The sequence below is a fragment of the Phaseolus vulgaris genome, chromosome 1 (genome assembly GCF_051622355.1).
Source record: "Phaseolus vulgaris cultivar YP4 chromosome 1, ASM5162235v1, whole genome shotgun sequence".
Classification (NCBI taxonomy): Eukaryota; Viridiplantae; Streptophyta; class Magnoliopsida; order Fabales; family Fabaceae; genus Phaseolus; species Phaseolus vulgaris.
In genome coordinates, this window is record NC_143498.1 from 48217688 (window position 1) to 48357996 (window position 140309).

The 140309-nt window shown below is 33.1% G+C and overlaps 7 protein-coding genes, 1 long non-coding RNA gene and 1 pseudogene across 37 annotated transcripts; 6 read left to right on the forward strand and 3 right to left on the reverse strand.

Moving 5' to 3' along the window:
- The first annotated feature begins 7143 nt into the window (after positions 1-7143).
- Positions 7144-18612, forward strand: LOC137814535 (DNA glycosylase/AP lyase ROS1). The gene is given in 20 exon segments (XM_090304529.1): positions 7144-8194; positions 9280-10560; positions 10617-10976; positions 11644-11734; positions 11814-12754; positions 12824-13215; positions 13307-13386; positions 13548-13632; positions 13703-13794; positions 13880-13948; positions 14194-14230; positions 14323-14405; positions 14703-15143; positions 15440-15476; positions 15556-15613; positions 15760-15899; positions 16041-16106; positions 16189-16303; positions 16386-16424; positions 17991-18612. Coding segments are annotated over 20 exon segments (5136 nt in total). The 5' UTR covers positions 7144-7707; the 3' UTR covers positions 18233-18612.
- LOC137814536 (uncharacterized) lies at positions 9057-18958 on the reverse strand. 13 transcript variants are annotated; one of them, XR_016523099.1, is made up of 9 exons: positions 18811-18958; positions 17428-17583; positions 17177-17318; positions 16913-17067; positions 14678-15105; positions 13858-13924; positions 10606-10966; positions 10125-10483; positions 9057-9954 (listed from the first exon to the last, which is right to left on the reverse strand). It is a non-coding gene; the product is annotated as an uncharacterized LOC137814536 (long non-coding RNA). The 13 variants fall into 13 exon arrangements; XR_016523094.1 differs by having other exon boundaries at positions 9057-9456; positions 13858-13931; XR_016523093.1 differs by having other exon boundaries at positions 13858-13931.
- Positions 18959-28907: 9949 nt separating this feature from the next.
- LOC137814537 (serine/threonine-protein kinase CTR1) lies at positions 28908-43314 on the forward strand. Of its 15 annotated transcripts, none has more exons than XM_090304578.1 (18): positions 28912-29736; positions 31285-31586; positions 31663-31807; positions 31984-32087; positions 32273-32313; positions 32414-32481; positions 34670-35005; positions 36610-36650; positions 37613-37641; positions 37734-37834; positions 37949-38033; positions 38141-38239; positions 38773-38841; positions 38944-39075; positions 39477-39571; positions 39653-39852; positions 40255-40313; positions 40421-40510. In XM_090304578.1, exons 1-7 carry the CDS (start codon positions 29179-29181, stop codon positions 34829-34831), a joined length of 1380 nt encoding a protein of 459 aa, XP_090160704.1. In that variant the 5' UTR covers positions 28912-29178; the 3' UTR covers positions 34832-35005; positions 36610-36650; positions 37613-37641; positions 37734-37834; positions 37949-38033; positions 38141-38239; positions 38773-38841; positions 38944-39075; positions 39477-39571; positions 39653-39852; positions 40255-40313; positions 40421-40510. The 15 variants fall into 15 exon arrangements, with proteins under 15 accessions (XP_068473431.1, XP_068473432.1, XP_090160691.1 ...); XM_090304593.1 differs by having other exon boundaries at positions 29070-29736; positions 37573-37641; positions 40421-40727; XM_068617331.2 differs by having other exon boundaries at positions 28911-29736; positions 32273-32481; positions 37573-37641; positions 40421-40508.
- Positions 43315-47156: 3842 nt separating this feature from the next.
- Positions 47157-53354, forward strand: LOC137814539 (polyadenylation and cleavage factor homolog 4). Of its 3 annotated transcripts, none has more exons than XM_068617333.2 (7): positions 47157-47851; positions 48662-48763; positions 49062-49319; positions 49826-49945; positions 50031-50489; positions 51266-53023; positions 53110-53354. In XM_068617333.2, exons 1-7 carry the CDS (start codon positions 47480-47482, stop codon positions 53119-53121), a joined length of 3081 nt encoding a protein of 1026 aa, XP_068473434.2. In that variant the 5' UTR covers positions 47157-47479; the 3' UTR covers positions 53122-53354. The 3 variants fall into 3 exon arrangements, 2 of the variants coding, with proteins under 2 accessions (XP_068473434.2, XP_068473435.1); XR_016523125.1 differs by having other exon boundaries at positions 47168-47851; positions 50031-50506; XM_068617334.1 differs by lacking the exon at positions 47157-47851 and having other exon boundaries at positions 49040-49319.
- Positions 53346-65398, reverse strand: LOC137826223 (uncharacterized). The gene is made up of 6 exons (XM_090296870.1): positions 65250-65398; positions 64505-64623; positions 58947-59221; positions 58627-58862; positions 58475-58550; positions 53346-53411 (listed from the first exon to the last, which is right to left on the reverse strand). The coding sequence occupies exons 1-6, from the start codon at positions 65396-65398 to the stop codon at positions 53346-53348; spliced, it is 921 nt and encodes a 306-aa protein (XP_090152996.1).
- A 5384-nt stretch (positions 65399-70782) lies between these two features.
- On the forward strand, positions 70783-73339 carry LOC137814540 (D-mannose binding lectin protein with Apple-like carbohydrate-binding domain-containing protein). Its single transcript, XM_068617335.2, has one exon. The coding sequence runs from the start codon at positions 71401-71403 to the stop codon at positions 72868-72870; it is 1470 nt and encodes a 489-aa protein (XP_068473436.2). The 5' UTR covers positions 70783-71400; the 3' UTR covers positions 72871-73339.
- An 18279-nt stretch (positions 73340-91618) lies between these two features.
- LOC137814541 (uncharacterized) lies at positions 91619-92875 on the forward strand. The gene has a single exon (XM_068617337.2). The coding sequence runs from the start codon at positions 91765-91767 to the stop codon at positions 92650-92652; it is 888 nt and encodes a 295-aa protein (XP_068473438.1). The 5' UTR covers positions 91619-91764; the 3' UTR covers positions 92653-92875.
- A 2992-nt stretch (positions 92876-95867) lies between these two features.
- Positions 95868-109962, forward strand: LOC137816081 (fructose-bisphosphate aldolase 6, cytosolic-like; annotated as a pseudogene). Its single transcript, XR_016517061.1, has 4 exons — positions 95868-96005; positions 102966-103029; positions 104103-104278; positions 108932-109962. The product of XR_016517061.1 is annotated as a fructose-bisphosphate aldolase 6, cytosolic-like (transcript).
- Positions 109963-115605: 5643 nt separating this feature from the next.
- LOC137814542 (trihelix transcription factor PTL) lies at positions 115606-119104 on the reverse strand. Its single transcript, XM_068617338.2, has 2 exons — positions 118180-119104; positions 115606-117358 (listed from the first exon to the last, which is right to left on the reverse strand). Exons 1-2 carry the CDS (start codon positions 118695-118697, stop codon positions 116098-116100), a joined length of 1779 nt encoding a protein of 592 aa, XP_068473439.1. The 5' UTR covers positions 118698-119104; the 3' UTR covers positions 115606-116097.
- Positions 119105-140309: the final 21205 nt, after the last annotated feature.

Consider the following 140309-nt stretch of genomic DNA (forward strand, 5'->3'; position numbering starts at 1 on the left):
TTTCATGAAATTTGGATTTATCTCTAAAGAGATTAACATTAAGTGTAGAATATCTTTACCACACACTTGGACCAGGGACTTGCCTGTAAAAAAAATTATCAACAACAAAAAAAAAATTAATTAAAATGGAACATATTTATATTCCGTTTTAATAAAATGTTTTATGTTTAAACAAAAGTAACAAAGATTTAAAATTAACTAAAAAACTAGTCTTAAAATAAATTTTAATTATGCAAACAATAAAATTATATAAACATACTTTTTTTTATATTTATAAACTAGTTAAATAACTATTCATTATCTGTCAAGTAACATGCAAATCTTATCAAACATAACCTTCAAGAAATATTTTGGTTAATGAATCTGACTAATAAATACGGTAACACACTTGTCATGAAACATCAAATACATAAATAAAGTGTTTAAAGCTAATTAATAGAGTGAATGACTAAACTGATTATTAGTCAACTCCAGCAGCACCTAGGGAGGAGAAAGAGAAATAACAACCTTTAAGAAATGTATAAATTAGAGGTGAGAAAGAAAATATTAATATAATTAGTGATATAAAAGGCAGGAAGAACAATAAAAAAAATAAAATAAACATACAAATTATAAAGTGATGAGAAAATGAAAAAGAAGATTCCTTTTTATACTGCCAACTGCATCACCTATGTGATATTTAAACGTGTAAAACATATAGTAATTGATAACCTAATTGACAGTTCATATAATATTTAAAAAGAATTACTGCATTATGAAATTAAATTAATAACTGATTCAAATGTTCATCCAATGCATGCTTTCACAGTATTTAGTATACCAAGGGATATAGATTGGAGAAGCTAGCGGTGGTGGTGGTGTTAGGGTTATTCACGTGGCGGCTTCTTTCTGGGTAGCTTGATCGTTCTTGTGACACGACCATGGCTGTCATTTACACCACTGTCTTCATCGTTTGGGAAAGATAACCAAAATAATTGTAACCACAACATTGACATGCCAATTTTCAGTGTCAGGTAGCATGGTGCATTCACTTCAACTTTACAACGGTAAAATTTTATGATGAGATTAAGAAAAGTGTTGTCATATAAAATTTATTCTTCGACCAATGGATGAGTCTCTTTCCAGTAAGATATGTGCTGGTTTGAATGGTAGAAAATGGAAACTATATTTATAATGATAAACATGTAGTGATGATTTTGAAGGAAATGGAAAAATTCATTGAGACACTTTGATTCTAAAATTATGAGTTCAAGATTTTATTTATTTTTTATTTATGATTTTGAAATAATGTTATCAATAGCAATAGCAGATAAAAAAATAGTTTTTTAAAAAAAAAACTAATTTCAATCTTAATTTAGATTGATTTTTTTTTTGCAACTAAGATATGATTTTTTTTATGTAATAATAATTAAAAAATTTAATGTAATTTCAAGTTTGATTTGTGTTTTATTATTGTATGCATAATGAATAAAATTATAGTTTTTAATTATTACAAAGACATTTAAAATTATAGATATCATTTTGCAAGAAATGTTAACAATTTGATTTCTAGTTCAATTACATTAAAAAAAAGGATGTTTTTTTGTTCAAAGGATGTTTAATTTCTATAATATTTAAATTTTATTAGATGTGTAAATATTGTTAATGGATATTTTTAACTATCATTAGATTAAAATATCGAAAAATGTAAATCAAATTTCAAGCAAATGTTATTTTTTAGATATAATTCAATTTTAAAATATCAACTGTGTTAAACACACTTTACAAATATATATAATATTAAAAAAATAACTGATATAATACGACAAACTCTACTTTACTAATAGCACACTTTCTCTTTTGACATATTTATTAAAAATTTCACTTATATAAATGGATGTTATCGTTAGTCTTAAAATCATCAACAACATCAGATGTATCCGTTATCACTCTTCTTAATAAAAATATATATTTTATTAGCACAAATTTTAATACATATAAAACCTGCAAAGTCAAACAAAAAAAAATATAAATGAAAGTAACACGAGAATAAAATTAATCATTGTATTTTTTTCATTTATAAAAAAAGAAAAATGAATATAATTGAAGCATCCTTACCCTTGTAAAAAATTGAAAACTATATCTCATAACTCAAGCAATAGGACATTGTGATTATACACCATACCCAACCAACAAAATATTGCAATCTCAAAAATTAAACATTGTATGAACTAGCTTCAAAGGTGTTGATTCTCATATTTTGTAACCAGACTAGATTATTTGGTTTAAGTGTATAAAGAACTGAAGTCTCAATTCTAAACCCTAAATCTACAAACATGCCATAAAAAATTAAGTTTATAATTCTGTTAACAGTTTAACTTGACCTATAAGCTAAGATCATTTTAAAGATTTTAATATCTATTTAACCAGCTGTAAATAGGTAAAAAAAGAAAAGCTTAGACTTTGATTACTAATTTGTTTTGCATTCTAGTTATTAATTTTTATTTGTTTTACTTTGTCGCCATTAAATAATTATAATAATGTTTCGGTTTACAACACTAATTAAGTTCAAACTATTTACTATCACTCTAGGAGTAACGAAATAGATTAATCTGCCCTATTTCTAAGATGTAAAAAATAGGTTGAGATTAACTAACCCATAGTTAAAACAGGTCTTGGATCTAGATGCATTTTTTTCATAAAATACAAATTGATACAGTTCATTAACTTGTTCTTTTATAATAATAAATTATAACATTTGTCACATATACTACTTTACATAAAAGTTCGGATGAAAAATATATATTGAAAACAAATACTGTAAGTGATTTGTTTCTATATATGTATACATAAATGTAGACTTTATAACAAATGTGCTGTCCTAATCAAAAAATTTAATAATTATTTACGCAAATACAAATTCTAAGGAAAATTAATTCAACTTAAATGTAACCAAGTTCTTTTAAATGAGAATTTTCATTTACCATTTATAAAGATATACATCCTTTAAAAATATTGGAACTGTGGATGGTATAACAAAGCATATCATACTTTCCAAAAAGCTTATTAGGTGCTTTGATTACCAGCTAATGATGATAGAAAATCAATTAAAAAAACATATCAACTTTTTTAAGTATTTAATTTAATGTAAATACATAGTCAATACAACTTTCATAAATAAAAAGGATAGTAGGATTATATTTTCAAGAAGATATGTTATGAGAAATAATTATTCTTTCAATTCATTTTTTATTTTTTAAAGACTGATATTTAATATGTACTTGAGTTTTAAGGTTTAAAGTTTAGTCAGAATTAGTGAATATTATTGTTTTCTATTATTTCTTACACAACACTGTTAACTCAAAAAGGTTTATGATAGTTTGAAGTCAATTTCCACCATACATCTCATGAGATTGAACTCAAATTGATTTTTATTTATAAGTGAACACCATTTTAGATAATGTTATTTTAAAAAAAAAATTAGTATCACTGCTATCTCGAATAGTTATTTTTCATTATTTGCTATATTTTCTCAACATGTTGTGTCAAAAATGATCAATGGTGAAGAGAAGGGTGAGTCAGTGAAGTTCTTTTCTCAATGTACTTTATATGCTTGCTTTAGCCTTTAACCTAATAATAGGTATTAGTCTAGCAAACGGTTATTTGTTTGGAAATTCACATGCAACTGTCACTCAAACAAAAAAACAACACTTCTTTTAGAAAACCTAGTATAAATTACAGAAAGAACACTAAATCAAATCAAATAAATGTAAAAATGATAAACTGATAAAAGAAAAAGAAGTTTACTTTTTATTGCCAACTGCATGAAGACCTACGTGTAAAGCATATAGCAATTGATAACTTAATTGACAGTTCATGTAATATATATCATTTGACCCTTTGTGTTGTATAATATTAGAAAAAAAAAACACTGCATGTATGAAATTCAATTGTTATATAACCAGTAACTCAGATTTGTTCATCCAATGCATGTTTCACAGTGTTTTTTAGTATACCTAGGGGATATGGATTGGAGAAGCAAGCGGTGGTGGTCGGTTTGATTGACGTGGCAGCTTCTTTCTGAATGAATTGGAAGCTGCATTTCTCTCGTGACACGCCATGGCTGCCATCTACAACACTGTCTTCATCTTCTTGTCTTCATTGTCTCATAAAGAGAACCGAAATAATTATAACTATGCATGCACTCCAAAAACTTCAAACGGTAAAATTTTACTGATATAAAGATTACTGTTGTGTCATACAAAGTTTCTTCTTCAACCAATGGATGAATATTTGTGCAGTAAAGTATCTGTTGGATGAATTGTAGGGTTTTCAACGGTAAAATGTAGTGATTTTGAATGATACTGAGTAGAGTAATATTGAAAGAAATGGAAAAACTAATTGAGAGAGACTTTGATTTTAAAAGCATCTTTTTTACATAAACTAATTTCAATCTTAAATTTCAATACAGATGTTATTTTTTTAAGATATAATTCTGTTCTAAAACATCAACTATTTTAAACACATTTTTTTAAATAAAATAAAAATATATATTAAAAAGAAATAACTCTTGTGTAATACTAGAAATTCTACTATTCATCTGCATATTTGTTACATGTTACAGTGAAACCTAACCTACTTTGACATATTTATGGAAGTGTTTCACAAGATTTTGCATTTTCATAATCAGAATTTTATCTGGATCAATCTAGTAGCATTTTCATGAAATATGATGTATCTCTAAAGAGATTAATACAAGTATTAAGTGTAGAATATTTTACCACACACTTGGAATAGTTGTCTTTCAAAATATAATTTCTTATAGTTTTAAAAGTTTTAATTTCACTGAAATTCATTTTTAGTTTTAAATTAAAGCCAATTTTTACTGGAATGTGGTACTTTAATATTTTTGTATGATAACTAATTAATAACCAATTTAGAGATAGAAATAAAAGAGTATGGATAAAGAGTCAAGAAAATATGAAAAAATACCTAAAAATATAAAACCTTTTAATTCCTATTTGATGACTAGTATAAGCTAAAAGGATTAGTTTGAAAAAATTAGTTAGTACCGTCTGTGACATGTTTCGGTGAACAAAATTAAATTTATGAAATTTCTTAGATCATCTTAAGGGTGTGATATTTTGTGGGACACTTTCTAAATTATTAAAATTTACTTTTATTTCCTTTTTTCAATATAACTTAAATAAAAATAAATAAAAAATTTAATGTCTCAAATAGGTAAACCTTTTAATAAGTATTAGTTTTATTAGGTTTTTTTAGTATTTTAAGATATTTTTAAATAATCATTTGAAGTTGAAGAACTAATTTTACATTTATTTATATGTAATGTTTATTTCAATACTATAGTTAATATTTCAATGGTATTAATTAAGGAGCATTTAAAAATATCATAAATGTTTTTAATGATTTAATATGTAAGGGGAAAATGTATGTATTTAAGGAATTAATACATGTATAATAAATATTTTAAAGATTTAATCAAAAGTTTAAGACATTTTTGCAAATTTGAATGTATTTCTTTTGTTTTGTTAATGCATTAGTTTAAATGTAATTTCATTAATAAACAAATTTAAGTCATTGATTAGACTTTTAAAATAATTATGGAATAATGATAATGTGATTAAATAATAATGTAAAACTATTTTGTACCATCCTTCCCTAAGTTTCCTCTTGATAAATTTATTTTAATAAATAATTTTCATTAACAATTGTTAATGCCTTCCAGTAAAATTCAAGTATTGTATTCAACATTATTAAATTAATCATGTCAAATATTTAATGTAACATATTAAATATTTTAAAGCATAATAAGTTATTGTATCATTTAATACTGTTTATATTAAGACGGATAAACGAATTGATAAGGATGTCGATATTTTTTGTTACATAAGGATATTCATTTAAAACTGATAATAACTTTATGAATATTAATTATATAAAATAAAAACGATAACTTTGTTTACAATTTTAACATATGAAAAACGATAACTTTGTTTACAATTTTAACATATGAAAACAATTTTTAATTAATTATTTAAAATAATCAATGTCTTTTCAAGAAATATCTATTGCTATTTTTATTTGGAAAATGTTATCATAGAAAGTTATCATAGAAAAGTAGATTGGTAAGTATTATGATTTATTTAATTTTTACAGAAAAATAAAAATTGAATTATAACATAAAATAATAAAGTAACAAAAAATTATAATGAAAGTGGAAGAAGAAAAAACAGAAAGTTGTTTAATAAATCACAGATTTTCAAGGAGAAAAAAAAACTAATATATATTTATTTCTATAATTTTGTTTTGAAAAAGTAGTTTTTAAAACTAAACTAAACTATAATCTCATTCTTAAAATTTACTTAAAAAAAAGAATTATTTTTACATATAGATATAATACATTCATATTTATTAAAATAAATTATAATCCCCACTCTTAATATAAATATATAAATAACAATATTTATTTAAGTTTAAATATTAATTTACCTATTAAATTATTAACTGGTCCTAAATATTATATAAGAACATTTCCACGTTAACAAACTACTATACATTTGATAATTATTTTTCCTACAGTATATTGGTTTAGAAAAAAGTTGATATAAATGTTTTACACAATATACCAAAAGCTTGCTTATAAACTGAATAAAAGTTAAAAAGTAAATAAATTATTTCATTTAATCATATCATATTATACTATAAAGATAATTCATTTTAAATATAATTTTATTGTTTTATATAAAAAAAAGTTGGGAAGAGTACGACAACAATGTTTTCACGTAAGGTTGTTTTATCGACAACTTTACGTGAGATAAAGATGTATACATGCACATGCAAAACTTTTACGTTTAAAATGTGCATGTACCATAGTTTTGTCAGATATACGTGAGTCTGAGTTGGTACTGCGAAGTAAATATTAAATGCAAGGAACATAAGACAAAGTAGAAAAGTAAGGGTTTAATAGAATTAAATAGAATTCTGGAAGGAGAATAGAAGTTATAAAGTAAATTAAATTATCTCAGGGTGGGTGCATAAGCAAGGTCATAGAATTTTGTGTAAGCACTTTTTTTTTTCCACTGCTCTCACATTCGGTGGAAATGATTTATATAAATCCCATAATTTGCCGCATAAGATATATGAAATGAGATCTCCGGCATTGACTCGATAAATCGATAAATCTACCTTAACAACATTCGCACGAGTTTCTCCGATTTTGTACTTCAACTTCGGTTTTGGTCGCATGAGAGTTCCTATTCACCGCGAGAAAAAACCGGAGGTTGCAACTAGAATCAGCGAATATTGTTTACGGTGCAGTCTTCTTTCTAACACTCCATAGACACAAGTTTTGGGATTTTAATTATAATTAAATTCTTTAAATTTCAGTAATTAATATCTTGACTAGAACCAGCTTTGTCAGTCACCGGTTACTTTCAGAAGGTAAATCAGAAACCTCGATTAATGTTTCAAAACTGCGTATGTGTTCTGTGCTTTATTTTTCTTATTTATTGATGTTTGTTTTCCAAAAACCCACTATCATTTTTCGCTGGCAGCTTTGTCCCCGAAAATAGACCTTAAATACGGAACATCTCTCCAGAGCAGCTTCACATATCCTTTTGTTGAGTCCTTAGCAGAAATCCTTTTGCTCAGCCCTTTTGCACAAGGACTTTTCCCAGTTCTAAGTGAGAGAAAAAAACCAAGTAAATGGAGATTCCGGAATCAGACAGAAGGAAGCTTCAACAGCAGCCTCCTGGGTTCCCAATCCCCACCACCCCTTTCAACCCCATCGCTCCGATGCCAGTTCCGATCTGGACTCCTGAGATGGGAAACCACTTGTATTCTCATTTCAATGGGATACCTGCAGGTTTTCACGTCTCACCATATCCAGACATAAACAACTGGCCTTTCCACCGCTCAGAGCCTGCCGTTTTTCCCCATCACAATGCCCAAACCGCCCCACAGATATCTTTTGAGGCCTTTCCCAGTTCAAGTAACGGCATTGCTGAACTTTTCGCTCAGACAGACATCCCATTCGCATATTCTAATGTTACGAATGAAGAGCTTCTGAGCCAGTTTATTCCTCCGTATAATCTACAGTGCAACCCGAGCTATGCATCTTTTGATCATCATCAACTCTCTCTGGAGCAACCGCTTGCCAATACTATCCATAACCAGTATCAAGGTCTTCTGGGTAAGAGCAATAATATTTTTTTAGCGTTTCTATGTGTCATTGCATTAAAGTTTTCATTTGAGCGTGCACTAGCACTTGGCCGGTGTCCATTGCCGGCGGCAATGGAGAATTCATCTTCTGCAGTCATATTTTAACCATGAATTAAATTTGTGTTAATCTAATCGCTTTTATCATCAAATGAAAATTTTAAAAATTCAATAGTTAAATTAGATACTGTAGAGAGTCATGTCTTTTCTCCATACATACAAAATTGAAATGTAACATTATGTACGACGTTTAGGATGGTGTGCCATAAAAATAGATGTTTGACTAAACAGCTGTAGGAAACGAACTTAAGGATCCTCTGCTGCATTTAGCGCCAAAATTCTCCATCTTGCATCACAATTGCCTTAAGTCTCCAGTCGTTGTGCAACGACTGATAACCTTGTCACATTAGATGGAGAAAAATACATCTGAAGAGGATTAAGTTCGCAAGAAAAACTGTAGTGGGAAAAACAGGATAAATTTTTCTAGTCACTGAATGGCATGCATGCAGTTACTACTAGCATCCTAATTTTATCTCTGAGTTGTTACTTGTCCAATTTCTGTAAACATTGCTGTGTTTTTATGCATGATTACACTTCTATTTTTCTATCCATAGCATCCCATGAAGTTGTTCAAACATTTCCCTATCTTGTGATTCATTTTGAACGTGTTTGGACAAGCATAAAAAGTACCTTTTTTCAATAATCGATCATATATATAACCAATTATTATCCGTGGTAAAAATTAGATTTTGTTAGAATATATGATAAAAAAAATAGTTTCTGCGTAAGGAAATGAGTGCGCATGCAACTAGAAAGAAAAAATAGCAGTTAGGAAATAATCATAAAACACAACCTTACAGGAAAAAAAGGACTTACAAATTTAAACTACTGAATCAAAAGCATAGTGTTTTACAAACTTCTAAAATAACAATTAAAATCTTGGAATTCAAGTCCCAAACATGCTTAATCACTTGCAAAGATGGGGCTTGCGAATCATTTGTTCACAGTTCCTTCTAATAATCAGACTCTAATTCACATCTAAACAATGTCATTTGGCAGGTTCATCATACTTTGATTACTGTGGCAAGACGTTTCCTCAAATTGCACCACACAAAGATGATGCCGTTGCAGCAGAACCTAGAATAGATGCAGCGACACCAACAGAGAGGAACCACCAGAGAGAAGATAAAAATGCACGAGCCATATATGACCTGAATAGAGAAACTGCTGCTTCATCTGCACCACGCAAGGAGAATTACAACCATAAAATGGAAGTAAGCCTTGATTTTGATCTGAATAAAACACCTCAACCAAAAGCCAGAAGAAGAAAGCACAGGCCCAAGGTCATAAAAGAAGACAAACCAAAACGTGCTACCAAAAAAGTTCAATCGAAAGAGAACCAAACTGACAAGAAAGCAAAAAGGAAAGGATTGAACACAACTTCTACTCCACAAACAGAAGTGACAGGAAAATGGACAACACCATTGACGCCTGAATCAGTCACAAAGACATGTAGAAGGTCCTTGAATTTCGATACCAGGGAACAAGCAAGAGATGGCAATTCCAGACATAAAGAAACCATGCTCTTCGCCAAAGCAAGCAGCTCAAGGAATTGGATGGCTGATTGTAATGGACTTCAAGAGTGTGCACAAATACTATCAAATAACTCCAATAGCAGAGACTGTTTGAGCACAGGATGTGGATTACAAGCTGTTGGTTCAAAGAGAAAACAACCTGGTATTGAACAGGCAGATAACGGCAACATCAATCTGATAGGAGCACAATATAATGCTATGCAAGCATACTGCCTAGACTACGGTGTTCAATTTCCAAATGTTCAGAAGAAAAGGAGAACTGAAAATGGGAGAATTTCGAAGACACCACGTAAATCTTCTGTGACTGACCTAAAAGATGTACGACTGGCAACTTTCGTATCACATCCTTATGTGTCAAGTCACAACAGCTGGTATTCTGGTTCAGAATATAATGCAGCAGGACTCCCAGAAAGAGCTATTCATGATAAACTTCAACCCCTTGAGTGCACCTTGTCTTTAGGGCAGAAGAGGCCGACCAAAAGAAGATCAAAAACTCATGCCGGTCCAGCACATACTAGAAAGCAAACATGTAGCTCTGACAGACGAACATTTGGAGATCCAGAAGGACCACAGACATGCACCGATGCTTTAATTGCAGATTTGCGAGGATCGGTCACAAAAAAGAAACGAACAAAAACTAGAAGAATTCGTGTCCGTTCATCATCTTCCTGCAAAAATGAAAGACAGCACAACACATTAGGTATTTCAACTTTAATTTCCTATTCTTTTTCTGAATAACATTATGATTGTTATAGAGAAAGCAATTCTACCATGCAATCTGACTTATTACCTGAATTGATTGATTTGATGTTGCATGTGTAGACAAATGGAAAAACATACGGACTGAGGACGATTTAATAGAGCTATTTAGATTCCTGAACATCGATGGAGAGATGCAGAATATGCTTGTTCCTTATAACCAAAATGGCACCATTGTTCCACACGAAGAAGAAGAAGAAGAAGAAGAAGAAGAAAAGAAAAAACGACCTAAAGTTGATCTTGATGGGGAGACTGAGAGAATCTGGAACCTTTTACTTGTCGATATCAACAGTAGTGGGATTGATGGAAGTGATCCCGATACGGTCAAATGGTGGAAAGAAGAACGAGAAGTGTTCCGTGGACGAGCAGACTCATTCATTGCAAGGATGCATCTGGTACAAGGTATGAATTATACATTTTCATGAAAATCTAAGCACTATTCACACAACAGACAAATATCCCCTTTATTTGTGCTTGAGGTGGAAAAAGTGAGAACACCATAGACTAGGAAGATAGCAACACACACACACATATATATGAACACACCAAGCACTATACAGAAAACCAAGTAGGATTCAAAGGAACTCTAAGAAATTCAAATGAGAACAGTAATAATATTAATAAATAATTTGGATTTGTCAAGATTAGCACTACTCACACAACTGACAAATTTCTACAATGAAGAAAAAAAGAGATTAGCTTATGTAGTTAAAAAACCAGATTTTGAAAAGATTAGCCATGAAAAAGCTTCTATAAATTAGTGTGCGTAAAAAGCTTATTTATAATTTCTTCTAAAAATGTTTTAAACTAAGTTTAACCACAAAGAACATTTATAAAAAAAAGGCAAGTCAAAGTAGGACACTCAATGAAGTACTATTTCCTACAACACAGCGGACAATTTTAATCAAGTGCTAAAGCAAAAATACATCACACTAAATAAAGAAATTCTTTCCTCTGAAGTTGCAGTTAATCGGCAAGTTATCAAAAACAAAATATTCACAAGTAAACTCATTCATTCTGCATATTCAGTAACACAGTTCCAGGACTAATATTATAACACAAACAACAGGAGACAGGCGCTTTTCGATGTGGAAGGGATCTGTTGTGGATTCTGTTGTCGGAGTTTTCCTCACTCAAAATGTTTCAGACCATCTTTCCAGGTATAAATCATGCAAGCTTAATTACTGAGAAATATACAATTAAAACAAACAACACGTTTATTTTTCCCCTTGTTGGCAGTTCTGCATTCATGTCCCTCGCTGCTCGATATCCTCTGAAGTCAACCAGTACATTCCAGAAGGAAAGCACATGTTCGATGGTCAATGAACCACAAGTGTGCATTGTGGAGGAGCCAGTAGAAAATGGAAATCGGGATAGGAAAATATTGGATCAATCCATTTGTGAAATGAATTCTAAGACAATGGACATCATCGAAAATTATGAAGAAAGAGAAGGTGTAGACAGCAATGTTTCCTGCAGAACTAATGGCAGCGTAATTTGTGTAGCAGATGAATCAAACAGCAACATGTTGGAATCGGAATCGGCTCAAAGACGTGGCAGTGAACATAGCCCAGTGGAAAGTGGAACAATTAGTGGTATGACTGAGGAAGGGCAAGAAAGTTTATGTCATGTGAGTGTTAGGAAAGAGTTAAATAATGTATTTCCATCCCAATTATCTGGTGCTACATTTCAAACATCAGGAGATTTTTCAATTGATCAAAATACTGAAAAGATAGGATCATTCTCAGATAGCAACTCAGAAATAGAAGACCTGCCAAGCACAGCCCAGTTCAATATTTATCATAGCGGGACTTCATTCAGAGAACTTTTAGAAATGGCAAGTTCAACCATGTTGCATGAAGTTAATAGTCAAAGAGACAAATCAACTGAGAACTTTAGAGACGCATGTGATCAGTCCATAGACTTGAACCATGACAACCAAGTAGGAAACTTGGAAAAATCAGATGTTACTCTTACTCGAGACACTTTTGAAACACCCATCACCAAGGAATATGCTTTGGAAGCAACCCCAAACTCGGGAGTGCTTGAAGTTAACTGCTATGATCCTCTAAAAATAGAAGTCCCATCAAGTGATTCCTCAAAGAATAAAGGTGAGAATGATAAGAGGCATAGTTTTCGAACAGATTCCAACTCCAAAGCTGCATTTGTCAATTCTCATGGTATGATATCTCAACTTCATTCCTTGCAAGAAATTAACCATGAACAGCATAATGTTTTTATCATTTCAGGACAAACTCAGGATCCCATGCAGAAAGCAAGAGATCAAAAATTTGGTGATCACAAGAATGAAAAGAAGAAAAAAAACAGCAAAAAAAATAGTAAGAAGGAACCTGCCCCAAAGAAAGCTGCCCCAAAAAAAGCTGCCCCAAAGAAAGCTGCCCCAAAAAAGGCTGCCCCAAAAAAAGCTGCCCCAAAAAAACTAAAAAGCGAGAAAGAGGAAAATAACTTTGATTGGGATAGTTTAAGAATACAAGCACAGGCTCGGGCAGGGAAGAGAGAAAAGACCGAAAACACCATGGACTCTGCGGACTGGGATGCTGTAAGACGTGCAGATCTCAGTGAAATTTCCAAAATAATCAGAGAAAGGGGCATGAACAACCTGCTGGCTGATCGTATTAAGGTAGAATCCAAGATTGTGAAGTGCATTTGTCAGCATTTATCAGAAAGAGAAAAACTTAAAAACAGATTATGTCAAATGAATTACTATGCAGGGTTTCCTCAATAGAATGTTTGACAAGCACGGGAGCCTTGATCTGGAGTGGCTGAGAGATGTTCCACCTGACCAAGCAAAGTAAGTCTAGATATTATCAAACTACTTTGAAATCATATTTCCGTGTTGGTAGGGTTGGCAAAACCAACATACGAGCCCCTCTATTCACTAGCAACACATGTCATGCACACTCACATGCAAGCACAAAAAATGCATAATGTTAATTCAATTTATACGTCCAGAGAATTCTTGCTCAGCATAAAGGGATTGGGATTGAAAAGTGTGGAGTGCGTTCGACTCTTAACACTACACCATCTTGCTTTCCCGGTAAGTTGAGAACATTAATCCAAAATTAGAGGATTAAGAAATATATTTTGACAGTTTGTTGCCTAAATAGGTGGACACAAATGTTGGACGCATAGCAGTACGTTTGGGATGGGTACCTCTCCGGCCACTGCCAGAGTCACTACAGTTGCATCTTCTAGAACTGTGAGTTCCACAATAATAAATAGCAAGATGCAGTTATTCAGTCAGTAAAAAAAAAGAGCTAACCTGACATCATTGTCCTGTATAGGTACCCAGTGTTGGAGTCTGTACAAAAATATCTCTGGCCTCGACTCTGCAAGCTAGACCAAAGAACATTGTAATGATTATTTTCAATTGGAAGTTATACATTAAATTATATAAGTAGCTTCTAGTTGCTGATTTAATTTTTGAACAATGGCCAACATAAACATGTATTTAGTATCATGAGATCATGCTTAGACGCATCATGTCATACTCACCTAATTATCTTGCATTTCATAATTAGATGATAGCGTTAAAATGTTCTCCATCATAATTAAACTCTCATTGATTTCTTTAATGTTTTGTTGCTCTTTACTGAAGGTATGAGCTGCATTACCAGCTGATTACATTTGGAAAGGTAAACTACATTTTCTCATACATTAGAGAGATGATCCTACTTAAGTGAAACCCTGTTATGACTGGAAAGGAAACTAAAATCAATTCATGCAGGTTTTCTGTACTAAAAAACAACCAAATTGCAATGCATGCCCGATGAGAGGGGAATGCAAACACTTTGCAAGTGCCTTTGCAAGGTATGATAAATTAAGATTTCTTGCAGTTATTCATACAAAAGGGTGGACTATTGTTATGCACCACACCGTCACTCAGACACAGAAAAATTGTGAAGCTAAAAGACAACATTACGTAGTTCATAAATCCAGTATTATCATGCTCAATGCCTCACTGTATAGACCACACTTAGTATATTTTATCTATAAAATGAAGAAAAAAAAATTGTTGTCAGTACCACTTTCAAGATTAAATGCATGCATCGCATGATATGAATTATGATAAACTAACTTACAAGTAAACAATGTTAAATATTGCAGTGCAAGACTTGCCCTGCCAGGACCAGAGGAGAAGAGAATAGTAATCCCGTCCGGAAACAATGCAAACGAGCAGAACCCACCACTAGTTATCAATCAACCGCTCTTGTTTCTCCCTGGGAACACTATTCAAGACGAACTTCAACAAACAAAAGTGATCACACAACCTATTGTAGAAATGCCAGCATCTCCAGAGCCCGAATGCTCCCAACCGTCAGAAATTATGGATATAGAGGACGCCTTCAATGAGGAATCATGTGAAATTCCAACCATAAAACTAGACATAGAAGAGTTCACTTTGAACTTGCAAAACTATATGGAACAAAGCATGGAACTTCAAGAAGGAGAAATGTCAAAGGCCTTGGTTGCTTTACATCCAGATGCTGCACGCATTCCTACACCCAAGCTGAAGTATAAGAGCAACTTGAGAACAGAGCATTACGTGTAAGTGGGAAAACTAATTCATCGCACACTATTTAATTGGAATTCACAATTTTAATACAGGAAAACAGGCTAACTAATGAGATGAGGAGCAAGTAATTTAACAAGCAAAACATGTTGTACAATTTCAATTTATCAAGAAATATGCAGAGATTAATAGTTAACCACAAAGTAACAAGAATCTCCTATTCAATACACTCCAGTGTTTGGCAGAGTTCTGATGAAGCATCGTATCAATCATACTATATTAGTGAAAAATTCTTGTAAATTATTCTGATATTGTGTTCGCTTTCTTGCAGTTATGAACTCCCTGATTCACATCCTCTTCTGAATGGGGTTAGTTATTTCTACATCCACTAAACATAATTGTGTTTCATTATACGTGCCCATTTTGTTAATTAGTTATTAACTACAGTGGGAACAGCGAGAACCAGATGATCCAGGGAAATATCTTCTAGCTATATGGACCCCAGGTGAACAAAAATAACTTGACACCATGTTTTTTTTCTAAATTAGTTTGGACTAGCTGTAGTTTTTGTTACCATTTACAGCAGTACAAATATATGATTATTTTGGTTTGTGGTCCTTTTCATGTTGCCAAACACATTGTGTACAACAGGGGAGACAGCAGATTCCATACAACCACCAGAAAGAAAATGCAGCTCTCAGGACTGTGGACAGCTTTGTAAAGAAAATGAATGTTTTGCATGCAACAGTGTCCGTGAAGCAAATTCACAAATAGTTCGAGGAACACTCCTGGTCTGAATGCTTAACCATTCATTGTTTATTATTCTTAGCACTAATAACATCATGCTGGAGAAACAAATAACTGGGTAGAGAAGCAATTTGCATATGAATGCAAATATTATAATAGGCTAACTATAAATAATTTCTGAATAGATACCATGCCGAACAGCTATGGGAGGGACCTTTCCGCTAAATGGGACCTATTTTCAAGTCAATGAGGTAAAAAAAGTGTTGTGGCTTATTAGAAATTTATTTCGCTAATGTGTTGCTAAATTAAGTACTAAAATATAATTTGATGCAGGTTTTCGCTGATAATGACTCAAGTATAAACCCAATTAGTGTTCCCCGAAGTTGGATCTGGAACCTTCGTAGGAGAACAGTGTATTTTGGAACCTCCGTAACACACATATTTAGAGGTATCTACTTAAAAAATATGTTACTAAAATAGATAGATATCAAACTATTATACTACTGAATGCGTATTCTTTTGTCAACCAGACCTATCAACACAAGAAATTCAACAATGCTTCTGGAGAGGTAAGATTTATCTCACAGAATGTAATCCTACTTATTGGTATTCGATATCCCAGTTCAACTGGTTCTTTCTTTTATAATAAGCTCCATTAGATCACAGTCTTTGTAGAAACACTAAGTGAGCAATATTACGCACTTGTATGACTTTATAAGAAAATATTACTCATTTGTATGACTTTATCTACTCATCATATGATGGATGTCACAATCATGACTCATCCATAGAAGGACAATGGAATATGTAGGAATTTCAGTGTATGTGACATCCAATTTTACAAATCCTACTGAAGTTTGAATTGAAAGCACATTAATTTATTTTTTTTACAAACAAGGCCGGAGACATCATCATTCCAACAAATTAGAAGCATGACTTACTTCACGAGTGATTAGAAATATAGTTTATTTATTATATATAGTATAATAGACGTTTAATGATAAGTCATTTGACAACCTATAACCCAGACAAATGTATGTTGTACACATGTACTTACTAGTAAAGCCACCCATGTAGCTTACTTCCGGCGGCACACCCCTTATCCAGGAGTCATAACAAACTGAAAGTCCGAAGTCATGATTGATAGCAACTCCCTTTGGTAGCAATTCCCTTTTGCCTAAGAACTCTGACCGATGTCTTTTTTTCAATAATCTAGCAAGCAACCATATTTATCACCATCATATATTATAATACACGTTTAATGATAAGTCATTTGACAACCTATGACCCAGACAAATGTATGTGGTACACATGTACTTACTAGTAAATACTTCCGGCGGCACACCCCTTATCCAGGAGTCATAACAAACTGAAAGTATGAAGTCATGGTTGACAGCAACGCCCCTTGGTAACAATTCCCTTTTGCCTAAGAACTCTGACCGATGTCTTCTTTTTTCAATAATCTAGCAAGCAACCATATTTATCACCATCGTATATTATAATAGACGTTTAATGATAAGTCATTTGACAACCTATGACCCAGACAAATGTATGTGGTACGCATGTACTTACTAGTAAAAGCACCCATATAGCTTACTTCCGGCGGCACACCCCTTATCCAGGAGTCATAACAAACTGAAAGTTTGAAGTCATGGTTGACAGCAACTCCCCTTGGTAGCAATTCCCTTTAGCCTGAGAACTCTGACCGATGTCTTTTTTCTCAATAATCTAGCAAGCAAACATGTTTATCACAATCAGTATAGACATTTCTTACAAGTGACACTATATGCTCTTCGCATATTGGAAAATTTAAACACACATTTCAATTCTCGCAATATTATATATATCCAGTGTTTTTTACATACCAAATTATGTATCTGACTGCCTGTGTTTCCTTTCTTCCTTTTTGTATGGAGCAATGTATGATACACACCAAAAAACCTCTAAACTCACTACTCAAATTTGCTAAACGAATTATTATTTCTAGCTTTTATTTTAGCTATAAGTTATTTCTAGAAGACTGATTTAAAAGGCAGATTTTTTCCTAATACGAGGACTGCAAACGTTAACCTACAAGATAGGCAAGTGAGTATATAACCTGACATATTTAAAAGGGCAATTTAAATGTTTTGCAGGATATGTTTGCGTGCGAGGATTTGACAGGGAAAGAAGAGCGCCTCGGCCTCTGTTGGCTAGATTGCACATCCCAATTAGCAAGAAGCCTAAGGATCCTAATGCTCCTAGGAAGCCTAGGAAGCCTAAGGATCCTAATGCTCCTAGGAAGCCTAGGAAGCCTAAGAATTCAAAGAATAAGGACAACACCCAAAAGAAGTCCAAGCCGGCAACACAATCTAAAAAGAAACAAAAACAGCCATAATTGTTTTCCGGCATTCAGGAGGGCGGTGAAGCCTGGAGACCGACAAATGTTATTCAATATTCATCATGTATCCTGTGTATTATAGCAGAGCCATGGTCATGCTAAAATACTTGACAATTCTCAGATTAGGACTAGGACCAAGACAGTATAATGGTTTCAAATTTGCTTTTCAGCTCCGTGAAGATCGAAGATGTGTGTGAGGCAGGTGAAATGAGGCTACTTACGCGAGAACAAAGCACAGTTGCACTCATCAACATTCTTCTACATTTGAATTTGTATGACTTTAAATTAACTAGTTCGTGTTGTAGTATTTATCAGATTTAAAACTTCGAATTTCATTTCTTAGTTGCATAAATGTGTCATGTTTTACAATTCTTCAATTTTCTAGATCTGTTAACAACAAACTAATATCTTCAAGTTCAAAATCAAAAAAAGAATCGTACGATCCCATGAATTGCGACGAAGGCATCATCATGAAACCAAACCGACCCTGCCGTAACATTTATAAAATCGAAGCTTTGGAACGACAATAGAAAAAAGCGAAAGTATATAAAGAGCTTTCAGATGAAGAAGAATACCTCTTAGGTCTTCGTCCTCAGAAGCAGAAACTGGAAGAGTGACATGCTTAGAGAGTGAGAGGAGCAAGGTAAATAGATACTTGCAGGGTGAGAAGATGAAGGGAGGTGAAGAGGTATTTATAGAACCCTTTTTTTGCCGCCTTACCCATTCTTATTTTTATTCCCTCCCTTTTTTACTTCTAACTTTGTTTGCCGCCTAGCAAAGGGTAATCTTGTCTTTTTGGAAATATTAATATTAATGATTCTATTTTACTTAAATTCATAGAAATTAAACTTATCGTTTTAAAATTACATAATATTTTAAGTGAAAAAATGTAACTTTAAAAAAGCAACATCTAAAATTTTAAAATAATATAAGAGTTTAATAGTTATATGTTGCAAATAAATTTGTGAAAATTAGTCGAATGTGCCATGACTCAAACTAATCAAGTTTATAATTTTAAAAAATTAAGTTAATTTGATTCAGTTCAACAAGTTAAATGGACTCAGCTCAATTTTGAATAGGAACTTTTTACCGGGTTAAGTCAAGTCATTTTTTACCTTTAACTTGTAAAATTGTTTTGTATTATCAGTGCATAATTTATTTTTCTTGACAATAACTGACAAACTAGTTTATAATTACGCAAAATATTCAACAATTTATTTATTTATCTTTACAATTTAACATTTAATTCAATAGTTAAAATGTTTTTCATATGATTAATAAACCTAGTACCTGTTCTAGTGAGTTTTGATTTAATCATATGATTAATTTAGTTTGGGTTTAGAAAAAATCATCATCTGATATAAATCAAATGAATCTCACTAAAACAAGTTAGTTTTATTTTAATAGTCAGATTATGATAAACAGTAAGTTATTATAATTTTGAATCTTTTTATTTTTATTTATTGTTTATCTTGTAACATTTTTAATTGTATATTAATATGAGATTGATAATATTCTTAATGGGTAATTTTTTATTTTATTCATTCCTTTTGTACTAATATAATAAATATACATACAATGAACATGACAAAACTAAGATGCTTAATAACGATGTATGGTCGTAAGAATGGTCCAATAATCAAAAGGAGAAAAATAAAAGTAGAAGCAAAATTTAACTAGTAAAAAATCTGAAACCTATCAATTCAAAAAAAAAGTTAGTTGAATAATTGTTGATTGGAGTTTAAAAAATTAAGGAATTGAACTTATGAGAATCAGTTTAATTTATAATGGAAGAAAAAAATAAAAAAATGATTGAATTAATTTTAGTCACTTCGATTATGAGATTTTTTTTATTCTCGCCTTTTTTTCGTTAAATTCACATCCTAACTAATTCTTTTTATGGTTGCTATATTAATTGCTTTGTTATTGTTTACCTATTTAACATTACAATTTTTATTACATCGATTTTATCGTCAATTTTTAAATTGTTAAAATTATTTTAATAAAAATTATTCTTATTGGCGGAATGATTTGTGTGTGACAAGACTTTGCACTTTCCTCTTTCCAACGTTCTTTTATGATTCTTTCCCAACAAACAAAGCTACCAATAAAATTCTTCAGACTGTGGTTTTTATCTTTACGATAGCAAATTTATTGCAATGGCACACTTTATAATGCAAAACTAATATTTCAGCTTTTCGAGAAATTGAGCTTTCATTTTCTATTCTGACAGAACACAGTTATTATCACTAGTGAATAAGAATAGGTTAAAATTTAACCTCCCAAGAATCAACTCTGACATTTGCATGGTAAACAATTGGAAGAATGTGTTTTCTGGTAAATTTTTATTTGCATATTTAATTATTGGAAAAAAATATTTTTTTTGTCTATAATATATATTTTAATCTATGTTATTTTACACATTTATTTTTTAGAAAAAATAAAATGGTATGACACAAAATATTGTTGGTGATAAAAGATTTTGAATAATAAAAGTCATATCTAGATAGACTCACAGGGGTTCAAATGTCGATACGCATTAAATAAAATACAGTGAGGTTGAGTGCATGCAAGCCACGTAAATTGATTTGGCTGAATTTATTAGGGTTTTGACATTTTCTACACATGCAAGGACCACCACCGACCATGCTATCCAACCACCTCGCTCTCCTTCACTATCATCATCACAGGTTTTAAGAAAACTAGGGATTGAAACCTGTGATAGTTAATTGCAGGAACAAGGAACGAGACATTTGAATTCCACTCTATTGTCAGATTTTCTTTTAAGACAGTAATAATTATATCAACCAAAACTTACTTCTGGACATCACATGAATGGGATAAGGATAAACCTTATTTTATAATTTATTTTATAAAATTAAATAAAATTTAAATTCGTATAATAAATAGTATCCTAGGAATATTAATTAAATATTTCAATCAGTTGGTAAATGGTGTCAAATATGATCGTGGTTCTGAGTATAAACTTGTTTAGACAAATTTCTCAAAAAAGCTTATAAAATAAAATTGAATTTTAAATTATATTCAATCTAATAAAAGAATAAATTAAATACGTTTGTTTATTTAAAAATACAAAGGAACACTTATTTTGAAAATATACAAAAGTTACTTTAATTATATAATTATATATGAGATGAAATGATGATATGAGATAAGATGAGACATGATGATAGGTGAGATATGAAATATGATATGATAATAATGAAAAAATGAAAAATAATATATGAGATGACATATGAGATATAAGATATAATATATGAGATGAGATATTGGATGAGATGTAAAATGATGAGATGAGACTGAGATATGAGATACGAGATACGAAACATGATATATGAGATGGTGAGATATGAGATATAAAATATATGAGATATGCGGTGTCATCATATGTGCGATGTGAGATATGAAATATCATATATCAAATATGACATGAGTTATGATATATGAGATGGTGAGATGTGAGATATGAGATGGTGAGACATGATATTAGATGAGAAATTAAATGAGATACGAGAGTTTCTCAAAGTGACATGACAACATTCATCAATCCTTAAGTTTCTTTCTTCATTTATGTTCCTTAATTTAGTTTATATGTTGATTTGTATATTTCTCATGTTCTACATTTTTTTTCTTGTTGTATGTTCTTGTATATCTTTTACTTCTAAAAACAAATTTCACACTTTAAAAATCTTATGCACTAAACTTGTGTTTGACAAACTTCTTAATTATTTTTCTATATTTTTCTTATTATTATATTGTGTTCATGTTTTTATTTTTATCATAAATGTACGTTTTCACATATGTTATGAATTAAATTTGTGTCTAAACAACTGTGAGATTCATGTGTGTTTTAAAAATCGCAAATAAAAACAAATTCAAGTTTCTTATAAATTAAGCTATAGTCTCTTAGTGTTGTGACTCGAGATATTATGAAGAAATGATTTATAATCATTGACATGTATCCTTTTGAAGACTTGAAAATGATTATGTTTTAGATCTTGAAGTTTATAAGTTATCTAATTATGAATTTTGCCCCTCTTAAAATGTAGTCACACCCAACCTCCTAATTTTAAGGTGACTTCTTCCTTTAATTTATTTAGTGACTTTGCATAGTGTGATATATTTGTCTTTATTTGCTTGTGAACTTAATATATATATCACTAATTTGTCTTTCCAACTTCATCATTGTACATCACAACTTCATTAATAAGAAGAAGTACTAAATAAAAATGTTAGAAGATTAAAAGCCATAAACAAATTGACTGAAAGGGTCATTCTATTCATTTTCACAATGCAAACGCTTGGATGGTGTAAAGTTTAGATAAAGAACATAAATCAACTTCGTGATATAGTATATGGATGAAAAACATATCTATTTTAAATTGATATTTAAGTTTGACAAAAAAGAAAACTCATTAATTAAGATTCTCATGTACATTTCTATTAATGGAGCATAATCTATAGAGATGTGAAAAATAATCTTAATTTTACCAAAACGTGTCATGTACACTAACTGAAATACAGTATAATAAAATAATAGAGATTTCTTAAACAAAATATAATCTATTTATTTATTTATTTTATAATTTAGAGTTTATAAATATATTAAATATATTCTTTCAAAACTACCACTTACTTTTTAAAGAAAAATAACATTGAGATTGAAATGTAAATTATTAATTACATATGAAATCTAAGAGATATGATATATGAGAAACGAGATATGAGATATGGGATATAAGATATGAGATATGAGATGAGATAAGAGTTGAAATGAAATATAATATGAGATAAGAGATACGAGATAACATATGAGATGAGTTATGATATATGAGAAAGTGAGATGGTGAGTTGTGAGATAAGAGATATGAGATACGAGATATGAAATGGTGAGATATAAGACATGAGATATGAGATAGTGAAACGGTGAGTTATGAGATAAGAGATATGAGATGATATATGAAATGGTGACATATATGATATGAGATACGAGAGATGAGAGACGAGATATGAGAGATAAAAGATGAGATGGTGAGATATGAGATATGCGATGAGATATGAGATGATATGTGCGATGAGATATGAGATTATATCTTAGATGAGATATGAGATGATATGATATATGAGATGGGATATGATATGAGATATGAGATGAGATATAAGATGAGATGAGATTATATGTGAAATGAGATATGAGATGAGACATGAGATGAAATGATATATGAGATGAGATATGATATGAGATATGAGATGAGATAATATATGAGATGGGATATGAGATGAGATGTGAGATGCGATATGAGATGAGATATGAGATAAGATATGAGATGAGTTATGAGATGAGAAATGAGGTGAGATACGAGATATGGTATGAGTTGATATGTGAGATGGGAAGTGAAATGAGATATGAGATGATATATGAGATGAGATATTAGATGAGATATGAGACGATATATGAGATGATATATGAGATGAGATTATATATGAGATGAAATGATATATGAGATGAGATATGAGGTGAGAAATGAAATGAGATATGAGATGAGATATGAGATGATATGTGCGATGAGATATGAGATGATATGTGCGATGAGATATGAGATTATATCTTAGATGAGATATGAGATGATATGATATATGAGATGGGATATGATATGAGATATGAGATGAGATATAAGATGAGATGAGATTATATGTGAAATGAGATATGAGACGAGACATGAGATGAAATGATATATGAGATGAGATATGATATGAGATATGAGATGAGATAATATATGAGATGGGATATGAGATGAGATGTGAGATGCGATATGAGATGAGATATGAGATAAGATATGAGATGAGTTATGAGATGAGAAATGAGGTGAGATATGAGATATGGTATGAGTTGATATGTGAGATGGGAAGTGAAATGAGATATGAGATGATATATGAGATGAGATATTAGATGAGATATGAGACGATATATGAGATGATATATGAGATGAAATGATATATGAGATGAGATATGAGATGAGATATGAGGTGAGAAATGAAATGAGATATGAGATGAGATATGATATGAGATGAGATATGAGATGAGAAATGAGGTGAGATATGAGATGATATGTGAGATGATATACAAGATTATATGTGAAATGAAATGTGAGATGAAATATGATATGATATGTGAGATGAGAAGTGAGACAGGATATGAGATGATATATGAGATGAGATATGAGATGAGATATGAGATTAGATATGAGATGAGAAATGAGGTGAGATATGAGATGATATAATAGATGAGACACAAGATGATATGTGAGATGAGAAGTGAAATGAGACATGAGATGATACATGAGATAAGATATGATATGAGATGATATATGGGATGAGATATGAGATGATATATGAGATGAGATATTAGATGAGATGTGAGACGATATATGAGATGATATATGAGAGGATATTATATATGAGAGGAGATTATATGTGACATGATATGTGTGATGAGATATGAGATGAGGCATGAGATGATGTGTGTGATGAGAAATGAGGTGAGACATGAGAGGATATGTGAGATGAGATATGAGATGGGAAATGAGGTGAGATATGAGATGATATGTGAGATGAGATATGAGATGAGAAATGAGGTGAGATATGAGATGATATTTGAGATGAGATATGAAATGATATGTGAGATGAGATATGAGATGATATGTGAGATGAGAAGTGAAATGAGACATGACATTAGATATGAGATGAGAAATAAGGTGAGATATGAGATGATATGTGAGATGAGATATGAGATGATATATGAGATGATATGTGAAATAAAAAGTGAGATCAGGCATGAGATGATATATGAGATGCGATGTTAGATGATATTATATATGAGATGAGATGATAGATGAGATGATATATGAGATGATAGATGAGATATGAGATATGAGATTAGATATGAGATGAGAAATGAGGTGAGATATGAGATGATATAATAGACGAGACACAAGATGATATGTGAGATGAGAAGTGAGACGAGACATGAGATAAAATATGAGATGAGATGATATATGAGATGAGATATTAGATGAGATATGAGACGATATATGAGATGAGATTATATATGAGAGGAGATGATATGTGAGATGAGATATGAGATGAGGTATGAGATGAGACATGTGATGAGAAATGAGGTGAGATATGAGGTGAGATATGAGATGATATGTGAGATGAGAAGTAAGATTTGATATGAGATGAGATATGAGATTATATATGAGAGGAGATGATATGTGAGATGAGATATGAGATGAGGTATGAGATGAGACATGTGATGAGAAATGAGGTGAGAAATGAGGTGAGATATGAGATGATATGTGAGATGAGAAGTAAGATTTGATATGAGATGAGATATGAGATTATATATGAGATTATATATGAAATGAGAAAAGAGGTGAGATATGAGATGACATGTGAGATGAGATATGAGATGATATGTGAGATGAGATATGAGACGAGATATGAGATGAGATATAAGATGAGAAATTAGGTGAGATATGAGATGAGATACGAGATGATATATGAGATGATATATGAGATGAGATATGAGAAAAGATTATATATGAGATGAGATATGAGATGAAAGAGTCATGAAGTGCATGACTTTGTTATAATTTAAACCTACACGATAAATAAAATCTCCTCACTTCATCATATTTATAGAAACCACACGTTGCATCTTTATAAAATACCATACTTACGAGAAGTCCATACAATTTTACATTTTTCATTAAATAAATTAATAATAAAACAAATATCAACTAATTCACGGCATAGTATAAAATGAGTCAATTTAGAAAAATTGTCATCTGTCACAGGGATAGAATAATGATCACTTGTTTACTTTTACAAACTAAACACATAATGAATACAAATATTAAACCAATGAACATGTCATATACTAGGAAGACATACAAGTTGCCATACAAAGCTCTAAATTTGGTCTTCTTATATATAGTGATTTTTTTTTTTATAAAACCTTTAAACATCTCTTCATATGTGACAAAATAATGTTTCCTTACAACAATTTTTTTTTTAAGTTTCAAAATGTCCTATTAAATATCCCTCATTAATTTTTTTTATGACAAATAATTATCTTAAAGAATTTTATGAGAACACAAATATTTTATCTCTAAAAAGGAAGTCATATTAAGCTAAAAAGGAAGTCATATTGTAAGAAAAAACCTTTGTATGACTCACATCCTAATCAAACTAACTAGAGTAATAATTGATATCGGTTAAATATGTTTTTGGTCCCTGTATTATAACACGAAATTTGTTTTTATCCCTGATCCAAATTTTAAACCATTTAGGTCCTTGTAGTATGAAAATGATTGGAACGAATTATCCTGTATGTGAAATGATTGTTAGTTCTTTTAAAAGATTTTTAATTTTTTTCAAATGTTGTGTTTGTTTTGATTGTAGATTGATGCCCATTATAACTACTTCTAATGTGTTGATGAAGTATAACCTCAGATTGAATCAATTTCACATACATAATGACACATTCTATTTATTTTTCATACTACATACACCTGAATGATTTAAAGTTTAGATCAAACACATAAACCAACTTCGTATTATAGTATATGAATGATGAGCATATATTTATTCACACACAATAGCCTTAATCATAGATTATTGGACTATAATAATAAATAAATCCATTGTTTTAATTAATATCCATATAATTGGGTTTATTTTGGCCTTAACTATTATTATTGTTAATTTTGTGTTTTTAGAGTAAATTATCTGAAGCATCTACCTTTGTGAATGGGCCAAACATGCAAAAGTCCAAGTTGCTTCTTTGAATCAAAACAAAAAACAAATTCTGAGGAAAAGAAAGAGAAAATAAAAGCTACAAGATTCCAGAAACAGAATTGGAAGCAAATCTTCTGCAAAATAAAAAGAATTATGGAAAGTGAAAACTGTTTACAAAATCTAAACTGCAATATTTTCCCAAGATCCTTGGAGCAGAAAAGCCTATAAAAGGACACAAGCATCAAGGAGAGAAGAGAGGAGCCTCCGCATGGAAGGCTAAACCTTTTTGGTTGATTCTTTTGTAATTCCCCATTGAGTTCTGAGGTTTTGTTCCAATAAAAGTTTCGATTTTTAATTCTCTATAGCAGTTGTTTTTATTGTCTAATCTCCTGGAAAACTTGTTTTTGTGAGAGGTTGTACTTGAACGCATGATTGAGAGTCTTCCTTATCTTAAACTTTGGTTTCTTAGTTAGTTCGCATTGTTCTAATTAATTTCTTGGGCGCATGATTCAAGGGAGAGGAGGTAAGCATTCCCATGGAGTATACGCATGGAACAAAGTGGGTATTGATTAAACTAGTAGACGCATGCTTTACTGGTGAGTTTTAGTTGAATTAGATCGACGCATGTTCAATCTGGTTTAGCTCTATTGGAGGATTGAGAAAAGATTAATCTTTAGAGAACCTATGAAGAATTCAATGGTGGAAGAACTTGGGATCAACCGCTTTTTATTTGCTATTTTAATTTCTTTTATATTTTTTGCACAACTATCTCAAACTCCCTTTTCATCTTTATTGTTATTGCTAACTTTTATTGCTTGCAGATAGATTTTAAACCCTAATCAACTGATTTTACTATTGGATTCGTTGGGAGACGACTTGGGGACATTTGTCCACAATTATACTATCATCTCTCTAGTGTTAGACAAATCTACGCTAGAATCATATTAATTTGACAGCAAAACGACAGCTATCAATGAACTAAAAACATATTTATTATAAATTAATATTTAAAATTGACAAAAAAAAATTCATTAATTACGATTTACACATTTTGGTCAAATTAAGATTATTTTTCATATCTATAAGGATTGTTCTCCTTTAAAAAGAAAAGAAATGTATATTTATACGAGAATCTTATTAAACAAACAAATTTTCATATATATATGTACATTAATAATTACATATAAATTCTAAGAAATAAATTTTATATTTAATTTAAAGTATGAAATATATCATTTAAGTACTAATTATATTTATTATTAAGACAATATTATTTATTCATTCACACGTTGAACAAACATTAGTTCTAACTCAACTATAACTAACAAATTAATTTCACACGAATCAATAATAAAATACTTAGTATTATTAACTAATTATTTTTTTATTAAAATACTCTTTATTACAACTTTCCATAATATACATTATCTTTTGTACGAATATGTACATTGTTTAATATTTTTCACTTATATTAAGAATAATAAAAAATATGATATTTATTTATTTTTTCAATAATTTCTTTAATCACTAGAAAATAACTATCATGCAAGTAAATTAATATTAAAATTTAATATTACTTTATTAAGAATTAAAAAAACAGTAATAAATTAGAAATATTTATAAATCTAATAGTAAGTAACAACTCTTGTAAGTTGTATCTAAGTTCATAGTACCAAGTGTCATACAAATAAGTTTCATAATAATTGAAAAGTATAAAAATAATATATGTAGAATCGGACATACAAATGAAATTATATTAGTTTATCTATTAGACAGAATCGGCTACGGTAATTACTAGTGAAGTGTTCGGTTCATCCGTGTGTGTATATATATATATAATGACTCCTGAGAAAGATTGGAAAGCTCTGTCTACTACTAAAATTTTAAAGTCAAACCTAAAATAAAACGGTCCATACCGGCGAGGAGTGGTGCGGGACCTTCTGATCCAACGTGTGAACCAAAAATCATTGCGCCACACCATACTTCCAAAAGGTTACCAAACCGCTAAAATAAACAAAAAGATCGTTAGGACTATTACGAAGGAGAGAAGGAACCAATTGAAAGGGAACGAATGTACAATGGCGGGTTTTAGGGTTCTGTGAGCCCGCCACACAGTCTCCATGGAAATGTCTGCCAGAAGATCCAGCAACTACTCTCTCCTCAACCAAACGCCAGAGGACAATCCGTTGTTCGAATCTCCTTCCGGAGACGGTAAAAACAACAGAAGCAAGTTGGAGAGAGTATCCGATTGGGACTCCGTCGTCGATCACAGACAGGGGAACAGGATCGGGAATTTGTACTCCTCTTTCGGGATGCAGCGACAGTCGAGTGGGAGCAGTTTCGGTGAAAGCTCACTCTCCGGCGAGTTTTACGCTCCCACTATGTCCACTATGGCCCCCGAGGAGACTGACGAATTCAAATTTGGTGAGGTCAGAGGCAGGATTCCAGACGCTGGGGCGGCGATGAGCGGCGGATCCTATGGCAAGAGCGGCGGGTCCTACAGCAAGAGCTGGGCTCAGCAGACTGAGGAGAGTTATCAGTTACAGCTGGCATTGGCTCTTCGACTTTCCTCTGAGGCTACTTGTGCTGATGATCCCAATTTTCTGGATACAGTGCCCCATGAATCATCCTCTTCAAGGGCAACGTGTTCGGCAGAGACAGTGTCCCATAGGTTTTGGGTATGTTGATTGTTTGTTATGCTAACTGCTATTCCTATTGTGATTGGTTGTCAAGTTTGGATGATAATTGTGAATTTGGAACTTGTGAGCAGGAGAGCTTTAGGTTAATGTCTTATCTGAGCTATATTTAGTCAACGAGTAACCACCAATGAAAAAACACAACAATCCGTCAATGATGGACTTTGTCACAACATGGTTCTGGTTCTCGTGAAGCATGAATTTTTATTCCGAAATTAAGTTATTCCGAAAGCATTCTTATTGGTATAAATTAGAGAGGTATAATAAATTGAATTTCTTAAGTAAATTAAAATAAACTTTTGCTCCTCAATTTTTTTTTGGTGAAGTGGAATAAAAATCAAGTTGATTTTAGCTTATGATAGATTCTTAAACTTGTTTTGTCTTCTCATTTTTTTATTCTTGAAGTGAAGCTGCTGCTGTTCTATGGTTTACATCACAGTATGCATGTGTATAATTGAGTCTGTATGGGATTGTTTGGTTTTCTAGGCTGTATTCATAGGATTATGTTTTTTTTTTAAATGGAAAATTTTGTGGAGAATTTTAAGCTCATGAACTAGTGTTTCTTGGTATTTGACTTGACTGGATAAGATTGGGGAGTGCTTAAGTAAAAAACCCTATTTGAGCTGTGTTCATTAGTTGCAATGGGTGGAGTTGGATCATGAATTGCAATGTGCAAGTCCTGCCAGGATAAACAAGGATATCAGGCCTTTTACTTTGAATGTTTGTTAGAAAAAATATCAACTACTCTCATCTGACAGTAGAAAAACTGCCTCCTTGAATTGTGGCATTTTGCCTTAATTTGCACCAATCCTGTTTTAAATCATGACGCTGGGTCTGGGAACGTGTCCTGAAGGTCCTGTTATTATTTTCATGTATGGTGCTTTTTGAAACTTGTATTACAGAAAGAAACACTTTTCCCATTTTCTGTATTTTTTAACACCCATTTATTGGAATTTTGACTGTTTTAAAAGTTGTAGCAAATCATGAAAATATCTGATGAATGTTTCCCCATTATTGGGGATGACATAGTATGTTTGTTACCGACTATTCCCGTTTTTCCCATTGGCAACAGAAAACTAGCTACTTTAATGGTGACATTTCACCATCAACTTGTATTAATTTTCTGTGGTTTTGCCCGATGGGCGTATTATCCTTTTTGTTTTTCCTGTTCTGAATTCTTATACTTAAATTTACTGTTTTAAGGAGTTGGTTAAATCTTGAATCTTATACTTAAATTTACTGTTTTAAGGAGTTGGTTAAATCTTGAAATGAAGTGTGTAATATTTTGGCGTTATTGTGTGGGTGGGTGACAGAATGTTCTTTGTCCTAATGGAGGGATATAATTATAATTTTTTTAGGGAATAAGTGAAATGTGGTTGTTAAGTTGATGTGTGACTTTAAGTTAACAAGGGAAAAACCTTCATCTCTTTTATTATATTCTTTGCCTTTCCTTTTAAAATTAACTTGCTCTAACTTTACTCAAAATTCACGGAGGAATTGATATGTTGTTTTGTTAATAACATGCACCAGGTGAATGGCTGCCTATTATACTTTGACAAAATTCCTGATGGATTTTATCTAATTCATGGAATGGATCCGTATGTATGGACTTTGTGCACTGATCTGCAGGAAAGTGGCCGAATTCCTTCAATAGAGACACTAAAATCTATAGATCCTTCTTCCAAATCTTCACTTGAAGTAATTTTGGTGGACAGACTTTCTGATCCTATCTTAAAAGAATTGCAGAACAAGGTACATGACATTTTTTGTCGTAGCATATCAACAACATATGTTGTAGAACAGCTTGCAAAGCTTGTATTCGATTGTATGGGGTGAGTCTCCTTGACATTGTTAGCTATGAACTATTTAGCTTACACCAGTCTAACCGTGTTTTATTGTTGTAATAAGGGGTTCAGCTTCTGTATGGGAAGACAATCTTTTTCCCATATGGAGGGAGTGCATTAATAATCTAAGAGATCGCTTAGGATCTGTCGTTGTTCCTATTGGCAGCCTATCTACTGGACTTTGCAGGCATCGTGCTGTATTATTCAAAGTAATACCTTTAATTCTATGTGATGGCCAAGGCTGTGATTATGTATTTTGACTACATTATTATTTTTTATTTTTTTCTTGGTGGGGATGGGGTGGGGGGGTTTCAATGGTTTAATAAACGTGATGGTTTTTGTGTTGCTTTTGCACTAACATGCCTTATGCATGCTAAATCTTCAGGTGCTAGCTGACACCATTGATTTACCGTGTCGAATTGCAAAGGGCTGTAAATATTGTTCAAGAGAAGATGCCTCATCATGTCTTGTTCGATTTGGCCCTGACAGGTATATGTTTTGGTGCTTAGCACATCAGCTATTCTGTTAACAAGTACAACTACAATTTAAATTGATGTTTTCCATGAGCAATGCCATGTGATCGTAGAATGATGAAGTGAAAAATTACTAATGTGTTATAACCTTTCAGTTAACATTTTGGGAACTGACTCCTGTTTAAAACCATATAATTACAGGGAATACATGGTTGATCTAATTGGAAAGCCGGGTTGCTTATGTGAGCCTGATTCCTTACTGAATGGTCCATCCTCCATCTCATTTTGTTCACCCTTGCACTTTCCAAGACTCAAACCAGCTGAACCTACCATTGATTTCAGGTCACTGGCCAAACAATATTTCTCGGATTGTGTGTCTACTGAGCTTGTCTTCGATAGTGGTGTTGCAGGTGATATTCATGTTTCCTATTCAATGTATGATGCTCTAAATATAGTGCTGTATTGCACTACTTTAAATTTAGGGGAAATTACACTTACTTCAGATTATGTTAAATGACATTCATTTCCTCTAGTTTTAAAATAGACTCTCACCTTGCACTACTTTAAATTTAGGGGAAATTACACTTACTTCAGATTATGTTAAATGACATTCACTCCCTCAGTTTTAAAATAGACTCTCACCTTGCACTACTTTAAATTTAGGGGAAATTACACTTACTTCAGATTATGTTAAATGACATTCACTCCCTCTAGTTTTAAAATAGACTCTCACCTTTCTTATGTTTTTAATCAAATGACACTCACATTCCCTCTAGTTTTTAAATAAATATCCACTCCCTTTTATTTTTAATAAGTGACATTCATCTTCCTTATTTTATTTAAAAACATCATATTGGTTAAAATTTAAATATAAAAACTATGAAAATTAAAAATTAAAGTTTTAAAATATGAAAATTAAATAATTTTTAATAAACAATTTTTTTGAATGGTTTAATCGTTATATATTAAAAATATCATAAATTATATTTCCACTAAATTATAAATCATCTTATAAAAGTTTACAAATATAAAAAATTATATTATATTTTTGAGAAAACATTATTTTAATATAAAAATAAATAAATAGATATAAAATATGTGGTTAAATTTATTAACTTATTCTTATGTTTACAAATTATTTTAATACAAACATAAATATAACTAAAATAAGGACTACTACTAGTGCTACTATGTTAATAATATAAGGAAGATGAATATATATTTTTAAATTACAATGTGATGTCGTTTTTTGGTCCTACAATGGGTTTCCTCTAGTCTATTTGGCCAGATACTAATATCGCTTGAGATACTGGGACTATTGCTGACTTGACGAATTCTTCACATAATGTGGATCGAACATGAGTTCCCTACTACATGAATAGTTCCCATAACATGTTAACATCGTTTTAGAAGATTTTAAGAAAGATGAGTGTAATTTTCCTATAATCAAGTCATTCAATTCTTTGTTAATAAAACGTTCTTTAACTTTAATATTTTAGAATTTTAGTTTTTAATTTTTATTTAAAATGTTATTTTTAAATAGATAAGAGAGTTGAGTTTCTCTTTATTAAAAACATAGGAGAGAAGCATACCATTTATTGAAAACACAAGGGAGGTGAGTACCTATTAAGAAACTAAAATAGGTGTGAATGTTATTTTATTAAAAACACGAGGGATATGTGTTTCTATTTTAAAAATTAAAAGGGTTGTGTGTGTCATTTAGCATTATCTCAAGGGAGGTGCCCAATTTCTCCTAAACTTTATGATTGTTAAAGTTTGGGACATAATGACATTGGACTGAATATTGTGTGTCTAAATACACAAGAGAATATGAGTTTATATAGACTCGTTACATTTATTATGCATGGATAAAGGATATTTTATTTCCTCTAAAATTAAGGTTATATGTCTACAATAATAAACAAAATATATTATTCCGATTCTCAACACTCCCTTGAAGCTCGAGCATATAAATTATATGCACCATGCTTGTTACATTTGTAGCCTTTTGGCACACTCACAGATTGGGTCACTAAAGTTGACAAAACATATGGCTTTTCATGAGATGTAAGAGTATGCAGAGGAATTTGGAAGACTCTATCTTGCACCCATCTCCTTTTATACTTTTTTTTTTCTGTTTTCTCCTGATCTATTTCTTCTTTCAATTTTAACTCATCCTCTCTTACCTGCTGAGGTGTAAGAGGACACAAAACGAATTTATTTTCCTTAAGAAATAAAGTTATTTTGTTTGTAAACCCTACCCTGTTACCCAAGGAATATTCTACTAACCCTACCCTGCATGACAAGTTAGGGTTTCATAGAAGAGGCCTCTCTCTCTCTCTCTCTCTCTCTCTCTCTCTCTCTTAAGATTTGGGGTTTATGATCTATCTCCTCTCTTGAAGTTCAAATGAAATCTATTCTACTCAGCTCATGATACAAAGTTGAAAAGAAAACCTACACTATTCTGTACATGTATTTACTACAAGGCTTAAGAGGAAGAAAGTAAAATATTTATAGCTCTGCTTCATCATCTTCATTCCCCTTAGCCTGAGTTGCTGGTGGCTGTTATTGATTTAGATTTTGGATTCTCCTTTCCAGAACAGTATGAAAGGCAGTACAGGGACAGGAACCCTGGGCCAATTCCAAATGATAACAACAGAAGTTCTCTTGTTCCTCCACAACCACAAGCTTATCGTCCAAGTGCACATAATCGAGGCTCCGAAACATTTAAATCAGGTAACCCTCCACAGAATGTTGTAGAGCCGTCATTGCCAAGCAAGGATTCATTGCCTTTAAAGCATAACCGTCCTGGTCATAGAGATGCACAGACCAGATTACTGATTTCTAGCAAACCATCTAGAGACTTTTCCCTAGATATGGAGGATCTGGACATTCCATGGACTGATCTTGTTTTGAAAGGGAGAATAGGATCAGGTATGTATGCTCTTCTATAACTTGCATATTATTTAAAGTCTTGCTCTTTTTTGGTTGATTCATATGGGATGGGGTTGGTGTTTAGAAGAGAAATGTTGAGAGAGGGAGCATAATCAAGGTAAAAAAAAGTAATATAAGGTAGTGGTAAAGTCAATGAAAATAGAAAAGAAGAAAAAACAAAAAGTATGCTTAACAATGCAATAAAGCTCTTCAATCCCTCTGCATATCTGACTGGGAGAGCATCTGTCAAAAGAAGTCACGGTTCAGTGTGTCAACTAAAAGTCATTTGAGTCCTTTCAAGTATCTCAACGCATAACAGCAGTAGGATAATAACGATTGTTCTTTGACTTGTGTATTAGAGGGGGAGGGGACGAGGGAGTGTCCTCACCTTAGCAGTGAAAAGAGGAAAATAAGAAACAGTAAACTAATTAATGCAATAAAACACTCCAATCCCTCTTATCTAAGGCAGGTTCTGTAACAAAGGTCATGGTTCAGAGAACCAAAGAAGTCATTTCAACTATACTTTCACATAATTGCAGGAGGATAACTATGGACCTCTAACATATGTATAAGGGAAGAAAAAGGGAAAATGGACTTAGAGGTGTTGACCATGGAAAATTATAATTGTTCATGAGAGAAGTAGGAATGCTGCTATGAGTAAGGAGGAGACATTGGTAGAACAGTGTAATAAAATGTACATATGACAACAAGGTATTGGAGAGAAGCAAGGATTTTGGATCCTGTTCTGTTCATAAATACCAGGATGTATAGTCCTGCTTGAGAGAATGAGAGAAAAGAAGAAAAACATAATTAATGGGTTATAATCAAGTCATGGTGAACCTTCTCCCGAGTCTTTCTATCAGAACCTTATCTTCTTTCTTGCCCCCTTTTGGTGCATATACTGGGGAAACCACGAAAATTGGATTACCCTCTCCAGCAATAATGGAAATTGTGAAAATTAGAGCACACTGGAATTCTTTAGGCGGCCTACCCTCTTTTCTTAGGTCAGGATGCCCTTCGACCATTTAATGGGATCTGAAAATTGGATAGCACTATTGAGTCACAGAAATAAAATCCATCTCCATGAATTCTCCTCAGATAGACAAGATGATTCAAATCCATTGGGGGAGGGGGATATTAGTGAAGAATGGAAAAATTATAACAGAATTGAGGGAGTGACTGGTGGCATCGTCCAGGGAAAGCTATATTGGCTCAGTTTGTTATCTTTTATTTGCATTTTCTACATATCTGTCCAGTATGTGTTGCTGTTAATTGAGTAGTATTTTTCTCTTATAAAAGATATCTCCTCCTTGAGCACTATCCTATTTTCAGTATTAATACCAGTTACTATCAGATAACAATATATCTAAGAAAATATGAGCATTGTTTCCCAAATCAAAATACACCATAGTGCAGCAGAAATTATCACATCACCTCAAAATTTTCCAGTGATCCTACAAAATGCTCTAAAGTTAACCAATAAAAATTGAGCCTGTGTTAAGTACACAGTATTTAATGAATTACTAGCTTTACATGCTTACTATGGCTTGAATTGCAATTGGTATAAATAGTCACTAACTAAATTTGGTCTGTTATATTTTCAGGTTCTTTTGGAACTGTACATCAAGCTGAGTGGAATGGCTCGGTAAGCCTCTCTCTCTATTTCTTTCATAAATGCTGTATAAAATAAGATTAACTCGGGATTACTGATATTTTCATGGGTTGCTTATATTAGTTGTTTTTCAGCATCTGTCATTGTATCTTGCAATTTCAACTAAATCATGTGTAATTAGTATATTAATATGTAAATATGACCTCTCTCTATATGTGTACTATAGTCAAATTCTAAAAGTGGTCTCTGTTCAATATCTGGGAAAGTTTTTTTTCGTATGATAAAATATTTAGTACAGTTTTTGAAAATATCATGCTTTCTTCTTGCTGGATCAAATGATTGCATCTTGATCTTGTCATAACCAATACTTGTAGTGTTAAAATAAGTCTTCTTATTGTTCAAAGGTTGCTGTGCCTGATCAACTGAACTCATACCTGTTGGTTTTTTGTACTTTGTTGCTGATTGGCCTCGCAATTGCCAATCTCCTTTTGACTAGAACCCAACATTTTTTGCATAGATTTTCATATTGAGCTGTACCTTAAAAATCACCAGGCACAGGCTTATTTTAAACATTGTTTTATTTATGGGTGCAGTTAACTTATCAACACTAAAGGTTTCGTTCATTTACTATTTCATTTTCAGTAAATAGATGAAGCATTACGGAAGATGGCATATTTTATTAATGCTCTTTTCTGCTTTTCAACTGGAAGGCTTCTGTCCTTCACCTTTGAACTCTTTTCAAAAAATAAAATAAAAGTTCTACTTTATTAGTTTTATGATTTACAATGCATTTTTTTTTCAATTTGGGAGGTGTATACATGCTTCATTAAAGTTTGAAGCCAAAGTGAGCTTAATATTTAAATTTGTTTGATATTATTTTCCATCTCTCTACTTGGTTGTTGCATATTATTTTAGTTTGTTGCATGTACATATGTCAAAATGATAAGCACTGCAGGAGGTTGCTGTGAAAATTCTGATGGAACAAGACTTTGCAGGTGAACGCTTCCAGGAATTCTTGAGGGAGGTAGGCCCAGTATTCTTGTCTTGTTTTGTGCTGAAAAACATTAATTGTAAGCTTGCTACTGATTTGAGCTATATTTTCACTCGTTTTGCTAGGTTGCAATAATGAAAAACTTACGGCATCCAAACATTGTTTTGCTTATGGGTGCAGTCACTAAGCCTCCCAATTTATCAATTGTCACAGAATACTTGTCCAGGTTTTGCAATATCTCATCTAACAGTTCCTTTACTCTTCCCAAGAGAGATCTCTTTTCGTGTTTACAACCTATGTTACACTTGAGACCTGAAAGATTTGATTGACCTCAATGCAGGGGTAGCTTGTATAGGCTGTTGCATAAACCTGGTGCCACAGAAATGTTGGATGAGAGACGCAGGATTAGTATGGCTTATGATGTGGTAAACTTTCTGAAGATAAACACTATTGTTTTTGGTTCTATTTATTTTTTGAACTAATATGTAACCCTTGTATCCATTGGTTAAGTATTTTTCGTTTTCCTGTGCAGGCTAAGGGGATGAATTATCTTCATAAACGAAATCCTCCCATTGTTCATAGAGATCTGAAATCTCCAAACCTTCTTGTTGACAAGAAATATACAGTGAAGGCAAGAAGAAAATTTTCTTGTGTCTGAAATTTTTTGGAGAGTTTCGTTTAATTCATTAGTCACCTTTATTAGTATGGTTCCACTTCTCCGGCACTCACAAATTCCCTTCTACAATTTGAAGGCTATATTGAATAACCAAATTTCAAATCACTTTGTGTGTGCAGCATTAAAGCACTAATATAGTCCGTACTTTGTGTATGCTAGCGTTAAAGCACTAATATAGTCCGTGCTTAATGACACTGTTTAGCCACCATCTCTTTTGAACTTTTCGTGAACCAATGAAAGAAGTATTACAGCAAAACTTGGTCTACACATTGTTGATATAAGTTTTCATTCTGCCAATTAGCTGGGCTTCATTTGATTCAAATTTCACATATTGACAAAAATCAATTTAATACATATACTATATATTCAGTGCAAAATTTATTTTCTGGGGGGTGAATGTTGTTGGTCTGTTTGCTTTGGCATTATGTGCATTATTGGAGTAATTTTGAATTTTCACAGTTCCTTATTTACTTGTATCGTCCCTTTAGGTTAGTGATTTTGGGCTTTCCCGACTAAAGGCAAACACATTTCTCTCATCCAAGTCAGCTGCTGGGACAGTAAGTTTTCTTTCAAAACATGTGTATCTGCTTTTTTTATCATATTTTTCTGAGGTCTTTTCTATTATTGCACATTAAGTTGAACACCCTTTTCTCCATTAGCCTGAGTGGATGGCTCCAGAAGTTCTTCGTGACGAGCCATCCAATGAGAAGTCAGATGTTTACAGCTTTGGTGTCATCTTGTGGGAGCTCGCAACATTGCAACAGCCTTGGAGTAATTTGAATCCACCACAGGTTTGTCATTTAACTGATATATTTCACTGTGCTTATGGTTAGATTTTATATTATGATTATGTTGCTTTGATTTTTATGGACGTGTCTTTAAGATCTGTTGACTGTAAGTGTAGAACATAAAAATAATATAATGGTATTGGTAACATAAATCTGAAAATAATTGCAAGAAATATATATTGGTTGAAGCATGTATCACACTGGTCAAACGATAAGTGTGGTTTATGGAGTGTTATTCTGTTTCATGGTTGCCTGTTATCAACATATTATTCTACTGAGACTGAAATTTGCATCAATATTTCTTTCTATCTTTTTTTTTACTTTTGGACTGAGGCTTTTAGTAATGTGTTTGATGGAGAGCCTTTAGTATTACGTAGTCTTCACAAATCTGTGATGTTTTGTAGGTTGTGGCAGCTGTTGGCTTTAAGGCAAAAAGACTTGAAATACCACGAGATTTAAATCCTCAATTAGCATCAATAATTGAGGCTTGCTGGGCCAAGTGAGTTGCAGATACATCTTTCATTTGTAGTCTGCTTCATTATTCTGCTTGAATTTTATTGATATGCTTGGTTTACTGCAGTGAACCCTGGAAACGCCCTTCTTTTTCAAGTATTATGGATTCTTTGAAAGGATTGATCAAACCCCCTATACCTCAACCTGGTCGTCCAAACATGTCATTACCCATTTGAATGGTTGGAACGATAGTTGTTATTCATGCACATACTACAGGATTTTGTTAGTTTGATGTCTATCAGGAATACACTGTTTCAATAGTCCCAGGTGCGTACCAAATTCCTTAAAATTTTGCTTGGACGTAGTATTTTTTCTATATTTTGTGTTTTTGCGGTGAAGCATATATTATTAATTTTCAAGTGTGGAGTGGGGACATTATCTTCCAGATATATTTGTCATGAATCAACTATCTTAAAAGCTAAAATTATTAGGTGGTGTGATACATGAATTATTTGCTACTTCTATAGCGTCGCTGACCCACCTCATGCGAGGTAGTTGGACTATAAGTGTAAAAAATGCGAAGACCCTTTGTTGGAAATTTATGGGGGAGAAAATACTGGGGAGACCATCAGCAATGGGTCACGAGCTAACACAAGAGAAATTGATCCAACTTTAACCCAAATCCTCTTTCATACTTATATGATGTTCAATTTTCTCATTTCTATATAGTGGGACTCCAACTCAGTCGAACACCAACAATCTCTCTCCCCCCAAGTGAGCCTTTTCTTGTAAGTTTCTCCCTTGAACGAAAACCTTATTTATCATAAGTACTTAGTGGTGACTCTATTTGCACTACCATTCATCTTAACGTGACACACTTTTGAACCCTTATCAGGAAGACATACGCTGGATCCATTTGCCTATTGTCAAGTTCATGGTACTTATGTGAGTTCGTCACTAGGACTAACTATATTTGATACAACTTGTTGGGGATCCAAGGGGGAGAAACACCTAAGAGATCTTCGCCAATGGGTCTCAAGCCAACCACACAAGAGAAAATGAAGTCACATTCCAACTAAGAACCTTAACTTTCTCATTTCTACACAATGTGAGACTTTAACTCACTTGAACACGGACAATTTCTTCTTAAAGTGTGAGTCTCTTCTGCATTGGAAGCTTTCTTATGCAATCCATCATCTTCCATAATGCTTTCACAATATGGCCCTTTTTGTCCAATCCTATAGTAACTCATTTATGGCGTGCATGTTGCTATGGACCTCTCTTGACGATAGCACCCGACCATAGTCAGACTCTAAAACTTACCTTGCCCAAAAGAGACCTAGCACTCATTCTGCTTGGATGAGTTCTTTGATACAAGTCTTCTTGAGTTGTATGACTACGTTCAAGAACAACTTCCAATACATAGGGCTACTCTTTGTCTACTTCGACACAGCATGTAAAAAGTTCAGGTGTAGGTTCAAAGGAGGGACATCTCAAATGCCTCCAAGAGTTCGCAACTACATCTAGAGGTCTTTAGGGACACTTCCTTAGATGGGATGTCTAGGGACGTAGCCTAAAATTGATCTAATGGCACACAGGCTGTGGGTAGTTAGGATGATACTCACTCGTAGAACGAGAACGGAGAAAGTGAGGGTCAGGTCTTTTCAATCCAAAATTTTAATGCAATAGTTTTGTGAGTTTTTCTAATATATATGTTCACGTTGTCTATTTGTACACAATATGTGAAACTGCAACAATCAAGTGAGTTCCTTCCACACTGTAAACTTCCCTTGGAGAAAAGTGTTCTTTTCCATGAGTACTCAATAGTGACCCCTCTCACGTAGACTTTCAATATAAAGGTGATCCATGGTGAATTCTATTGTACACATCTGAGCTAGTCATCAACACTAAACATCGACCCTAATACTACTTGTTGGGCAATCCGAGGGGGATAAACATCAGGAAAATCTCTACCAATAATAAGTCAAGAGACAACAACACAAGAGTACTTGACCTCATATAACTCAAAACTTTAAGTGAATTGGTTTGTGTCTTTCTCACTTATTTGTTGCTCCACTTGCACGTTTGTGCACTATGAGGGACTTCAAGTTACACTTGAATTTCAATACCAATTTTAACCTAGTGTTTGAATTTGGCCTTTTTATTAGAAGAATTGAGGTGAGAAGGATTTAACTTTATAGGACATGATCATAGAAGTTTAGTAACATATCATGACTTTTTCTATAACATCATATATTCATAGAATGCAAATTACCGACTCCATTCGAGGATTTTGCGAAAAAAAACATGTCCTTTATAAATTCACTAGAATGACTCCTCATGATCACCCAAACGTGCATGTCTAGCCTTTCATTACTGCTTCTACCTCACCAATGGAAAGCTTGACAAATTAACCTTAAGTGCCCATTCATTGTCTTAATTGTCCAAATATTTTCCATGTCAAACGTGAACAACTTAGCTCATACTTCTTGAATGGAACGTGTTGAAGGCCTTCATATGTTTAGGTTGTTGAAACATTCGAGGAAGGGAAAATAACTCAATGTCTAGGTAAAAGAATGACAAGTGACCCTAACCTTGTGTTTGGATATGGAATTTCGCAATTTTTAAGACTTTTAAACACATTAAACTTATCTCATTTCAAATTGTTTTGTTTAGATAAGATCATTCAAATTTAAATGTCTAGGTAAAAGAATGACAAGTGACCCTAACCTTGTGTTTGGATATGGAATTTCGCAATTTTTAAGACCTTTTAAACACATTAAACTTATCTCATTTCAAATTGTTTTGTTTAGATAAGATCATTCAAATTTATTGAATTTTATTTTTCTTGTTTGGATAAAGTATCAATATCGATAATATTTTTAGTTGATCTCGATTTATATTATATTTTTATCAAAGTTTATCAAGATTTTTTTATTAACATCAATCGAGATTTTTTTAGTTTATCAAAAGTTTATCAAGATAGGCTTGTGAGGAGGGTTGTGGTTAGACGACAGTTTGACGCCAATTTCTCTTCCAACAATTCCTTCTTCAAAGCCAAACCTGGCAATTCCTTTTTCAAAGAGTTAGACGTCACTTAGGTTTCATCCAATTCAAAAAATAATTTACTACGATTCATAGTTAAATAAACCTCTTCATTTGAGAGGGTTTGTTAATGATTTTTTTACTAAGGTTCATATAAAATAATAGATGCAGTTGTTGGATAAAGATATAACTAAACTAAACTTCAACTGTATAAAACCATCACTCCATTGGTGCTGGTGCTTTGGTTTAGTAAGGTGGATGGAGCACACGCTTTAAGTGATTATGAGGATTTTAATGAGTTTAAAAGCACTTGAATTTCTGTTGTTTACTTCTATTTGGACGGTACCCATGACTAGAGCATTTTTCCCAGTCATTTGTTGAAGTGTAGTTGTAATACAATCTAATTTAACTTTTGTCCTTGAATGCCTTCATGGTTGTTGATTGTTTAAGTTATAGCGCATGTTGTAGCTCTGTGATTGATCTAATACTAGTCCGTTTTTGGGTTGCAGAGGCACATTTGTACATTTGTGTTCAAATTCGGATTCAGAATACCTATTTTCGACACAAAGCCATACCCCATCTTTGATGCAGCAAGTATTGTTGGGTTAGGTAATCTTGTAATTTTATGAAGAAAGTGCATACTTTTTTTCATCCATAATTTTTTTTAAAAAAATATTCTCATTGTAACTATAATCACTTAATGATAAGCGACTTTATCGTACCGGTCTTGGGAGTTTGTTTTAACACCCCCTCCCAGTTTCTTGTCTTTTGGGACTAAATCAGTCATATAAAAATATAGGTATGTGTAGATAAAATTATTTCGGAGAACTTCTAGAAAAGATAGTTTTTTTTTTCTAAGTTAATATTAGTTTGTGTAAAAGTTACTTTAATTTTTTCATAGTTTTTATTTTTAAATTTAAAATAATCTAATTTTAATTTATGAGAGTACTTTTTTTTTTCTTTTAGAAGTTCTTATTAAAAAAATCATCCATACTTACTTTTAAATCAACTTTATGGAAGTTACTGAAATTGTTTTGTCTTGAGCAAAAATTCTTTAGATAACCGCTTTTAGGGCATAAATATTTTGAAGTTTTTACTTTCTCTACTTCCCATTCTTGAACCTGTATTCCAACAATTTAAAAAATAACTATTTTTATTTCTTTAAAGTGACTTCTGCATTATTCGAATTGGAAATTATTTTGGAACATATTTTTTTGGAATTCATGAAGTCTTGAAATACATTCTGCAACATTTCAAGACAAGATTTCTAGAACTAAGATTTTCAAAATAAAGATTTCTAGAATGAGATTTTTTCCTCTTCTTTTTAAGTGCAGCGTTTCTCTTCTTTTTGAGTGGTAATGGCGCAAACAACTATGGTTGTGGTGGGGGTATAGGTTAAAAAATGGGGGATGGAAGAAGTAAAAACCATATTTTGAATACAAACAAACCACAAAACAAAGGCTAAATTACCCACTTAGTCTATATTTTAATTTGTTCAATTTGATGTACTTATTGTTACAAGTGTAATTTAAAAAGAAGTTGGGAGTAATCTTTCTAAAAAAATACACCGCAATACTAGAGGGCGAGAGTCTTATTATCACTACCACTTTATTTATTTTTTTCATTTATTTTTGTTATTTGTATTTTAGATTTAACTTTTCTTGAATAAATATTTATTATTTTTTGTAATGAGATCTATAATAAATAAGTATTTGTAAGCATAAATTATTAATTATATTTTACATTTATAATTAATGATTAAAATTGTTACACTATTTTCAATTATAGATAACCTTTTAAAGTTATTGAAAAATTAATTGAGATAGAGGCAAAAGAGAGTAATTTAAAAGAGATAGATGTTTAAAACGGTTAAATATATAAAAAAAAAACGTACTTCAAGGTAATTGAAAAAATAAATATTTAGTTGTATAAAATAGTTAAATGTAAAAGATTTATGCTAGTAAGTTAAAATAGAAAAGAACAAGTAATTGTGGGGTATATAATAAATCTTTTGCCTTGTACCACTAGGAGTAATTTAAATGTGGGGTAGCACTTTTTTCTATTTCTTTATTCTATTTAATGTGGTCCTCTATTATTAAAATTCATTGTAATTGTTTTTTAATTTTTAATTTGATACAATATTTATCTTTCCTATTCATTTGAAGTTAACATTATTGATTTTGTAAATTTCTATCGGTTTAATCTATCATTAAAATCGTGGTTAATTATTGTCATTATAATTAAAATTATAAATATTAATAAATTATTTTGATGATCTGACAAAAAATATAAGTAATAAAAGTTTGTAACTGTTTCTAAGAAAAAATATTGTGAAATACTAATTAAAAATTATACTATATTATAAATATTAAACTTATATTATTAAATATATAATAATTTTGTAAAAAAAGTATATATATATATATATATATATCTTATAATTGCTATTCAAAATAAAATATATTTGCTTTATTTTTCAATTTTACATATAATGAATATAGAATAATTTAATATGAATATCTAGATTAACTATAATAAAAACAATTAATATAAAATTTTATTATTCTTTACATTATAAAAAAATTATTATAAAAGAAATCTCAAATTTAATATAAATCATATTATATATTACATTATAATATTTTATGTTGTTATAAAATATTGTATTACTCAATATATTGAGAAAGTTATTTTAAAAATATTTAATATTTAACTTTATTATGCTATTATTATAGTATATTTAGTAGATAAATAGAAATATGTTTTCATTGTTTAACCACCAAATCTTGTTGAAATATATAATATAACCCAAGTTTAAGTAATTTTGTTATCGTTTAATTTTCTGGAATTTGTTTATGATTCTTAATAAAAAAAGTTATTGTTTTATCCTTATTTTTTTTATTCTTATAATTTATTAACGTTTATTAAGTGATAAATTTTATGTTAAACTAGTGAGAAACACCGACGAGAGAACAAAGATACGTATAATATCTAAAATATATGATAGAATGACACAAATTTATATATTATATAATTGTGAATTATATAAATTGACAATAAAAATTTATGTGTACAAGTATGTTTTAGATATTTTTTTTTGAGAAAAAAAAAAGTTTTTAATTACTGGTTCAAAATGATTTGTTTCTTATTTTTATAATCATAATATAATTTTATACAATAAATTTGAGTTTTAGAAAATTAATGTCTTTTTTTATTTTTAAAATTGTGTTAGAACTATGTTAGAATTGTCAGAAATCCAACAAATGTTTTTTTTAATTGGACACTTCACAAATATGTATTCTACGAGTATCATACAAGTGTCGGTGTCCGATACGACATACCATTTAAAAGGAGTATCCGAACTTCATAGGTCTTCTTATATCTTATATGTACCACTATTGGTTATAATAATAATAAAAACAAATAAAAAAACATCGTAAATTTCAAGGGTTAAACCTGTAAATATTTTTGTTTTTATCTTGATTTCTATATATTTTTTGTCATTAAATATAATCTGACATCAGATCTCTTACATAATCATGATTTAATAAAAAATACAAAGCTAAATCTTAACTCAGAGAAACGGAAATAAAGAAAACTAAATATATTATAGAAATTAAAAATACATCTAATATTTTTTAGAACATTTGTCTTTATATTTCTTACTGTACAATAATTTTTTTTCCTTAAACAACATGCGTATGGAATACAATATTAATTTTATTACATTGATTTGTTTCAGAGTGGCTGAAAATACTTAAAACAATTAATTTAAATATAATTTAAATTATTTTATTCTAAATACTAACCAAACACTCTTAATCAAATGAATAAAATTATAAAAAGATAAAAGTATTAACACTAATTTTATAGGTTAATTTTATTTCCACACTTTTGAAAGAGTTAAATAAGTTTTTTACTTATATTTGGTTAATTTATAATTTATTCATAAAAAATCTTTTCATTGGTATAATAAGTTTCTCTTTAGTATGTTTCTTCCATTTTTTTTAATAATAATATTTTTTAATGATGACAAATGATTGTTGTTACTTGAAGTGTCAATCTATCTCAGATGTCAAGTTGCACAGTGTGATACCTAATATGAAAACTTTTATAAAAAAAAATAAGTTTCATTCATATAGTATAATATGAAATTGATTTTTGTTTTTGATGTAAACTTGATATCAGGTAATTGTAAGAATGAAAATAAAATAATTATTAGTTTTCTGTAAATATTGATAATTTTTTTCAAATATCGATAATTTTTTTTTAAATTTGTTATTGTTTTGATTGGAGACCGATGTCAAGTATAAATATTTGTATTGAGTTGATGGAGTAATTCTGAAATTGAATCAATTCCACTTATAACGAAACTCATTTCAATCATTTCCGTACTACAAATACTTATATAATTTAAAATTTGAAATAGAAATGAAAATTAATTTTGTATTATAATAAAATGATAAAAAATATTTAATTAAAATGTAATAATATTTGAAGTAGGATGCAGTTGAAGTTGGAAGAGTGACGAATGAGTCCCTGGTGGCCTTCTTTCTTTTATTTATATATATATATATATATAACTCATACAATCCCAATCCCAATCCCAGCCTGCTTACATAAAAACACTCACTGCCTCTCATTCTACCCTCTTTCATATCTCTCTCTTTCTCTCTCCTTACTTCTTATTAATTCATGTAAATTAGGATTAGGGTTTATATCAATTTGTGCACTGTACAATTTTATATCAGAACTTCCGTTCTCATGCATTCCTCTCCTCCCCAAATAAAGCCCGCCCCAGAACCAATGAAGGGGATGCTATTTCGTGCGCCAAATCCAGTTCTTTTCGCAAGTGAGAGCTCATTAGGGTTAGGATTAGGGTTTTAGATGCGTTTTGTGTCTGATTCGAATGAATATGGAGAGCACGCGCAGATCGTTGGATAGATCGAGAGAGCCGGGTCCCAAGAAGCCTCGATTGATCGAGGAACTCAGTGCCCGACAGTTACCTCAACGACAGCAAGGGTCTGGGGCAGTTGCTTCGGGGGTGTCTGCGAGGGTTAGGGTAAATGACAGGGACTCCGAAAGCAGCGATTCGGGTCGCGGCGGTGGGTACCACCCGCAGTCTCCCCCTCACGATGAGCTTGTGGCTCAGTATAGGACCGCGCTTGCTGAGCTTACTTTCAATTCGAAGCCGATAATTACGAACTTGACTATTATTGCCGGGGAGAACCAGTCTGCTGCCAAGGCAATTGCCGCCACTGTTTGTGCTAACATTATAGAGGTGAACAAAATGTGCTGCTGTGTGTATTGAATTGAACTGTAATGGATTTTTGGAATAAAGGAAGAGCAATTCGACTTGATTTCTATGATTTGTGATATTTGGTGTTTGTTATTGTTTTTAATGTATGGAATGATGAATTGGATTGTTGTTGTACATAGGGATGCTAGAGGAAAAACGGCATTCATGGTTCATTGAATATCAACTCATTTCATTGGCCCTGTAAGAGTAGATTGGTTCTTAAGTGGTGCTCTATGCAATGCACTTAAAAAAAAAAATAATAGGAAGCATATATAGTTTTCCAATTAGCATTATGAAGAAAAGTTGTCCTTTTTGCAAATGCCAGTAGGTTGGTTAATTTTAATTAGGTGTTTAACTGGTAATCAACACCACTGGGGAGTGGTTCTCCACGATTTGATTGATTGGTGTTTTCTGCATTTTGTATGCAAAGGGGATTAACAATCTTGGCAAACATTGATTTTTCCAGTGACAACTAGGGAAAGAAGTGATCATTAAACAGTTTTCATTCTTAAATACTCGAAGAACTTTATCACCTATATTAGTCCTACTCGATTTGAGTAGAATTGCTTCTCATAGGTGATACCGCTGGACTTAAACCAAAACCAGTTACCAATCTCAATCAGCACTAAAGTCCACTTATGAAATTTTATGCAAACTTCTGATTGGATTATATATTGTTGTTTTTAGCTGTTTTCCCTGTTTGCATCTGTCATGGCAATCTTATTCTTGTTATTGTGTTTTTTATTCTAGGAAAAGGTATAGTGTAATTTAAACAAGTTAATGACTTTCCAGGTTCCAAGTGATCAAAAACTGCCATCCCTTTATCTCTTAGACAGTATTGTTAAGAACATCGGGCGGGATTATATAAAATATTTTGCTGTCAGACTACCTGAGGTCAGATATTTACTATCTTTAACCATTACCTTAATGCCTTCATTTTGATACAGTTTTAATTATATATGTTTAATCCTTTAAACAGTGAAGTTTTGAAATTTTATTCTGAACTGATCTGATAGAAGTTAGTTACATGACTCATGAGATTGTTAAGTTAGTTACATGACTTATGAGATTGTAAAAGTAATCTAATTTTAATGAAATGGAAACAATTTTTCCCTTTGCACTTTTACTGTGATATATGTTTTCTAATTCTATACACCTATTTTTAACTAGGTACTACTACTTTACATTTTAGGTATTCTGTAAGGCTTACAGACAGGTTGATCCTATTGTCCATTCAAGTATGAAACATCTTTTTGGAACTTGGAAAGGAGTCTTTCCTCCTCAGTGCCTTCAGATGATTGAGAAGGAACTTGGCTTTACACCTGCAGTCAATGGTTCAGCTTCGGTATCTGCTACAGTCAGGAGTGATTTGCAGTCACAACGCCCACCTCATAGTATCCATGTGAATCCCAAGTATTTAGAAAGGCAGCGTCTCCAACAGTCCAGTACGGTATGTGAACCACATTGCACCAAAAACTTGTTCTTTAAAGGTTTGGAAAGTTGCATTTTGATAGGAATCAGTCAACCTTGGATACTGTTACAAATTTTTATGTGATGAACTGAAATTTGCAGTGATGTGTTCCTTGGATGTTGAAATGAATGGAAGACATGTAATTTGCATCAAATTTTGATACACTATACACCATTCTTGCAATAAGCATATTTAAATTGGAATTTTTCCATTAAACTAATTTTGAATTTCTCTTAATCATAAATTGCCATGATTTTGTGGTTCTGATTATGGTTTTCAGCTGATATATATGTGCTATTAACTTTTCTAGGCTTTAGTTAAAAGTAATATTTTGAATGCCATCTCCCTATTGTTTTCATATACATATTTTAGATTTCTGTTTTCACTGTTACTGTATCTTAAAGTCTGATTCACAATACAAGTATTTTCATCCACTATCTCTTGTACTTATTTCTTTTGCCATGTCCTTTTTTGATATCATGAAGAGTAAAGGAGTTGTTGATGACATGACTGGAGCTTTGTTAAACTCAAACGAGGAGTCAGAGAGGCCAGAGAGAGTTTTGGGTGCTTCTCGACCATGGCTGGATCCTAGGATTAACATGCTTGTATGTGAATCAGCTTTTATATTATCCTCTTTATGCTATTATTTCTCTCTGTTGTTATATCTTAATGTAGTGGTGTGTGTTGCAGAATAATCAGCACGCACACAGAGATGCATTTAATGATTCTGTTCCTGAGAAGAGCATTGATGGATCATTTGGAGGCAGTCAATATGGTTCTGGCATTTCTAGTAATTTGGTCTCAGGGGCTGGAAGAACTGGAACTAAGCTCATTGATTTAGGGCACGAAAAAACATGGTTCAAAACAGATGGCAGTGAAGCAGAGACCATACCTGGGCAAAAAAATGGTTTCAGTCTCAAGCGTAGTTTTTCAAATCGTGAAGCACCAAAGTCCATTAATTTGGAAGCACATCGTCAGCCAAGACAAAGTATAACTAACATACGGAACAATGTGATGTCAGGTAACTGGAAAAATTCTGAAGAGGAGGAGTTCACGTGGGATGAGATGAACACTGGTTTGACTGATCATGGACCCAATGTGTCCAGCAATTTGAGCACGGATTCATGGATGACAGATGACGAAAATTTGGTAAGCTTGCTAAAAGGGTCAGTTACACTGCCATTTGTTCATTCAATTGCTATTTTTCTCCTAATTTATAAAAAGAAGTACATTCCTCTTTTATGTAACATGATTCTATTTGGTGATCCTCCAACTTTACAAAAACTCGCGCTAATTTTAAAAACACTTGCTCTACTAGTATATTTTTCACAAGCAATCAAGACTGGTTAATGTGGCTAATTTCGATCAGGAAACTCCACTTACTATGTGAGTTTTTCATTTTCAGCAGAAACTAGAACATCATTTGGTCTTACTTTTCCCCTTAAGAAGGCCCTCTTTTGTAAGCTTCTAATTATGAGAGACAATCCCTATCTTGAAATATAAGAGACATTACAGAAAATCATATTATAGGAGGAGACCGATTGCTTGATAGTCAGTGCAATTGAACTAATAGTGTGGTAACATGCAATTACCCCAAATATTTAAACTTTTGTATAACAAGAAAGGTTCTTTTGTAATCAGTCTGGGGCCGAATGCCCATATTCTCTTAAGATAACTTGCCTAAAAAACACTGATATATCAAGGTCGATCAATCCAAAGTCTTAAAGTGCCTAATACAAACTAAGAAATAAAACTATAATTTAATTTGGTATTAAGATATCCTGGTTCCCTACTTTCAACCCTAGTAGTTAAGCCACTTAATTCCTAAATAAATACAAAGCCAAAACTTACAGTTGCATCATAATCATAAATTAATACAATGGTCTGTAACTCATACATGACTGATTTATTTTTTCCATGTGTAGGAAGGTGAAGATCACCTGCATATTCTACGCCCTTATGGGGCAAAGGTTGACAGGGAAATATCCACTGTTAAGAAACAACTGCCTGGGTTTGGTGGCCATCCACCTTCATCATGGCAATTGCAGAAGCACCACACAATTGATAAGTTGAATCTGAAGCCAGGTTACTCAGATGGATTTGTGTCCACTATTAGTGGCTTACCAGCCAACGCAAATTCTTTACCTGTCAAGAAGGGGAACCAATCTTTTACGTCAAAGGCAGTAGTAGGAATGGCAAAAATTGTAGGGCAGCAATTTGATGGGGAGATTGAATCCCCGTCTGGGCAATCACCTTTGCAACGACAGTCTCCATCACTGCCAGGAACAGCATACCACCCTCATTCAATGCAAAATTTGCCCGAGCAAGAAATGCCCCAGAATATTAGAACATCTCAATTTTCGGGAGGTCCAACAAGTCAGCACATTAGAGATCGCTCACCTACCCTTCATCCCATTGTTCAGGTTGGTAACATGCGAAGAACACAGGAAAAGGACATGCAGGGCCCATTATCTTCTGCAACTAAGCTTCAGCAACAGCAGCTCGACTTTTCTCAGACTGAAGTTTCTGCTAAAACTAAGCTGCCCCAGTCTAAAACTTCTTTAACCAAAGAAGTTTCAGAACAGTCAACCAAAAATAATTTGTCATCTGCAGCTGTGAAGAGTGGAATCATCCCCAAGAAATCAATTACCAGTAATCTGGATCCAAGGAAGCATCTATCCAAGTCCGGGGTTCAGCTTCCTCGGTCTGGTAGGTCTTCTCCTACCACAATAATTTCTTCAGGGTCTGCAGTGGCATCACCATCTTTATTAGATCCTCTGCATAAAGATTCGTCTTCAGTGCCAAAAAAACCCCAAGGAAAGGCTGGACAACCACCACAAAAGCTTTCTACTCAACCACCCGCTTCTTCTAATTTGAATGCTGCCAAAAATAATGTAAATCCTATCGCAAACCTTTTAAGCTCATTAGTTGCAAAGGGTTTGATATCTGCAGAAACAGAATCACCGACTATGGTACCAAGCGAACCAAGCGAAGTGCTGAAGGGATCCAAAGATAAAGCTGCAAACATTAGCACCAGTAGCTCAATCCCAGTTACATCAGTTTCTGATTCTGCAGCTGTCCCAGTATCATCTGCCAGAGATGAGGTTGACGCTGCAACAAAATCCTCTCTTCCCTCGGCTCAATCTACTAGCACAAAAATCAGAAATCTCATTGGCTTTGATTTTAAACCTAATGTAATTAGAGAATACCATGAACCGGTTATTAGGGAATTATTGGATGATTTCCCTCATCATTGCAAAATTTGCGGTATTAGGTTTAAACAAGAAGAACAGTATCAGAGACACTTGGAGTGGCATGCCACAAGAGAACATGGTCCAATTAAAGTATCCAGAAGTTGGTATCCTAAGTCAGGTGATTGGATTGCTGGCAAGGTAGAAGAATATTCATCTGAGTTTGAGTTTGCTGACTCGGCTGTTGTAGACAACCAAGAAACAGACAGCAGTCAATTGGATATGATGATTCGAGCAGATGAAAATCAGTGTTTGTGTGTATTGTGTGGCGAGCTATTTGAAGATGTGTACTGTGAAGAAAGGAACGAGTGGATGTTCAAAGGGGCCGTTAATATGAACTACTCGGATATCAATAGTGAGATGGAAAGTAGAAATGCGGGTCCCATCATTCATGCCAAATGCTTATCCGAGAACTCAATTGTCACCAATTTGGTAAGAGACCTATTATCTAATATTCGTAGATGTCTTTCATTTTGTTATATTTTTGGTAGTAATTTGATTGGACCATTGTTTTGCAGGATAATGATTAATGGTTCGATTCTATAGCCTTGCGCTATGGTGTAGTCAGAAGCTTACCAAGGGTACCCACCAAGTTTCACATTGCATACTAAATTTTGATGATCCTTTATACTCATTTTATAGCCTCTAACTGGTACTTAGAGCGGTTAAACAAATTTTGTGCTCTTTTTTTGTTTATTGTACTTGTACCCGGGAAAAAAATTGCGTAGTGTTCAACTATATAAATGAGCTAAACTTAATCGTCGATATGTGCATAACCTTCTTTCGCTATGGAGAGGCGGATTTTGTGCATTGAACATATCTAGCGATAATCACCAGGCAAATAACTACGCTCATGGTAATCCTGTCTACGTCACACAAAAAAAAACCACGATCTTAATTTTCCGTCGTTAAATTTTCCCCCTTTGGTAAGGAAGGATGGGAAGTAACTAATATTCTCTGTTGGATGCTTGCCGTTGGGCAAGGTAAATATGGGCTTTGTCACCCACCCTAAAAATACTCATAATGTCGCCTTCAACTAATTCACAGGTTTCTAGTCAACACCCTTTCTCAACATTTTAATAATTTATCCCTTCGCCTTTGGATAAATATCAAATACTTAAATAGTTTAATGGGTACTTATTGATAAGCAGATTCTTTCGCTGTTCTTTATTAGTTTTTTTCTTAAAAAAACATTATCTCTTCAAGCTGTTGCACAACATCGAACCATTGAATATGTTTCCATTGTGCAAAACTAATTTTAGCTGTTGGATAAATATTTTGGTTTTAAAATATGTAGTTGAGATGTTTTCCTTATTCTTATTTTTTTGTAATTTTCCCTTCAACAATCTTCTCTTATCTTTTTTTTTTTGCAAAGTTTCTCTCTCCACCTTCTTTTCTTTTATCTTTGACAAACTTTCATTTCCAACTCCAACGAATGCTTTTCGATTTCGACTAGTGAGATAGAATATATGATTAACCTTAAATGATGTCTTCACCGCCATTGTCACTGGTGAGGGCATAGCAAGAAGAACAAAAATCCTCTTTGGTGCAATTATTAGTTTTTTCTATCATATCGCCTATAGTTTTTCACATTTCTCCTCTTTTTTCCTCATCTGTAACTCAATCTTCTGTACGAATTCATGGTATAGATACAATTATATTTTTGGTATTTAATATAAGATCATGACATTTTCTCATTAGAATTAATGTGACCATAGTAAAAAATTGAGTGGAGTTACTACTCAGATTGCACTCTCCTGTTCTTATTTCTTCATACTTCAATAGAAATGTGATGGAGTAAAGGGAAAGTACAAATACGCATGTATTGTGCTTGTAGTGGATGCTTCGGGATAAGCACCAAAATTATATTGTAGTGCTATTTATATATTTATTCCATTCAACCTTTTTTCTGCTCCATTTACCAACCCAGCAATACTGGGTGACAAAAAATGTCAATTATAAAAAAATAGACACTATTTACAATAGAATTACTTTTCCTTTTAGATAAGTAGCGGATTATGAGATTATAAAAAAAATAGTTTTTCTTTGTAATTTTAAAAAACTAAAAAAAAGCATACAAAATTTTCTTTAAGTAATTATTTTATAAAAAAAAATACACTTTTACAAGAAAAGCTATGCATAGCTCCTAAATTACTAAAAATAATTGCAAAAGTAAAATATTAAAAATTGGAAACGTATAATTATTAAAAAATATCTCTTATTTACAATATATTTCAAGTAAAGTTAATATAATAGAAATACTATAAAAAATATTAATATAATAATTATTGATCATTATATTTAGATAATTTATTATTGTAATTTAAACCGTTAGTTTAAGTGTCTTGGTTTGTGTTGCGATTACTGTTAGGACTAATGTTTTGTAATCGATGAAATACTTGTCTTAATTACTGTGGAAAAATCAGGTTTTTGGGTTATATTTTTCGTGAAGAGAATACGTGTGCTAATAAGTTGGGTAATTTAAGATTTATTCATAGATAATCATTTCATTGGTATATGTACTGGTAGGCTAAAACCGAGAGGTTAAGCCGAGAGCTAAATACTAAACATAACCGAGAGGTTATACACAAGTGTTGTGCTGATAAGCTTTAGCCGAAAGCTAGATACTACACATAACTGAGAGGTTATACAATAAAAGAATAAAACAAAATATAAATATTATTATAATAAGACCCAAATAAGATAGAAACCTGCATTAGGGGGTGCGTAAATAATAAAATGGTGTGGAAAGAAAGTCCAAAGGTAAAGTGGAAAACCCATTAAAGAAATCCTATAAATAGGAGGTTAACGTAAGAAAAATGGTAAGAGTGATTTTTATCTGAAAAACGTTAAACTATTTCTGACTTTGGCATCGGAGCGACTTGCAGGCACACCCCCCCATCTGTGTGAAGGAGAAGCCGAGAGTACCCGCCGAGAGGAGAAGCCGAGAGTACCCGCCGAGAGCAGTCAACGTGAGGAGAAGCCGAGAGCAGCCAACGTGAGGTGAAGCCGAGAGCATCTACCTTAAGGAAAAGCCCAAAGTATCCGGCCCAAGAGGAAACCGAGAGAGTCCAGCCCAAGATCGGAAGATTTATATAAGAGATAATCTTGTCAACCTGATTCTAGTGTTCTTGGTCCCTGTTGTAAGAACAGTATAATAGACTTCCATCTAGTTTGTTCTTAGAATTCTTTATGAATAAGTATAGTTTACCTTTATATAGTTTTTGTTAGTATATGGATTTTGGTCTAGTCCTCCATATATTGTTTTTTTCAATAATAATAATTTTTTGATGTAATGAAAGATGATTATTGTTACTTGAGGTGTCAACCTAGCTGGGATGTCAAGTTGCATAGTGATGCTTAACATGAAAGTTTTTATAAAAAATAAAAAAAACAGTTAGTTTAAGTAATTAATTAATTTATTATTGTAATTTAAATAAATATTTAATAATATAATAAAATTGAAAACCCAAAAAGTATTGAAAACCGAAAAAAAAGAACAAAAAAAAAAATAGAAACAAAGTAATAGTTGGAAGCACAACTTCTCTTAAAAAGATAAACAAAAATAAGACTTCAGTTAAAAAAAATAGAAGTCGTTATTTTGAGCACTACTTCTAATTTAAATTTTATTTTATCGAAATAGAAGTAGTTCATCTGAGCATTAAAAATTAAAATCGCCCTCACCACCTAAATTTTTGTAATTTTAAATTTTATATTTTTTAAATACAACAAGATTACATCAAATATATAAATTTTCAGGATTTTATTTATAAAAGATAAAAATAAATAAAAACGTGTTAAGCATATATTAACTTTTAATCAAAATCTACTTTTACATAAATATATTTTTCAATGAAAGTTGTTCATGTTAGATACTACAGATGAAGTCGGTCATTTTGAAATTGTTCGTTAGCTTAAAACTGGTACAAAGTTATACTATTTATGTAAATTTCCTTTTTCAGACTCTTATCCTTCCTTCCTTGAATTTGGGAAGTGAATGTACAGATAAAGTTGAAGTGAATCAAAATGTACAGATAAAAACGTGTCTGAAGAAATGAAAATTTAATTTTTCATAACAAACTATTCGTCGTTTATCCTTCCTTGAGCCTGGGACTGTTCTATGGATATGCCATTGTTGTAAGTTGGCGCTGATTATGGAATTTCAACTTTCGTTTGGTCAACCATGAAATATAACGAACATGTAGGAGGTTTGCAATACTAGCATTGCATTGGACCAGCTATACTTATATATAGTCACTAGAGTGGGATTGGAGTTGTTGTCAAGTTTGGAGAGGAGGATCTTGTGAAGAAATTTATCTGAGTTGAGCTACTTTGCCTTGCCAAAATGCTCTCAACTAGGAAAGTGTTATTAGCGGGATGAGAACTTTGTTTTAGCTAATGTGTATGGTTGTCGTATGAGCTTTGAGATCTAGAGAATTATTGAGAGGTTTTTTCTATCTCTTTTTGTTGGTTGGTTGTCTGTCATTTAACTTCCTTCCTTCTTATCTTTGGTTTTTAGTCTTTTCGTAATCCAAACTCGGAGGTATGTGTAGAAGACACTTCAATGCTCAAATCAGCAAAAATGTTCAGTCACTAGTGCAGATAAGTTAAACAAATGCGGCTATTTTAAATTTACAAATGCGGTCATAGAACCGCATTTGATCAACACGCATTTGTAAATCTGGAATTTACAAATGCGGTCCTATGACCGCATTCATAAATCACATTTACAAATGCGGTCATTTTAGATAACCGCATTTGTATATTATTCTGAATTAGGGAGTGGGTTTGGGGTTTAGGATTTATGAATGCGGTCTTGGTAAAAACCGCATTCATAAATCACTATTTACAAATGCGGTCATTTACTAAGACCGCATTTGTAAATGCGAATTCACTATTTACAAATGCGGTCTTGGTAAATGACCGCATTTGTAAATAGTGTTTTTTTTTTTTTTTGGTACATCCTGTTTTGTGCAGAAACCATATATTTAAATAACCTGCATAATGATTAAACCCAGCCAGACAAATACAAAAATGTAGTAACCAATTGAAATCATCAAAATGTACATTTACAAGTGATCAAATTACATATAATAAAACCACTAATGTTGTTTACTTATGCTAGAGTTATAAAAATTAATGAAGTATGTGGACCAAGAATCTCTAACATATGAAATGCCTTCCTCACTCATTGGTGTTTCTTCTGTGAATAACTGCATTGCAAAGTTGACATAAATTAGTTTCTAGATATATATATGTTCAAGAATTATAAAAATGATTTAACATATACCTCCTTCCAACCAGTTTTAACACCTAGTCTTATAATGGTAATCATCCATTGCATAATGTAATAGCCACACTCATAGCTTCCTGGTTGTTTATTACACTATATAATTCAATAAAAAGTAATATGTTAGTATATTGATAAACAATGATAATAGAGAAAGAAAAAAATTACAAACCTTTACTCTTATGTAGTTCAAATTATTTGAACTGGATCGACCTTTTAGGATGTTATATCCACGCCATGAACTGGTTAATACAAAAAACCTCGTTAGTAGATGGTTAATTAGTAACATATACAAAGTTAAGTTTATACTATACTTACGTATCAATGATATCCTTAAATTTTGTGGGCATCTTCTTGTGTAGGGAACAGAACCACACAGCAGTCTTATCAACCATTGATAAGACAAGTAACTGCCAATGATGCCTATATGATCATTGAAAAGAGTTAGTAAATATTTAAAACATGAAATAATAATAATTGATGACATATAATTAAACTTACTCATTAATGTAAGGGCATAAATAAATTTGTTTTCCCTCTTTTTCCAGGATGTTAGTGATGTATGCTTGAGTCTCAGTTGAGTTTGATCCAACGGGATTAGTATATGCAGGATCTACGAATCCATACATATTTTCCTTCCCCTCAGTGATACAGACTCTATGCAAAAACCTACAAGTTTTTAGTTAAAGCATAATCAATAATAATTTAACATAAAGTAAATTGAATAATAGGTAAAGATACTTACATCATAAAAAATTGAATTATACTTATATTGAGCTCCTGGTTCCCAGATATAAATTCTGATAAATCTGTGTTGTAAATCATCAGTGGCAGTTCAGTGTTGATTTGAAAAAATGTATTATCCCACGGAACTGGAAAAGGATCATTGCCAATCTGACTAGCAATGAGACGTAGGGAAGCCATAGGATCGTCAACTGGAACCTCACGCTTCTTTTTCGGAGTTGGTGGCTGAAAAGGTTCCTACAAGATAAACAACATTTGTATTAAATTATATGTAATATATAAATATAAATAAAAAATAATATAATGAAACGAAATTATTACATGAGGTTCGGGCATAGATCGAATGAGCTCTCTGGGCCAGGCAACGAATGTCTGAAATGCATCGGCCACAGTGGTTACCTCATCTGAAGGTAGTGGAACACGAGCATCAGGAAATCGTACTTTTTCAACAGTTACCTTCGCCACATCAGGGGAGAGAGGAACGCTATGTAAGGTGGTGGCGTTTTTATAGACTTTTCCAAGTGCCACCACTCGAGGAAGTTTGCCGCCCACTACCAGTAGCTCACAATCCTCTGTCTGCCCATTGATATCATCCCCTGATGTTGGAGGAGCCGCACAACTCCCCTTTGTGCTCTTGGGAGTGGGACTAACAAGGGGTTCAATCGGCTCAGCACAAACTTGTTGCGATAGAAACTCTTGTCGCATTCGATCATTCTCCTTTTTCATCTCCAGCCACATCAAATCAGTCTCCTTTCTCATCTCCTCCATTATTTCTTCACGTAACTTAGTCTTCATTTGAGTTTCCTTCTTGGAGGAGGAGGATGGCTGTCGTTCTGAAACTCCAAAAAAAAGTTTAATTCCGACCCCTTGTCCAGCGGCACGAACACGACCAGAGTGTTCAGGTCGTCCAATTGCTTCAACCAGGATATCGTGACGACCTTCAGCAACAAATGTACCGTCGGATTCCAAGGAATCCTGCAAGAGTACACAAAAATCATATTTTCAATCATTAATATAATTAATGCTTTAAAAAAATTGAAAATAACAAAAATAACTTACAATTTTTTCGATTATAACCCCGGATTGCTCGGAACTTGGTGCACCGAACTTTTTAATTCGGGCCCTCTTCCATTTTTCATGGCGAAAAGGTGGTGGAGGAGAAGTGACCCCTGTTTCCACATTCTCAGAATACGTCCCCTGTTGAGATTTCTCCTTTTCCACCATCAGTGTTTGCTCAAGTTTTCTATACCCCGAACGAGACATAACGTGCGGGGTAAGATTCTTCAAAGCTATCTCTTGAGCTTTCTTCCGACGATCCTGTCATAATTGAAATAAACAAACTGAAGTAAATAAGATAAACTTATTAATGTTATATAAACAAAAAAGTTACTTCACTTACCATCCAAGCCTCATTTTCACGGCTTTCTCTAAAAAGACGCCATGTCTCTTCATCAATATGTTGGTACTTTAAACATGGATTTTCGTCTTTAAGGTCGCCAAAAATGTATCTCGATGTCAGTCTTGACTTAAAGGTACGAAATTTAAGTGCGATATTGGATAATATCTTTGATCGAAGCGGTTCCACATCAGGAATGTCAAAGTTTGCCTGCAAAATAACATCATGAAATTAAAATTAATTAATCAATATTAAAAAGCATTATATGATAACAATAATAATGTAAAGCTTACCAGAACATCCTCCCATAGCGTGTTCCGATCAACCTCTGAAACCTCATCCCATGAATTAATCAAAATGGAGAGCCTCTCACGAGAAACAACTCCAAGATAGCTCATAAACTCATCTGCCTTAGGACCAAAAGCCACTCTAGTGTTGACGTCAATGTCAACATGTGTCTTCTCACCAGCAGCACGTCTCACTGCAAGACGCTTCAATCTAGTAGGTCCTCTACTACCTCGCCCAGATCGAGGTCTGACTGGAGTCTGGTCGTCATCCATGTCTCTGTTAAAAAAATTAGGTAACAAACATTAGTTAATGTGCATCGAATTAAAATCATATAAAAATAATACATAAAATTATAAATGTTTATTTACATGTTGCATGTGGGTTGAATGTTTATATGTAAATTCCTTCACTGTGGTCTTTACGGGTTGCATGTACATCATCAAGTACATCGTCATCTTTATTAGTTATCATTGGTGTGAATGAACGAGTTTCGCCATATTCAATATCATCTATGGCTTCCCCTTGTTTTTTCCCGTGTAAAACGACATACCAATGTTCTGACGTAGGATCTTTCACATAGAAAACCTGAGATGCTTGTTGAACCATTATAAATGGCTCATCTCGATACCCTATCTTTCGAAAGTCCACTAGTGTGAATCCTGATTCATCAATTTTAACCCCACTTTTATTATCAACCCATTTACACTTGAAAACTGGAACGGAAAACTTAGTGTAGTCAATCTCCCATATCTCTTCTATAAACCCATAGTATGCCATTGATCCAAGTACTGGATTTGTATCTTTCGAAGTCGAAAACTGCATTGACTCGGCTTCAAGAGTAACACCAGAATTTTGAACTGTACTCTTTTCATCCAGGGACTTCGTGTAAAATATACAATTATTCACTTCGTACGCTGTACATGAAATGACATCAAACTTCAATCCAGCAGCCAACCAAGTCAAGGTCTCTGATGCCGTTGAATCCTTGAACACCTCATCTTTAAACCAAGGCATGAAAGTTCTATTATGTTCCATCAAGACCCATTTCTCTGCTTGTCTTGGGTTATTTGCCTTCACAATGGCTTTATGAGCTTCTATGTAAGGTACAACTTCATCTGTGTTATTCAATATGTACAAATGTGCTTGCAAGACTTCTGATCGAGATTTGCTTACAATATTCACACCACGTAAACATTTACTTGTAGAACGCCTGTGGTGCCATGAATTAGCTGGAACACCTATTGGATTTGCTTTTGTCATGTACTCTGAACAAAATTCAATACTTTCTTCAGCTATGTACCTTTCAATCATTGAAGCCTCTGGACGATAATGATTTTTCACATAACCTTTCAAAATTTTCATATACCGCTCAACAGGATACATCCATCTTAAGTACACTGGTCCACACAATCTAACCTCTCTTACCAGATGCACCACTAGATGAACCATGATGTCAAAAAAAGACGGAGGAAAAAACATTTCCAATTCACACAAGATAACAACAATTTCATTTTGAAGTTCATCTAGTTTTGAGGGATCAATGACTTTACAACAGATGGAAGAGAAGAATGAGCACAAACGGGTTATGGTGTGTCTAACATTTTTTGGTAAGATCCCACGGATAGCTACCGGCAACAATTGTTGTATCAAGATGTGACAATCATGAGACTTCAACCCAATTAACTTCAAATCTTGCATTGACACTAGACTCTTCACATTTGAGGAATGTCCTTGTGGCACTTTCACACCCTTTAGACATTGACAAAAACTAATTTTTTCATCTTTTGACATTGTGTAACAGGCTGGGGGCAAATATGTACGCTTACCCATTTGTATGGGTGCCAACTCGCCGCGTATGTTCATCTCAATCAAATCTAAACGAGCATTTAGACCATCCTTCGTCTTCCCGTTAATGTTAAGAAGTGTACCAATTAAGCTATCACACACATTCTTCTCAACATGCATTACATCTATACAATGTCTGACTTCTAACCTCGACCAGTACGGAAGATCAAAGAAGATTGATTTCTTCTTCCAAATATTTGTCACAGATGACTTTTTTTTGGACTTGCCGAAGGTGTGGTCTATGTTATTTACCTTTTCGTAAACCTCAACACCGGTTAATGGAGTTGGTGGACCACTACCCTCTTGGTGTCCATTAAAGGCTTTTTTCAACCTCCGGTAAGGATGATGACTTCTAAGAAACCTCCGATGCCGAAGATATACTGTTTTCCTTCCATGTTTCAATTGTTGAGAAGCAGTGTCTTCTTCGCATATTGGACACGCTTTGTGACCCTTAACACTATAACCTGATAAGTTACCATATGCCGGAAAGTCATTGATGGTGCAAAATAACATGGCATGAAGCTTGAAAGTTTCATTAGCAAATCCGTCAAATACTTCGACACCCTGGTCCCACATTAACTTCAAATCTTCAATTAGGGGACTTAGATAAACATCAATATCATTCCCTGGTTGTTTCGGACCGGATATCATCATAGACAACATCATGTATTTTCGCTTCATGCACAATCCAGGAGGTAAGTTGTAAATAACTAGTAATACAGGCCATGAACTGTGATTTGTACTCATATTACCAAACGGATTCATTCCGTCTGTAGCTAAACCAAGTCGGATATTTCTTGATTCTTTACCAAATTCTGGAAAGTCATCATCAAATTTCTTCCATTGAATAGAATCAGCTGGATGTCGGTACATGCCATCGCATTTCCTCTCATCTGCATGCCATCTAAGATTCTTAGCATCGTCTGGGTTTACAAACAAACGCTTCATCCTTGGAATGATGGGAAGATACCACATAACCTTCATTGGGGGTCCATGCTTTTCCATGTCATCAATAGAATCATCATCTTTTTGTTTCAACTTATAACGTGATAACCCACACCTCGGACAACTTTTCAACAATTCAAAATCTTTCCGGTATAATATACAATCATTAGGACATGCATGTATCTTTTTGTACTCCATACCCATTGGACAAAGAATCTTTTTGGCCTCGTAATTACGATTAGGTAGACTATTTCCCTCTGGAAGCATATCCTTCAACAGCTGGAGCAATTCCGTGAAGCTTTTATCAGTCCATCCGTTTATTGCCTTCAAATTCATCAATCTTAACACCGCCGACAACCGTGTGAAGTTAGTTGATCCAGGATACAAAGGAGTCTCTGCATCTTTTGACATACTTTCATATCCATGCGCTTTTGCAAAACACTCAGCTCCCACATCACGAATCATGTCCTCCAATCGATCATCATCTCCATCATCGTGTACTGCTTCATCCATGGTAGAACCCACATATTCTTCAGTTACGGAAACACGTGGTAAATTTAATAATTCACCATGCCATGTCCAAGTTGTATAAGATCGAAGAAACCCATCACATAGCAGGTGTTCCCTCATGATATTCACATCCAGTATCCTTCCATTCAAACAGTTAACGCACGGACACCTGATCTTTGCTCCATCATGACCACTAATAATCGCGTTACGCTGTGCAAATTGTATAAATTCCTCTACTCCCCTTTCGTACTCATCACTTATACGAACATCATTAATCCAACTTCGATCCATTATATATTCTGGAATATAGTTAGGATTTTCTAATAATTAGTATTCTCTTCAATCTCACACATTTGCCGAGGGTCGAACACCCCCGGACTCAATCCAAACACGATATTTCTATTCTAAAAGTAACAATAACTAACATAACATAAAACTTTTATTAAAATGTAATTAACAACTAACTAAATATTTCACTTCTAAAATTAAAATTCTAGAACAAAGTTTAATACACTATAGAATTATAATTCCATAAAGATTAATATCATATTCATTTTTATTTAAGTAAAAGTAGTTTAAAGTGACAATTATAAAAAATAAATGATGCCAGGGAAAAAAAGAAAGATATGCAAAGAAAAAGTGCAAAAAATAAAAATAATTACAAAAATAGAATTTATATATAATATAAATTTAAGAAAATAGAAATTATATAATACAAAAATTCAAAATACACACAAATATATAAATTATTAGTTATTAGTTATATACATTCCAAGTTATATTAGTTATTAATTAAATATATATTATAATACAGAAAAATAAAAATTCAAAATATTAAATATGAATTCAAAATTTTAAATATAAATTCAAAATATTAAATAAATACAACACCAACCTTTAGGTTGATGGTGATCGGAGACGTAGGTGAAGGCGGTGGCGGAAGCAGTGGCGGTGACGGAAGCAGTGGCGATGGCGGAGCAGAAAAAACCAGAGAACCAATAGAACAGTAACCACCTATATGCAGAAAACGAGTAAGGAAACGAAATGACAATGCCAAGGAAGTGAATAATGACAATGACAAAAACGAAAACGAAAACAAACGTTGAAGCAGAGAGAGCTGAAACTTACAATGCAAAGCGGAGACAGCTGAGAACGTTGAAACGAAGAGCGGAGAAGACGAAAGTGAAAGTGAAAACCAGTGGCGCGCTTCTATTTTTAGGGTAAAATTGATTTACAAATGCGGTTCTAGGGTAAGACCGCATTTGTAAATCAATTTAATTACAAAAATGCCACCGCGTTTTTTACAAATGCGTTTAAACGCAAAGCCGCACTAAATAAATAGTCGTTGTTTTCAAATTTTGTACTAGTGAGTACTCGATTATCAGAGTAGTGTATATGATGATGTACCTGATTCTTGAAATATTTGTTATTTATATTACCTTTGATAATATTTCTTTATTAGACCAGGTTAAGGAGTTGGACCGCGTTTAAAACTATATTACTTAGCTTTTAATCACGAATTAGTTTCACTTACTTTGATTGAGTGTAATTAGATTTATGTTGTGGGTCAGCCTATAAACATGAACTTTTACTCGGTTAATCCGGTGATGAGGATCAAAGACGTGACATACTTCTCTCACCCGTACATGTATAATGTATAATAAGGATCAACAACTTTGACAGCATAGGAAGACCAAGCACTGTTATTGGAACATATAACAACACGTACTTGGGCGAGAGAAAGAGAAGTAGAAGACTCGGATAAACAGCCAAGGGTTCTATAGGTCATTCTAACCTTGTAAGAAGGTGTTGTTTTAGGAGTTTTTCTATATATTACAAATCTGATGGTAACAAACTTACTGCACCACGTGCTTTATTTTCTTGTCTTCTAGTTGAGAGATAACGAAACTTCTTGTACCTTATTTATTTATTATTTATTGTGTGTTGATTTAAAAAAACCTGAAGAAAGCAGACAGATTCTGACTTCTGAATTGAAACTTTCTAGAAATTTAAGCTTGGACTTTATCATGAGTTAGAACGGATGATTTTGACCGGAACTCTTACCCCAGTTAGTCACGGGTGCGTTTGTAAAATTCTCATTACTATCCACTACTACCAATTGCTGGAATTACAAATAGTCAACAAATTTACTAAATTTTGTAAGATCTAGAAGGAATTTTGATAGATCTAAATTTTGAATTGAGAGTATTGGAGATGTTTTAATACTACTTATTGTGGATCTGACACTGAATACACACTAATGATGTTCCCTCAGCCTATATGCAGTACCCTAGTCTAGTCATTGAGATTAAATAAAAGAGATATTTCAAGGTGCGTTTGAAGTTTTGTTTAAGTTTGTGATGCAACTCATCCACCTAGAATATCCATTTGTGAAATAAGAATATTGAATACTTAGAATCTTGTTTAAAAATTTATTTTTCGAATGTATTTGATTAGACTTTTATCTATCTGAAATCTAAAAAGGAGAATAACTCTATAAATATATCTAAGAAAAGCTTCATTTAAGAGAAGAACAACTATAACATTCATTAGATAACATAGTATACGAAAAATGGAATTCATCTGAGTTCAATAGGGTTAAATTTTTTATCATTTTAGGATAAAATTTATTTTGTATAATGTAGATAGTAGAATAAGATTTATTTGAGTTTGTATATGTATTTGAGTGAAGTTGAATATGTTTGTTGGTCTTGTATATATTTTGACCTACGATAGATTAGGATTAGGTTTAGGATTCTAAACCTACATAAGGTATCAATTGGACTTCCTTTTCTCCCAAAGGAAATCCTAGGCCAGTCTTGGAGGCAAGCACAACGCACCATGAAGTTGAACAACAAAGAAGACACATGGAAGAGGCAAGGAAGGTGTGACTAGACAAATAACACACTCTCATTTGCTCTTCTAAATCTATGATTTATTTTTTAATTTGAATTTTTTAATCTTGACTAACTTTTGGGTTGATTAAAGGACTATAAATAAATGTGCTCAATTCATGTAAAATTCAGCTTGAATGAGAGGAGTTATGAGATACCCAAGTTTTGTCATAAAAAATTATTCTTGCATTACCTCTAAGGTAGTCTTTTGGTTAGCCTAACCCTGAACTCCTCCCTAGTGAGTTAACCTCACCTCTCACTCAAATTCATTTCTCCATTTCAAACACAAAATTTCTACCTCCAATTCCATTAAACTTGCACAACTCCATTAAAAAACAAAAATAATGCTAGAAGAAGAGGATGTTATGAGTTTGATCTTTACATAACACATTTTTTTTAAGTAAAAGATTGAGATATTATCCTACAAGTTTTTCAAAGATAACATTATTATTGTTAATCACCATATTCAAGATATTATTTACTTTAAAACTTAAAATTTTATTTAAAAATTATTTTAAAGAATTAAGAGAAAAATATATATTTATATTGTTTTCAAGCAAAACCTAGTTTGCTTCCGAACTCACATTGAACGCAAACTTATGGTTGGATGTATCTTGGTCATCCAATAATAAGGATTTTTTTTTTCAAATGAAAGATTTGAGCTGCTCGAAGCAAAAACCTTATCCTAAAGTAAAGTGACAATAGTCTTTATCCCCACGTATCAAAAATAATAATATTTCTTATTAAAATAAATTTATATAGAAGTTAAAGGATATGCATAGTTTTATGAGAATTTATTTAAGAAAACGAAAGGCTTATTTGATATATTCTTATTACATGAAAAAATTGATTATAAAGGGAATTAAAAAATATTTTGATTTTTTTACTAAAATAAACTAAAATTTTTAGGAATCATAAACTAATTTTCTGAATCTAAAATAAACGTAAAAATTACTAGGAAAACTTAATGGTAATCTTTGTGTGAAGTGGTATATATTGTACTAAAAAGAAAAATTCTAATTTAAATTGTGATATAGGAGTTATGATGTAAATAGTCAACCGTTCACTTTAATATGCACACATTTGGTCAGCGCCAACACTTCACTTTAATATGTACACATTTGGTCAACGCCAACCCTTGACTTTAATTGACAACTAAATTTAAGTGTCTTCACATTCTACTCAAAACCTAAACTTAAGCTTTACAGGTCATTTTGTCAATATAAAGGTAACAAAGGCGTGGTGATAGTCAACCATTCCTCTTATAGTAGTTTGGGAAATTTTGTTTTTTAAATTTAATTAAAACTTTATAAATTATATTATTTTCTCGAATATGAAAATTTGTAATTTACAGTTGTTTTTAATAATATTTAATAATAGTTATTTTATTATTGAAATCATCTAATTTGTAGATATGTTTTAAGACATTTGAAAGGGTATGATCTAAAGATAAAATTATATTTGTATTGTAAGATCGAAACATATTTACACACATAAATTTAGGATATCATATGATCGGATACATCTTTATTTTTTAAAATTATCTTTTATGTAATCATTCAGCTTAATATGACATTAAACAACATCTCAAACTAATATAAAAAATTAATCACAATATTTTCAACTCAATTTTATATAAATAAGTTTACTATATCAAGGGAAGGTACAACTTGATCGCTAATATAAACTCAAAATGACCCTGATACCATATTATGAAGTGAACTTTAAGCCTAATTTCATAAAACCGGCTCAATGAGATGAAGTTTGTACCCACTTATATATAATGAAAAGTTTTAATATCTAATCAATGTGAGATCTTCAACAACAAATATTCTCTTACACTTCAATCGAAATCTCGATAAATTTATCAACATCGAACATTAATAATGAGGACGAAATCTTCTCGACTAAAAAAAAAGCAATGGTGTGATGTAGGATGAAATGAATGGGTTGGAATTTAAAAGGCAATAATGAGAAAATGCAAGTGAGGATCCAAGTACCCCAATTTTGCCGGTGTTGAAACAGTTGATGGGTAAGGGATTGATCACATTAAAGACGTTCACCAATTCTTCTGACTTTATACACACATCAAGAGTACATTTGTACTCACTTAGACACTTCAATTGGTTCTCTTTTCAACTAAAATAAATTAATCCAATGCAATCTATTATTTTTTCCAAAACTAAAATCAACTAATGATTATCTTCACCATATGGCAACTAAAAGTTGAAAACAAAAAATATAACCAAACATCAACTAATATACATTAGATCCAGAAGTTCTACTGTAGGTCAATAATAGCTGAGCTAACTAAGAAATTTGTAAAAATTCACAACTGGTCTATATTTATGTAGATGACTCTTAGGGGTTTATTGCATCCACACTCCTCCACCCAACAGAGAACTAAATTTATTTTAAATTAATCCGTAATTTTGATTTTAAATTTCAAATATGTACTTTTATAAATATACAAAAAATATGTTATATATATAATAAGCTTTATTGCAACCTGTACAGTCTACTACAAGTTGACACTGCACCTAATTTGCTCAACCAACAACAACCATAGTTGCAGCGTGATATAAAACTCACGCCGTTTGATGTGAACATTTGCAGAAGTGCTCTTAAAGGATACAATGTTATATCCATTAAGTTTATTTAACAAGAAATAATAAATAATAAATTATTTTAAGAGTGACTCAATTTTTACAGTCGAAGAAGTCATGTTTAGGAAAACGAACTTCAAAATTTGAAATGACAAAAAAAATAGTAAATGACATTTTTTTCTCTCTTTAAAGTGAAGTCTTCCATGAGAAACATGACTTCATTAGTTATATAACTTATATTTTTCAAACGAAATCACGCATGGCAATGATGACTTTAGTGTAGTTTTAAAAAAAAAATTGAAGTCATGCATGCAAGGATGATTTTTAATTTTATTTATTTAATAAATTGTTTCATTATTAATAAAAAAATACAATACATTGAAATTTAATTAAAAAAATTATTGATTTATTTAAAAATATCAAATAAAATTGTTTACATAACTTCGTTTATTCACTTTATGCATGGAAAAACTGATTGTCAAAATAGTGAGAATTGTCCATATGAATAATAATTGATGTCATATTTTTGTAATGTTTATTTACTCATCTTATTGAAATTTTTACAGTTAATCATGAGTCGTTTTTACAATTATAAGTATTATTAACATAACAAAACAAATAATATATTAAAAATATCACATAATTAAATAAAAAAAATAACAAAATATATTGCATAACTAACAAAATAACAAAATGGTTTATTAAATAAATCATTAAACAATTTATCAAATAAATAAGTAAATAATTTTTTATGTAATATCATTTAATATTTTTAAATAAATTGATTTTTTTATTAAATTTCAGTGTATTTTGGTATTAATAATTTGTTTTTGTTTTGTTTTTTTTCTTTATTAAATTTCAATGTACTATTTATTTTCTTATCAATAATATAGTAATTTATTATATAAATCAAACAAAATAATGAAATCAGAAATTTTTAAAAAAATACACTTTATTTTTATTGTGCATCATTTTAGTTCAAAATTGAAACAACTCAAGTCATGCTTCATAGGTAGGACTTCACTTTAAACAAAACAAATATTAAAAATCTTCTTTATTATACACTAACTTTAATGTATTAGAAAAAAATTAAAATTATTTTTAATATATGTGGCTTTTTTAGGAGAAAGAAATCAAACAAAAATCATCTTAATTATAGACAATTTTGATATTCCATAAACCATAAACATTAAATCGTAAATCTTTAACCTCAAGATACACCTTGTTTTACAAGACTAAATATCTTTTACACAAGGTCTTATAGATTGTGGACTTCTGATCTTTATGTCTTCTGTACCTATGATTACACTCCCCTCTTTATGTCTTTTGTACCTATGATTACACTCCCCTCTACACTTAGGTTTGATTCTAAAAAAAAGTACTAGAAAAGAATATATCTTTACAATAAAGTGTTTATTACTTTTTATCTTAAGAATATTCATCCATTTTTATAGTGTTAAATTTAGTTTCTACCTAAATATTTATTAAACTAGGTCATATAGATTTATGAGTCTCTAATCATAATATAAAAAAATGTACTGAGACGACCAAATGACTCAATGAATCGATCAGGAACTCGACCACTTGACTACGATAAAAAGATCATGTGACGATACGTGACCGATCGACCCATGACGACGAGCCATGTGTTGACCAAGTTAGCAGGATTAATCCATAATTAAAAATTGTTTAGCGCAACCTTAAACATGAACTAACCTCCTAATTCGACGCACCAATAAAGACCCATTAGTATAATATAAATAATTCATATTCCAAGAATCAGGTACGTCATTATCTCCAGTACTCTGACAATCGAGTGCTGACACCCTGACTAACTTGAGCGTTGGAGTGTCTTTTGCAGATACCATCCTAGCCTATGAGACCGAATGACCGAAAGGAGAAAGACGAAACAAAAAGCTAAAAATGACAATGACCGACCGAAGAAAAGAGCAAGACAATCGTTTACTAGATCCCAACACCCGTTCAAGAAAAAAAAATACTAAAATACTTTAAGACATTGATTTACTTGATTGGAACTTCGAGAGAATCCGGAGACACTAAGCGTTTTCCGCTTATCCGGCTATCCGCAATGCACACCTCATTCCCATAATTTCATTATGGAATTTAGTTATAAAAAACCTTATGACTCTGTATTAAAGTAAGGTTCATTGCCGTATACTATTTTTGTGCCCCCGAAATCTTTAATTAATTAATATATGATCTTTATTTTTATTATATAAAGAGCGTTAACCTTATAAATGTGACACTCTACTCACGACCTCGTTTTCTATATGATACTGCCAACTGTGATGTTCAACATGTTGGGAACTCATCAGCCTCGGTTTATGGTGCTTCTATTTCTGTCCATCCAGATTCTCACGTTGAGATGCACTTCCATCACGCAAGAGCTTCACACGGGCTTCTCCGCGACACCAGAGCCTTCAACGCCGTCGTTTCAGCCACTTCTGAGTGACCCCACCGGAAACTTCTCTCTGGGCTTCCTCCGCGTGAACGGAAACCAGCTGGCACTAGCCATCCTCCACGTCGCATCCTCGGAGCCTTTCTGGGTGGCCAACCCAACTCGCGCAGCGTCCTGGTCCGATACCACACGCCTCTTCTTCAACGGTAGTCTCGTGTTGTCGGACCCCGAAACGCGCGTTTCGTGGTCAACCGCTACAAACGGAGACCGCGCGGTGCTCCTCAACACCTCCAACTTGCAAGTCCAAACCAAAGGCAGTCCCCTCTGGGAAAGTTTTGAGTTTCCCACAAATACCATCGTCCAGGGCCAGAACTTCACCTCCAAAATGTCTTTGTTATCTTCCAACGGATTATATTCATTGCGGTTAGGCAACGATTACATGGGACTATACGAAGGAAACAAGTATTTATATTGGAAACGCACGGTACTGGAGACGAAAGCGGAAGTGCAGGAAGGGAAGGGACCGATTTACGCCCGAGTCAACCCGGAGGGTTACCTCGGGATGTATCAGACAAACGACGAGAAGCCCGCGGATGTTCAAAAGTTCAACAGCTTCCAACAGGCTGTCACAGCGGCGTCGTTTTTGTTCATGCGGATGGAAGCGGACGGGAATTTGAAAGCTTATTACTGGGACGGTTCCAACTGGCTAACTAACTACCAAGCTATTTCTGAGACCTGCGAACTCCCCCGCTCCTGCGGTTCCTACGGCTTGTGCAGGCCCGGCGGGTCTGGATGCTCCTGTTTAGATAACCGAACCCGGTTCGAAGCGGGTGGGTGCTTCAACGATGTTGGTGGAGAGTTGTGTGGGGAAGAAGGAATTGGTAGGAGTAAAAGCGATTACTGGGTGCTGAGAAGGAGCGGCGTGGAGCCACCGCATAAGGAGCTCCTTAGGCACGTGACTACGCCGTCTTTGGCGGAATGCGAGCAGTTGTGTGAGAAGAACTGTAGCTGTTGGGGAGCGGTGTATAACAATGGGACCGGGTTCTGCTACATGTTGGAGAATCCGATCGAAAGCATGTTGGGTAGCGGAGATGAGTCAAAAGTGGGGTATTTCAAAGTTAAAAAAGGGGATCGAGAAAAGAATCGGGTTTGGGTACGGGTTGGAATTGTGATAACGGTTTTGGGAATGGTTGGGGTTATTATTGTTGGGATGTGGTTTTGTGTGAGGAGATGGAAAAGGAGAAGAGTAGTGAAGGAAGAGGATTGGGCCTCGCCCGGCCCGTATAAGAATCTTGGATCTGCAAGTTTTAGATCCATCGAAATGAGCAACAGTGTGGAGTGAGAAGGAGTAGAGAATGACGGAAGGGATGACGCATTCTTCTTAGTTGACATTTAGGAGTGTGGTGGGGTCCATCTAATCTAATATTTGTTTATTACGTGGCACTGTCATGATGACCTTCCCACTTGCAAAGTGGCTCCGCATGTGATGTGACTCTTTTGACCTTTCCTTATTTATGCAAAACAATTGCTGACTCAAAGTGGGTAGAGTTCGGTGAAAAGGTGGAGTTGCTGTTTCCTCTCTCACTCACCTACCACCAGCTCGGTGCTCAGTGAACCCAAACAAGTATGACTTTAATATACACTCTTTAAATTTTTTATTATCATAATTATGTTCTTTAGAAGATTTAGTAACATATCATAAGATATGGTTCCGGTATGAGTCCTAGAAATTTCAGAATTTAGTTATGCCCATGCTTAAAATATATTAAGATTAAGAGATTATTAATAAGATTTAGTGATTTAAAAAATTAGATCATACATCTTTATCTTTAATTATGAATCATCTAAATAATTTTAAAAAATATATATTATTATTAAATATTTATTACTCTAAACATTAAATATTGAATACTTACTTGAGTGTCAGAGTATTTTTTTTGATATATTTCCAATAAAAAAACTTACAAAGAAAAGAGATCTTGACTGAAAAAAAAACAAGAGGAAGAGTTAGCCGAAGAAATCTAAAAAATAAAAAAAGTAATTAATAAATTGTTTAACTACTAGAAATTTTCTCATTCTCTTTTATACAAAAATAAATAAATAAATATATAATAAATTAAATAAGTATTTTATAAATATGTAAGATTACTCCCCTTAAGTTATCAATATCATTATCAATCTTCATAAATTTTAATTTTAATTTTGATTATATATGTATATTAGTTATAAAATTTTATAGAAAAATTATATTTACCGTATTGTAAATGTTTCTAAATTTAATATTCAGAGTTATCTTTTGACTTTAGTTGTTAACAACAAAATAACTTTCAAATTAAAAAAAAAATAGAAGGGAAATATTACACTAATTGCCTACACAGGGAACCAAATAAATATAAGAATAATAATAATAATAATAATATATTTATCAGTATGTCTTGGATTTAATGTTGGGAAAAACGGGTAATTTTTCCACTAAAACAAAACCCTAACAGAGCTACCCGACAAATAATATTGAATAAATAAAGCGAAATAATAAAAAAGATAAAGAGGAAAAACACACCCGAAAATTGTTAACGGAGTTCGGCCAATTTAGCCTAATCTCCTAGCATAGCAAAAACAACTCACTTTTATTATTATGAGAGAAGATATTACAAATTGGGATATATAACAGTGAAGGAGGAGAGTTTAATTTATAACCTTCAAACCTCCTTACAACTCACTTTTATTATTATGAGAGAAGATATTACAAATTGGGATATATAACAGTGAAGGAGGAGAGTTTAATTTATAACCCTCAAACCTCCTTCCCAAACAATGAATCCACCGATGTGGGACTTGGGATTAAGCCAAAATCAACAAATCTCCACCTTGGCTTAATTTCAAGTCCCACCTAAAACAAATCTTCTCAAAACATAACAAAGACAAACTTTGCAGTGCTTCAAATTTGCGCCTCCGGGCGCCAACTTCAAATGTGCAAGATATTAACCAAGTCTAAACAATGTTCAAACTTGGTCCTTGTAACCACCTTGGTGAGCATATCTGCAGGATTCTCCGTAATGTGAATCTTCTGGAGAACAATCTCCTCTTCTTCGAGAATCTCACGCACAAAGTGATAACGAACATCAATGTGCTTCGTCCATGCATGAAAGACTTGATTCTTTGCTAAATGAATAGCACTCTGACTGTCAGAATATAACTCAAGTTGTTTCTGACCAACTCCCAAGTCTTTAAGCAACCCATGAAGCCAAATTTCTTCCTTCACAGCCTCTGTAATCGCCATATACTCTGCCTCTGTCGTAGACAAAGCCACCGTAGACTGCAAGGTAGACTTCCAACTAACTGGCGCTTTTGCTAAAGTGAACAAATAGCCAGTTGTAGACCGTCGCTTATCCAAATCACCTGCATAATCAGAATCACAATATCCAACTATGCATTGACCAAGTGATTCATCTTGCTCAAATGTCAATCCAACATCTAAGGTATTTTGTTGGTACCGTAGAATCCATCTCACAGCTTGCCAATGTCCCTTGCCTGAATTATGCATGTACCTGCTAACAACACTCATAGCCTGTGAAATATCTGGTCTTGTACACACCATTGCATACATCAAGCTTCCAACTGCATTTGCATATGGGACTTTCGCCATGTATTCTCGTTCTTCATCAGTCGTCAGAGATAAATGGCTACTCAATTTCAAATGAGGAGCAAGTGGGGTACTTACAGGTTTTGTATCTTCGTGTATACCAAAACGTTGTAGTACCTTCTGCAAATACTGCTTCTGTGACAACCAAAATTTTCCCCTTTCTCTGTCCCTGTTTATCTCCATGCCGAGAATCTTCTTGGCTTCCCCCAAATCCTTCATCTCGAACTCTTTACTCAACTGAGCCTTTAACCTGTCAATCTCAACTTGGCTCTTTGCTGCAATCAGCATATCATCAACATATAAGAGTAAGTAAATGTAGGAACCATCTTCAAGTCTGCACAAATACACACAGTGATCATATTTGCTTCTCTTGTACTTCTGATCCTTCATGAACTTATCAAATCGTTTGTACCACTGTCTCGGAGATTGTTTCAGTCCGTACAATGATTTGCTAAGTTTACAAACCCAATCTTCTTTACCATCAACCTTGTATCCTTCTGGTTGAGTCATATAGATTTCCTCCTTCAAGTCACCGTGTAGGAACGCAGTCTTTACATCAAGTTGAGCAAGCTCCAAATTCAACTGTGCTACCAAGGCCAACAAAATTCGAATGGAGGAATGTTTAACAACTGGAGAAAATACCTCATTATAATCAATTCCCTCCCTCTGAGCAAAGCCTTTAGCAACCAACCTTGCCTTGTAGCGAACATCTTCTTTATTAGGAAATCCTTCTTTCTTTGCAAATACTCATTTGCACCCAATTGCCTTCTTACCTTTTGGTAATTGTGCCAACTTCCACGTCTTGTTCTTCTTCAAAGACTGCATCTCCTCTTCCATCGCACCTACCCAATTACCACTCTCTGAACTCAGAATGGCTTCTGGGTAAGTGGATGGAATGTCATCAACAACTGGAAGTGCATAGGCAACCATATCCATGAAACGAGCAGGCTTCTGAATATCTCGTCTCTGTCTTCTAACTGCAATTGACACTGATTGCTGTTGACATTCTTGGGTAGGAACTTGTTCCTCATCTGACTCTTCTTCTTCCATAGGAGAGTCACTTGTGGTATTTCGTGTTGGGATCACCACTGTCGGCTCAAACTCCACCTGCTTCCGGGCACACTCCACTTGTTGCGGAGTACTATCAGCTCCTTCTGGATTTACCTTCTTTAACATGGCAGATTCATCAAAGGTAACATCCCTGCTGATAATCGTCTTCTTTGCCTCTAGACACCACAAACGGTATCCCTTCACTCCAGGACTAAAGCCCATGAAAAGAGCCTTCTTTGCCCGTGGATCCAACTTTGATTCAATCACATGATAATATGCAATAGAACCAAAAACATGCAAAGAATCATAATCAGTTGCAGGTTTTCCAGACCATACCTCTAACGGGGTTTTGCCATCTATAGCAGATGATGGCAAACGATTGACGAGATGTTAAGCGTATGTCACAACCTCAGCCCAAAACTCTCTGCCTAACTCAGCATTAGACAACATACAACGAACTTTCTCCACAAGTGTCTTGCTCATACGCTCTGACACCCCATTCTGCTGTGGTGTTTTTCTAACAGTGAAGTGCCGAACTATGCCACAATCTTGGCATACCTTCAGGAACGGATCACTCTTGTATTCTCCTCCATTGTCTGTTCGGAGAACCTTAATCTTCCTTCCTGTCTGGTTTTCAACTTGAGCTTTCCACTTAAGGAAAATTTCAAGCACATCATTTTTGTTCTTCATAGTAAACACCCAAACTCTCCTGGAAAAATCATCCACAAAAGTGACAAAATAATGCCTACCTCCGATTGACGGAGTCTTGGCAGGTCCCCACACATCTGAATGCACATAATCCAGAATACCCTTGGTATTGCGAATTGCAGTGCCAAACTTCACTCTTCGTTGTTTTCCCAGAATACAATGCTCACAAAATTCAAGTTTGCAAGCCTTCGTACCTTTCAACAATCCCTGCTTGGTAAGAATTTGCAAGGATTTCTCTCCAGCATGTCCCAACCTCATATGCCACAACTTCGTTGCCTCAGCATCCTTCTTAGAGCTAGAAGTTGCTGCCGCTACTGTCCCCACCACTGTACTACCTTGGTAGTAATACAAATTGTTCTTCCTCACGCCTTTCAACATCACCAGTGCTCTTGAAGTTGCTTTAAGAATTCCATCTCGCATCGTCACAACTAGGCCTTTAGATTCTAAAGCCCCCAATGAGATGAGATTCTTCTTCAACTTTGGCATGTACCGTACATCCCGCAAAATTCTGGTGGATCCATCATGATTCCGCAGCTTGATTGAACCTATCCCGACTGTCTTACATGGATTATCATTACCCATGTAAACAACCCCGCCATCGAGTTCTTGAAAATCAAAGAACCATTCCCGAATGGGACACATATGATAGGTACAACCTGAATCCAATATCCATTCATCTGGATGCAATGATGCTGAAAGCGAGACAATCAACACATCACTTTTGCTTTCTGCAACATTTGCATCTTGCAGAGCCTTCCCTTCTTGATCTTTATTTGCCATTACAGACTCACAATATAATATTCAATATTACATATAATTTCAAACAACCCAAGGGCGAACCTTCGGCTCTTGATACCACTTGTTGGGAAAAACGGGTAATTTTCCCACTAAAACAAAACCCTAACAGAGCTACCCGACAAATAATATTGAATAAATAAAGCGAAATAATAAAAGAGATAAAGAGGAAAAACACACCCGAAAATTGTTAACGGAGTTCGGCCAATTTAGCCTAATCTCCGAGCACAGCAAAAACAACTCACTTTTATTATTATGAGAGAAGATGTTACAAATTGGGATATATAACAGTGAAGGAGGAGAGTTTAATTTATAACCCTCAAACCTCCTTCCCAAACAATGAATCCACCGATGTGGGACTTGGGATTAAGCCAAAATCAACATTTAATATATCAATTTCATCGCATCAGAAAATATTTAAACGCAAGATGAAATTATGTCGTTGTTTATTTAATAAAAAATACAATTTATATTTCAATGATAGTTTTTAAATTACATACGTTAGTTTGACTGAAATAAACTTATTTATTTCATGAACTTATTTTAATAAAATATAAACATGCTTCTAAAAAGGCTTCCAATTATAATTAGAGAAGAAATTAACGAAATAAATATGATTTATCTCAAGCATCGCGTCGCAATGAGTTGGGCTTAGTATCCAACTAACAAATAGTAGAAAGGACCATGTAGAAGTTTTGGTGCTAATATCTTTAAGCACCATAATAATTTCTGGGAAAGTATAAATTATCTATTGATCAGAAACATTTTATAAATTATCTATTGATCAGAAACATTTCCTGGGATCTAAGGCATGTTCCCGAAAATCCAGGGAGTGCTCACGTGTGTTTGTTGCTCAGCGGGAATTGTAACCGTTTATTCCACGTGTAACCACGTAAATTAGATAATTTAATTCGAACCACGCGGTCGTCCGGTGCCGACCGGTACACTTGCCCCCCAGGCTCGAGGTCATGGAAGGACGAAGAGTCGTATAAGACGCCAGGGGATTTTGAGACAATGCTTGACAGCTGGCATCATTAATGCGTGGCAGAGATGTGACGCATGGCAGAGTTGCCGTTTGGGGATGCTGTCACATCTAGATCGATTGAATGGTGAGGATTACGTGTCGTTTCATATGCCGAGCGTGTTTGACCGTTAGATTAGATTTGATCTAATGGTGCTAGACGAACGCATGAGTTTTGCTTTTCACCTCTTTGCCTATAAGTAGTGCTTCATTTGTGGAGTTGAGGGTTTTCCGTTTCTCTTGCTCTAAGTTTCGCGTCGCTTGCTTCATTCCCCATTTCACAAACGGCCAGGGGGATAGGATGTAGTGCAGGTGTTCTGGTTTTTGGTGTGATAAGGCGCCGAACTCCTGACATTTCACACATTTTTGAACGTATTCAGTGCAGTCTCCCTGCACGGTCGGCCAGTAGTATCCAGCTCTCAGGATTTTGGCGGACATGGTCCGTGCTCCTGAATGGGTTCCGCATATCCCTTCGTGTAACTCGGTCATCACATAGGTGACTCGATCTGGACTAAGGCATTTTAGGAGGGGACGGGAGTACCCTCTCCTGTAAAGATCTTGGCCAATGAGTATGTATCGGGCGACTTGTAGTTTCATTGTTTTCTCTAAGTGTGAATCGCATGCACCATCGGTCAGATATTGTTTTATGGGAGTCATCCAATTGGGTTGAGTGTCGGTCGCCATGCATTCTTCGGTACCAACACTTGGTTTAGCGAGGGTCACGTGTATGGCCGACCGGTGGACACCTTTCTTTTTTAGGGTAGCCAATCTTGATAGAGCGTCCGCCCTAGTGTTGTTTTCCCTTCGTACATGTTGGAATGAGATTTCTTTGAACCTGTTTAGAAGATTTTTCACAAAATGAAAATACTGTTGGAGTAATGTTTCTCTTACCTCATATTCCCCTGTGAGTTGTCCAACGACTAGACGGGAGTCGCTCTTACAAATTATATTTGTTATCTCTAACTCAATCGCCAGATGTAGACCTGCGATTATAGCTTCATATTCGGCCTGATTATTGGAAGTTTTAAATTCAAATTTCATGGCTTGTTCGACAACAATCTCCCCTGGTCCTTCAAGTACAACTCCCGCTCCGGACGAACGACTGTTTGATGATCCATCTACGTATAATGTCCATTGGGGAGTTTCTTCGGTCGGATAGGGAGTGAATTCTGCTGTGAAGTCGGCAAGGGCTTGGGACTTGATGGCTCCCCTGGGTTGGTATTTGATATGGAATTCTGACAGTTCGACTGTCCAACCTATCATTCGTCCGGCCAGGTCAGGCTTGGTGAGAATCTTCATAATGGGATAGTTAGTCTTAACAATAATCTTGTGATTTTGGAAGTACATCCGCATCCGTCGTGCGGTAATGACTAAAGCTAAGGCAACTTTTTCGACCATTTGGTACCGGGTCTCCGCATCGTGTAAGACTCGGCTGACGAAATATACCGATCGTTCTTCCGCTTCAATTTTTTGTACTAGAACGGAACTCACTGCTTCATTGGAGACAGCGAGGTAGACCACAATGGGTTCTCGTGCGTTCGGTTTCTGGATGACCGGTGGGGATGCTAGAAATGTTTTTAGCTGTTGGAAATTTTGTTCGCATTCATCTGTCCATTCAAATTTATTCGTTTTCTTCTAAAGTTTTATAATGGGTCTTGTTCGTTCGGCAAGCTTTGGTACGAACCGAGATAACGATGTAAGACGACCGACTAGTCTCTGAATCTCTTTGAGTTCGCTGGGACTTCGCATTTCAGTGATTGCCTTGCATTTTTCTGGATTAGCCTCTATGCCCCGATGGGTGAGCATGAAGCTTAAGAACTTCCCACCTTCTACGCCGAACGCGCACTTTTCCGGGTTCAAACGCATGCGGTATTGACGCAAGGCTTGAAAAACTTCTTTTAAGTCAGAAATATGTTGTTCGCAAGAATCTAATTTGACGACGATGTCGTCAACATATACTTCCACATTCCGACCGATCATGTCGTGGAACACGTGATCCATAAGTCGCTGGTACGTGGCTCCGGCGTTCTTGAGGCCGAATGACATGACTTCATAGAAGAAGTTATCATAATCTGTTCTAAACGCGGTCTTTTCTCGATCACGGTGGTACATTTGTATTTGGTTGTAACCCGAATAAGCATCAAGGAAACTTAGGATTTGATGACCGGCTGCACCGTCGACCAGTCGGTCGATTGTAGGTAAGGGATACGAGTCCTTTGGGCATGCTTTGTTAAGGTCTGTGTAATCTACACACATTCTCCATTTTCCATTCGCCTTTTTTACCATGACTACATTGGCTAGCCACGTTGTATAGTGGGCCTTCCAAATAAAACCAGCTTGAATTAGCTTGTCTGTTTCTTCCCGTGCGGCTTTGCGCCGTTCTTCACCTAGTTTCCTTTTCTTTTGGGCGATCGGTCTGGCCTCTGTATAGACAGACAACCGATGGGTAATCACATCTGATTTTACCCCTGGCATGTCTACAGCCGTCCAAGCGAAAAGATCAGCATTCTTTGTTAATGTTTTACCGATCGCCTCTCGGTCGTCCGGTTTAAGAGATGTTCCCATGTGCGTCTTTCGGTCTTTGTCACGGAGGAATATGGGTTGAAGATCTTCCCCTGCTTCCATCCGGGGATCATCCAGCCGAGGATCTAGATCAACTAAAGCGACCAAGTGTCTTCTAGATTCTCTTCCTCTAGAACGTCTTTCTAGCGACCGGCCTCTTCGCTCTGGGGTTCGTTCGGTTGACGTGGTATAAAGCCTTCGGGTTGGCTCCACTTTCAGGCTAGCTACATAACACTCTCGTGCTATCTTCTGATCTACATGCACGGTTGTTATATCTCCATTGATTGAGGGGAACTTCATAGCCAAGTGAGGAGTTGAGACAATGGCTTTCAACCTGTTGATAGATGGACGACCGAGCAAAATATTGTACGATGTGTTGGCGTTGACGAGTAGGTATCGTATGTTGATGGTCTTACTAAGGTAATCATCGCTGAATGTGGTGTATAGATCGATAAATCCTTTCGTATCCACTCTTTCCCCTGAGAAACCAACTATCTGCTCGTTGTAGGGTTGTATCTCTGCCTCTGAAATCTTCATCTTTTTAAATGTATCCCAGTAAAGGATGTCGACCGAGCTACCCTGATCTACTAAAACTTTTGCGATTGCAAACTTATCTATCTCCACAGTTATTACCATGGGGTCGTCTTGAGATGGATCAATTGCTGTGAAATCTTCGTCAGTGAAAGTGATTGGTGGTATGTGCGGTCGGCGTTGTGTGGAGGTCGAATGAATGGACTGAACTGCTCTTAAATGTTTTTTCCTTGCTGAATTAGAACAACCTCCACCCGCAAAACCACCTGCAATGTAATTAATCTCTTGAGGGGGTTGGCCGAGTGACACCGGTCCAGCGATTGTATTGATGACTGCGCGAACTTTTTGTTTAGTTCAACTCCTACGTTCGGGGCTTTCGCTTTTAGGCCTCGTTCGTCTGATCGGACTTTCGCTTCTTTTTCTTCTGTTTGACCGATAATGATTGTCGCGGGTTCGGTCGTCTCTTCGTCTTGAACGTTCTCGGGGATCATGATCACGCTGGGGTGACCTGGATGCAGTAACGGTGGTTTTCACGAACTTGCGGAGATGGCCGGCCTAGACGAGCTCTTCGATTTTGTCTTTCAGTGCTTGGCATCCTTCGGTCGTGTGGCCATAGTTACGATGGTACTGGCAACGTTTACTGGTATCGGCATTGGGAGGGGTTTGCGACTGCTTCAGTGCCGGAATCAATTCGATCTGTAGTGCTTCGTCGAGAATCTTACCCCTTGGTACAGTCAAGGGGGTGTAGTTGTGGAAACGGGGACCCCTATTTGGGCGATGCCGATCCCGGTCGATCGGCACTGTGGGAGGACGAATCCCTTTGCTCCTGTCCGCGTTTTCAACATGAGTCTTTCAATGATAATCAATGTGTTCCTCTATCTGCATGAACTTTGTCGCTCTTGTTCTTAATTCATCCATATTACACGGGGGCCGTTTGATAAGACTTTCAGTGAACCTTCCAGGTAGTATGGCCGAGACCAAATGATGCATGGCTATTTCTGGATTAAGGTTACGAATGCTCATACACACTTTGCTAAATCTGTTCATGAATGTTCTTAATGATTCTCCCCTTTCTTGTTTGACATTCAGAAGGGACATGGAGGATGTCCGATGAGGTCTACTTGTGGCGTATTGCGTGGTGAATTTTAATTCCAAAGTGTCGAAGCTTGTAATGGAATTGGGTGGAAGATCAAAGAACCATCCAAGGGGGCCTTCCCTGAGAGAGGTGGGGAAGACTTTACACCACACCGTTCGGTCAGTTGTGTAAAGGGTCATTTGAGTTCTAAATATATTCAGATGTTTGTCTGGATATGTGGATCCATCGTAAAGATTTATCGTTAGGCCTCTCCACTTGTCAGGGAGAGGAGTGGCTATGATATCGTCAGTGAACGGATGGCCTTTCGGGTTTGTTACCCTGTTTGGGGTTACTGGCTTTACACTTTGATGGGTGTGTTGAACGAGTGATGTGGGAGGTATAGTTTGGACTATTGTCTTCGTTCCTGACTGGAGTGGTGGTGGAGAAGGCGCACGTGAATGTCCCTCACGCTCAGATTGCTCGAGTCTATCCAACAATCTTTTGTTCTGCTCTTTCAGTTGAGCTATCTCTTCTGCACGCCGCTGGCGCTCTTCTTCTTGTCTTTTCTTTTCTTCATCTTGATGTAGTTGATCAATGACTCCCTTCTGGAGTAACTCCTGCATCTGAATCTGGAGGGTTTGGAGTATCGTCCTATGCTCTTCCGTGGCAGTATTATTGTTGTTGTTTGTCGTTGAGCCCATCTTTGAGCGTTGGTGTCTTTGGGTCTGGGAATAATGATTACTCGGCCCCACGGTGGGCGCCAATTGTACCTGTATGGATATTGGGGACTGAGTAATGTTGGTCCACGTCGATACAAGGTGTCTGCTTCACTCTTAATTGTCCTATTCTTCAAGTCTCCTTCTTCTTTGCGTGCCTCGGTCGGCCGGTGGGGGTACTGCGATTGTGCTCCGACGCTCAAGTCAGCAATCTTTTCCAGTGAGAATCTCTGATAATCTGAAAAACGTACCTTTTTTCCTCTTTTTCTTCCCTTTTGTATGTTCACTTGGGCTTGGGCCATTGGGGTCAAGCGGTTGGTGGTTCGCGACGTGTTTCGTGGTCCTTGGGTCGTGTTAGATGGTTTCCTGGGATCTAGGGGATGTTCCCGAAAATCCAGGGAGTGCTCACGTGTGTTTGTTGCTCAGCGGAAATTGTAACCGTTTATTCCACGTGTAACCACGTAAATTAGATAATTTAATTCGAACCACGCGGTCGTCCGGTGCCGACCGGTACATAAACTATATAAACAAATTATTTTAAATTATGTAATTTGAAAACGTGGTTTAGACTTTAAAATCTAAAATATATTTATATACAGTATACATAAAAAAATGTATTCTAAATCTTACAATTAAAATACGTTTTTCCGAAATTATATTCTCATTGTATGTGTTTTAAGTTCCACTGTCAAAAGAAATAACCAACTTTGGACTATTTCTTCCTACACTTCCAAATGTTCTTATGTCCTTTCATATAAAACGTGAAAAATACTTTTTTATTTTTCTTGTGTCATTCCCATACAGTAGCTTTTAGATTATGTAATCCGGACAAACATTTAAAAAAAGTCTTCTGGATTACATAATTCAGAAGCTAAAAAAGACTTCCAGATTATGTAATCCGAAAACAAATCATGCATAAAAAAAGACTTATGAATTATGTAATTTGGAAGCTAATTACGAATTTGAAAAAAAACTTTCAGATTATATAATCTGGAATATTACAGAGAGATTTTTTGAAATACGAAAATTTTTGGAGGTGAAAGAAGAACATATGGAGGTGCAGGAAGAAACAGTCCCAACTTTGATGTGCTGTAAAGCCCATAGAAGGCCATCAATGGGCCCATAGGAAGATCCAAGCCAAATCTTGATGGCACGTTGTGCGCATGCCCCTATCCTCCCCTATAATTTAAAAACCCCGAAATCTGACATCATCATCATAATAATAATAATAATATTATTATTATAATAAAATAAATAAAAATTCATGACAATAAAAATTATTTTTAACTGTGTATTTTTACCATTTAAATGCCTTCCCTATTAGTAGGGATAATGTCTCAAATATTATTTCTGCGTGAAATTTTGTGGCTCGTTTAGTTTACTTTTTTTCTATTAAAAAATTATTTTAAATTAAACATTAAAATGAAATATAAATTTATTTTAATTTATTTTAAAATATAAACAAAATAAAATCAACCCTTTTTAGTTTTATTAGTTTTTGTTATTATAAAATGACTAGACATTCTTTAAAAAAATGTTAACTATTTTATAATAATAATTATAAATTAAAAAATGATGTTATTATTTTTATATAATTGATGTCATATTTATATTTTTCATATTCATAAGTCAATTATATAATCTTATAGTTAAAAATTCCAACACAATTTTGTTATCATGTCGTGATAAATATAAATACATTGTAATAACTAAAGCTCAAAATATATTTTAAAATTAGTGATAATATATATATATATATATATATATATTTAATTTTTATATAAACTTTCATATTAGGCATGGAATATATTTTACTTGAGAAAGGCTTGTCTTGTTTAAATAACCCAAGACCATAGATTCACATATATATTGTTTATCATAGGTTTGATTTTAGATTTAGTTCGACTTTTCTAAAATTTGTTTGACGAATAAATTTGTCTAAAAACTTATTTTATATTTCAGTTTTAATAAGTTGAAAAGTTAATGAGAAAAAAATTGTTACATTTTATAAACTATTTTTAAAATAACTTTTACTCATATGAAACAAATTTTAAAGCATGTAGGCTGAAATTTGAGATCTATCCTAATTATGATAACTTATTTAAAACTCCGGTAAAACCCTAAAAAACTATTTCAAATTATTTTAATATGGAGAAAGTATTTTGTATTGGTTATTTTTTACTTACTGTAACTTTTACAATCCACACAAAGTTAAATTGTATTTATATATGTTAGTTGTCAAAATAACTGATATGGTATAACTTTAATTGACAATGCTGGTTCACAAATTGATATGATAAGTAGAACTATTAAAATAGGCTTTAATATATTAAATAAAATATGTGCATAGGCATTGTGAACACTGATATATTTAATTATACTTGTATATTTTATTTTTACATATAATAACATATTTGTAATTATATTTCTTTGACGTGTAATTAAATACTTATATTTAAAATCTAAGCAATGTTTTGTAAATAGAGATTTGTTTGTGAGATTGATAGAATGTTGGGGGCATATATTGCTTGAGTTGAAGACGTAGCTGAGCATGTAATCTCTTGCAGCAATAAAAGGTACACGTAATGTAAAGAATAAATGCTCCTTCCACTAAGAGGAAGCAACAGAAACGGATATTCTTTTCCGTTTTATGCACCGCAACATGCTTGTTATACTTTACATCTTCCTCCATATGTATATATCCATTATTGGTCTATACTTTAGATTCTACTTTATACACGTATATATGCATTATATTCCATGGCTAATGGCTAACACGTAACAAACATAAATGATTAAGAAAGAGTGTGACCAAGAAGGTCGTAGAAAATAGTATGTTTGCTTTTGCCATGACATTTGAATGGACCATGTTAGCTTCAAATATTTACTTCTTGGCTTCTGTAAGGTGTTTTCATAAAGCTGTTTGGGACTAAAATGGAAAGGTGGATTCATAATAGTTGGTATTCAGTATGGAAGTAGATGAGAGTTATTCACATCTTTTTTCTCCAGCTAGACAAGTGATGAATAAATAACTTTATATATTCAATAGTGAAAAATTAGTCTTTTTACTTCACACCTTTTATGTTGGATTCAATGAAAAATACTTATCAACCCAACAAATATTTGGGTATACAAAGTGTCAAAATTACTACGTAGAGTCTCTTGTGAAAAAAAAAAATCATTTCAGTAATATTTTATATTAAAATATAAGTACTTATAACTATTAATTGCTAAAATATATATAAAATAATTTATAATTTATCAATTTATACATTTTTACATATTTTATTATCTTTATTTGAATAAGAGCATTTTTTTTCTAAAATTTGGTGTTAATTTCAGTTGTCAGGGAAGAATGGAGATGACTGGGCTAAAGAAGAATTATATAAGTTAAAAAGAGAAATTTAGAAGACCCAAAATGTGTACAAAGAGAAAAAAAAGTCCAACTAAGCACTGGAGTTCTCACTCAAGCGAGATTGCTTCAGATTAATTGAGCTAATTTTATGTTTTTATCATTAAGTCCATCAACGCGACGCAGTAAGTCACCTAACCCTAGTAAATTAGGTTAAATAGGGGGCTAGATGCTCAACCCCAGTGTGACCGATTGAGAAGAAAACACCATTAAGTGATTTGTAACCAATTGGGAGAATGAAAGATGCTAGAAGTATGGGGTTATTTCTACCCTTTGGGATTGAGAGTAATTTGTTCGAACTCTTATGTATTGAGGTGATATTTAAATATGATATAATATTTTGTTCTTGATTGGTTATTCGTATTATTGTTTTGCTTATAAATAGTTGTGACATGTTTGAGAATCTTAAATCTAACTGAAAGGTGTATTTTTAGGGTTCTGACTTAAATAACAATACTTAACATGTTTGAGTGCTAAAAGTAGACTACTTGAAATGTTAATTGTCATTAACGTGTGAGTGTGATTCTAAGTTATTTTTATAAACATGCGATAAGTTATTTTTATAAACATGCGAGAGATTGATATTTAGGAAACATTCTTAAGAATTTTTATATGCGATAAATCGATATAAATGGATTTTCTACGGGTATCAATTTTAGTCAAAGAACTTAATGTTAACATGTTAATCAAAATACACGAGAGTGAGAAAGATGAAAACTTAGTCCCTATTTTTTCAACTTGAAGCAACAAATTTTTTGTCTGTTTTCTTATTGATTTTTCTTATTGATCATCACCAATACAACCACTTTCAACACACTCTTCTCATTGTTTTGTTTTATATTTAACGAATATTGTACTTGATAATTCAACTATTCATTACTCATTGTGGGATCGATATCCATCCTTATTTTTTCATCTCATCTCTTATATTGTTTATTTAAAGAAATCAATTTAAGAAATCAAGACCAAATAGTCTAGATTGAATGTTAAATTGCTTCGAGTTTATTTTTCTTCTCCCTATTTTTGAATTTATATTTTATGATATTAATGATTTTATAATTCAAAATTAAATTTGATTGAACATTAATTTAATAATTAAATACATGTTATAATAATTAAATACATGTTATAATGAATCATAATTTAATTTAATTGGCATTACAAATTCACAATAGCATTTATTTAATGAATTAATTAATTGAATCAATCAATTCTTCGAACTTGAGTATGCATATATTTAGATGAATATGATCAGAGGATTTATATGTGAATTTGACTTTTCGTATTCTTTTAATTCGTTTCCTATCTCTATCACGTTTTTCTAATTCTATTTCATCATATAACCTTTTAAAACTAATAATAAATATAGCAATTTAAAATTATAAAAAAATGGTTATTTGAAAAAATATTTTACGCGGTTTCTCTCTTTGCAAATCTTGCAAAAGAAAGGAAAAAAGAAGTAGGGATCTGAAACTAAGGGAGAAAAAAATTAGAAAAAGTGCAAGAGAATTAAAAGTAAAATAAAAGAAGAAAATACTTGTTAATTAAAAGTTGTTTAACACACTTTTGTTTAGCTTTTCTCTCCATATTTTTTTTTCCGTTGTATCCTTTAAATAAATTATTAACATACACAATTAAACTTCTAAGAGATAACGAAAGTCGTAAAATAATTGAAGGACAAAAAAAAAATAAAAAAAAAATAAATAAATAAATAAATAAAATATATATATATATATATATATATATATATATATATATAACAAAAAAAAGTGTAACAAAAGTTGTCCTCTTTATATGAATTTAGTGAAGACATATCTCATGGTATCTACCGGTATGTATGATTGATGGGATTTGTGAAATTAATTGGAGCTAACAATTTAGTTGATACGAAAATCTTGTCATGAATTGATTTTTTTTTAATTATAGTATTACATTTAATTAATGATGTGAACATATTATAAAAAATATATAGAAATTAATAAAATAAATTAAATAGCAATCGATGTAGAAACAAATAATTGAAATTAATAGTCATATTTGCAGTCCAATCTACCAACAATACAAGTGTACTATTAGATCCCCAATCCCTTGTCGACCAAAAAGATTGTATATTACAACGCCAACTAAAAAGTAAAGTAATGAAAAAATTGCAAGAAAACAATCACAAAACAAAATTAATTAGAAAATGATACGTGTTATATTAGGACTATTGTTTAAAATAAATTTCTCCTCGTCGTGTCAACCACTAATTTATTACATATTCCTTTTTTATATAAATAATTGGTAGAACCTTAATAAGAAATATCATTATATTTTCACCTGTTGTCCCTACTATTCAGGAACTATGTTTGTCGGATTGCCCAGCTGCATATTCTTTATGAAATGTACTTTAATTGCTTTTAGTTGGAACTCTTGTGACTAGTAATATCAAATTATGAAATACTCTAAAAAAAATCACTGATGGGCAAATTTCTAAATATTTTTTTTTGATGTAAATAAGTTTTTTAAACTCTTTTATTATTTTTATTAATAGAAATCGTAATAAAAGTCTATGTTCTTCGAGAATTCATCATTTAAAAGCCAAATTATGTGTGTAAGAGCATTCTGAATTACATTAATTTAAATAGACATTCCAATTAGGTTGAACAATTTAAAAAATAATAATTTCACCTAGCTTTAAACAAAATATACCCTAATACTTCTCACCATTATAACCTCCTTTTAGATAGCCTTTTAGTAGTTAGTTGGTGGTGACACTCTGAGTTTTACGGCAGAGTAGGTTTCTCTTCACTAAAGCATATTCTCATTTTCTGAATTCATCATTTTCCTCAAGTGTAGTGTTTTTCTGTAATGGTACGTGGTTATTTCCGAACAAAATATTATCTGCAGAGGAGGCATATTTTGCCATTTCCGCGCATAGAAACACAGAGAGAGAATCAAACACGCAATAATGTATTCATTAAATAGGAACAATTAAGTTTACTTCACAGTATAATGTCACAACACAAGATGTGTGGAGAATAATTGTTTGCTGGGCTGGGAAAACAGAGATTTTATTTAGCCATATGCAAGACATTCTCAAGTAAAATTATTAAATTCAGATTTGTGAGTCCATGTGGTTCCCCTCATGAAAGGATGCTGTTGTCTGTGTACCATCGTGATGTGTTTCAGCTTTCAACTGTTTGTCTGAAATCTGAATGATTTACCCCAGCGTACACAAGTAACAAAAATAATTGTGCTCAGTGAAAAACTACGGGTGCATAATTCTGTTCGTGGTGTGTGTGACACAAATCAAATGTTGTCATGCAACTTTGCTTAGCCACGAAGCTAAATCACCTAAAATTACTGTCACTTTGAATAAGAAAATTATATTTAGCCACCAGAGGCATATGTTTGTAATAATATTGCGTTCACTAATTTATATTATTTATTTATCTATCAGTGAATTGGGTTTGTCTACTGTGAGCTTTCTCTTTATAGGTTGTCAATGTAGTTGCAATCAGATGCATCCCGAGACATTAAATTTCTTTTTCATTCGGCCCATGGAAATGAATTTTATCCACTACACTACGCAATACACCTATCTGTCCCTCCCCTGTGTAGCTGGAGAGTGAAAACTGAAAGCCTAATCACACAGTTTCACTTCATCAATAAACGGCTTCATATGGGAAAAGCAAGCGAGAAAAAAAACTGAAGACAAGGTTACTTAATTTAGACCTTTAAACTTCCCTGAATGAGCAAGTTGAAAATTTGTGCTTCCCACGTAACTGAAAAAAATGAATAAACACTATGAAAGCAGGGGCATTAAAAGTTCAATTTGGCTGTCCAACCTCCTTTTCTTTTGTCTATATTTTGCAAAATGGAAAGGATAAGCTTTTGTTAACACAAAAAGAAAATGATATTTGTATTGAGTCCAAGTAGGTGAATGTGAAGCCTGACTTCAATTCGTGGGTCCAACCGTCACCCTCATCCTTGCATTTTCGTCTATATTTCCCCGTCAGCTTCGTTATCTTGTTACTGTGTCTGTCATATTCATCCCAACCCACATGTCAACACTTGTCAAGGTATCAAGCAAATGAAAATACCATCCTTCAACCAATAACAACACCTTGCTTTTCCCACAAACTCACCAAGTCACTACCCTAACTAAAATTGCATACTATTCAATGCCTCATGACTTGCATACATATTCGCTAACAAATCCATAATTAACTCAGCTTACAAATTCACAATGTTTTTATCATATAGGGTCAAACCGTAACTATCACAATTTAATTATCGAGTGGTGGCAAGGCAAGAGAAACGTAACGCAAGCAATTTTAAATACAACACTCATTTGTTTGAGTTTTCAATTTTCTTTGTAGTAGTAAATTTTAATTAATTTTAAAGGTTATTGAATGCAGAACCGAGTATCATGCATTTCGTTTTCTTGCCTTATATTTTGTCTTTACTGATGCTTCACTCCACAGGTATGCCAGAAAACATAAAGGACATTCACACATGTTTTGGACCATGATCTTTTGTCACATTCAAATTCAATCTCTCCCTCTTTCTCTTTTTTTCTCTCTCTCGCTCTTACGGTGCTATCTAATTCTTTTCTCCTTCATATGCAAGCACAAGCGTAATCAGCAGAGTCACCTTAGTTTCTTTTATTTTCCCCCCCTCTTGCGTTGATCCTTGTTACTTTTATGTCGGTTTATTTCTGAGAGAAAACCCTTTTATAATGAGAGGCATAGCATCTTGTTACAACGAACATGCTATCAGAGTGTCCGATTCATATTGTTCAAGGCCTTCAAACCAGACCTATCTCTGTCCAAAGCTGAATCCTTCCACCAGAGATTCAGTCACCTGCATGTATAAAATATCGACGCAAAAACAACTCTTCATCACACTAACTTGGGCCAAGAAACTCCTAGGCCAAGGCTTCACCATAACCATCGCCAATTCCGAACATTCTCCCTCCAAATTCAACGCGAGGCAATTGAACAAAACCAAAGGCAACGAAACATTCCAATCCCTCAATTTCCAAATCCAAGTCCTCTGGGATCTCTCGGACGCCAAGTATGAGGATGGGCCAGAACCAGTTAATGGGTTTTACGTCGTCGTTTTTGTGGACTCCGAACTGGGCCTACGCCTCGGTGACAAAAACCCCTCGATTGAAGAACAATCCGACACAAAGGAAGCGAATTTCTCAATGGTTTCAAGGAGTGAGACGTTTTCCGGAACAGCGGTTTACGCAACGAAGGCGAAATTTTGCGAGACGGGAATTTCTCACGATATATTGATAAAGTGCGGCGCGGAAGAGGGAGCGTCGAAGGGTCACGTGTTGTCCGTGTGCGTGGACAAGAAGACAATGTTCCAGGTGAAGAGGTTGCGCTGGAACTTTCGTGGAAACCAAACAATTTTTGTGGATGGTTTGGTCGTGGATATGATGTGGGATGTGCATGATTGGCTTTTCAATCCCAATTCTGCCTCTGCCATGTTCATGTTCAGGACGAGGAGTGGCCTCGACAGTAGATTATGGCTGGAGGAGAAGACTTCGCACGCGCGCAACCAGCAGGACAAAATTGGGTTCTCTTTGTTGATATGTGCATGTAAGAACCTTGGTTGATTCAATCTTTTTTAGATTTTTTAAAATTCAACTGGATTTTCTAAGATTAAAAGGACTGACACATGTTTAGATTTTCTTTTTCTTGGTATCCACTGTTCATGATCTTTGGTCACTGACCATGTGTCATCGTTCCCGTTTGAATAGGGCTAGATGAAAGTTTATAGATTATATTAAATACTTTTACCGTTGGAAGTGATTTTATAACCAAAAATTGTTCGGCGAATATATGTGTGTGCGTTTTTGTTTATTAATGGGGATGGTTGGAAGTTTGTACTTGCGTGGGGTACCTGAGGTGGCAAAACTGGAGTTTGGGTGTGAGATCATACATGACAAGGAACACTTTAATTTCGTTGAATTTTCTGTTTTTCATGATCTATGCTTTTGGGACTCCTTCATCCTTAGTTAGCTGGATATAATCCTTTGTTGTATAGGTTCTTATGTGTGAATCGTGATCATTCACTTTCACTTCACAAAATATGTATATTATGTATTGAAAATTTCACGTTATCACATACGTCTACCATGTTTTTAGGTTCAAAATTTCATGTTATTATATACGTTTAGCCTGTTTTTTTTAGTTGAAAATTTCACGTACCATACGTTTAAAGTGTTTTTAAGTTAAAAAATTCACTCATTGTATATGTTACGTGTATTTGTACGTTAAACTTTTTACATTATCACAAACGTTACGTGTTTGTACGTTATAAATTTCACGTCATCATATACTTTCAGTCATCACTACGTGTTTGAATGTTCTAAATTTCATGTTATCCTCATACGTTTAAAGTAAGTGTATATTTTGAAAATTTTACGTTACTAAAAATGTTTAACGTGTTTGTACTTAAAATTTGCATATCATCAGATATGATCGAGGTGTTTGTATGTTAAAAAATCCATTTCATCAAATACGATTGTCGTGTTTGCACTTAAAATTTCATGTTCAGCGTATTTACAAGTCAAGAAATCATATTATTGAAAGACATTTAACGCGTTTAAATGTTGAAAACTCAGCTTAAAAAAATGTTTATTATGTTTGTTGTATATTGAAAATTTTCAGGTCATGAATATGTGAATCGTGTTGCGTTACGTTTCTTACTTGCATTCTGTTTAGTGGGTTGGACATAAATTCTTATGCATGTTCTGTGAGAGGTTATAATTTAAAAGGCTCTCAAACAAATTTTGAACAGACACGATTCTCTTTTATAAAAGTTGAACCAAACATGTTATTTTATTCTTAAAGCAAAAAATTCTTCTATGTATGCATTGAAATTTTAAAAACAAAGGACCAATTTCTATCAAAACATATATGACAGTTATGAGCATGTAATTGCACTAAATATTTAGGTGAAGTGTTTTATCAGTCATTGCAAAAAAAAATAAAAAATTGTAATCTTGTATGATTTGAACATAATTATTTCTAATAAAGAATATGTGTTATCTATATAAAGAAAAAGATATACAAATTCGGAAAATATGTTTTAATTCCTGAACAGTGCTAAATTGAATTGATTTTTAAACCCGTTTTTTATTCTTAGACTAAAACTATATTTTTTTGAAAAATATGATAGATCAAATTGTTTTTTTTAAAAAAAAGGAGACACCAAAATTAAACTTATTCTAAAATTTCATAGACTAGAAATATAAATACCTATTATAAATATATTCCAACATGTGCATAGAAGGAATTTCTTCTACGGCATTCAAATATTAGTTTTATTTGGATAAATAATCGAACATTTTTTTAGTTTCCGAAACTAAAAGAATTAAACTAGGGGCATGATGATCTTGATGGGCTATACTACAAAGAAGGGATAAGGATAACGTGGTGTTATTGCATATTACTTCATCACTACTAAAAAATTATTAAATAAAAATTAACTTTAAAAATTAAAAATAATTAATTTTTATATTGACAAATTAGATACTATTTAAGAAACTAAAAAAATTATTAATATCTAGATTAGTTTTTATTTTTTATAAATAGTGATAAATAATTTTTAAATTGGTATCTAATTAGCTACCTAAGTTTTAGCTATCAATTATTTAGATTCTGAAGTTGGTATCTCAAACCTTGGTATCTAATTAGATACCAATTTAGAAACTATTTATCAATAATAGAAACTAATTTAGATGTTAGTCTTTAAAATAGTATTTAATTTTGTTAATATAATAATTAATTGTTTTTATCTCTAAAAATATTTCAATTTAATGATTTTCTTGTAGTGCATGTTTTTAAACATGCATCCCATGTTCCATGAAAATTAAAATATAAACCTCCTCTTAAAAAAAATATTATATTATTTGTATTAATATATTTTGAATTATACAATCTGATAATAATTTTAAAAATATGCATTTTAAAATATATCTTCAATTCAACATTGATACATTTCATAATGTATTTTCAGAGTGAGAGATGCATTCCAAAATGTGTATTCTAAACCTACATTATTAATTTTGGAATATATATTCATAATGTATTAATATATTTTAGATTGTAAATTTCATAATGTATTTCCATTTAAAAATATATTTGAGAATACACAACTTTTAAGGAAAAAATTGGAAATTCATTTTCATAAGGACAATATGGGGATGCATAATACAATGACTACGTTGTAATCCTTCACACATTGGGCTTTTAAGACCGGACAATTTTCCCTACACCTCCATTGGGTGTGTAAAAGATAAAAAAAAATGTCTTTAATCTCTATCATTTCCTTCTACATCTATTATTTTTTTATTTAATAATTATTATTTTCTTAAAAAATACAGAAATAAAAAGTGTCTCTCTCTAACTGGTGTCAATAAATTTTTTATTATATTTTTTGAAAAAGAGTAATTTACTTTTAATATTATGTTTTTGCAAAAAGTGTAATTTTTTGAGACACGTATAAATCATTAAATACTACTAATGCAGTTGTGCTAATCACTTAAGAATTCGAGTGAAAGATTCAGCAGTCTTTACCAAAAAAAGAAAAACTAATTACAATCAATGATAAAAGAGTAAAAGAAATAACAAAATGTGGGGCAGAAATATTTGTGAAAGTTATATTTATTTGAACACAAAAACATTTAAACTAATTATTTGAACTACCCTTTATTTTGTTTCCGTTTGATTGTATTTTTTTTTTTATCTTAAGCCGTTAGAGAGGGAACATCTTGGAAACCCACCTACCTTATTTTCCCGCCAACCCATCTCGCAGTCTTAAATAGTCACAAAACCCACTCTCACATTTCACTCTTTTTGAAACCCTTCTCTTCCTTCTTCCACTTCGTCAAACCCAAAACCTCTTCTTAATTCCTCCATCAATCTTAAGCCACCATGTCTTCCTTCAAGACCAAATATCAAGGTACTTAACGTTGTTTCATTACTATTTTGTCTTACATGCCTTCCAGTTTTTTCGATTTGTCGTTGATTTCTCACACCACTCTTTCTTTTTTCATCTTGTGTGTGTTCTTTGTGTTGAACGATTGTGTTTATCTACTAGGCGTCTGATTTTGTCTTCTGGGTATGACTATTTAGATGTAAAGGTTTGATCTTTTCTCTACCTTGCTTCACATTTGGCGACCTGTGATGACTGAATAAATTTAAATTTATAGATCCAAATTTCGATCTGTGTTTGAGTATTTTTTCAGTTGAAAAAAAAATAAATTTTGTCCGTGTTGTGTTTTCTGATTGGAATTGAGAGCAACCTTTGAATTTTAGTTCACAGCGGAAACTTGTGAATTTAATTTTGTTGAGTGTGTTTATGTCCCTGAATTGTCGTGTGATTATTATTTTTTTCCGTTCCTTATATTGAACGGTCTTGGTTGGGATATTATTTGTAATATGAATAAACAAGATCAGCTATCGAATTTAAGTAATGATTTGATCTTGTGTGGGCTTGGTGATCCCTTTCAAGAATTTAGATCTTAGTTGTTGAATGATAATGTTATACAAATCTCTAAACATTATTCATAAATATTGTTTCAAGGATGTCATTTTATTATTTTATATTAAAAATAATATCAACTTAAATATTTGTTGAGGGAGGGTCTCTGGAGACACTTACACTCTCTAGATCCTTCATACAATTCTATAATATCGGATTAATAAAAATGCTTTCGGTTGGCCTGTTTTTTTTTTCCAACAAAACTACTTTTATCAATTTTCAAATTTTAAGTGTTATTTTATCTTTTTTGAGTGAGGTAGATAACTTTTGAGAGATGTTTATTCTCACCTGCTTTCTCCTCCTTGTTTATTCATTTCAAGTTGAAGTGAGATTATTGTATTGTGGTAGTATGACTTGATTTAAAATGTACGTGTTCTAATGAATTTGTTGTTTTTTTTAGGTATGTGTAAATTTCACAAGAGAATAATATATTATTCAATGCAAAGAATGACTTATATAAGCCTTACCGACTCTGAAAAAAACAAACTAACTGCAACTGCATACTAAGTGGCACTAAACTAGGAGTAAATAATGCAACAAATACAGACCCGTTCAGCCCTATATTTCAGGGGCCTTATTGACACGTAAATAACTAACATACCCTCCCTTAAGCTTTAGCTTATTTCAGTAACTTCAACTACACCAAGCATGTGTCTGAACTTCTCAAACTGATCGAGCTTCACAGCCTTAGTCATCACGTCAGCCACTTGTTCATTTGTATTGCAGTATTTCAATTGAACTACTTGTTCATTCACCAAATCTCGCAGAAAGTGAAATCGTACTGCAATGTGTTTACTTCTTCCATGGAGAACAGGATTTTTGGATAATTGAATTGTAGAATTGTTGTCACATAGAATTTTAGTGGCTTCTTTTTCTCCTAACCCAAGGTGCTTGAGAATTCTTCTAAGCCAAATGCATTGACATGCACAAGATGCTGCAACAATGTATTTAGCTTCTGTAGTAGATAAGCTAACTACAGGCTGTTTTTTTGAAGCCCATGATACAGCTGTAGTTCCCATCATAAATACTGATCCGGAAGTGCTTCTTCTATCATCTAAGTCCCCTGCATAATTGCTATCACTGTAGGCTGTGAAACCTATTTTTTTTCCTTTTTGATAGAAAAGACCGTGGTCTATGGTGCCTTTTAAGTACCTGAAAATCCGTTTTGCTGCAGTCCAATGTGACTCCTTTGGATTGGCCATGTACCTGCTGATTAGACTTACTCCATACATCAAATCTGGCCGCGTGGCTGTCAAATACATGAGACTACCAACAACTTGTTTAAACTTTGTGACATCTATTGGTGCTCCTACATCATCCTTAGACAATATAGTTCCAGGTACCATAGGATTGCGAACAAAATTACTTTCTAGCATGTTAAACCGAAGTAATATCTCACGTGCATACTGTCTTTGACAGATAAAAATTCCTACCTCATTCTGTATAACTTCTATTCCCAGAAAATGTCTCATTTTACCCAAATCGGTCATGTCAAATTCTAACTGCATAGAGCTTTTGCACTCTTCACATATATCCTTGCAATTTCCAGCAAAAATCAGATCATCAACATAGAGACTAACAATTAAGAACTTGCCATGGACCCTTTTTGTAAACAAGGTGTGTTCACTAGAGCAACGTACAAATTTTTCTCTGGAAAAATAGGCTTCTATCTTACTGTACCAGGTTCGTGGAGCCTGTCTAGGTCCATAGAGAGCTTTCCTGAGTTTGTATACGTGATTTTCTTTGCCCTTTGTGATAAATCTAGCAGGTTGTTGAACGTATACCTCTTCTTGAAGTTCACCATGTAGGAACGCGCTTTTGACATCGAGTTGGAATACTTCCCATGAGTATTGAGCTGCCACGGCTAATAGCACCCGTACTGTGTCAAGTCTAGCTACAGGAGCAAATACTTATGTGTAATTGATTCCATACTGCTGGGCATAGCCTTTGGCCACTAACCTGGCCTTATATTTCTCTATCTGACCATGTTCATTGAATTTGGTTTTGAAGACCCATTTCACGCCAATGGGTTTAACACCATCTGGAAGTTCTACAAGCTCTCACGTGTTGTTCTTTTCAATTGCTTTCATTTCAGTGTCCATTGCTTCCTTCCAGTTCTGACTCATGTAAGCTTCTTCAAAGGATTGAGGATCTACATAATCGGTTATCATCATCGCCAGTAAGCTCTCCTCTTCTACAGATAGGTTGGTCTCATAGTCAATCATCCATGATGGTTGTCTCCGGGTCCTGATTGCCCTCCCTTCAACTGCAGGATCAGTGAATGCTGAATCTGAAGTTGGCTCGAGTGTTTCTGGTTGATCATGGCTGACTGTTATTTGTTGAGATGCAAATTCTGCAGTTTCAATTTCTTTGTCTCCCAAATCAAGAGCAAGAGGTGTGCCTCCATCTACCTGTGCATTCCAATTCCAACTCTTATTTTCTTCAAACACCACGTCTCTGCTTACAATAACCTTCTTTGTAATAGGGTCATAGAGTTTGTAAGCTTTTGACTCATCACTTACACCTAAGAGAATACATTGTTGGCTCTTTGCGTCTAGTTTGCTTCGCTTTTGATCTGGAATGTGAACATGTGCAACACATCCAAATGTGCGGAAGTAATCAACACATGGCTTCACCCCACTCCACACTTCTTCCGGAGTCCCTTGATCTATCGCAGAGGTTGGACTTCGGTTTTGGACATGAACACACCAGCGTACTGCCTCAGGCCAGAAGGATTTTGGAACTTGCTTGTCATGAAGTACTGTTCTGACTGCATTCATGATGATACGATTCTTACGCTCTGCAACTCCATTTTGTTGAGGAGTGTAGGCCGCTGTCAATTGTCTAGAGATACCATGGTGATTACAAAAGGTTGAAAATTCCTTGGAATTGAATTCACCACCTCGATCAGTTCTTAAACACACAATGTGAGTGCCAGCTTCTTTTTCAACATATGCTTTGAAGTTTTTGAATGCATTGAACGTTTCAGATTTTGCATGCAAAAAATAAATCCAAGTCTTACGAGAATAATCATCAACAAAGCTTAAAATATACCTCTTATTGCTGTGTGAAGCTGGCGAAATGGGACCACATACATCAACATGGATTAATTGGAGTTTCATTGCTGCTCTCCATGAACTTTGCTTTGGTATGACATCTCTATGTTGTTTTCCCATGAGACAGGTAGTGCATATATCCTTGGGAGTTTTCAGAAAAGGTAGACCAATTACCATTTGCTTATTTGCAAGTGTGATGAGTCCTTTAAAGTTGAGATGTCTAAATCGTTTATGCCACAACAAAGCTGCCTTATCAGAATCATCTTCAACTTGGAGGCACTGAGAATGCTGGGAGGTCATTGAGACTGTCACATAAAACATCCTATTTCCTCTCAAGTATTTTGATTAGCATGTCAATATTAAGTTCTTTGATTGAAATTGATGCCCGTATAAAAATCATTTATATCGATTCCTCGCATATAAAATCCTTAAGAATGTCCCCTAACTATCGATCCCTCGCATAATTATAAGAACAACTTAGAACGAAGCTCAGACGTTTGATAGCAATTAACATTTCAAGTCTATTCCTAACACTCAAATATGTTAAGTATTGTTGTTTAGGTCCGAACCCTAAAAATACCTCCCGGTCAGATTTAAGATTCTCAATTTGTCACGGAAAATTAAAAGTAAAACAACAATACCAATAATCAATCAAGAACTGAATATTAATATATAAAATATCACCTCAATACATAAGAGTTTGAGCAGATTACTCCCAATCCCAAAGGGTAGAATTAGCCACGCATACTTCTATCACCTTCCATTCTCCCAATTGGATTACAATTCACTCTATGGTGTTTTCCTCTCAATCTGGCACCTAAGGTTGAGCCTCTAGCCCTCTATTTATCCTAGTTTTCTAGGGTTAGGTTGTTTATTGTGTCGCGCTAATGGGCTAAATGATAAAACATAAAAAATGCCCAATCTTTCTTTGCATCTTTTCCATTCTGGGACCTTCTATCTTTATCTTTTTAGCTCAAATAATTCATCTTTAATCCAAATCTCCGATCTTCCTTAGAAATCTGCAATTAACACCAAATTTGAGAATAAAATACTCTTATTCAAATAAAGATCATAAAAAATTTAAAAAGGTATAAATTCATAAATTAGGAATTATTTTATATGTAAATTAGAAATAAATCCTCATAAGTGCCTATATTTTAATATGAAATATTACTGAAATTAGACACTTATCAGGCCGTTGTCAATTGTCTAGAGATACCATGGTGATTACAAAAGGTTGAAAATTCCTTGGAATTGAATTCACCACCTCGATCAGTTCTTAAACACACAATGTGAGTGCCAGCTTCTTTATCAACATATGCTTTGAAGTTTTTGAATGCATTGAACGTTTCAGATTTTGCATGCAAAAAATAAATCCAAGTCTTACGAGAATAATCATCAACAAAGCTTAAAATGTACCTCTTATTGCTGTGTGAAGCTGGCGAAATGGGACCACATACATCAACATGGATTAATTGGAGTTTCATTGCTGCTCTCCATGAACTTTGCTTTGGTATGACATCTCTATGTTGTTTTCCCATGAGACAGGTAGTGCATATATCCTTGGGAGTTTTCAGAAAAGGTAGACCAATTACCATTTGCTTATTTGCAAGTGTGATGAGTCCTTTAAAGTTGAGATGTCCAAATCGTTTATGCCACAACAAAGCTGCCTTATCAGAATCATCTTCAACTTGGAGGCACTGAGAATGCTGGGAGGTCATTGAGACTGTCACATAAAACATCCTATTTCCTCTCATGTTTGTATGAATAATCAATCCTCTATTTGGATGGAATATCTTGCATGTATCATTTTGGATTAAGATAGCCAGGCCTTTCTCTTGAAGTTGTCCCAAACTTAAGAGGTTGGTCTTAAGTTTTGGAACGTAGTAAACATTGGATATAACATGTGTAACACCATTGATTTGAACCCGAATATTTCCTCTGGCAACAACATTCAATGGTGTGTCATTTCCAAGTTTCACATTTTTATTGAGCCCTTCTTCATGAATTTCTGTGAACCACTGCTTATTACCAGTCATATGATTACTACATCCAGAATCTAGAAACCAATTTTCTCTCTGAACAGATTGTGTCATCTCTTCATATGCCACCAATAGAATCTCATCTTCTGCCTTTGTTGCACCCTCACATGCTGCATAATGAGCCTGCTTTTCTACTCCAGGGCATTCGTATTGAAAATGTCCTAGTTTGTGACATTGGAAGCATTCAACAAGCGCCTTGTTGAAGGGTTGTCTCCCATGTCCTCTTCCCCATCCACGATTTTCTCTACCGCGACTTGCTCCCGAACGATCATCATGAATGACTTTCAGCCCTTGTTCGTCAGGTTGAAAACTCTCCATTCTTTGCTCATGAACAAGCAAACTCCCATGAAGTTCATCAAGACTTAGGGTGCTCAAGTCGTTGGCCTCCTCAATGGAGCACACCACGTAGTTAAAATTTGGGGTTAAGGATCGAAGTATTTTGCTGACCACTGTGCTCGGGTCCAATGTTTCACCATTTACCTTCATTTTATTGACTCGGTGAGAGTACGTCCCAGGTAGCTATCAATTTTCTCACCGTCTTTCATGTTCAGCAATTCGAACTCCCGTCGTAGTGCTTGAAGTTGAGCCCGTTTAACTCGTGTTGATCATTGGTATTTCTGCTGCATGGACCTCCATATCGCTTGTGACATGCTTTTGTCTAGTATTGTTTCAAGGACTTCTTTATCAATAGCTTGAAACAAGTAGTTCTTTACTTTCATATCCTTCAGATTCGCCTCAGTAGCATTCCTCCGCTGTGCCTCTGTGGGCGTGGCTCCAAGTTTCGGTATGTCTTCTTCTACTAATTGCCACAGTTCCTTACTGCGCAGAAAGTTTTCCATGGTCATGGACCAGAAATCATAGTGGCCATCGAACTTTGGAATGGCCGGTTGAACAAACTTCTCTGGTGCAGACATTCTTACTCTCACACTTCTCACTGATATTGCCCACACTCTGTACCAGATTGTTCTTCACACAAGATCTGGATAATTTCTCTCTGCACACGTAACTCACTTTCTGGATCAGGCCCCTTACGGAGCTCTGATACCGATTGTTGTTTCTTTAGGTATGTGTAAATCTCACAAGAGAATAATATATTATTCAATGCAAAGAATGACTTATATAAGCCTTATAGACTCTGGAAAAAACAAGCTAACTGCAACTGCATACTAAGTGGCACTAAACTAGGAGTAAATAATGCAACAAATAAAGACTCGTTCAGCCCTATATTTCAGGGGCCTTATTGACACGTAAATAACTAACAGAATTTACATGAATTGCAGATGAACTCATTGCCAATGCTGCTTACATTGGAGGTGCTTACATTGGAGGGTATTTGATGAGAATCAAATAAAGGAGGCCTTTATTAATGAAGGAAGAGGACATTCGCCTTCACATTTGAAGTTCTTCCTTCTAGTCTTCTCAAAATTAAAAGAAGACATAAAATAAAGATGAGGCCCAAGCCCAAAGCCCAAGCCCAAGCCCAAGCCCAAGCCCAAGAAGGCCAAAGCCCAAAAAGCTCAAGTCCATCCCATGAGGGGCAAGGCCAAACATTAAATAAAAAAGCATCATTTGAATTACTCTTGTATAGTTGTAGGAGGTGTGGATATTAAATAAAGAAGTGTGAAAATGTAAAATAAAGTCACATTATCCATGTGACTTAGGAGAGTAAGTGTAGGTGTAGTTTTTAGGAGGTGTCATAGTAGAAAAAGGTCACACCTCCCATGTGACTTGTTTTTTATGGGAATTTCAAATGAGTTTTATTTGAAATTTCCCACCTATTTTCCAGCACCCTCACACTATAAATAGAGGTGTGGGCTCTTGTAAAATTCAGATTGGAAATTAGTAATAGAGAAACTCTACTCAATTTGAGAGAGAATTTGTGAGAGCTTGCTTCTCCTTCACCTTGTCTTATCTTGAGTGCATTTGGTTCTCTCAAGTGGCGGCACTAGCTCACTCATCTTGGAGTCTTCATCCTCTAAGTGGCGTGATCATCAAACCAAAGCATCCATCTCCATAAGTTCTTCTTTCTTTCATCTCCATATTCATATGAAATTCGTAAAACATGTTTAGCTTCCTTTTTGGTTCGGCATTTCAGTCTATTTTCCAGTTTTGCTTCGGTTCTTAGTTCATTGGTTGTTTATAGTTGTTTCTTCTTCAATTCTAGTTTAATTGTTCGGTGCATTTCTGTTCTTGATCATTTTATTCGGTGCTTTTGCCTTTTTACACAATTTGTTCGGTTTAATTGACAATAGATGGCTCATCCATATGAGTTTGGTGTTTGGTGCAAGTCTTGGTGAGTTCTTGAAACATAGAACCTTGATCCAATTCTATTATAAATGCCTAAGCTATCTCCAACTCAAGTTGATTCCATAGAATGTCAAAGAATCATCTCTATTTTGATAGTGGAATCATATCAGTATCCTTGCTGAATCAACTGGTACAATTGACAAACGTTTGGTCAGCATTAATGTTGAGAATGTTGAAACAAACAGACGTGCTCTTAGGGAACTTCTATTAACGACACCTGGTGCTTTTCAGTGTCTCAGTGGTGTGATATTGTTTGAGGAAACCCTTTACCAAAACACAGCTTCAGGTATTGTGCTCTGTTTTGCAATATTTAAATGCACTACTGTACTTGTTAAGTATCTTCTTGCCGAATTATGAGTTACAAACATACATGTTGTTACATTTTTATTGAGTATGTATATTTATTTATTTACAGCATTTTTCTAACTAAATTCTAACTTTCTTTTAGTTGAACTATTCTGAATTCTCTTGGCTAAACGTGTTACTTGATATCATTCTAAGATAACAAAGAAGATATTTTAATAGTATATAACATTACTCTTTTCAGGTTTTGTCCAAAGGTGATTATGAATTGAATTCTTCAAAATTCAATAAAATGAAAATTGAATTTAAATTTAAAATTCAGACCCACTTTAACTATTTATTTGGATTTATTTAAATTTATTTAAATTCAGATGAAATCCACTTTGTTAGTAAGTTAAATCTATTTCGATTTGGACCTGTGCTAACTTCACTCGACCTTGATTCGAAGACACCTTGGCTTGGGTTAAGGGTGGACAAAAAGTCCAAATTACAAAATCCAATCTATAACTATCCATATCCATATCCATATTAGTTTTAATCCATTTAAATGAATTTATTTTAAATCCAAATTCATGTTTTTGGATTTTAAATCCAATCCATTTAATTGGATATGGATTAGATATAAGATTTGATACATTTTTGGATGGATTTTGACTTGGCCCGACCCAAGTTAAGCCAAGACAATCCAACCGATGTCGAGTCGAGCGGGCTCAGACCGATGTCTAACTGAGCAGTCCTGGGCCCATATCGAGCTGAGCGAGCCCGACCCGATTTCGAGCCGAGCGCGCTCAGGGCGTTGTCGAGCCGAGCATTCCCGAGTCGATGTCGAGTCGAGCTGGCCAGGGCCGATGTCAAGCTCAGCTAGTTCGGACCGATATCGAGTCAAGCAAGCCGGATTGATGTCGAGTCGTCGGGCCCGCCCCGATGTTGAGCCGAACGGGCCCAAGCCGATGTCAAGCTGAAAGGGCCCATCTTGACGTCGAGCCGAACGGGCCTGGACCGATGTCGAGTGGAGAGAGTCTGGGTAGATGTCGAGTTGATTGAGCTCGGGCCAATGTCGAGCCGAGCGGGCCTTTGCCAATGTCGAGTCTCCCAGGCCCGGGACAATGTCGAGATGAACGGGCCCAAGCCAATCTCGAGCTGAGCAAGCCCAAGCTAATGTCGAACCGAACGAGCCCGAGTTAATGTCGAATCTCCCGGGCCCAGGTCGAGGTCGTGGACCCGGTTCAATGTTGAGCCGATCGGACCTGAGCCAATGTCGAATCTCCCGGGCTCGGGCCGATGTCAAGCCGAACAGGCCTAGGTCGATGTCGAGTTGAGCGGGCTCGAGTCGATGTCAAGTCTATTGGGCCCTGGTCGATGTCAAGCTAAGCTAGTACGGGCCGATATCGAGTCAACCAAGCCGAGTTGATGTCGAGCCGCTAGGCCCGCCCCGATGTCGAGCCTAACGGGCCAGACCAAAGATGAGCTGAGCAAGCCCGGGCCGATGTCAAGCCAAACGGGCCCAGGCCGATGTCGAGTGGAGCGGACCCGGGTATATGTCAGGTTGATTGGGCCAGGGCCAATGTCGAGTCGAGCGGGCTCGAACCAATGTCGAGTCTCCCAGGCCCGGACTGATGTCGAGCCGAACGGGCCAAGGCCAATGTCGAGCTGAGCAAGCCCGGGCTAATGTTAAGTCGAACAAGCCATAATTAATGTCGAGTCTCCCGGGCCCGGGTCGATGTCGAGTCTCCTGGGCTAGGACCGATGTAAAGCCGAAGAGGCCTGGGTCGATGTCGAGTTGAGCGGACCCGAGTCGATGTCAAGTCGATTGGACCCTGGCCGATGTCAAGACGAGCTGATCTGGGTCGATATTGAGTCAAGCAAGTTGGGACGATGTCGAGCCGTCGGGCCCGCGTCGATGTCGAGTCGAACGGGTCAGGCCCATGTCGAGCTGAGCAAGCCCGGGCTGATGTCAAGTCGAACGGGCCCACGCGGACGAGCCCACACCGATGTTGAGCCAAACGGGCCTGGGCCAATGTCGAGTCTCTCTCGGGCCGGGGCCGATGTCGAGTGGAGCGAGCCTAAGTAGATGTCAAGTTGATTGGGCCCGGGCCAATGTCAAGGCGAGCGAGCCTGAGCCAATGAAGAGTCTCCCGAGCTCGGGCCGATGTCGAGCTGAACGGGCCCAGGCCAATCTTGAGCTGAGGATGCCCGAGTTGATGTCGAGCTGAACGGGCCCGGGTTAATGTCGAGTCGATTGAACCCGGGCCAATGTTGAGCCGACCGGGCCTGAGCCAATGTCGAGTGTCTCGGGCTCAGGCCGATGTCAAGCCGAACAGGCCTGGGTCGATGTCGAGTGAGTTTGCTCGAGTTGATGTCAAGTCGATTGGGCCCTGGCCAATATCAAGCCAAGCTAGTCTGGGCCGATATCGAGTCAACCAAGTCGGGTTGATGTCGAGCCGAACGGGCCCATACCAATGTCGAGTCTCTCTCGGGCCCAGGTAGATGTTGAGTTGATTAGGCCATGGCCAATGTTGAGTCGAGCGGGCTCGAGCCAATGTCGAGTCTCCCAGGCCCGGACCGATGTCTAGCCGAACGAGCCAAGGCCAATGTTGAGCTGAGCAAGCCCGAGCTAATGTCAAGCTGAACGGGCCAGAATTAATGTCGAATCTCCCGGGCCCGGGTCGATGTCGAGTCGATTGGACTCGGGCAAATGTCGAGCCGACCGGGCCTGTGCCAATGTCGAGTCTCCCGGGCTAGGACCGATGTCAAGTCGAATAGGCCTGGGTCGATGTTTAGTTGAGTGGGCCCGAGTCGATGTCAAGTCGATTGGGCCCTGGCCAATGTCTAGCCGAGCTGGTCTGGGCCGATATCGAGTCAAGCAAGTCGGGCTGATGTCGAGCCGAACGGGTCAGGCCAATGTCGAGCTAAGCAAGCTCGGGCCGATGTCAAGCCGTATGGGGCCAGGTCGATGTCAAGCCGAACGGGCTTGGACCAATGTCGAGTCTCTCCCAGGCCTGGGCCGATGTTGATTGGAGCGGGCCTGAGTGGATGTCAAGTTGATTGGGCCCGGGCCAATGTCGAGCCGAGCTGGCCCGAGCCAATGTCAAGTCTCCCAGTACCGGTCCGATGTTGAGCCCAACGGGCCCAGGCCAATGTCGAGCTGAGCAAGCCTGGGCTGATGTCAAGCCGAACGGGCCCGGGCTGATGTCAAGTCCAACGGGCTCGGGCTTATGTCGAATCATCCAGACCCGGGCCATTGTCGAGTCGTCCGGGCCCGGGTTGATGTTGAACCGAATTGGTCCGCGTTCAGGTTGAGTCGACTTAGGCCGGTTCGAGCCAAGTTAGTTTGTGTCCATATCAAAATGGATTTAATGTAATTGACAAAGTGGATTTAATCTAATTAACAAAATGGATTGAATCTAGATTTAATTCACTTTAAATGGTTTTAAAAAAGATCCATTTAAATTTGATATCGTTAAAATGGATATGGATTTTAAATCCAATCCATTTATTTGGATTTGGATTGGATCTAGATTGGATTTTGAAAAATCCAATCCATGACCACCCCTAGCCTGGGCGGACTTGGATTGACTTGGGCCTGGACCGACTCAGCTCGATCTGGGTCCAAATCGACTAAACTCGACTTGGACTCACACCAACTCAACCTGGTATCAGACCTGAGGCTGAATCAGCTCGACCTTGGCCAGGGTCAATCTGCCTCGACATGGGTCCAAGACAAAGGTCAACTTGTGCACAAGCCGAATCAGCTTGACCTCAACTCGAGCCGATTCGACTCAATGTAGGCATGAGCTGACTCGACTCGGCTCGACCTTGGCCCTTGCCGATTCAACTTGTACTGGGCCCAGGCGCTTGCTCAACATGGGCGAGGCCAATTAGGCTTGACCTGTGCACGGGCTGAATCAACTCGACCTAGGCCCAGGCTGACTAAGCTTGACATAGGCCTGGGCCGACTCGGCTCTACTAGGACCCAAATCGACTTGGCTCAACCTAGGCCTGGGTCGAATCAGCTCTACATGTGCTCGGGAAGACTCGACTCAATAGGGGCCCAGACCGACTCGGCTCGATTTGACTCGACTTGGGCACAAGCCGTCTCGTCTCTATTTGGGTTCGGGCAAACCCAGCTCGACTTGGATCTTAGTCAACTTAGCTCGACATGAACCCAGATCAACTGGGCTCGACATAGGTCTTGATCAACTGGGCTCAATTTGGGCTTGGGTTGACTCAACTTGGCCCGTCAACCTAGTCCTGTGTCATCTTGATTGGACCTTTTTTGGGTTGATTTGATTCAATCTAGGTCCGAGTCGACATGATTGGGTTAGGGCTCAAGTCAACTTAGCTCGATCTAGGCCCGGGTTGACTCGACTCAACGTGGACTAGGGTCAACTCAAAATCCAACCCAAAATCGATTTTGGATAATAAAAAATGTATCCAATTTATATTCAATTAAATAAATTAGACTTAAAATCCCAAAATATGGATTTGGATTTGAGATAAATTCATTCAAATGGACTTAAAAATAATATGGATTTGGATAATTAGGAATTGGATATCTAAATTTGAATTTTTTTTGTTCGTCTTGCCATGATTTTTGTTTTCCCCCAGTGAATTTTTTTCATGTAATTTATTGCAGGAAAACCCTTTGTAGAGTTGTTGAAGGAAGGTGGCGTTCTTCCTGTATTAAGGTTGACGAGGGCATTGTGGAGCTTGCTGGAACTAATGGTGAAACTACTACCACTCAAGGTTTGAATGGCCTTGGTCAGCGTTGCCAGAAGTACTATGAAGCCGGTGCTCGTTTGGCCAAATGGCGTGCTGTGCTCAAGATTGGTTCTAACGAATGGCTATCCATGAAAATGCATATGGTCTTGCTCGATACGCAATCATATGCCAGGAGAATGGCCTGATGCCTATTGTGGAGCCAGAGATCCTGGTGGATGGACCTCATGACTTCGTGCTGCATGCTACAAGGCACTAAATGATCACCATGTTCTGCTTGAAGGAACTTTGTTGAAGCCGAATCCTGGTTCTGAGTCCCCAAAGGTCACCCCAGAGGTGATAGCTCAATACACTGTTAGGGCGTTGCAGCGAACTGTTCCTGCTGCAGTTCCGGCTATTGTCTTCTTGTCTGGTGGGCAGAGTGAGGAGGAGGCAACCCTCAACTTGAATGCCGTGAACAAGTTACAGCCATGGTCTCTTTCTTTCTCTTTTGGAAGGGCCCTTCAATAGAGCACTCTTAAGGCATGGGGTGGGAAAGATGAAAACATTAAGAAGGCTCATGAGGATGCTTTCATTGCTTGGTGCAAGGCAAATTCACAAACAACCTTGGGAACCTACAAAGGTGACGCTACCTTTTCTGAGGGTGCTTCTAGTCTCTCCATGTCTAGGACTACAAGTACTAGAGAGAAGGTGTTGGCTTCTTTTGGACAGATTTTTGCACTTTTGGTTCTACATTTTCCTTTCATGTTCTTTGTTTTGCTTTGCACTCTCGGTTATAGGATTAAGGAATAATTGCACCAAGCTAAATTGGCTTGGTATCATTGCTTGTCATGCTAGTTCCCCCTTGGATTTCTATGATTCAGTTTTGTATTGTGAAGATGTTTTGTTCTTTGTTTCAATGAGATTGGCTTGTGAAAAAGCATTTTGCTTCCAGCATATTTGCATAAAACTTTGCCCATGCTGGTTACCCGATTTTAATTTTGTTCTTTTTCATCAATCATTAGAATTTTTTCATTAAAATTACGTTTTAGTTTATATATAAATTTCGGAAAATTATATAACTGAGAACAAAAGAGGATTATAAAATTTAGTAAATGATGTTAGAGAAAGAAAGAGAATAAAAAAAAGTTGAAAACAACGTATAACTATAAAATGTGGTTATTATGTTTAGTTAGTGGAAACAAAGAGGTGCTGTCTTTTTTTATAATGATAATAAAAAATAAAAAGTATAATTGAAAAATATAAATAATAAATAAAAGAATGGGTTATATTATGCACACAAAAGATGGTTTACAAAGAGAATATTCTTTTTAATATTTATAGATTATTATTATTATTACTAATTATAGAATATTGTTACTATTATTATTAGTGTTGTATGATCTTTGTCCGTCTATTTAATTTCAAATAAATTATAATTCACTCTTTGGTTCAAAGTTTGTTTCCTTAGGAAAAGTTTATTTTTGTTCTTTTAAATTTAAATTTTTTAATTATTACTATTTAAAAAATGTTTTTTTGTTTTCAACCTAAAACAAATTTAAGCCTTCAAATTTTAATACAGTTAAAAAAGTTATTTATATAATAATTAAGTCAATAAGAATTAAAAATAATAACTTGTATCATATTTAATTTTATTTTAAAAGATAATTTGTCATACTAAATTCAATCACTATTAATAGAAGTAAATATTATTGAAATCAATCAATTTCAATTAAAAAATGGTAATTTGTATCTGATCACATACTACTAATTAAATGATAAAAAACTAAACAAGTAAAAACTGTATATAGAATTAACTTCGGAATAAATGATAAAAATATGTTTCTTTTATGAATTTTGACTGATGTACCCAATGAAAACAAGTTTCCACTGGATTAAGTGCTTATTGAAACATAACACAGCAAACACATTTTTTGTTTGTATAATTTGGCAATACTAGAAATTGTGTATTACCAACCATGAAATCATATTTTTAGAGAGAAGAAAAAATAGGACGTAATACGTGAAAATAAGAAGGCTCATGGTGGTATCAATAATTTGGGCTTTGTAATGGTGAAACTAAGTTCCTTGCCATTAGAATTGCTATTTAAACCCAATAGCATTGGTCAATTTTTTACCTTCTTCATTCTTTCTATTTTTCTGAGCGCCCTAATAAGCCCAAGCACCCCGACACCTATTTGAGCTCGTTGAAGATTTTTTTGTGGTTTTTTTTTATCTATTTTGGGAGGATTTGATAGTTTGTTTGTGGTTTTATGGTGAAAAAATTAGTTTTTGAGTTATATTTTATTATTTTTGTTCACTGGTTTGTTACTAGGTCTTTCGTTGTTTCGTATTTTGTAAATATTTTGAATTTTGTATGTTGGAAGTCATTTTATAATTTGAAATTGTTTACTAAATTTGAACAATCTAGAAATAATTTAAAAAAATATATTTTTGGATTATATAGCAGAAGCTACTTCTGGATTAGGTATTGAATTTTGGTTTATGTAATTTAGAATATGTTGTTGAAAATATAACTTTGAAAATTGTCTAATCTATAACATTTTTCCAGTTATGAGTTTCAAATTGTTGAGAAAGTACCTCACCCTTTCAATTAATTATGGATAATCCAGAGATTCACCACATTTCACAATACAGGATACACACAGCCAACACACCTTCATAACCATAACTTCAAATATTTAACTTACTTACAAGGATATTTTTGAAATTATAAAGTTATGGGGTACCGAAAAACCTATAGTGGTGCAGGGAAAAACAACGCCAACTTTCTGCAGCCCACAATTTGAATGTTTCTTCTCTCCTATAGGTCATTGGGAAATATCATTTAATTCTTAAAAAATATATTTTAAATTGTAAAATTTATAATAAATATAGTAGATTTCATAATGTATTTAAAAAAAACATATATATTGTTGGATTTTATAATTTTTTTTAATTTTCCACAGAAACAATTATTACGAGAAGTATTGTGGTTATAAAAAAAATAATGATACATTGACAATTCACAATTTTTTATATAATTACATTACAACTTTCAATATTATTATTTTAATTTTTTTTATATCATTTAATTTTAAATGTATTCTTTATTATATATATTTATTTTTAAACGTTTACAACTTTAAGGGTTGTCAAACTATTATTTAAAAAAAAACAAGAAACAAGGGATGTCTGTTATGTAGCACAGACACTGACATGGACACGAAGATACTTATAATATTTAAAATGTTAGATACGGGACACAAATCTATATATTATATAATTATGAATTATATAAATTGACAATAAAGATTTATGTACACAAATATGTTTCAGATTATTTTTTGGAGCAGTAAAATATTTTTCATAACTGATTCAAAAAGATTTGTTTCTTATTTTTATAATCATAATAAAAATTTATACAATAAGTTTGAATTTTTAGAAAATTAATGTATTTATCTTTTTTGTAATTGTGTTAGAACCTTACTAGAATTGTCAGAAATTCAACAAATATTTTTTGAATTGGACACCTTTCCTACAAGTGTTATACGAGTGTCGGTATGCGATATGAGTACACGTCATTTAAGAGAAGTGTCTTAGATTCGTAAGATGGGGTGTTACGTTTGAGAAGAGGAAGAGGGGCTCGGACTCACTCAGAAGAGGAAGATTGGCTTCGGTGGGAAGGAAGACGAAGATAGGGTGCGGTGGCGAGAAGGAAGAGGGGATGTTCAAAACAGTGAATTACTTGTATTTTTTCTTTAAAGGTGTAATGGTTATCTCGCCAACTCTATGGAAGTGCGGAAAGAGAAGTATGAAAGTGAAGGAAGGAATTTGCTCACAATTTTCTCAAACATCTCATAGTTGGTTTTTGGAATGTAAAAGATAAATTCAAAATGCATGAAAGGTTTCATAATGAAATCGTACCAGGGTTCTAAAAGAAACACTACATAGCCTTGGGCAAATTAAACCAAAACAAGGATTCTAAAACAAAATAAAATCAAAGTTGCCTGAACCAGACAAACAAAATCTGAAACAAGGAGCTTTCATCTCAAAAGCTTAGTCAGTGCATGAGCCTAGCAGGCCGAGTTTGATGGAAAAAAAATTCAAAATAGTATCAGGAAAAGTTATTTACATTCACTCAGTTTCTGTTTGATTTGATTTTCACCCCATTATTTTGTCTACTTTTCTTAACCATACTTAGCTGTGACATATATAACTTTTTCTCTTTTTCTTCCTTAACTCTCTCCATTATCCACCCTAAACATCCCATTTTGGGAAATGGAAAGGAGATGGAGATTAATTAGGTATCCCACCAGATGTTCACTCAACCATGCACCCTCTCCAACCCTATTAGAAAAAAAAGCAAATGGAAAATGATAAAGTCTTGATGAGGGCAAGAGTTATGAATTGTAGTGGCTACGATAGGGTAGTTATATTTGGCCTAGCCTACTAAGAAACTTTATATAGACACCAGTGTATGAGGAAGCATTTCCCTCTCGTTGCCATTGAGAAGTCAGAACCTGATTGCATATTTTTAACTAAGGGTGAGAAGGATAAAGCTTACCTTTTACAGCACTAAATAATTAAAAGCAGCACCTCAAAGCCAGAATTTCTTATCTTGATGCTGGACTAGTACATAACCTTTTTTTTTCTTTTGATTTTTCTTGAGGTGCAGGGTGCAGCTGACTAAGTAGTCACGTCAGGGGCATCAGAGAAAAAGCAGATTGTTATATATATATAAACACTTTAATTTGGTATCATCTTTCCATTATTGTACACGTGATACGATTTTGCTCCTTTGACTACCTAATTACTTAACTGCCTCTAATAAGCGTGAAGACAAAGCAAGGAAGGAGGTTGAAGAGAGGAACCAAAATTGTGTTTTGTGTGTTATGATAATGACTGCCAATATGTCTCCCCAACCCTTTGCATTTGGTTTTCCTTTAGCAGGAAACTTCTTTACTCTTTCCCAGGTACGGATACTGTCTGCCCAGGAGCGTAAGATGTATCAGTAATATTTATGTAATGCTTATGCATATGTATGTATCTGTGTAGTAGTAGCGATAGTAGTGCCACTACCACATACCCTCAGAATGCAACAAAATACTTACACTGCAGATAAGACCCTGTGTACATGTCATGCTACTGTCACTCACTTCTCCAACAAAAAGTATAAAATAAATAATTTCATTTTGGGGTGTGGGCTATTTCACTTTCCTCACTTTATCATGTATTAATGCTTGATTCACCTTCCAATGGCATACGCCACGCCAGGGCCAGTACACGCCACTCGCAAGGTAGGGTTTTAATTTTTTCCTTTCCTTATTATATATATAAATATAGGAGAGCTTCTAAACTCAATGCCTCACACATCTCTCAACCTAAGCTACCCCTTATTCCTCAATTATTCAACCAAACTCCCCAAAACTCAATATTGCTACACATTTTTTCTCATAAAACCCTTTTTCTACTTTCTCATATCTCATTACTGATGTTAATTATTGCCTATATTGATTAGTAAAAATGGAAGCAGAAGCTTATTAAGTCAGCAAATGATGTAGGAATGTAAGCAATTAAGCATGCTTAAATGGAAGCTTGATTTGATTTTGAACTGGAGCTTGCTAAGTTCTATGTCCACTTGTTATGTTATGTATAATTGTTTTCTCATGCAAAAAAGGAAGAAAATACCAGAAAGAGGTCAATGCACTATTGTCAAGGATTTTGCTTCTCCCTTGTTCCATATCCCAGCCAACTAGGACCACACAATAAAACTGAGAGCTGTATGGCTATAGAGAATTCCCGTGCAGTTACTTGCTGGATAACATTTATTGATCCTTCTGTACAAACCAGCCAATAGTATAGACACGTTAGTGACCTATCAGGCTAAATAGTACAGAGATGTTCTACTAGAACTTAATATATATATATATATATATATATATATATATAATGTTAGTTGAACGTTTTTGTATCCGTCCACCTTTAACACAAAATATAGCTTCAGACCGCGTGCAATGGAGAAGTTTCATTTGCAATGAGCCACCACTTTTGCAACTTTGCGCGCCCTTGAATTAGTAAGGTTTGATCGGGTTGGGGTTTTGGTTCATTCTGGTTAAGTAGGCCAAGCAATAGAAAATGTTGCTGTTATGAAATGCTTTTTTTCGAATCACTGGGATCAGTGTAAGCTGTGAAAAGTTGGGATAGATTGAAGACATTTTAAATTTAAATGTTATTATATCCTTTTGTTAGGTATAATAATGCATTTCATTTTTATAATCTTTTAGAGATTCGATTATACAAGTATGAAACACTTTCTTTAGTTTAATGTGCCCAATAGTAGTGCGCACGCGAGGCTGCAATATAACCTAGCTCAGTGACAACTCTAAAAAGTTTCTTATTTAAGTATTTATTGGCTAATCAAATAGTATTACTATGTTCGAGTTGAAGGTAGTACCCTAGTCTAAACCAGCAGAAATGATGGTCCTTTAATTCAAAAGATACCTTCTCAAAGAAAATCAGGCCTCTTTTTTATGCTTGAAACAATTAATATTCCATGCTTAAACAATATCCATCAATACATCACTTTTTCCTCGTTCATAAAAATATGACTAATAAATAAAACCAAAGAAATTGCTACCTTATAATTACAACCTTCAGTACACAAACAGAAAAGGCCCGCACAGATAAATATCCAAAAAATACTAAAAAAAGTGCAAGATGGGTGTGGAAGGAGAAAGACGGTGACCAAATGGTGATATAAACATCATTGGAAGATGCAACATATGAAGTAATACAATTGCAAACTCCATTTGCACGCATAAAAGAAACCTAACTCACCTGAATCAGTGTCAAATTCATACCCCAACAATTCAGTGATATTTGTCAATGACTCCTCATTAAACTTAAGTACGTGACTTGAACACATTATTTTTCACCTTGATTCCCATAAATATAATGAGATTGACCACTTTATCATCACCAGTCCCTATACGTAAACGACCCTCATTAGTTAGCTCTTGCTTACATAACGGGAGATCGTCTCAGATAAATGGCTGTGAAATTTTCGTGCCTCTGACGAGTGTCAACCTTATTTCCATCTCATCACTGGTTTTGGCTTGCTTTATTAACCTTTAAGCTATAGTTCTCCCACAAATTTGCACTCTCAGTCATCAAGAAGGGAAAGCAATTGTCACCAGCAACTGCATTTCCAACATTTGAATTCGAAGGCGAAGAGCCATCATTTTGCAGCCTCCTCTCGTGCCTTTGATCATTAATATCACAATAGGCCCCTCCTTGGTTATACAGAGAAGACTGTTCGCTGTTATCGAAGTAGAAACAACCTCTAGGGTCTTCCTTGCGCTTCTTGTTTCCATCTTTAGCATTCCTTGCATAGTTGCTGCTACTTTCCCATTTCTCTTTGAACACTAAAGCACTCCTTTCGTAACCAAAACAAGCCATTTTGGTTGCTATTTCCTCCCACATAATCTCTTCTGAACACCCACTTTGCATATACCTTGTCTCCATCTCAGCTCTCAGTTGTTGAAGCCTAGTAATCTCAGATTCTGGCCAGCTTTCAGCACCTCTGACAGTAGTACTATTTAGTATTTCACTCCCATCTTCATTCAGGTTTTCACTATGGTTTTGAATTCCAGTTACCATACGACCCTCAGGAGATTGAGTACTCTTTATCATCTCATTTCCTGTTAGTTTTTGCAAAGCCTCCATTAAAGCAGCATCCCTGGCTTCAATCCATGCTCTCTCTTTAGCCCAAAATTTGTGTTCCCTCTCCAACCTCACAGCTTCTTGTCTCCTCCACTCTTCTTCTCTGAACACCCTCTCCTTTTCTTTCTGTTCCAGCGTCTTTGTGAGTTTATCCAACCACTCCTCTTGCTTCTCCACCAGCTTCCTCATCTGTGAGTCAATGAAGTCTTTTATCTTCACCTTCCAGCTTCTACCGCTCAGCCTCTTTCTCCTCTTCTCCGTGGAGTCATTGTCCTTGAGTCCTCCAGTGCTATTCTGATCATTGTCATCCGATGATGACGTGTCCAAATCAGTGGAGTTGGTGAGACTTAGGCTATCACAATGCTTCTGGGAGTGAAACATTTCTTGATTTGTTTGAGAAGGGTTGTGGCTGTTTGCGTTGAAACGAAGGCTGCTGCTACCAAAATTGGTTTCTGGCACCGATGTTTGGTTACTGTTTTCCCCATATAAGGCTTCAAGTTGACGAAAGAACCTGTAATGTTTCCCATCCTGCCTTCCTGCTTTTCCCTCCTTTGTCTTCTTGTAATATTTGTACAGGTTCTCAAACTTCTCCCGGCACTTCTTCCCGCTCCTTTGATATCCATGTTCTTCAGACATGATCCTTCAACATTAACACAAGAAACAAAAATGCCTAACTGAGCTCAACGTAGGTGATGGAACATGGAACCCTAGTCTGAGCTGTGAATGATGTGAGCGTTCATAATAACAATAATAACAATAAAAAGCTAGCCAATGTCATGCAGTGACGTTCTCTATGTTATTATAGCAACCTAGTTTTAGCAAATGAGCATTGGAATGGGTATAGAAATATGATTCATTGAATGAAGAGCCTGCGGTTGATGTCATTCCACGAGATAATAGCTAGAATTAAAATAGGCAGCTGCAAAAGCTTCCGAAAGTTGAATGAATTTTGCGTAGGGAAAAACTAGTATTAAAGGGGAGGCTAGCACTTGCACTTAAATAGGCTAGGAAATTTCTAAAAGCGAAAAGGGGCAGTGTTAGAGACGTACTAATCTTGGTATATGAACTCAAAGCACTTCGAAGTACACGATCAATAATCAAAAATTGAGTAGCGAGACGACCAGTGTATATAGTATAGTCACCTCAAACAATTAGTGCCTTATTATATTTCTACCAGAGCTTCCAGAAAGTAGTGTCACTACTATAGTCACCCAATTAAAACCAATTAAGTGCAGTCATGTTAGTAGGAAACCGTCAAGAAGGTAGTTACAAAGATATATTTAAATTTAGGTGTTTGTTTTGTCCACTGTTTTTCTTGTTTTCATTATTTTAATTTTCAATCCCAAAGAAACAAACAAACAAATTATCATTTTGAGATGTTCAAGTTGAGGAAAAAAAAAGGTTGAAAAGAGAAGCGAGAGAGTACTGTTTGAAACAGAAGAAAATAAAAATGGTACCTACCTAGAAACTTCATCCCATAGGGGACCCTTTTGATTAGCCTCTTTGAATTTAGAGTCGAGGCGAGATCTGATCTCAAGAAGAGTGAGAGTCTCTTGTCTGGGCCATCTTCCAGTGGAGGCGTCTCCACCGATGCATCCTGCGGTCTCACCCTCTAAGCAACTAAGCGGAGGAGTGGAGGCGCTAGTGGTGGTGGTGGGAGTCGCAGCAGCGATGTTCGTATTGTTATTATTCGTGGCGGAATCGGTAGAGGCAAAGTCATGAAGACACCGAGGCATTATGTCCGCCACTTGACGACCAAACATCATCATCTCGAAGTGCTGCGTGGCGGCCAGGTTGGAGTGGCCGCCGGGGAAGAGCTCCGCCTTGGGCTGCGGCGGCATGGAGGGGAAATGGGTGGCCCTCGGGCCGTTCATGAGTTGCCTGAGATCAGTGATGGCATACTGCTGCTGTTGCTGGTGTTGCTGCTGGTCATGATGTTGATGATGATGGTGATGATGATGATGGTCCTCCATTTCCATAGGAGAAGGTTAGAAAGAAAGAAGAAAAAGGAGTGAGAGAGATAAAAGGTGAAGGAGAAAGGATGATATAGAGAGGGAAGAGAGTTAAGCGGCAGAGTCGGATCCTGTCGTCCACGAAAAAGATCAAAATTTAAACGCAGGGAAATGGTCCCATGTCTGTGTACAAATGTATGCGTGTGGTGTATGGTGTACGACACTACGAGAGATATTCACTTATTATTCAGATTGAAATGAAATGAAACTCTTTCTCTCTCTCTTTCTCTGTTTAGTGTTAGTAATAGTAATAGTATTAGTGTGGTGAGGTAATGTGTTATCTTCTCTCTCCATCGCTTTATGCTGCTTCCTTCTGTGTCCTTCTTCAGTACAGTGAGAAGGGTGGGGTTGGAGTGTTTCTGGGAGTAAGCCCTAAGCCCATCAACCATACAAAACCAAAGTTAATGTATATAGCTTCTATTCTTATTATTATTATTATTTTTATCCTTATTATGATGATGTTTGATTGGCTAATCAATGCATGACACGTGGTCTAAAGTGAAACGCCCAATGGAAGACAGCCGAGTTTGTCTTGCTGACGCGTGTATAGTGTATCCGATGCTGCCTTTTTGACTTTTGTTAATCATTCCATACAACAATATTAACGTGTTCCCTTCTCTTTTATGTTCAATAATTATATCTTATGTCATTTTTAGTGTTAAGCTTCAAATATATTATTTATTACATTTTTTTATTGCATTATGCTGATGTTGATGTCGCATACAAAAAGGCTTAAGCAGTTTAAGAATTATTTTTTAAAATTTTAATACAATGTAATAAATCATTTCTAGATTGTAAAAAGTTGAATTATAAATAAAAATTACATAAGTAATGGTCTTATAATATCTTATATTAGAGAAAAACTTGTAAGAATGTTTTAAGGATGATGTGGTAGGGAAAGATCCAATTAAAGTAAAATTAGACATTCATAAGTATTTGGAGATTACCTCACATGTATTTATCCTTTTTTGTATTAAAATATAATTTAGATGTCTTATAGATAATTTTAATAACCACTAAAAAAATAAGAAATAAAAATTTAATCACCTCTATTACATCTTTAATACGATATTACATTGCAACTACATCTTAGGATATTTATATATCAATATTCCAAGACACAAGATTTTCAAAGTTTGGATAAGAATACTTATTTAGAAGAGACACTCAATTCAATTATTATTTAGTTTTATAAATCGTTTACATTACACTCTTATTTCATTATTCGTTTACTAAATTGAGTGTTAAACTATCATCCGCAAGTAAGTGATTCTTTGTTCAATTATTACTTATTCCTAATCAAAGTTGACACTTTGACTTATACAGATAGAAGATTTTGTCTCATTAACAACTCAACTAGAGACATTCTATTTTTGGTAAGAGGAAGTGAGAGACAAATTCATTATTTTGTGAGAAATCACACTTTTTTAAATTCATGAATATGTGAGATGAACGAATCATCAATTGTTAACGACTTTAAAGATAGAATCAAAAGACGTGTAGAGAAAAAATATAACTAATATATGAAAAAATGGCAACAATGCAACAAGATTTTATAACTTTACATCAAGGCATTACAACTTTAAAATATTGAGTGTCTTGCAACATTTATTCTTTTCAAACTTTATCTCACAAGTTTTATGTGGTACTCGATCTCACCAATGAATTATTTGATTCTTTTCAAACTTTATCTCACAAGTTTTAAGTACGATTTGAAGTAATAGATAAACTCTACAAATGGGATTTGAATAGAGCTACAAGATTTTCTTTGTAAAACTGTCAAACCATTTAATAGACATAGAACAACACTTAGGTTAGTTCGAGTTCTCCTTTAAGAAATTTTTAAAGGGTTTCACTAATCAAACTTGATTACATCGAATTTATTAATCATTCCTAGTTATATCTTCCAAATCTTCCTTTGAGATCGAGATCTTAGGTATTTTTAGTTGTCACTCATGTCAAGTAAGATAAATTGAAGGAAGGTTAACTTTGAGAGTGAATATGACACAAGAATTGTCTTACAAGTGAGTAACACCACAATAAAAAATACAAAGGCTAAAGATTACACAAAAAAACTTAGAGCAAAAGCACTATAAAGAATAGTATTATACTTGGTCTTTTAGCTTATTTTTCATATAGGTCTTCAAGAATATGATTGTTGCTTATGTAATCTCTAAGAAAAAAAAAATCTTGTGTTTGATAATGAGGATTAAGGAAGTTTTGCACAACATAATCATCGATATTTGATGATTATAGGTCAATAATAGTATGTTGCATTTCCTTATTGAATTCATGAATTATACTTCAATCAGTCAAATACATGGATAAGTTAAGAGCATGAGCAATTGGATACATTCAACTCGATGAAAATACCATGTTAAAAAAGAAGGCAAAGAAGTACATTTCATAACCTTAAAAATTTGAGTTAATCAAGAATGAAGCTTTGAGTATCACTCACAAGGTCCAAATACAATTCATACACACATCTTCCAACAAGGAGGTTGTAATATAAGAAGGGCTTATAACCTCAAAATAAAAGCACAAGACAACTATAATAGTCTGACATACAAGAAATATTTGGAGTCAATACCATAGTTGGTTGCTTCACTTGTAATGGAAATACCAATTATGCTAGGAAGCATTATCTCCCATCAATTTATAATGTCAAATCTTTTTTATCTAGTTTGAAGATATCCCTTCCCTTAATTACATTCATAAATCATGGTTTTTACAATAATGATCATCTCTGGGATAACCTATAGTTGTCACAACTGATATTAGTAATTGGAGAATATGAAAAACCCTCACAAACTAGGATTATTCAACTCATGTAATTTATGGGTCTCTCAAAACTCAACCTCCATGTAAACCTCAACAAGCAATATCCAAAGCCTTAACTAGAAGAAGTATTGCAGGTTATAGCATAAATATGCTCACCATATTGGATAGTAGCACAAAAATTCAATAAGTTATGGTACATAAACATTAAAGAAAAATATTGTATAATGTACTCATTTAGTACGGGACTCAAATCAACTCAAAGATCTCATCTCCTTACCACACATGGTCGTGAAGTTCCCAACTGAATATGAGAGCATTGTTATTGTTAAATTCAACCTTAAGGAGGAAGGACAACTTTACGTTCAAAATTAAAAGTATTATCATTGCATAGAAAATATCCAAAGGAAAAAACTTATAAGTTGCACTAAGCATTTAAGTTAAAACACAAAATTGGACTATAGAACCAATTACCACTTTGCTAGAGGAAGAGTGATGAAAGTCACACCATTGCAACCATGTCAGTATGGTCCTGATTGAGGACAATGAGAATCATATTGATGACATCAACATGGAACCACAAGCCAATTTTGAAGATCATCGAGCACCATTTATGAAAAAAAAAATTGCTTGAATTCTAACTTGGATCATATTAGGGTCAATGTATTCCAGGGAGAACCCACATCGATACTTTGTTGGCACAAATTTATTTATTTATTTTTGGTGGAGGAGTAAGTTTGGAAGGTGTTAACTATGGAATAGTTTCTTGGTTAGCACCTTCTTGGACATGTGGTGTTGTTCAGTGGAGTTTGGTGTTATTTTAGCATTTATCACTAGAGGATTTTCAACATCTTAAAAGAAAATCATTTGCTTTTTCTTTTTGATGGCCTATTGAGCAAGGTCATCTGATCAACAATAGGCATGCAACTCAACTTTGAACTTCTTGCAGTCGAATTTGGGAATCATTACTTATACAAAACTTAGTAAAAGACAAAGAAGACATTGAAGATAATATATACATATATATTACCTTTAAATATTGTCTATTGGTCCTCGACACATGGAACAATATTCATGTCGTTAAAATTTATGAAAGGAGGATTTTTTTTATAAGTTTAGTATATTCCTTATCCTCTACAATGAGAAGGTACTCTATATAAGACTTATATTAAGAGATTTTTTCTACTAATAAAGAAGAAAATGAGGAAAACAAGGGCCAAAGTTCTTGGAGCAAAAAAGATTTTTAATGACATTGAAAGGGAACATTTGACACAAATGAAATGACTCATAGAGATTTTGAAAGATTAAGTATAAGGAGAGAAAAAAATTTATCATAATGAGCATCATTCAAAGATATTTAAACCCTAAAACCTAAACCCATCAATCACATGGTAAAAATACATGAATTCATTTATTGTATATTTAGTTTTTAATAAAGGAGCATGTTATTTGAAAAACCTTGAGAAATGCTCAGCTTCTAGGACAAAATTAGGTAAGAGCGATGTTGAGCTTGATCAACATTTGGTATCCAATGCCTCAAAATGATATTGCTATATTTAAGTCTTTTAATCAATAATCATACCACTTTATCAAATGTTGAGCATTCCTTAACCACCATGAAATTTGTTTGGTTTTAGCTCAAACAATACCTATATCTTGAAAAAAAATCAAATATTGACACAACAGTCAAGAACTTTGAAGAATAAAAGTCAACAATCCCATGTACCTAAATATCCTTTACCCCCATATATTTAAGTATCCTTTAAAATGGTAACAAGAGGATGTTATCTTTTATATTGACACTAGGGTCAACTTTAGAAGTTTTCTTGATTTTGGAAATTTGTTTGAGTCCAAAATAAGGGACTTTGTTCTTCCCCTTAAAATTGCGAGATGTCTTACTATCCTTTTACATCTAATGGAAGTACATTTCACCAATGACATTTTCCACTAGGATACTTTCACCATATACTAAAGCTTTTAATTATGGTCATAAAAAATTTTTTCTTATGCTTATGACCTCCCTAACATCCATAGATTCCTCGTAGCCTACGTTCACATCATCGAAATTGAACTAAACATGATGATAAAAAGGATAATAAATAATGTTGTGCCTATAATTGTTCATTGAGATACCTAAAGAGGAAAAAGATAATGACATGGGAGAAACAATATACAACAATCTTAAAGAGAACAAAATGAAAATATAACACTAAAATAATGTCATTTTATATGGGAAAAGGAAAATGTTTCCTACAAAACATCATTTTAAATGGTAAAAAGTAATGTCTTTTAACCAACTCAATAAAGGATGTGATGTTTATGGGCAACTCTCCAGAAAAGTCTTGCCATTCCAAGATTTCTAAAACCCCTTTACAAAGAGAAATTCAATATTGTGTTACAAAATGATTATTCATATATGATAGCATATCAAGTTACTATTTCATGAACTCAAGAAAAATGTTATTGTCCAATACTTCAACATCATAAAAAAATAACTTCCATCAAATTAAGTAATATGTAAGATAACATCGTGTTAAGCTACTTTAAGCTCAAACACATGTCAAATTATATCTTATTTATTTATATTTTTTTGAAGATTTCAAGTTTAGGAGTTTGTGTACGTAGGTACTTGTATAGTTAGATAACCCATAAATAAAATAGATAAGTTACTAATCATTCAAGCTATTATATTTATAATATAATTTTTTTCTAGAACCTTATTGCTTAAGATTTTGAATTAAAAATAATATAAAATTTTCTTGTATTTTTTATTTGCCTCTATTTTATAAGTATATTCTTGTTTTTTTTATATTTTCAGTAAATTGTATCATAACCTATTGAAAATTCCACATCGAATAGAGATAAAAAAATTTATAGTATATAATGAGTACAAACTTCATCTTATGAACTAAGTTTTGTAAAATTGAGTTAAAAATTTCACTTCTTAATACAATCAATAATTTATCTTAGTAGTGATCCCTTAAACTAGGATAATAAAGTAAGTAATGAATTATAAGTTTCTCAATCCTTATATTAAAATACACAAAATCTTTTATTTTAAGATTTTTTTATTCAATGTAATATCAAGTTGTCTAATAATATAACTCATTTGGTGATAATAACACCGGTTTTTTTTTCATACCTATTTATACCTTTTTAGTTATGTTTGATAAAATGCAATTGAAATTAGTTAGTTCGCAATTTTTTGGCCATATCTGTACAGTCTTTCTGCCAACTCTACTCGAGTGAGAGCTTGATCGTGTTCAACGTGTGCTGTTATCAATAGTTGGACAAGGATACTTTTATTTTGATATAAGTAATTTTAAACTGTTTAATATAAGTAAATATGTGTATTTAAATTAATCTTAATTACGTATTAATGTTAAGACTTACTTACTGTATATATAAGTTATTAATTTATAATTAAATTAAACGGCCCAAAGTTAAAACAGTTGCGTTTCAACTATAACTGTGAAAGTCTACTTCTACCATGATGTGAGTGATTATCATTCTGATGTCAAGTTATGGGTAGGGGAATTTTCGAAGTTCGAACATTAATTTGCTTTTTGAAATTGAAATCATTAAAAGAAGAGGGGAATAATTACATATGTATAAAATCATGATATATAAATATGTGTGTGTAATTTTTATTTATACTTTTACCAAACTTTAAAATAGTAGTGAAATGCACTGGTACTTGTCTAAAAGGTTAAAAACCGTTAAACTCATAATTCTAGCTAGATCAATCATTATAAAGGATTTTATATTTTATTATTATTAATAAACAATCTCAAAAGAATGTCTCTTTCCTTTTACTTATCATTTTATAATTTCAAAGAAACATTACATATTTTTTATTATATCCTTACCTAAGGAAAAATAAAAATATTGTATATATGCGCGCGTGTGTGAGGGAGAAATCTGAATAATATGTGATACATTAAGAATTCACATAATATTTTTTTTTATAAAATTTAAAACGTTAACCGTATTACTCAATTTTCATTACAAAATATTAAATGATGAAAAGGAAAGAGCCTTATATAGAGAAAAAAATAAAATAAGAAATGCTTTAATATTTAATAATTTTAAACTCTTATTCTTTCTTAAAGTTTCTGCTTGGAATATTATGTGATAGAAAGATATGTCAATTCATTGGATTAGCAACAAGCATAATGATACTTGTAAACAGAGATTTGTTTGTTCAATTATTCATCAATTTGCCACGATATTCATGTATGGAGCCATCACCTTTATATTAACAAGTTGTTACTTGTCCTCAGCATAGGGTTAATATTTTCTTTTACAATAAATGACAAAGAAGCTTCAACTTAAGATTTTGTGCAGATTACACAGATAAATTAATTTAAAATGTTAACCGGTTCCATTATTATTATTATTAAAAAATTAATAATATAAACTAATTATATAGATAAAAAAAAACACCGAAATCTTCCCATATTCGTTCCTAAAAAGATGGTAAAAAAGTTTATTCATTTTTTTATCTTTCATCATTTATACCTTTACTTATATTATTTAGGTTATACTAAAATTCTCATACTATACAACATTTGAATCACTTTTCACTTATGAATTTGGGTTTAGGGTTCGTAACATTTGAATCACTTTAAAACTAATTTAAATAAGTAAAACTTGCTATAAAAAATATAAATATATTATTTGGTAAGATCTTTTTATTTGAGCGATATTTTCATTATTTTTCATCTACTTTTAACCGTAACTCCAAAAAAGTGAGTGCAAGAAAACCACACTTTAAATCTTGTTCTCAAACTTATATATTCCTAGTCAAACATATAGAATTAAGATAATCATTCAAATCCTTCACATTAATTGAACAAAGTTTATCAATTATTACATTTCTATTTTGACTTCAAAATTTCCAACTTAAATCATCATATGCATTCATTTCATGAACCATCCCAATAATTTACTACATTCATTTTAAACATTTTTTCATGTAAGGTCCTAAAACTTTAGAACATCTCCCTATCATACATATTAACTCAAAATAACATAAAATTACACCAAATTTTCTTACTTTGATTTTTCTTGTACTTTAATGTGCTTAGATTTTGAAAAGAAAGATGAGTCAAGAACACTCAACAAACTTTTAAATTGACTTCAAGTCAAACCTAGTCATTAAACACTCAAAATCAAGATGAAACTTGCATAATTTTATGATAAGGAAACTCAGTGTACATGTACCTCTTATAAGAAGGAATTAGAAAAAAAATAAGAAGGAATTATAAATTGAAGGAAAGGGGAAAACTTAAAAAAAAAAGCAAAAGTTCTTTATGAATATTCTACGTTATCTCTTGGATAACTTGGATTTTAGATATTACAAGATAATGAAGAAAAAAATGGATCTTTAGCTTTTAGAGATGAGAAAGAATATTTGAAGAAGAAGAATTAAAAAAGGGAAAAGAAATTTTGTTGACTTGTGAAGGGGAAAGATAACTTCAAGCATCTATTTGCGCACCACACTCACCAAGCTTTTCCCGTGACTCATATTTTCTGTTAAAATCGAAGAAGAAAAAAAAGCTTAAGCCTCTATGCCCTACATATTATTTCTAAACACTACTTAAAATACTATTCTTACCTCTTAACTTAAAATACAAATTTTATGCCTTCAAGTAATTCGAAAACTAACCCACATCAAATTAAATAAAATTTAAACATATATAAATTTCAATAACCACCTTTAATTCAATTTACAGAGTTATTTTATCATATATTAAAAACAATTTTTTATAATGAATCCTTAAAATAAATGTATTTTAAGCTTTAAATTTTTTATTCCCTTAAATATTTAATGTTTTAGTCCTTTAAAACTAAAATTAAAGTATATCTAATGAAAATTATGCATTATTAGTAATCACCATATCCCTCATATTTAAAGTATTGTCTCTTTTAAAGTTTGAAGTTTTGTCAGGATTTTATTATTTAAAAAGGTTTTAATAGATTAAAAGATGAAAGTATATCAAGTATCATTGAATTCAACTCCTAAACTATATAATACCATTGAACTTACCAAAATAACAATATTAAGTTAAATGGTGGCATAATTGACAAATATATATCATCACATATGAGTTTCTTAATCAAATAGTAATCTATTAAAACTCTTCAAATATATTATAATAAATTATGCATTATTAGTAACCCTAAAAAATATATTATAATAAATTATGCATTATTAGTAACACTAAAAATGTATGTGTGACATTTGAGTAATTTAAAATACTTTGTTAATAAATCATTTTTTATTAATTTATTTTAAATAAAAAATATAAAAGGTGTTTCAGTCCATTCAAAAATAAAGTATGATGTAACATAAATAATTGATAATAGGTTATATATCTGCCGTATAATTTTCAATAAATTTAGAATGTTCAAAATAAGTTAAATGACTTTTAACTGACTAAGATGAGCAAAATAATCTATTAATATGTTTATAATCAACTAAATTGATATTCTCAGTTTAATTAATCACTCATTACTCATAGCCAATGAAATGACTTTTAACTAGTCTAAGTAAACTAATATATTAATAGTCAATTAATATTATATTCTCATGAAAATTTTGTCAATTTTAAGTATTTTTGAAAAACCGGTAGCTATTTTATCAAGTATGCTAATGATGCATTCTTGCAAATATATCTATCCTAATATTTGATCCACACATATTCATATAACATAAAATAATAATAATAAATCTTGATATGTTGCGCGCGCATATGTCTGTTATATATATGAATACAAAATTAGATTTAAGAAATGAGATGAAATGAACAAATTTTAACTCCTTAACTCCACATGAATTAACTAGGGAAACGTTTTGATATTTAGTCTATCTTACCATTCACATTAAGATTTAAGGTGGAAGTCAAAATACTCATCAAAATCTAAATGAGAGAAAAAAAAGTCAGTACAAATATCGCGGTATTTAACTTTCGAAATTAGTTTTATTGCAAATTTACCTAACACAAACATGTAAATTAAGAAGAGTGTTGTGATAAAGAGAAGTTGTGCCATTTTTGTTGCAAAGATACCTAACTATCAGAAAAACAAAAGTTATATAATAGAGTATACAACACAAAGACCTTATACTTAAGTATAACGATTAATGATGTTTTAACGACACTCATTTATTCAATATGTGCATCTCATCATTTAATACAGCTTTGATTTGTTGTTGAATTAAGATAGCCTTAAATTCATAATTCACATTCAGGCTGAAATTACTTTGAATAATATTCATTCTTTTACATTCCAACGTAGATAAGAAATTCCAAATATCAAATAAAAAATATACACTTAATTATGTACTAAAGTTAGCAAGTAGTAAATTACATACATGAACTATTCTCCTCTTAAAGAATTCTAATTCTTATTAAGTTCCTCTACCTTGTTATAAAGTTCAAATTTTCCCTTGATTATATACTGGTAGAGTCTATCAAATTGATTTGACTAAAAATATATTTATTATTATAATCCATGCACATTTTTTTAATCGCAATAAAAAAAAACTACCTTCCATCAAAACAAATATATTAATCATATTGGTAGGGTAGAATAATGCTCATTTGAGAAGTAGTTTGTAGATATCACTTATATGAGTGAAGAAAGATTTGTAACTATGACTCGAAATTTCATACGTTTTTATATATTCAAATGTATTGATTTTGAATTAATCGTATTTTAAATTTGTTTTGTTTTTTAAATATTTAATTTTGATAAGACAGTTTCAATTCATTAAATTTAATTTTTTAATTTAAATAAAGTATTTCAATTATCACCAAAAATTTAAAAAAAAAACTATTTAAATATTAAATAATTGTTAATAATTTAAAAATATTAATAGTGATGATTTTTTAGTTAATTTTGATTGATATTATCAATAAAATTTATTTTTAGTTACTGGTACATTATATTTTATTGTAAAAGACATTTTAATTTTTTTAAAAATAATTTATTCTCGTAAAAGTTCTCATCAAACACGGCAAGATATATGAATATAAACCTTATTATATATTCCAGGTCACCATAATCTGTTTTTTGGCTTGTTCGGCTATTTTTTCCCCTTTTCTGTTAGAATTTTAGTTTAACGGTAATTTAGATTTCTAGAGCAAATTTGAGTCAAAGGTGGAAAAAAGACAGATGGGAGAAACACAGATCAAGTAGTCATGTTATTACGTAATAATCAGGGATTGATTAAGATATTATACTTATTATATATATTATTAAAAATTAATTATGATTGTTAACTTAAAAATTAAATATCCTTAATGTATACACAAAATTAGCAATTATCTGGAAATTAATAAAAAAAATAATTAATAGAAAGACATACAGTACATAGAGTGTTAATGGTGTTAATTAAGAATCTTACTTCCCATCAGCTATTATTTCTGACAATCAGATATAAAGACTGTAAACAACAGAGCAGAGTTCCAGAAATAGTTGCTTGCTTTTGAAGTGGGGTAATGATATATTGAGAATGAGAATATATATATATATATATATATATATATAATTACATTACAATATTTAATATTATTATTTTAATATTTTTTAAATCATTTAATTATAAATTTATTCTTTATTAAATATATTTATTTTTAAATCTATTACATTTTATATAACTCTTTGTAAGCATTATTTTTTTCCTTTTGAAAAATATATATATATATATATATATATATATTATAACCTTGTATCTATGCACTTATGCATAAGAACAATGAAATAAATCTTTCTATTCTTTGAAATTATGGATCTTAGTGGCTGTCTACTTTAGAAAACGAGAGCAATTTGATCACACTAACGTATCATTTATACTTATGGTTAATATTTTACATATAACAAAATAAATTTTTGAGGAGGGTAATTAAGTACTTTCTTAATAAAGTTTTTTTAAAATAAATAATAAAAGTAGAAAAAAAGGAGATTTGTGCAGAGTGGTCTGCAGGAGGGAGTGGAAGTGGCTACGAATCCGCTGATCAGGTGCTGCGGCCAGCTTAAAGACTTCAATGTTGCTGACGTAGCAACATCAAATTGTAAAATGTTTAATGGTATTTTAGATCAGTTTATTTATAAAATATTTTAGTTTGCATTATCTACTACTACTCACATTATAAATTATCACATCAATTGAAGGCATACCAAAAATATGTGATTAATTACAGAATATCTCAATTTGTTGTTTCAAAAGATTAATGTTTAAGTAACATTTTAATCATTCCTTTGTTTAATATCTCATCAATGAGTCATCAAAGATAAAAAAAAATATTAAATATGTATTTTTTGGTTAAAATGTAATATTTTTCATCTATGTATTGGTTAAAATATGTATTATTCAACATACACTCTTTAATTACGGTGGTTCTAATTTGTACAACATTATACAATCATAAATGAAGTTTAAAAGAAAAAGAAGTTAAACTCACATTTTTTAGTAAGATTTAATCAATAATAGACCATATATATGTATTAAAAAATGTATTGCTGATTAAAAATGACGATAAATTAGGTCAGATGATAACAGTTCTCTTACACTCATCCGTACTTACATGCCTGTGGTTAAGTGGGTTTCATGATATATATATATATATATATATATATATATATATATATATATATATATATATATATCTTTTATTGTAGAAGTATGAATCTTTAAAAATATATATGTATATATATAATTTTTAAAATATATGTCACTCTTTATATAATTAAGGATACTTAAGTAATTTTGAAACAAAGATACCAAAAAAATATCTTATTTCCTTGTCTCATATCTTTAATCAATAAGTAATACGTTATCTATCAATTCTATATTCATGGTGAATTTTATATGCGAATACCCATGGTAGTTATTTGTTCTTGTCCCTAATTTCTCGCATTTTTCAATTATCAATAATATCGAATTTTTTTAAACCAAAAACATAAAATAGTACAAGAAATTTGCACTCAGCTTCCATTTGTTTTCATATCAGTTCGTATATTAACAATTTATTGAATATTATGTTCTTAATACTATTCAGTACAGTGATACAGAAATAGACTAAAGGTGATTGTAAATTTTCAAAACCAATAAATTGAATGAAAAAGAAAATCTTACTGTCAAAGTTAAGTCATCAACTATTGCGCAAATGTTTTGTTCCCCGTGTTTCATTAACCTTTGATAAAGGTATGGCGAAACAAATTCATCAAATGTTTTGAAAATGTTTTTTATATATTACAAAAAAAAAATCAATTTTTCCTACAGAAGAAATCTGTAAGTAAAGTTCCTAGAACTGTTAAAATTAAACGTTACGAACGGATTATTATTCATTGATATTGATATGTTATCCATTAAAATAATTTATAGACAATGATAGAATGTATTATCCATAATATTATGAATATGTTTATTTATGAAAATATTATTTGTATGTAAGAAATATATGGATTACTTATGAGTGTAGTCACTAGATTCATATATGGATTGGATAAATTTGTATGTAACATCCTCGAATCTAGATTATTGATGGAATCATTTTAATGTAAATATGTATATAGACTATGTGGTCTAAAATTCCGTCAACAAATTAGTAACTATTTTTTATATTATTTTTTTAAAAAAAAATTCATCATAATGCAGCAACTGTCTTAAGGAAAACACTTTCTTGTTGTTGTGTTATTAGTCATATAAACAAGTTAGACAAATAACACGAATATACACAAAAATAACAATACTCAACAACAGTTGAGATCATTACAACATAACATTAATAACACTAATAACGCAATAGTCGCAATATTAGTCGGCATCATCACTTACTAGTTGGGATCGAACCACTTTGTCATGGCCATAGCAGGCACAAAAGCATTACCTCCGTGATTCTTAAGGTCTTTTGTTTAGAAACGGGAATCTTAATAGCAATTTGTTTTAGGGATAAAATTAGGCAATAGTAAAATATAAGGAGTAGGATATAAAAGTAAGAGAAAATGGTAGGATATAAAAATAGGAAATGAAAGAGTAACATAGTAGTAGTATGAAAGCGTATGCAATGCGAGAAATTCAGATTAGATTCAGAGGATGAACAGTTTGCAGGTGGGTGACTCTGGATGACCTGGGTTTCGTGAGGCCGAAACCCGAGGCCCCTGTCGGGACAGCAATTGGGAAAGTGGGTCCTCCCTTTTATAGCTAGCTGGCCATCACGCCCCTCCTTTCTAATAATTCTCTCCCTCTCTCTCTCACAAGTTGACCCTTTCTTATTTTTTTATTTATCTATTCATTTGCCTTTTCCACACACACTTCACTTTTCTCGATTCTTTCTTCCCCTCAAGCATCGGATCACACAATTTCTAAAGCCTAATCTCAAAAGCTTCTGCATCACACCATACTTACAAACAAATCCATAATATATACTCTATTTTAATAATTCTCACCTTTTCAAAAATTAACCTTACCAATTTTCATCAAACAAAATTGAGAATACTGAATCTTCTCACCGCTTCTTCCTACAGACATTTCAAAGCAGGATAAAGTATGAAGGAAAACCCAGATCGAATTTTTCGCTTTCTGTGAACCGAGAGAGATGTTACTGTCACAGCTTTAGAATATTAGGTAAGTATATATTATAATTAAAATTTTACATGATTTTATAGGCATGTCAAATCGTCATTCACGATTCTACGAGTCTCATATTGTTTGGTTTAATTTCCATGGTGTTATCATGGAGGGATTTTACATATTATCATCATCATAAGGGCGAATATTTTTTATACATATGTATTGGAGCTTAATTGACAGCGACACTTTTGAAGTTAGATAGATGAATATAATGTAAAGTTGGGGAACGGTGGATAGTGGTAGGATTGAGATTTTTTACAATGGAGTGTGGTTTGGTTTGATTGGATTCGATGATTAGATGGGGTCATGGTGAGATACAATATCAACGAAAAAGCCTGGGATGTCCAATAAAGAGTTACCCTAAAATTCAAAATTGCTGCTTACGGATGGTTGTCACTATAAGAGATAGTGATTCATCGAGATCAATTGTGGGCCTTTGTCCCATGATGGTTTCTGGACCCATCTCCTTGAAAAAGAAACTCTCTTCCTACACTCTCCGGTTACTTCAATATTTAGTACCAAAGGGCCCTTCCATCTCTCTCTCTCTCGCACACACACATTTATGTGACACCAAATAAAACAAAACTTAGAAACAATGTAAAAAAATGGTGCCTATTTTGAAACAGGAAAATGTGGGTAACTTGTGGCCGATTGTGGAGGGAAGTGGCATGGGAAAGAGGTAGCTTGCGGTGCGTTTGAAGTGTGGATTGATTAGAGATTTGTGTGATGATAAAATAATAGGGTTATGTTTGTTAGGGAGTGAGTTGTCAAAGGCTAAAGAAAAGCTTAATGATGAGAGATTAGAAAGTTAGAGGTTATTGATTTAAGCAGTGGTAATTAAAGGGAGTGGCTTTTTTATTTCTAGCGGCAAAAGTATCTTTGGTTGAATCATAGCAAAATGTCCAAAGGTGTTTCATTTCATGCACATATAGGCATGTAGCCGCCGGGTCAATTCCTCCATCTATTCTATCTCTACTACACAAAAAGTTGCACATAATTTTTTTATGCTTGATCAGTTCCTTCGTTTCGGATTAAAATAATTCGTAAACTGCACTACCACATAATTTGTTACCAATAAAAAAGCTTAATGGCTTATGGAAGAAATAAAACGAATGTAAAGTTGGCCGTGAAAAATGGGAAATTAAGTAGATTATGAATGGTGTTGTATCGACAATAATGAGTCTTGTAAAGTGACATGAACACACTCAACCGACGGATTTAAAAGAAGCCCGTGAGTTAATATTATTCGTTGAAGTTCTGTGACTTTGCATTATTTGACTAGCCCAACAAGTGGGTTTTACTTTAAGAAAACGAGTCAACAACATTTCAGAAGTTCTACCAAAATATAATTCACGAACTACGGAAAGGATTTGTTGACAATGGGAATTTTTGACCGATCACGACCAACGCATGTGCTTACTGTGGCTAAAACAGCACAGTACTGGAATATCGGAAGTTCAACCACAGTTTTTTTCAGCAAATTTATCAAGCAAGTATAACTTCAACGGTCGTAAAATGAAGATAGTTGTTCTTACCAAAATAACGAGTGGGAAATATCCCAAGGTATCAATCAGATAAGAGTATAAAAGTATTTGAGTGAAGAGAAGATAGTCGGTGTGTGCAGTATATGGATGACAACTCGGGAAGGAGCAATCTGCAGTCCGCTAAGGACATATTTACTAATTTAATTCGCTGACTCGTTTAGATTCGTTTCACATAATTCGCAGTCTGGGGACCAGATAGGTTGGGTTGGCCGCTTGCATTTTTTTAAATCATATCCTACTTACGTTGTTTTTATTACAGTATGACTGATATTTTATTTTATTTAAAATAAATAAATTTAATGTAAAAAAAAATATATTTTATTTTAATTAAAAAAATTAATATTAAAAATAAGTGTAGATTTAGTTTTAAGTAAAATTTTACATTTAAAATTTGTTAGTATAAAAATAATATAAAGAAGATATTTCATTAAAATATTTTGTAACAAAACTTTGATAAGATACTCTCATACATTTACATATATATAGAAGAAAAATATATAAAAAATAAAACTTTAATTATTTTTAATAAAATATTCTAACAACCCTCTTATTTGAATACTTTTATATCTTTTTTTATCTTAATTGAATTAATTAAAACAATTATAAAACTTTAATTGTGAGAGATTCATTATGTTGTGATAGAGCAAGAGTACTAATTAACATCTAAAGCAACATTTTGCAAAATCTATGAAGATTTCTTTGAAGCCTAATTAGGCCAATCTAGCCTTACCATTCAAGTAAGATTTAAGGTGTTCATCATAGCACCTAATGAAAAATACGTCTTCACCTATGTAGTTGATGATGACATTATATAAATCGCCACGAAGGAAAATGAAATGATAAAGATTAATTTGTAGTGATATGGACATTAAAACTTGTTTTTTTTTATTCATAGATTTATTCATGAAGTGATATCATATGTAGAGAACAAATAATTAACTTTCGGTTACATCTTTAGATAAGGTACGCTGATAAAATTATTATTACGAAATTTCTCAACAAAAAACCAATGGAAACTAAAATTTTCAACTTTTTTATGTGTTATAGTATTTAGCTTTGTATGACTAAATGTAAAATATAATTGATATTAAACTAATAAATATTTTTTTTCTTTTTATTTTTAATTCTCCATTAATATAAAAGACTGATTTCACATTATTTATTTATAAATTATATTATTTCTGGTTGAGGAATTAATATAAAAAATAGTATGATGATAATTTTGTAAATACTAAAACAACTTTATATATGTTCAAATTTTAACCTATGTACGAAGTTATTAAAATATGACACCAACGTGTCTTTCCTTTTTTGTTTATTTTATTTTCTTTGTGCTGTGATTCTTCCTATATTGTTTTTTTCTTTTGAGATTGTGACAATTATTCTCTTCATCTCCTCACCAGCACCTACCTATTATTTAAAAAGTTGTTATTTAATTAAAATTAAGAGTATTTATATGTAATTTTTTTTTAGAAAAAAATTAATTATAACATAATAAGTAGATAGATATGTATTTCAGTATTTTATATTTTTATAATCATATTCATAGTATACTACAAAACATATAAGTTTTACACTAGAATGGAATACGATATATAATATCTTCTAAGATATTAAAATTAAGTTCTAAATGATTAAATATTTTCAGTCATACATTCTCGTAAAAAACACTTTGAATTTGACCTTCACTTTGTTACGGACTACGTTCAAAAATAATTTATTAAGTTAATCTATCTTCTTGTTAGGTTTTAAGTCGCATATGTTTTCACGAAACCTTTATCTGGACCCTCTTTCACTAGCTTTCGTCATAAACTTATGATTGTTGACAAATCATAAGTTTAAGGGGAGGATATTAGGCAAATAGTTTACATTTTGTTATAACCGATATAATATGTCTCCTTTTACACACAACATGACTATTTACATTGATCACTTCAACAATTGATGTAATAAGTCCACATTTTTTGCATTTTAAATTGAATTTCTATATCGATCCGTGTTTAACATGATGTAATATTTGTATATTTTACACCGATTGTGTAATTGATGAAAAATGTCTCACTTTCTACATCGCTTACATGTACATCGATGATTGAACCAATATAAAAACTCTTCTATAAAGTAGTTAATAGGTAGTTAATAGTTAAGGTTAGATACTAATTTAGAAACTAGTTTATAAATTTTTTTAATAATAAAAACTACTTTTGATATTAGTAATTTTTTAATTTATAAAATAATATTTAAATTAATTAATATAATAATTATTATATTTTATCTCTAAAATTAGTTATTTAATAATTTTCTTTCAGTGTTCTATGATAAATATTTACATAATTTTAAATTCTTATAACTGATCAACTTAACTTAAAGTAACAATTTCATAATTTATAAAAAAAAAATTGTCCATAAATCACCATACTAATATATAACTATAACTATTAATAAAGAAAGATTTTCATATAATTACTTTCTTAATGTACCCATTATACTCTAATGAATTAAACTGGTTTTATTTAATTTATTACCTGTAAAACAATTATCTAATAATTAGTATAAGTTTTATTTAACCACTTTTCGATATATACATTACTTATATTTTATTTTAATAATAATTATAATTATTATAATTTTTAAATTTTTAAATATGTTTTTATTAACATAAAAATAGGCATATATAAACTAGGCATACACTTTTACTAGTATTTATAATTTTAATATCCAATATAAATAATTATATTATATAATTTAACTTTAAAACCATTTTTAATTTCAATATTTCTAGTTTTACCTTTGAATAATTTAAAGATATATTTAATTATTTTTTTTTATTTTTATTTAAATGTTTTTATGCTATGTTTGAGTATTTTTAATTGTTTAAAAGTAGAATTTCAATTTATTTTAAAAAATATTTAGGGAGATATCATATCTAAGTACAAAATGTAGCTCTTTTTTTTATTATTCATCTAAATCTTGAATATTTTAATTTTTTATTTAAAAATTACTTTCCCCCTTTCCAAAACCAAGTAATTTATATTTGATGTTAATTCTTAGATTAATTCTTTTACTTCTCTTTTTATGTATGAAAATAGTGTGTAGTTTCTGAAATAATTTAATCTATTTATACATAGTTTTTTAAATATAAAACATGTTACTTTTATTTTTATTTTTATGTTGAATTAAAAATTTAATTTAATTGAATGGTGGAAGAAAATTTCCATTACTTATTAAAGTGTTCTGATTAAATTTAGTCATTATTAAAATCGATAAATGATTTGTATTATGATAAAAAAAATATAATTCAAATGTCATTTTTATCCCTTTTTTTGTGTGTAGTATATATATTTTTATTTAAAACAAATATTTTTAGGAAACGCAAGCCCAAATTCATAAACGTTAGCCCATTTACGAGCCCATAAACAAAACTTTGAAGGTTCCGAGCATATACTTAAAATTTGTTACTCTTGATTTTGAGTGATATAATACACAAATTAAGTGTATGTGTTGTGATCTTTGTAAAAGTTCTCATTTTTTAATTAAATAATTGAAATACTCCATTAAAAGATGTAACTTGAAGATTAAAATTAATCATAGATATAGTAAATTAAGCATAAAATTCAAATTAACCATGTAGGTAGAAAATGATTAATCCTTAACTTGAAACCTTTATTTTGCATTAGTTGATGCTTTTCTTTCATATTATATTAAATAAAATTGTTATTGTATCCTACTTTTCTTACGTTAATAATCAACTTTTGTTTATAACTCTATAAAAGCATAAAAAAAATACATTTAGCAGTTATATAATCAAGTTTTTTAAATTATAAAAAATCATGAATTTGTGTTAGAGTTATATGTGGGGACTAAACCAAAACTCATATGTTAACAAAAGTGATTTATAGGTAGACTATATCTATTCATAAAGAATTCTAAGAACAGACTAGATGATATCCTATTATACAAAGATTTTATATGAATAAATCCTAAATTAGCCAACTTATAAAGACAAGTATTTTCCTCACGAAAAATATGAGTAATTCTAAACCTGATTTTTCCACAGTAATTAAGACAAGTATTCCATCGATTACAAAACATACAAGGAACATTGGTCCCAGTAGTAAACACAACACGAACCAAAGCAGAGTCACATTCCAGCCAGACATTAGTAAGCCCCATCTTTTGAGTTTCCTTCGTAGTATGTATAATCTCATAAAACTCATCAACCAGAGCAGTCTAAACTTCAAAAAACGCAGAGAAAGCTCCAATAAATTCCTTCATATTCCCACGAAAAATACCTTCACAAGTAGCAAGATTAGGATATCCCCTAACAGCTCCATCAACGTTAATTTTAATCCAGCATGGTGAATGAAACTCTCATCTAACAGGAAGATGATGAAGAACTTTACCAATATAAGTATTAATACAAAAAAACTTGATCACGTTGAAATCCAACATATCATAATTCATTGAAGTTTTAGACGAATTTCCCACTAGACGAGTTAAATATTTAATAATCGAAATAGTTCTAAAAACCTCAATCTTATCCTGAAAACAAACATAATTTTTCAACTAAACTTGATTATTTTATCAATAGTATAATTATTTTATTTTTAAGTTCTCATAACTTTAAATAATAAATAATTTGTGTGAATATCATGATTAAAAAATCTAAGTAATAAATAAATTTTTCATTAATTGTTAGTAAAAACTATATAAATTATTTTCGTAAAAGTAATATTTTAATTTACACTGATGTAAATTTTATTCAATGTAACGCTGTTAACAATTTTTATATAAAAAATTAATTTAACAAACAAAATATTAAATAATTTTAAATTAATGTAAAATTTTGTACATATAATTATATGAAAAAGGTTATAATTTAACGATGAGTTTTAAAAAAAGTGTAGCTGAGAAGATATTAAATAATTTTAAAATATTTTTTAACCTTAACAAAAAAAATTACATAAATAATCATTTTAAAAATTATAATTTAACGATGAAATAGATAAAATTTATTTTACATAAGGAGAAACATTTAGGGAAAATTATACAGTTTAATATATCTACTCACGAACTCTCTGTATTGAATTTTATTTTACTTTATTTATATGATTAAGTTGAATCTTAACTTTAGTTGCGTTTATTTTGTTGATGGAGTATGAGTTGAAAATTAAAAGTTCTGGTTCATTATGGCTGCGCCTTTTATTTCATTCAAAATTATGATTCATTAATCAAATAATTCATTAGTGATGTAATAAGCAGGCCGTAGCGGCAAACCCTTCACTTATCTAAGGTAATTTTTAGCATTATATTCCAACATTTTTTACTTATCTCCTTTTAAAGATTGTTTAATTACAATGAAGGTATTTAATAAAAGTATTTTAGTAATTTATATACTTTAAACTTAAAATACTATTTTTATATAATAAATAATATTTTATTTCTTAAGATTTTATAAGGATAATACATTTAGGATCTGTTTGTTTTGAGTGATATACTGTTTATGTTTACGAGTAGGGATTAAAAATATATTATTTATTTGGATTCAGGGATTTGCAAAGAAAAGAAGATAAGAATATACATGTAAAAAGTAAATATCATCTTCCTTAAAATAAA

Coding starts and splice junctions, on each gene's coding strand:
- LOC137814537 (XM_068617330.2), top strand. CDS start 29,179: ATGGAAATGTCTGCCAGAAGATCCAGCAACTACTCTCTCCTCAACCAA. Junction 38,034..38,140: donor TTAGTATGGCTTATGATGTG/GTAAACTTTCTG, acceptor TTTCCTGTGCAG/GCTAAGGGGATGAATTATCT. Junction 39,076..39,476: donor GTAATTTGAATCCACCACAG/GTTTGTCATTTA, acceptor GATGTTTTGTAG/GTTGTGGCAGCTGTTGGCTT.
- LOC137814539 (XM_068617333.2), top strand. CDS start 47,480: ATGAATATGGAGAGCACGCGCAGATCGTTGGATAGATCGAGAGAGCCG. Junction 48,764..49,061: donor TTGCTGTCAGACTACCTGAG/GTCAGATATTTA, acceptor TTTACATTTTAG/GTATTCTGTAAGGCTTACAG. Junction 50,490..51,265: donor TGACAGATGACGAAAATTTG/GTAAGCTTGCTA, acceptor TTCCATGTGTAG/GAAGGTGAAGATCACCTGCA.
- LOC137826223 (XM_090296870.1), bottom strand. CDS start 65,398: ATGACCTATAGAACCCTTGGCTGTTTATCCGAGTCTTCTACTTCTCTT. Junction 64,624..65,249: donor TATACATTATACATGTACGG/GTGAGAGAAGTA, acceptor TTCTGCATATAG/GTGGTTACTGTTCTATTGGT. Junction 58,551..58,626: donor ATAATTCAATTTTTTATGAT/GTAAGTATCTTT, acceptor AAAAACTTGTAG/GTTTTTGCATAGAGTCTGTA.
- LOC137814540 (XM_068617335.2), top strand. CDS start 71,401: ATGATACTGCCAACTGTGATGTTCAACATGTTGGGAACTCATCAGCCT.
- LOC137814541 (XM_068617337.2), top strand. CDS start 91,765: ATGAGAGGCATAGCATCTTGTTACAACGAACATGCTATCAGAGTGTCC.
- LOC137814542 (XM_068617338.2), bottom strand. CDS start 118,697: ATGGAAATGGAGGACCATCATCATCATCACCATCATCATCAACATCAT. Junction 117,359..118,179: donor CTATGGGATGAAGTTTCTAG/GTAGGTACCATT, acceptor TTAATGTTGAAG/GATCATGTCTGAAGAACATG.